Raw genomic sequence first — 144,179 nt, 5'->3', positions numbered from 1 at the left:
GGAGTTGTTTGATCAAGATGATGTATCCCGCAAACTGAGCTTGACACCCACCAAGAAAGGAGTTGAAGATGTAAACAATGGATTAGCAGAAAATCCTAAAATGGTCAAGTTATCAAAGGCTTTACCTCCACAGGTAAAGGAAAAATACATTAGTTTATTATCTTCATTTACTGATGTATTTGCTTGGGACTATTTAGATTTGAAGGCATATGATACGAGTATAATTCAACACATCATCCTGATCAAGCCAATCAAAAGCCTTTCTGACTGAAGCTAAGAAGGATAAGTCCAAAGCTGCTGCCCTTAATAGAGAAGGAAGTGAATCGATTATACAAAGCTGGTATAATCGTTCCCATAAAATTTTTAGATTGGATTTCAAATTTGGTGCCCATGCGCAAGAAAACAGGTGAGATTCGACTATGTATTGATTTCAGAAATCTGAATAATGTATCTTTCAAAGATAATTATCCATTGCCTAAGATGGATCACATACTTTAGCGAGTAGTTGGAGTACCTCACATGTCGCTTCTCGATGGTCATTCCAGTTATAACCAAATTCTGGTCCATGAGGATGATAGAGACAAAACAACATTCACCACTCTATGGGGAACTTTCCATTATGCCAAGATGCCTTTCGGATTGAAGAATGCTAATGCAACCTTTCAGCGGGCTATGGATATCACATCTACAAATGAGAAAGATGTATTTTTATTTGTTTATCTTGATGATTTGATAGTTTTTTCTAATTCAGATGAAGAGTACCTTTATCATTTGAAGATTGTATTTCAGTGGTGTATAAAGTATGGCATATATCTCAATCCAAAGAAAAGCTTATTTTCCATGGATGAAGGCAAGCTTCTTGGTCATATCATATCCAAGGAGGGCATCCACATTGATCCAGCTTGAGTGGAGGCCATTCAGAAAATTGATTTTCCACGAAGTAAAAAGGAGATCCAGTCATTTAATGCTAAGATGAGTTTCTTACGTCGTTTTGTTCCAAATCTTGCAGAACATTTGAGGGAGATCACAAACATGTTAAAGAAAGATAGTGTTGTGAAGTGGACCGAGGAAGCCATCAAGTCTTTCAATTTGGTAAAACTAGCCCTTTCTTCAGCTCCAATTTTGATATGCCCGGATTTTTCCCAAGATTTTATTTTGTTTTCATTTTCTTCGGATCATACATACTATGGCAGTGGTCTTAATGTAGAAAAGAGACCAGCTTGAGAAACCAATTGCTTTTTTCAGCAAAACGATAAGGGATGCAGCTTTAAAGTACAATATTATTGAAAAGCAAGCTCTTACTTTGGTAAAGGCATTGAAATATTTTTGAGTTTATATTTTACATTCTCATATCCTTGCCTATGTTCCTAACGTTGCCATTAAAGATGTCTTAATGCAAACAGATCCAAAAGGGAGACCAGGAAAATGGATCACTACTTTGTTAGAATATGATGTGGAGATCAAACCAACAAAGCTCATCAAAGGACAGGGGCTGGCCAAACTGATGGTGGAATCTAATTTGTATGCCTTGGACATAAATCTCATTGCTACTATGTCCGAAGAAGATGAGGAAAGTTCTCTTGTTCAGGTAGCTGAAATGTTTTTACTTTCTCCTTGGTACTCGGATATTGTTTATGTGCTCCAAAATATTTCACCGCCACTCGGATTGGCTAAGAACAAATGTAGGACACTGAAATTAAAGGCTGCAAAGTTTTGTATAATGAATAATGAACTCTATTGGAAAGATCCCGGTGGTGTCTTGTTGAATTGTTTGGTTGAAGAAGAAGCAAAATAGGTCACGGATAATTTTCACAAAGGAGATTGTGGAGGTCATATATTTTGGAAGACAACAGCCAATAAAATTTTGAGAGCGAGATATTATTGGCCAACTCTCTTTTCTGATGTGTACAAAACTATTACAAGCTGCCACAAATGTTAGATTTTTCAAGGTAAGAGAAAATTACACCCTTTGACACTCAAACCGGTTGAAGTAAGCGCTCCTTTTTAGTAGTGGGGTTTAGATTTTATTCGTGAGATCCATCCTACTTCTTCAACACAACATAAATGGATCCTTAGAGTGATAGACTACTTCACTAAATGGATTGAGGCGATTCCTACTCGGCAAGCCACTGATACGATAATAATTCAGTTTCTTGAGAACAATATTTTGTCACGTTTTGGTTGTCCTAATAAGCTGATTATAGATAATGTAGCAGCTTTTAAATCTAAAAGGATGATTTATTTTTGCAATAAATATCAAATTACCTTGGGACACTCAATTGCATACTATCCATAAGGTAATGGTTCGACGAAATCCTCAAATAAATCTTTATTCAACATCATCAAAAAGCTGCTGGAAACAAACAATAAGAGCTGGTACAAGAAATTGGTAAATGCACTATGGGCGGATAGAGTGAGTCAAAAAAAGTCAATAGGCATGTCCCCTTTTGAGATCGTGTATGGTGTGGACACGGTTTTTCCTATATCTCTCACAGTTAAACTTTTGCATGAAGCTGGTAGTGTGGAAGATCATTTGCAGCGGAGAATCAATCAAATGATCCATTTACAACAAACTAGAGAGGAGTTTTTTTAGAATACCTTCAAGCTACAAGAGAGAACCAAAAAGATATATGATCGAAAGGCAAAGGTGGACAAGTTTCAAATTGAAGACATAGTGTTGAAATGGGATGCTCGAAACGAAGACAAAGGGAAACACGACAAGTTCGAGAACCTATGGAAAGGACCTTTCAGAATTACTACATATCAAGGTCAGAATGATTTCTTGCTAAAAGAAATGGATGGTGAAGATTGTCTTGGTGGGCTGTTCAATGGTCAGCTGCTGAAATGGTACCATATTTGAAATATCTTTTGTTGTCATATGTATCACTGTATATACTGTTTTATTTCCTTCATTGCAAGTGTGTACTGTAATCACTCATTCAGTTTGGGGCCCGAAGTGAAGGCTATAAAACTGAAGGTTTGATTTCAGTTTTGGTTTGGATTGTCTGAGTCAAGTTTATAGTCGATTTCAGTCTTGAAATTGAGTCAGTCTTGAGTCAGATTTTAGTCCTGAAATTGAGTCAAAGTATTGGTTTTGGTTTGTCAAAGTTATTGACTCCATATATTAATGGAAGAAGGCATCATCTACTTTCCAGAGGTTTGTAGTTCTTGGGACCTCGAAGGAGCTACCATCCCCATTGGAGCCAATTTTAGTGTCCGTATCTTCATCCCTCCATCAGTGATCAAATTCTCTTGTTGCATTGCATGTTAGGTGTCTCACTCGATCAGTTGCATTCCATTAGGGTCATGGATCATCTGATGGTAGTGGCATATTATACATTTTCCCTCATGTCCTTTACCTGTTGGCCCATATTCATACATTTAGATCATCTGTAGTCATTTTTTTGTCTTTAAATCTACAAGTCATTTTTAGGGTTTTAGGTCTCATAGGTCTAGGGTTTCATCAATAAGGTCTTCAAAATTCTCAATAATGGTTAGTAGGTGCATGAGGATGTCAAATAAAGTCTCAACAACAATAATTTTCATAATCACATAAAACATAGTTTTTTATGTTTTCATGTACAAATTTGATGTAATTTCATTTTTTCCATATGTAATAACTTCATAGGCAGCCTTGGTCACCTTGCCAAGCCTCTGCAACTCCACCACTTGCAAAGCAAACAAAAAGTCAAAGCATTCAGTCCATCAAAGGCAAAAATAAAGCAAACTGCCCAAAAACGGAGTTTTAAAAACAAGTCAAAAGCAAGCATCAGAAGAATGGGTTTTTGTAAATGAAAAATCAAAACTATATGTATATAAACCATTTTTCATGTTTAAAGAGTTCATTTGTGTCCAAGCGAGAAAGAGTGAGCAATTGAAAAGTCGTGTTGAAGCAAAGGAGGCGAAAATAGCAGCAAGTTTGGCATTATTAAATAATGAATCCATACAGGTGAGGATGGTTTTAGATAGAGGAGGAATGACCTGTTATAAAGTTTTGTGAACCCAACGTTTCGGACTGCCAAGTGAGTCCATCATTATGGGATGTGACAATAGATATTCTTCGACCTTAATGATTTATCCATGAGCTATGTTTAGGGTATATATATAGGTTATTAAGGAATGATGTGAGAAATTAGGTCGGCCATTTTTTATTTGATTTTATATAAAAAGAAAAATTTATATATATCATGTATTATTATTTCTATTAATATTATTAATAATTAATTAATTAATTAATTATTTTTAATTTATTATTTAATGAATTTGTTTATTTATTATTGTGCTTAATTAGCTAATTATTAAGTTAGATAGGTGGATTAATTAATTTATTTAATAAATAGGTTAAAGAGATAAATAGGTTACTTAATTAATTTTATATTTTATAGATTTAATTATTATGTTTACTAATTTATTTATATATAAAATTAATTAATTAATTAATTAATTATTATTATTATTATTTATTTATTTATTTTATTTTACTTTTTAATTTTTAATTTTTAATTTAATTCTATATTTTTAATTAAAAGAGTTGATGAAATACTATATATATTTTTTATTTTATTATTTTGTTTTTTATTATTTATTTATTTATTTAATATGTTTATTGATTTATTAATTTGATTAATTAACTAATTAATTGATGAGATATAAATTAATTACTTAATTTTACTATTTATTGATTTAATTATTATATTTATTACTTTTGTGTAAAACTTATCAATCACTTAACTACTTTATTTGATTTAATTAATAAAAATTAACTTAATTTTAATATTTAATAATATTTATTTATTTTCTTACCAATTAAAGTATTTATATTTGGTTAGCTGGTTTTATTTAATTTATATATTCAATTACTTAATTTCAATAAATAATTAATCTTATAGGATTGGTGAGATATTTTTATAGTATTATCTATAATTCCTATGGTTAATTTTTAATTGTTTAAATTTACAACTATATGTATTTAATTAGTTGTGTTTTAATGTTATCAAGTTATTTCTCACTGGCGCGGCGCACTGGGGTTGGAGCGTGGTGCACTGGGGCTGGAGTGCGGTGCACTCATCCGACGCAGTGCATTGGGTGACAGTCAGTAGTGTAAATTTAGAATGGGCGCGACGCATTGAGAGGGTGCGGCGCACCTCTAAGGTGGCACAACGCATAGGGCTACAAGGCCGATTTCACTCACAACCTCTTCCAAACTTACAAAATTGCTAAATCCTCAATTGTCCAAGTAAGTTAATGCGCCCTCATATCCAATAGATGAATTTATAATGGTGTTTATGGTGATTTAATGGGAAAAAATTGAAACCCTACCTCCTTGTATTATTTGTTGCAAAAACAAATGTATAGGGTAACTTTACACTTTGCATATTTTGTTGCTAAATTCCACTCCTAATCATTCTCATTCCCTCATTCCCTCACTCCCTCACTTCATTTTCTCCCTTCCTTTTCATTCTTATTTACCCACTGCCTATTCCCCATATCCCTAAAACTACTAACCATAAATCCCTAATCCCACTATCCCAAACCCTAGTCAAACATCCCCAAACCCTAATTGTTGTCCCAAAGCCTAAATATTATTCCCTAAACCCTTCTATTCCCAAAAAAACTTGTCAGCAACATTTCCAAACCCCTTATACACACTCCCTCCATAGTCCCTCATATATTCATATCTTTGGCAGCAAAAACCTAAAGACACCCTAAAATCTCTTCATACTCATCTAAGAAAACTAAAAAATTGGCAAACATGGAGTTAGATTCTTCCTATGACAGAAATGAGGAGACAGTCAATGATTCTTCTAGAGAAATGCATGCACCAAGGAGGCCTCACAAGGGTGGAAAACATAATGGGGAGGAGCCTACTTACTTGCCGCGCTGTTGGCCTGTCCTCTTACTGTCACATGCTTTCAACACCAATCTTGTTATCAGTTCTATGAGATGGTGGAGAGAGTCAAGTACCACCATGAGCTGGCCAGATTGTTTGTGCTCCATCTTCATGATGGCTGAGTCACTTTGGCAGGAGTGACATTCACCTTGACACCTAAGACTATTGCTCAAGCAACCATTATTCCAAATGTAGGTGAGCAGTGGAATAAGAGGCAGCTGATAGACAGAGAACATTATGAGCCTTATATCAAGGCTTGTTTTTAGAGACATGTCACTAGAGTTTTCTCATTCAAGTATCTACAGGACACATATGCTCCCTTGATGAAACCCATAATTAGATATCTCAGATGTGAGAGAGTATTTTCTCATCTGTACGCCTATCATATCATATTGTTGATTCACTTTATGAGGGTGAGAAAGATGAACCTCACCTATTTCATTTACTGAAACATTGAGAAGATGACCACCTTAGTGCAAAGGAAGCCTCTTCAGTAGCAGTATAACAACATATCATTTTGCACTAATCAAAATTGTGGTTTTGCATCAGCTTGGTTTACTAAACATCTCATGGGAGGATTTCATTTCACATGAGGTATTCACTAATCCTCAAGTGTCCCCATCAGTTTTTCATGAGGCAGGAGAGCCTTCACATCAGCAGGTGATTCATGAGACACAAACCACTAGTATGCCAGTGTTTGTCACATATCAAAACAACACTAGAAGGTTGTTTGCAGCAGCAAAACAAGTACTATTTCCACCCGGGGTGGAAGGGGTCTCGTTTCCTCCATCAAAAAAGTAGGTACAGGACAAGGGTAATCACATGATGAGGGACCTTCAGGAGGTCATGAGAGAGATTTCATCCTCATTCAGGATGAGGACACTAATTTGGGCTCACAAAGCTCAAGCTCAAAGAGATCATTCGGGAGCAGCAAGATGACATTCAACATTTGTCTCTCAACCTAGAAAGAGCCAAGTGTATCATTAATTATTTGGACCAGAGGAACAAACAACTAGAAGATCAGCAAACCATCATGGAGCTCCAAAACATAAGGGCAAACCGGTAAGCTGCGAAGAGGAGGAAAATCAAATTGAGCAAGAAATTCAAGTTGATTGTGAATCTTGGCTTGAGAGGATAAACTTGCACTTGGAGAGGATGTTGGAGAAGGCCGACAATGAGAAAAACATGTTGAGGAACATGGCATACCACTACTTGTCAAGAAATATGGTGTGCAAAGTAAGAATTAGGAATTTGAAAGCCAAATTGAAGAAAGCCATGAGGAAGAGAAAAGAGAAAAATAGACTCTAGATCTTGGTTGAGGCTTCCTTAGCCCAACATAGCACCTGATGAGGAAAAATCAGCCCAAATTTCAAGAAATTTGGGAAACTTTTTGCAATTTTGAAATTTTTGGCATAAAAAACAGGTTTTTGCCTGATCCACCACGCCACTTGGCGCGTGCTTTTGCTAGAGACCTCCTTTTGAGGAAAACACAACATTTTTGGATTTTTCATGGAAAAATATGAGTTCCCTCACATGGCCAAGAAATTTTGACAGGTTTCGAGCTTCCAAAAAGGTCAAAAACACCTCAAAAATGACCTTTATGCCCCTTTTTGGACACACATGAAGCAGTGTTGGGAGAAATCAATTTTGGAAGGGAAAATGAAGACAAAATTCAGAAATCCCATTTTTTCTGGAAAGTAGATAGGTAGGCCTTTCCAACAAGCCCACTTGGAGAAAATTTGGTGCACGGGAAGACCTCCAAAATTAGCTACAAAAAGGTGCTACGCATAGGGAAATCAGCGTGGCACATAGGGTGAAATTTGCTCATTTTGGCCAAAAAAATCTATTTTTCGCCTAGTTTCTTCATAGTTTGACTTTCCTCTTTCTAATAGTCAAAATCATGATGCAATTTAATGTGAATTGATGGATTTTGATGTAATTATTCTAAATTTTCACTCATAGAGGTAGATTCATCATGAAAAAGTAATTTGCACCTTAATGAATCAGTTTCCTAGGTTTTAGAGGCATGCTATTCCATTGCCTGTTGGAATAATACTGAGAGGGGGGGGGGGGTGAATCAGTATTATCACATTAATAAAACTTTTTCATTTCAATATTTAGATTCATATATGCTACTTCCACAACTTCTTATGATTCAGTTAGTTGATCCTTAATGAGTGCATTAGAACATTATCAACCATATTAATAGTAAACTGGTGCAGTAAAATAGAACAGATCATCACACATAAGTCACACACATGAACACCATGATATAAGGTGGAAACCCAATGTGGGAGAAAACCACCTGCTGCAAGTCTCTATCTTCTTTCAATTAGAAACTCCTTTTACAATGATTTTGTACTGGTGCAGTCCTTTACCAGTACGCAGGCTGCAACCTGCAGAGAGCTACAACTCTCTCTCGTTTTCCAGTCTCTCCTGGAAGGGAGCTACAACCCCCTTACTTCTTTCAAGGACCACTTTTCATAAATTTTCAAACTGGATCCAAGAAGATCAAATGATCATAAAGTATAAATGATTCTTCAGAAATACCCAAACCTCAGATCAATACATGTTTTCTTTATACAGCAGATCACCCACGCGCCAACCCATGCACTAGCTATAAATAAATATCTGATCTGGTCACCTTTTAATCAGAGGTTGTATATGCCTGAATCATACCATAATGCAGAGGTCATACATGTTATAGAGCACCCAGAGGCTAGACACAAGACAAACCCAATATCCGGACCCAGAGACCTTTAGCGAATCAACAGAAGACGCTATATCAGAGTTAAGGAATGACTGCTACTTCCCTGCGGTTGGCTGCTCTCAACTGAACTGCAATACCCCCGAAGCGATGCGGATCTGCCGTCCTGCGCGCATTCTTCTTGAATTCGGTTCAGTAGATTGCTCCTTGACAGATCATAAGAATGCCGATCTATTCTCCCTTAAGATCTTCAATTCATTATCCATCCTTGCCACCGGATCCCCTTTTTCTTTATATAGCCATGCTTTTGATAATAGCATGAATCGAAACCAGAGGATCTGAAACCTGAGGCGCAACAGTTTTGACCAATTCTCTTAAGAGAAGGCTTAAGCGGTAAAACTATGATAGCGGTCCAAAACCACAAAAGGCGGGCTTTTAACTTAATGCATCCAAACTAATAATATATTGGGTCCAATCCTTATTGCTATTGGTGCCTGCCCATCTCATGTCCGATCCGATGGATCGGATGCGACATGCCCCATTAAGCAGCCTTTATTTATATATCGGGTCCGCTCCTCATCGCTAACAATACATGCCCGGCGTCCGATCCGATGGATCGGATGCGATATGCCCCATTAACCAACCTTTATTAATATATCGGGTCCGCTCTCATCGCTAGCAATACATGCCCGACGTCCGATCCGATGGATCGGATGCGATATGCCCCATTATCCAGCTTTTACTAATATATCGAGTCCGCTCCTTTCATTGCTATCGGCGATTTGAAGTGGGAGGCTTATGGGCGAACACCGCAGATGCGATTTAATATGAAATGCTTTTAATTCCTTCATCGGGTCCGACCCCTCTTATCGCAATCGGAGGATTTCACTAAAGTCACATAGCCAGATGCGATATTGTTATGAGCCATGTTTGATGCCACCATCGGGTCCACTCGCAATCGGAGGATTTCACCAAAGTCACATAGCCGGATGCGATATTATTATAAGCCATGTTTGATGCCACCATCGGGTCCGCTCGCAATCGGAGGATTGGGGTGGGTGACCCTTTATGTATTCCGATATACTGCGGACGCGATATTTTTATAAACCATGATTAATGCCTTCATCGGGTCCGCTCCCAATCGGAGGTTTCAACGAAGTCACTTAGCCGGACCCCCGACGCGCATGGATGCGATATTAATATAAACCAAAGTTAATGCCACCATCGGGTCCATTGCGATATGCTTCCGGGTCACACAGCCGAAACACCATTGCGCCGATATGCCGAAATATATAATTGATATGCGATATGCCGAAACTTCGATGCCGCAATTATATTATTCATGTAACCGCCGAAAGGGGATATAATGCATATATATGGGTTTTAAGCACCCAAACACCTCCGATAACATTAGTACATGCGTATATGGCCTTTCTTCTCTAATACATGAGTATATGGCCTTTCTTCTCTCCTCTTGGCTCTTCTTGTCCCCATCATGGTGTATATAAGAGAAATGAACATCTAAGAGAGGGTTGCCATCAAGTTCAACATATGTTCATAGTGCCATAATGCCAACAATCTCCCCCTTTGGACTTGATGGCAACAACACCATTCAAAAAGCACTCTCCCCCTTTGACATCAAGGGCAAAGGGCGGATATCTGCTTCTTCTAACTATTTCTCCCCCTGAGAGCTTGCTCCTCTTGATTTTTCCCCTCTGACTTTAGGACAGAAAGTCGAGCTATTCTGGCTATATATAAAATAGGAACCGCGCTATACTGCCTACATATAACATAATTCAGCATCTTTATTGCCATGGATAGATACAGTTCATTTACCCAACATGTTCCTCCTTCTGTAATACGATAATGCCAACAATGAATTATGCTCCCCCTGAACCTTGTACACATACACCCCATCAGAACCTCACGTACAAGCACCAATCTGAGAATTAACAGCAGGATGATGCGTCGACAACCCCCAGCTTATGCCTGAGGTATTCAAAAGTCTCCTTGGGCAATGGTTTGGTAAATATATCAGCCACTTGTTCCTTAGAAGAAATGTATTCCAACTTGACCTTTTGTTCAAGCACTTGTTCTCTGAGAAAATGATACTTGATCGGTATGTGCTTGGTTTTTGAATGCATGACTGGGTTCTTTGAAATGTTGATTGCACTTGTATTATCACATAAGATGGGGATAGGTGGAGTACAAGTGATTTGGAAATCCTGTAAAGTCTGCATCATCCAAAGAAGTTGGGTGCAACAAGATGCAGCAGCCACATATTCTGCTTCAGCTGTAGATAAAGCAATCGAACTTTGTTTCTTGCTGAACCAAGATACTAATCTGGAACCCATAAAGAAAGCACCACCACTTGTGCTTTTCCTGTCATCCACACTTCCAACCCAATCTGCATCTGTGTAAGCATGAAGTGTGAGATCTGTATCTCTAGGATACCATAAGCCAAATTTTTGAGTTCCTTGAAGATATTTGAAGATTCTCTTTACTGCCTGAAGATGAGTTTCCTTTGGGTTTGCCTGAAATCTTCCAACTATTCCAACTGCATGCATGATGTCTGGTCGGGTACCTGTCAAATAAAGTAGACTTCCAATCATAGATCTGTATGTTGGTTGATGAACTGCAGCCGATTCATCATTTGCACTAAGACTGCATCCTGTAACCATGGGATTACATACTGGTTTTGAATCTTCCATGCCATACTTCTTCAAAATCTGCTTGAGGTACTTGGTTTGAGACAAGAAGATACCGTCTTTATTTTTTTGGATTCGCAATCCAAGAAAGTATGTCAGTTCACCTAGCAGGGACATTTTGAATTCTTTCTGCATTACTGAGGCAAAGTTTTGACTCATAGTTTCTTCCTTGCTGCCAAAAATAATATCATCTACATACACAACAAGTATTAGCAACTTGTCATTTTCAATTTTTATATAAAGATTGCTATCTGCTGATCCTTTTGAAAAACCTTGTTGATGAAGATATTTGTCCAAACGGTAGTACCAAGCCCTTGGAGCTTGTTTAAGACCATAGAGAGCATTTTTCAGTCTACATACAAGGTTTGGATCATTCCCAAGAATGAACCCATCTGGCTGCTCAATGTATACTTCTTCTTCTAAATCTCCATTCAGAAAAGCTGATTTCACATCCATTTGAAATACTTTGAATTTTTAAAAGCTTGAGAGAGCAAGGAACATTCGGATAGCTTCAAGCCTAGCAACAGGAGCAAAATTTTCTTCAAAGTCTATTCCTTCTTGTTGAGCATATCCCTTACAAACCAGTCTTGCCTTGTTTCTAACTACTTCCCCATTTTCACTCAACTTATTTTTGAAGATCCATTTTGTCCCTATGACATTCTTATCTTTTGGTCTAGGAACTAATTCCCAAGTGTTGTTCTTTTCGATCTGCTCAAGTTCTTCATCCATAGCCTTGACCCAACATTCATCTCTGCATGCTTCTTTTACATTTTGTGGCTCAGTGGAGGAGAGAAATGCCAAGTAGCTTGAGGCTTCTGCTATTGTTCTTCTTGTTTGTACACCTGCCTCTTTCTACCCCAAAATCTGAGATTCTGGATGATTCTTTTGAACATGCCTGGATGGAGTCTTTTCTTCTATCCTTATCTGTTCCTCTGGAGCCTCTTGAGGTTCTTCTTCTTCATTATCAGTCTGATTTGAAGGGTAGTCTTCATCTTCTTCGATATTTTCATGATTTACTTGCCTAGGAATGTATCCTTTTTCATCAACCACTACATCAATGCTGTCAACAATTCTTCCAAGTCTTTTATTGTAACACTTATATGCTTTACTATAAGGTGAATAACCAAGGAGAATGCCTTCATCTGCTCTAGGCTCAAGTTTGCCAAGTTGTTCATCAGTATTCATAATATAGCATTTGCTTCCAAAAATTTTAACATGCTTTACTGAAGGAGTCTTACCATATCAGAGCTCATGAGGAGTTTGAGTGTTGTTTACTCAGACATTTGTTTTGTTGAGAATAACAACGGCAGCATATGCAACTTCACCCCAGAAGGTTGTAGGAGTTCCAAATTCATCAAGCATGGCGCAGGCCATTTGTTGGACTGTTCTGTTCATCCTTTCCACCACTCAATTTTGCTGAGGAGTCCTTGCTGTAGAGAATTCCATTTTTATTCCATGCTCTTCACAGAAATCGAAAAATTCATTTGAGGTAAATTCCCCACCTCTGTCAGACCTGAGACACTTAATTTTGTGATCTGATTCATTTTCTACCAAGGCTTTGAAGGATTTGAATTTTTCAAATGCTTCGTCTTTGTGTTTCAGAAGTCCTAACCAAACAAACCTGGAGAAGTCGTCAATGAATAATATAAGGTATTCCTCTCCTCGAGGTGTCCTTGTCCTAAATGGACCACATACATCTGTATGAATAAGTTCGAGAGGTTTGCTAGCTGATCCTTCCTTCTCAGGGAAGTTAGTCCTGGTTTGTTTACCAAACTGACATGATTTGCATATTGTATTATCTGGAAGTTTGATATCTGGAAGATCACGAACTGCCTGATACTTGCATGCTTTCCTTATTTGTGAAAAACTTAGATGCCCCAACCTCCGGTGCCATAACTAGTGCTCATCATCCTTGCTCATATAGCATTGTTGTTGTCCTTCTTCAAATATGTATAGATTGTTTGGAGTTCTTTTGCCTTTGATCACTGTTTCACCTGTATCAAGATCACGAACACGACATCCGTTTGATCTAAATATTACCTTGATTCCTTGATCGCACATCTGACTGACACTTAGAAGATTATGTTTCAATCCATCAACATACAAAACATTTCCTGCTTTGACCTTTTCTTTCAATTGAGCAATACCTTTTCCTTTTATGGCAGTAGGAGTATCATTCCCAAATGAAACTTTCTTTCCTTTTTCTAAAGCAGTGTATGATTCAAGTTTTTCTTTATCACCTGTCATATGCTTCGAACATCCGTTGTCGATGTACCATTGATTGTCCTGTCCTTCTGCATAAAATTCTATCCCACATCTTTTTGGTCAAGGTTCCTTTATTCTCCATGTTCTGGTGCTTGAATATTGTTCCTTTGTTTGCCGAAACCTACTCCTGCATTCAGAGTCTTCATGACCAAAGTTATTACAGATAGAGCATTCAATTTCATTTTCAAGATCCGAGAAGTTGTTATAGGTCCTTTTTGTAATCCCAGTCATACTTCTTTGCTTTTGGGCTTCTCTAGTCATGATTGTTTTGTAGGCAACACATTGAGCTGCTTTGTGACTGAAGTTATGGCAAGAGAAACATTGGCCATTGAAGAAACTTCTGCGATTATCAAATTTACCAGTCATATGATTGTGATTTCTATTTTCATCCATTCTTGAGGTAAATTGAGAGGATCTTGGCTGATTGTAGCTTTTGTTCGTCCTTAAGGTGAATTGTCCCTGATTTGTCTGGTAGTCTTTGTTTATTCTTGATGAAATTTGTCCCTGTTTTACCTGGTGATCTCTGTTTGGCTTTTGCTCATATCTTCTTGCAGCATCGAGATAACTCTTCAAGGTGGATGCTTGAGATGTTTCTCCATTATACCCCAGACCTGTCTTAATTAGAGGAGAGTGTTGTACATTGATGATCTCATCCAGAGTTTCAGATCCTTTAACAAATTTAAGATTGAGAGCCTTTGTTTTCTCAATTTCTTTTCGAAGCCCAACAATTTCACATTCTAAATTTTCAAGAGATTGTTTCTTTTCATCAAGTTGGATTTGCAGAGTCTCAATGATCACATTCTTTTCTTCTAAGCATGTCTTGAGTCTAGACATCTCCTCATAATAGCTATCTATATCTAGAGCATCCATGTAATCATCATCTTCAAAATCCATTAAAATTTTATAGGGATTACCTTGTTCATCTTCATCGCTGTTTGATAGACCATCACTGTCTTCATGGGTGTAATAGCTCTTCTTATTTGCATTCTGTTTCTTGTTCCATCTAACAGATTCCTTTCCCTTGTCAATCTTATCCTTATGAGGACATTTGGCAGCATAGTGACCTACTCTTCCACAAGCAAAACATTTGAAGGGTAACTTACCTCTGAATCTGCCAGTACCTCGTTGAATATTTCTGACAAAATTTGATTCTTCTTCTTCTTCTGACACATGACTTGATTCAAGGTACTCTCCTTTGCCTGAAGCCTTGAAGGCAGCTTCTCTCCTATCTGAAGGACCTCCTTTTCTAATTTCATAAGCGGTTAGAATTCCATGCAGCTGTGACATGGTGAGAGTTCGTAGATTCTCCTTTTCTTCTATGGCGGACACTTTAGATTCAAACTTGGTGGACAAGGATCTTAGAAATTTTTCAACCACAATAGCCTCTTTTATTTCTTCACCCAAGTTTTTCATGCAGTTAAAAATCTCATCTACCCTAAGGAAATAGTTAGCCACACTTTCATCATTATACATTCTGAGATTCTCATACTGAATCCTGAGGGTTTGAAATTTAGCACGCTTTACCTGTTCATCTCCTTCGTAACTCAAGACAATCTTGTCCCATATTTCTTTTGCGGATTTATATTGCATAACCTTTACGAATTCTGATTGAGATAAGCATCCCAACAGAGTATTGACTGCTTTAGCATTTGTTTCATATTTCTTTTTCTCGGCCGGATTTGTAGGAGTAGTTGAAGGAAAAGTGTAGCCTGTCTCTATGATATCCCAAACTTCTGTACCAAGAGATTGAAGATAGGTAGTAACTCTTACCTTCCAATAATTGAAGTTTGTCCCATCAAAAATCGGTGGCCTAATTGATGCTTCCCTCTCGTAGTTACTCATAATGAATGATCTTCCTTCAAGCGATCAAGCTTCTCTGAAGGACCGGCTCTGATACCAATTGTTGGAAATAATACTGAGAGGGGGGGTGAATCAGTATTATCACATTGATAAAAAAATTTCATTTCAATATTCAAATTCATATATGCTACTTCCACAACTTCTTATGATTCAGTTAGTTGATCCTTAATGAGTGCATTAGAACATTATCAACCATATTAACAGTAAACTGGTGCAGTAAAATAGATCAGATCATCACACATAAGTCACACACATGAACACCATGATATAAGGTGGAAACCCAATGTGGGAGAAAACCACCTGCTACAAGTCTCTATCTTCTTTCAATTAGAAACTCCTTTTACAATGATTTTGTATTGGTGCAGTCCTTTACCAGTACACAGGCTGCAACCTGTAGAGAGCTACAACTCTCTCTCGCTTTCCAGTCTCTCCTGGAAGGGAGCTACAACCCCCTTACTTCTTTCAAGGACCACTTTTCATAAAGTTTCAAACTGGATCCAAGAAGATCAAATGATCATAAAGTATAAATGATCTTCAGAAATACCAAAACCTCAGATCAATACATGTTTTATTTATACAGCAGATCACCCACGCGCCAACCCATGCACTAGCTATAAATAAATATCTGATTTGGTCACCTTTTAATCAGAGGTTGTATATGCCTGAATCATACCATAATGTAGAGGTCATACATGTTATAGAGCACCCAGAGGCTAGACACAAGACAAACCCAATATCCAGACCCAAAGACCTTTAGCGAATCAACAGAAGACGCTATATCAGAGTTAAGGAATGACTGCTACTTCCCTGCGGTTGGCTGCTCTCAACTGAACTGCAATACCTCCGAAGTGATGCGGACCTGCCGTCCTGCGCGCATTCTTCTTGAATTCGGTTCAGTAAATTGCTCCTTGACAGATCATAAGAATGCCGATCTATTCTCCCTTAAGATCTTCAATTCATTATGCATCCTTGTGTTGTAGGGAAAAGTATCCGACTCGGATGACCCTAACCCACTCTAAGGGTGATAGTTCCTTAGCAACAACTGTAAAACAAACTACTGAAAATTTACTTCTTTATGAAAGCAAAAGAGGATGGAGAAAGCACTAACCTTTGCCTTGCGCTTAATGTCGAATCCAAACTCTCCTCTTTGGCCGCTTGTTCCTAGCTCTTTGTCCTTCTGCTCGCCCAGCTACAATGAGATCCTGCACAATGACAAAGAAGGAAACTACAAGAGGCATGCAATCATAACTGGTTCATGGATTAGTGTAAACCAAACATGCAATCATCACAATATATAACTGAAACAAGAGCACATAGAAGAACCTCAATAGCTTTTATTAATGAAGAAATAAAGGTTCTGAGAGGATTACAACCATTGCAGGCTCCAACCCAGCAACACCTCCCAGCAGAAAGAATTGCTCTTCTTCACCTCTCTCAAACAATCACCCAATAACTCAAGAATGAAACCAATAGCATATCATTACTTTGCACCAAATTCCAGCCTCCTGAGCTCATAGGAGAGAGCTCAATATATAGATGAATTGAGAAAGGATGAGTCAGCTTGCAACTGATGTGTAGCTGCCTTGTGTCCTCTCTCTCTTCAGTTAATCTTTAGTTGATCTTCAGTTCTTGAGTCCACTTGGTGAACCTTGCTTCCACTTGGAGAAACAAAGCCTCTGACTCATCACAAGGCGAAATACCTGATCCAAGTGTCATTTTTGGAAGATTCCAAAGCAATGACTCACTGTGCCACATGTCCAAACTCGCCCAACGCAGGTGGGCTTTGTTCTGCCTGCTTTGCAACGCAGGTACGCCATGGAGCAGTTGTGTTTCAGCGCAGAAGCCTAGTGGAGCACCTGCTTTGATTTCAGGATTGCTTGTTTTTGAGTGTTTTCAGGTGAAGAACTGATCTGAGAGCTGTTGGTTTGCTGACCTTGTTCCTCTAGGGGTAGGAACATCATGTTTAGGGAACTTTGGATCCCTTGGATTATTGACAATTCATGCTTGTTGCTGTAAGGCACAAAATTGTCTATAACAGATGCCCCCTAAAGTATGAGGTCGTTTATGGGGTGAAATGCTTTATTGAGAGGATCCGAAGTTCATTCAATCTGCTGAGAAGTGTCCTGTAATAAGATACAATACAATACATTATTTTTCATACATTTTTCATGATCTAGCTGAGGCGGGCATTCCCATGCTTAGCTTTATAAATACATTTTGGTACATAGAACAGACGATCGTCTGATGCTAGACTGATAATTCTCTGCCGAATTTATCATCCTTTGAAAAGGATGATCATCTGTTGTAATGATGTACATATCAAATGTCTTTATGTCCTGAATATATATCGCAGCCCGGATGGATGAAACTAGATCCGGGGTCTTCAGTCTCTTCCGATCTTCACTCGATGTAAAAGTCGATCCATGTGAGAATTTCTTGAAGTCGAACATGGAGAGACATCGCTTGATTACCGGTCAATGATGTAAACCGTTAACAAGCGCGAGAGGAATCACCGATAAGGATGATGACCCTCAAGGTACGGTAGTACAATCTACATGGTGGGAATAAAGGACTTGGCGTCGACCACCATGCAAAATCTTCTGGTCGAAGGTCATTGATGTATACCTGTCGCCGGAAGTGAGAAACTTGCCATTGAGGCATGCAAGCTTCAAAGTACTGAGGGGGGTGTTCCTAGATCAACTCCTTGGATAATGAGCTGATGTCGACAAGGAGCGATCCGTCAAAGGAGGGCCTTAATGAATCCCACATCAGTGACACGGAACGGAGCTAGTGATTATGATGAGGTGAAAACAAACTGTGATGTATGATTCAGGGTGGCGGTCATGAAGTGGATGAAGGATAATGTATGGCAGTGGGTGGAACACGGTTGACTCTTTACAGAACCACATCTCTTGAACATATAACGACACTGATGTGATGGATTAGTAGCATTACCCCAATGGTGGATGGTGTGGCGAGGACCATGATTCTGCGACCGGTGAATGAAACAACCCAACCCGATGTGCTACGGAGGACAAAGTGTCATGTTCAAGAGCGACTTGCTACCATTAATGCTGTGAGGTTCTCCCAATTTTTCCCCAGTCATTGCTGACCAGTACCTCTTTATTTTTGTCAAGCTTGAGGAGGATAACATATGCTTGTTCTATAACCTGCCCTTCGGGCGAGCCCATCGCTATGTTTTAACGAGCCTAGCGATAGGGAAACTCGTTCTCGTCTAAAGACAAGTTTGCCGCTATTTAATCATTTTAACGAGTCTAACGACAAAGAAAACTCGGTCCTTTTCATTTTTAGAGAGTCTGAAAAGGCACGAAAAGTTAACTCCAAAATTCCTTCTTCGTCATCTAATCCCTTAAGTCCGAAAAAGTTTAAAACAATACAGAAGGGATGAATTTTCGGTTGCTTTAATGAGCCGAACAAACAAGCGCTCGATCTTTTTGTGCAATAATCCCTCAGGTCCAAAAAGATTAAAATCTAGAGGAGGGATAGCTTTCCGGTCGCTTTAACGAGCTGGAAGGCCAAAACTCGGCAAACTTTTCATATTTTACGAGTCAGTGAAAAGAGCTCAAAGAAGACTCATCTTTTGAGGAACGAGTGATGAACAGGGATAGCAGCAGATTCCAGGTACAGGTTGGAATTCTCTAATCACGGCAGTGTCACAAGGATGGCTAAGTGAAATCACTCTTCGCAGCTGTTCCTCAAAATGGGTAAACAAACATATGGAGGTGAACGATTGGCCAAATGAACAGATGGAGGTGATGGCATATAAACACGACCAAGGGCTTTTAATATGGCTTTCAAAGGTTACATTTCTCGAGGTTGTTTACCGGTTCATTTTTCTGGATGAGCTTGAACTGCTAGGGAAAGATTGCTCACAATTTACGTTTATTTTTTAACGAGCATGAACTTCTGCACAAAAACTGCTCGATGATTGCTTTTATTTTTTAACGAGCATGAACATTGCTAAAACTGCTCGAATCTTGCATGCCCCCAGCATCATAATAACGCATGTCAAAGGAGGGTGCCCCCCAAGCTTCATTGCATTCAACTTGGTGTTTGGAATGAAGGTTTACCTTTGAATTTTGAAAAGGGGATTTGTTTCATTTTTTAATGAGGTTGACATAGTAAAAGAACTATCCTCATGACTCCTTGTTTCATTTTTTAACGAGGTTGACACGGGATAAGAATCGTCCTCGGGGCTTACTGTATTTACAGTATTTCCATTAGGGTGACGATCCATGCTAACAAAATATTTAGGAATCTTCTGAATCCGTTGGATATGGAAGATTTCATATTGTAGGTTTCCACTGTGGCTACTTCCGCCAGATTACTTGCCGGCGGTAGGGCAAAAGTACCCATTAAGGCAGGGTCTTTTAGGAGACCTACTCCGATATTTTGGAGTGATTGATTACTTTCATGGATCATTGTGTTGTTTCCCGTAACTTGAGAACTGTTGGGGAGAAATGTTTGTTGGTCGACGATTGTAGTTTTTCCTTGAAAAGGAAATACAATCCTCCTGAAGTAGGTCGACACAACTGCAGCCATGGCATATATCCAAGGCCTTCCCAGTAGGATGTTGTAATCGAGGTTTCCGTCGATTACTTCCACATCAACTTCTACTGTTTTGCCCCCCAGTTCAACTTGCAAGTTACTTAAAATCCCGTATGGAGTGTATGATCGTCCATCAAATGCTTTTAACGTTGTTGACGATTTCGACAAGGGTGGTGAGCCTAAACTTTTCCAGCAACTCATCGACATAAGACATGTAGATGACCCCTCATCAATAATTGTTCGATGAACAATTTTGTTGAGGGTTTTCACTTTAATAAGGAAAGCTTGTTGAGCTCGTAACTTAGGGTCATATCCTTTATGATCAAAGGCCACAAGATTGGAATCCATTGGGCCAATCCCACCTATAGCTGATAATAAAGCTTGCTCTTGGGAGGTGCAATTTTGTGCTACCTCAAGTGTTGACATAGCGGACGACGATTGGGTCAGGTCCTCTATTATATTATAATCCTGTGTTATTTTTACACGAGGATTAAATGTCGATTTGTGTACTACTCCCTTTGGCGAGTTTATTATTGGCTTAGGAACGATGGGTGGCACAACTTCGTTCAAAGTTGTTGTCGAACTACTAGGTTGTTTATCAGCCTTGTTATTCGACCGCTGTGGATTCCGGTAACCTTTATTCCTTGTCAAAGCATTATTCTGCTGCTTTGAGGTGGACAACATAAGCACTTGGGATCGGGAAGCATTTTGATTGGCAACCAGATTTTGGCTTGGATTAGGGAACGGATCTGTCAATACTGCTGGGTTTTTTGAACTCTTGAAGAGTTTCTTAACTTCAGGTATATGTGGACAATCTTTTGTCCAATGATCCTCATCGCATATATGACACCCTGTCGGGGGTCTCCCTTTCCTTTTCTTTATCTTCTTGCCCCCTGGTTGCTTCAGTTGTTTGCCCTTGTCGGTCGACATGGCATTTACTTCCGAGGCAAGAAGTTCTTCATTTGCATTTTGACTATAAATTTTGCGCTTGCCAATCACGCCATCGCCGGCATGAGAGTCATTGTTTGATTTAGGAGGAGGAGGAATTGAGAATTCTGGTCTAGGGGCGTTAGGTATTTTGTCGTAGAGCGTGCCGGACTGAGTATAGACCAAGTCTAGATACTGTGCACAAGCGATAACTTGCTCCTCTGTTACGACTCCCCCCTTGGCCACATCTTCCGTTATAGCGGGAAGTAATGACTTTATAAACCATTCAGCTAACAGCTGATCGGGAACGTATGTTTTCACCATCCTACGACGACGACGCCACTCATGTATATGATCAGATATATGGGTGGCCGTCGTCTGTTTGAAGTTGGTAAGGAGTTCTGTTCCCGTTTCATACCTTATCGGTAATTGAAAATGGGTTAAAACGGTTGTGGCTAAGGTACTGAAGTTGTCGAACGAAGCTCTAGGCAATTCAATGTACCATTTTGCCGCTGGACCCGTCAACGTCCTCTGAAAGAGGCGAAGTCTTATCGAATCATCATTCAAGGTGTTCGATGAACACCATAGATGGAATGTCATCACATGATTCGACGGGTCTTCACCCGGATTTCCATTAAATTTAGGAATATCTGACGGAAGTTTATGTGGAATCGCTGGCCACCAAGGGGCATAAGCAATTGGATCATTCGTCAGCCGGTTTAGATCTGGTAGTTCTAGAGTTGCTACAAAGGGCAACTGTTGGTTCAGGTTAGGCGAAGCATATCCAGGATAAGATGGTATCGCCTGAGCAATGGGTCTTTGCAGACCAGCATAATGCTGACAACTTTGACAAGGTTGATGGGCATAACCATTATAGTATGGTTGCCCATTACCTACAAAGACTTGTTGCTCAGGTCCTTGATATGATTGCTAGAATGGCGGTTGTTGAGATTGAAGCAGCTCTGGTTGTTGGACCATTTGCTGTTGACCAATACTGGATGATTGACCAGGATGAGGAGTCACAGTACTTGTTTGAGCCTGAGTCGCTCCAGATAAGGAGGCACTACCCTGAGATTGTGATTGAGTCACTGAGCCAAGAGGTTGTTGTATTACAACAGGTAGCGCTTGTACTTGCGACACATTCGCCATAGCAGGTGTGGTGGTAATACTCGACACAGGGTGTACTAGTTGCATTGAAGATACAACTCCTGGTTGTTGGGGCAGTATTGGTACCCAACCGCTCGATGTAATTCCAGTTTGACCTGAATTTTGTTGTAAACTCCCATATGGTTGTTCTCCAGGGGGGAACAATGAAAAGGCATACTGTCCTCCATATGGTGGCAATCCAGTACTTAAAGGGTAGATTGGCCTTTGAAGACACGTTGGATTGATTTGTTGAGTTTCAACATAAGAAATACCAGATGATAATCCGGATGAAGAAATAGGAACTAACCATGTCATCGTCCTTGATGGGACTCCGGCTTGTTGTTGACAATTTGCCGGGACAGATGGTATACTAGCGAACATCGTTGGAGTAGCAGCAGGAGGCTCTGCTGCTGCTGTGTCGGACGACACAGTCCTAGATGTCGACGGTTGTTCAGACATATCTAGCCTATCCAAAAGATTTCTTAGCGATTCTACAGGAACTTCCACTTGTGGTGGACTAACTTCGAAGATCAACGAGGGAAGGGTGATGATTATTCCGCTTAAAATAAATTTTATAACAATGCTTTAGACACAACTTGCTTTTTCAGTTTTAAAGAGTTGAGAAAAAGCTAAAGATGACTCTAGTCTCCTTCGATGTATTAACGAGCCCGAAGTGACAAATGCTCGGTTGGACCTTTTCAGTTATAGAGTTTGAAAAGGGCCAAAAGAAACTGCTCTGGAGATCTAGGCAGAGGGTGTGCCAAACCTTTCGCGAAACCACAGAATACGTTTTACGGTACGGGTGGTCGATCTTCGTGAATGCTGTGTTCACTGCATCGCGATCAGTAGGGCGGCCGACACGGCTTCCTATGGATAAAGGATAATTGCCTATAGGGGTCTCCCAATATATACGCGACGGTACGTGGGAGCACAAGTCCGTATTAGTGCCACCGACTCTCAGGAGGAATCACCCACCTTCGTAGAGATCGACAGTCACTATGTTTAACGACGCCGGAACACGTCTCTACCTAGACCTCTAGATGTTTGCGTTATGTTACAATGTGTTTTTAGGTTCATTCAGTATATTTTAAGTTGATCTTTTTAAAGTTTGCCTTTCAAGGTTCACCACGAGATGTATATGACAAATTCCTAAATGCAGCCTAAGATGAGAAGCTAGCTTTTTCAAATCTTTTTGACTGATGAAAATCTTAACTACTGAGGGAGAAGAAAGGCAAATTCTTTTCACACAGTTCATATAGCACAAACTAATGCACTTTCTCCTAAATCATCATGCAAACTTTTTCAAATGCAAAATGCACAATGCATGTATTTTCTTTTCCTTTTCTTAATGTGGATGGATTACAAAAATAAAGTGGTTATATAACTTTGATTTCGATTTAGAGCGAAAACAAACAAGTTGTCCAACAATCAAAAGACACCTTAAGATTCACTTGCTTAATCACTGGAAATACATGAAATCAAACCATACTAACGAAAGTAAAATGACTAACCAGCTATGGACAACAAACAAGCTAACTCTTTAGACCAGCAAAATGCCTAACACAGGTTCAGATCTAAGAGGCCAAAAGCATGACTAGTTTACTTTTCGTTATGGGAAATTGTAAATGAGTAAGAAATACAAAGAACAAGTACAATTTCGTTATATAACAGAGGTAGAATGAAGGCAAGTAATATTGGTTTCAAAACAGGCACAAGACTGACACCTAGCAGCAAAACTAAGTGAAAACAGGCAAGAGAAAGGAGGAAACCCCAAATGCACTAGGCAAATTTGGGCCAACGCAGGCTCTGCACAGCCAAACTGGCTCTCAGCGCAGGTAGCCCCTTCGGGACCTGCGTTTCAAAGCAGGTAGCCTGTGTACTACCTGCTTTGGAAAACGAGAATTGCGTTTTCACAGTCTCCGGGTCATAATTTTCTCAAAAATGCACGGTTTTTGCTCAAATCAGAGACATTCAGTCAAGCACACTCAAAGGGATGATCAAGAAGGTGCAAAGCTATCACTAAGAGCTTACAAGGATCTTTGTAGATCAGCACTTCAAATCATGAACTTGCTCAGAAATGAGCCAGAGTAGCTGCCCTCTACTTCGCTTTTGATATAGTCAAAAGCTTTTCGATTTGGTACTCTTTGGTTCAGGAAATGAATAACAAAGATACTACAAACACAATCAAATGGATACGGTCCCCAGCGGAGTCGCCAGTTTGTTGTAGGGAAAAGTATCTGACTCGGATGACCCTAACCCACTCTAAGGGTGACAGTTCCTTAGCAACAACTGTAAAACAAACTACTGAAAATTTACTTCTTTATGAAAGCAAAAGAGGATGGAGAAAGCACTAACCGTTGCCTTGCGCTTAATGTCGAATCCAAACTCTCCTCTTTGGCCACTTGTTCCTAGCTCTTTGTCCTTTTGCTCGCCCAGCTACAATGAGATCCTGCACAATGACAAAGAAGGAAACTACAAGAGGCATGCAATCATAACTGGTTCATGGATTAGTGTAAACCAAACATGCAATCATCACAATATATAACTGAAACAAGAGCACATAGAAGAACCTCAATAGCTTTTATTAATGAAGAAATAAAGGTTCTGAGAGGATTACAACCATTGCAGGCTCCAACCCAGCAACACCTCCCAGCAGAAAGAATTGCTCTTCTTCACCTCTCTCAAACAATCACCCAATAACTCAAGAATGAAACCAATAGCATATCATTACTTTGCACCAAATTCCAGCCTCCTGAGCTCATAGGAGAGAGCTCAATATATAGATGAATTGAGAAAGGATGAGTCAGCTTGCAACTAATGTGTAGCTGCCTTGTGTCCTCTCTCTCTTCAGTTAATCTTTAGTTGATCTTCAGTTCTTGAGTCCACTTGGTGAACCTTGCTTCCACTTGGAGAAACAAAGCCTCTGACTCATCACAAGGCGAAATACCTGATCCAAGTGTCATTTTTGGAAGATTCCAAAGCAATGACTCACTGTGCCACATGTCCAAACTCGCCCAACGCAGGTGGGCTTTGTTCTGCCTGCTTTGCAACGCAGGTACACCATGGAGCAGTTGTGTTTCAGCGCAGAAGCCTAGTGGAGCACCTGCTTTGATTTTAGGATTGCTTGTTTTTGAGTGTTTTCAGGTGGAGAACTGATCTAAGAGCTGTTGGTTTGCTGACCTTGTTCCTCTAGGGGTAGGAACATCATGTTTAGGGAACTTTGGATCCCTTGGATTATTAACAATTCATGCTTGTTGCTGTAAGGCACAAAATTGTCTATAACACCTTGCCACCGGATCCCCTTATTCTTTATATAGCCATGCTTTTGATAATACCATGAATCGAAACCAGAGGATCCGAAACCTGAGGCGTAACTATTTTGACCAATTCTCTTAAGAGAAGGCTTAAGCCGGAAAACTATGATAGCGGTCCAAAACCACAAAAGGTGGGCTTTTAACTTAATGCATCCAAAATAATAATATATTGGGTCCAATCCTTATTGCTATCAGCGCTTGCCCATCTCATGTCTGATCTGATGGATCAGATGCGACATGCCCCATTAACCAACCTTTATTTATATATCAGGTCCGCTCCTCATCGCTAACAATACATGCCCGGCGTACGATCCGATGGATTGGATGCGATATGGCCCATTAACTAGCCTTTATTAATATATCGGGTCCGCTCTCATCGCTAACAATACATGCCCGACGTCCGATCCGATGGATCGGATGCGATATGCCCCATTAACCAGCCTTTATTAATATATCGGGTCCGCTCCTTTCATCGCTATCGGCGATTTGAAGTGGGAGGCTTATGGGCGAACACCGCGGATGCGATTTAATATGAAATGCTTTTAATTCCTTCATCGGGTCTGACCCCTCTTATCGCAATCAGAGGATTTCACCAAAGTCACATAGCCGGATGCGATATTGTTATGAGCCATGTTTGATGCCACCATCGGGTCCGCTCGCAATCGGAGGATTTCACCAAAGTCACATAGCCGGATGCGATATTATTATAAGCCATGTTTGATGCCACCATCGGGTCTGCTCGCAATCGGAGGATTGGGGTGGGTGACCCTTTATGTATTCCGATATACTGCGGACGCGATATTTTTATAAACCATGATTAATGCCTTCTTCGGGTCCATTGCGATATGCTTCCGGGTCACACAGCCGAAACACCATTGCGCCGATATGCCGAAGCATATATATATATATATATATATATATATATATATATATATATATATATATATATATATATATATATATATATATATATATATATATATATATATATATATATATATATATACGATATGCGATATGCCGAAACTTCGATGCCACAATTATATTATTCATGTAACCGCCGAAAGGGGATATAATGCATATATATGGGTTTTACGCACCCAACCAACTCCCGATAATATAAATGCATGCATGTATGGGTTTTAGTAAGCCCGATAGCTCCCGATAGTGATAATGAATACATATATGGGTTTTAAGCACCCAAACACCTCCGATAACATTAATACATGCAATATGACCTTTCTTCTCTAATACATGAGTATATGGCCTTTCTTCTCTCCTCTTGGCTCTTCTTGTCCCCATAATGGTGTATATAAGAGAAATGACCGTCTAAGAGAGGGTTGCCATCAAGTTCAACATATGTTCATAGTGCCATAATGCCAACACTGCCTACTTTTCAGTTCTTAGTTCAGATCTTGTTGAAACAGTTCCAAAACTCATGAACTCGACCCCTAAAGCCTAGCATGAGTGGTTTGATGCCTATATCTATTAGTTTTTCAGTCATTGAGAAAGGTTGGACTCTTGTGAATGCTTTGAGCGTTATTGTACATTCATTTTCAGCAGTTTGGCAAAGGAATTGACCAGGGTTTGCAACACTTTATGGGATTCTTGTGGCATCTTGATTTGTATTGTGTTTCCTTCTATAATTACAAGTTTTACATGTGATATATGTATGCCATCATCTCTCTTTGCTTCATCTTAACTAAATCAAACAAGGATAAAGGTAGAATCCATTGAAATTGCAGTGCTCTCCCTAGGGTTTGTTTAGTTATTTATGTTTTTGGTTGTTTGAAGAGGATCCCTGAGACCCTCATGCCCTCTCCAACTCCTCACCAGTCTTAAATCTCTCCATATTAGTCAATTTGAAGTACTAAACCATTTTCCTACCTTGCCCCATAGAGTTCTCTGCAAGACTGTGTCCATTCCCCAGACCCAAATCTACCTTTCACATTTGAGCCAACAAACCCATCTTAAATTCAATCAAACACCTCTGTACACATACCTAGCCTAAAATTAGTCATTAAATCAGTCATATCGAGCTTTATTGGCCATCTTTTCCTGAGATTGACAATGAGAGATCGCTCTCCCGACCTGGTAGGGATAGCTACCAGGTTAAGCATGGTTTGATGTTACCCCAGATCCTGCCTTTCTCAGCCTGAGGTAGATTTAGGCCATAATAGGATCATAATCGACTAACATCTGGGCATGTGGTGGGCTACTTGAATGGCCAGCCCCTGGTGAGTTATGGAACATCTCACACACAGCCAGGGAATGTTGGTACAATTTTCTAGATCAATGGACCATCAAGTGTATGATTCTCGATTGTGCAATAACGAGCTAAAGTCAATAACGTGAGAAACAATCAAGTTAAAGGGAAATGATGATTCCATTTGCTTGATCTAAGGTACAAAACAAGGATGAATCCTGGAGCAAAGGTACATCACCCTCTAGAGCACTCCATTGGAATAGATGTGCTAATGTCAATAGAAGAGGGTCTGCTCAAGTTGAGGAAATGAGGATTCCTCAACAGAGGCATGAGGATCATATTTATGCTATTGATAGAGACTGACACTAGGGATGATTATGGAGGAATAAGGATATTGGTGGACTTATGACTTCCCTTGTTAGAGAATAATATGAAAGGTTGACCTAGAAGTGAGTAATATGATTCCAGAGGGGATGGTCAATAACTCAGATGGAGGCTTTTCAAGGATAGATCATAATAGTTGGAGGATAAAGGTGAGAAAAATGGGATGACTATGATGCATAGTGTAATAATATACTATAATACGACTCAATGGGACCCTGTGAAAAAATCCATGGATTTTGGGATGACTCATCTGTGATGCTCCGAACAACAATGACTCTATGATGCTTCGACATGGGGAAGGCCCAAAGGGGACCATAAAAATATGAGTAAATAATTTTTACTCATGATAAAAATAAAGTCATAAGTTGACAAGTGCACAGAGAAAGTGGTTCTAGAGTATAGGTGACTCATATGAAGAGATTCAATTTTAATAGGTGGCACAATGAGACCTCATAGAAAAAATGGCTTTCCAGCAAAGTTTCAAATTACTAAAAATGAAGAGAGTCCCATTATTGAGCTCAATGAGATCTTTCCAACATTATTGATGATTCATCAAACCAGGCTACATTTTTCTTGTAATGGCCAAAATAAAAAATAGGGTTTTCCTATAAAAGGTATTCTTTCCCCCAATTCCAATTCATTTGCACATTGAGGTATTGGAGAATTTGGAGAGGAGGAGGAGGCCCTAAATCTTGGCAAGATCATAGTGAACAAACCGAACGTTAGATTTCAAATTTGCATCTTTTAGGTAGGTGGGTTTACTTGTAAAAAATGGAATTAATGCTTCATGGAAATATGGTTCCTGATGCATAATTAAGGAAATAGAGGAATACATGAATGAACTACTAGGGATGGTCTAGGATCATCCCCACCCACCAAGTCAAACATGGGGACCGAGTGGTAAGTGTGGAATCACATAAAATATAATATTTCAATGTATTATATGAATCATATATGATATGTGATGTTTATATTACTCAATGAAGATACCTATAGGATAAACTGTCCAAGGAATGAAAGGATATTTTACCACACCTAGATCATTGGGGTCTAGGTCGAGATTAATTTAATTAAGTGAGAGGGTGGGGAAGGGAAATAATGCCCCAAAGCATGAGATATTCCCCCCCAAAAAATGTGATGAAGGGGAATGATTAGGTATGAAAAGGTGGTAATGATGCCCATAGCTAGATAAGTTTATGGAACGCCATTAAGTTCCAAGTGCTTGAATAAGGGATTCGAGCATTTAACCATACTGGCATGAGATCCTCCAGAGGATGATGAGTAGATGTAGGGGCATAGGTACCCCATATTTTTGGATGTATGGATGTAGCATGCTATGGACATGCCAGATGTATTTAGAATAATGGATTCCAAACACTTATTATGGATTTTTTGATACATAATATTATTATGTATGGTTTTATGATATTGTCACCATTTGTTGTTATGGTTGTCTTCTTATGGGAAGAATGTACGGATGTAGTTGGAGAAATGAAATGGTGGATTTCCAATATCACTTGGTACTGCATATATGAGTCAAATGGACTACATTTTTTGGTTCACATACATGGTTTCACCATACAAGAATGGCTTTAAATATAATAAATTGATGCTCACCTAGATGATGAAGTAGATCGTTCGAGTAGAGCACTAGGATTCTACATCGAGCTCAAAATCCTTCATCAATTTACGACGAGGCTAGGTGCACACTTTTTCTAATAACATTTAGATATGTTTGTATGCTACAAGTGTGAGAATTGGGTTGAGATCTATCTATATATCCACTAGCCATATTCGTTTTGTTGTCTAGTAATCCTTTCGGACAGAGGATTATGAAGCAATAGCTCCTTGCCTAATTAATTGCAACAAAATTGGTGCTTTAATTGAGAGAATTCTTGTTCTTTTCTGCTTTTCCTTGTTGTTTTTATGATTTCTCTCCTATTCTAATTTTTTGATCTTCTTTGAATGTTTTTGTCTCTTTGCAGTGGTTTTCAAGGCTTAATTTCCCGAATATTATATATTTTTCTCTGTTTGAGTATGGGCTTTTTGGAATTTTTAGGTTTTTTTCCTAGTCACTGGCACAACACTGCATCAGAGTGGTTATAGATTTCTGGTCATTGGCTCGCCTTTACATCCGAGTGACTGGCCTTCTAGATCTGGAAATTTGAGTTTGACCCTCTGGAAGTTTTTTCTCAGTTGTGGATATGAGCTAGCCTTCTATTTTCTTACTAGTTCTATTTATTGGTGTCTCATTTCATTGTCATGGATTTTCTTTTATTGAGACAATTTTTTGGCTTGTTTTGAGCATTTATTCCTTGATTTTTTTGGATGACTAGAGATCAATTAGATCTATGGTTTCTTATTGTTGATCAGCTACAATTTATGTCTGATTTGATCCATCTTTGATTAGTTTATCTAGGGTCTTCCATCATTATTATGTTTCAAGGTGTTCTTGAATATTGTTCGGGTGATTTTGATTGAGGCTTGGATTTTGCCTCTAGATCTCATTTTCAGATCTGTATGGCTTTGTTTAGAGACTATTTAGACCCTTTTCATATTTTACTTTCATATTTTTTTGGCCCTTACATGATTTTGTCACTTTCTTTCGAGTGATATCTTTCTTCTCTTGTTTGTTTTTGTTACAATTGGCGGTGTTGTGATTGGTTGTGAAGTTTTCATCTATAAAATTTCATGTCATCTAGAAAAGTCAATTACTTTTTATCACTCTCATCTGATCTTGTTTAGTCCTTCTTTCCTCAAGGGTTTGGATTTGACCTTTGTAGAACATTGGCCTTTGTTGAGCCATTATGATACAACCCTAGCTTGTTGGCATTGCCTTCCTTCTTCACTTTTGGCTTTATTTTTTATTGCTCTAGTGTGTTTTGTTCTTTGGATTTGTTTTCCCAGTTTTGACGCTTTTGAAGTTCTTCACATTCTAGATTGGGGACTTTTCTTTGGCCTCTTTTTAGTTGCCTTATCTTTTTGGTTTGATTCTTGGGTTAACATATTTATAGATTTGGGTCTTTGCATTTAATAATCTAATGAGAGGTGCATCATTGTGGGCATTGGTGTGTTGTAAAAAAACTCTTACCCTCCTATAGTTAGCATTCATCGAAGTGAAAATGGAATTTTTCATATAGTTGCATCAAGGTGAATAACAAGAGTCATTCACACCATATAAATTTCATGCCATTTCATAACTGCGTAAACAAAAACCATTTAAAATTAACACGATAATAAAAGTAACTAGACTCATCTTTTTCTTTTATGGTAGTACACAAATACTAGCTTGGGCTAGGGACTTAGATATAGGCATGTGAGTTAACCACTCTAAGACTGCAAAACAAACTTAGCAACTTGCAGTAGGGAGATAAATCCACTTGCAGTAGTTCCTTCTAGGAAAACTTTCTAATAAGAGGGTTAAGAAAGAGGTCACACTTGGGCTAAGAGAGGTGACATGAATCATTTCACTTAGTTTTGGGTGGTGAGATATAAGAAAATTTTCATGCATACAAATGGTGTTATTATTGTTTTGTTGTAGCACTTTGGGGACCCATTGGGAGGCAACTCTCAAGGGTGTTAAAGTTTTAGCTCTCTGGGCTAAGTGTCCTACCCTTGTGTGTGGATTTGTCCTATGATTGTCCCCCCAGGATGTGTTATTGTTAGTGGTGACCATAATGGCCTATATTTTAGGGCTCATACATAGGTGAAGGGTCGGGGTCGTCTTCTATGTGCCTGGGATAGATATTAGTAATACTCTCTCAGTCCTCTTGGAGGGTTCCCCATGGAAAATAAGGGAACTTACACCGAGTTTGCAACTAAAAGGTTAGGAAGCAGGTCGCTAGTATAACTGTCCCACTGTGAGCTTCTATGTATTTGTTTTGCTTGTTTGACTACCTCTTAGGATGTTTCTCGTGTGTGTTGCTTGGTACAAGTCAGTGTTTTTTTCCTTAGGGTGTTTTCACTAAAATAATTGTTTTAATATATATTTTCTCACCTTGGATGAATTTATTCACCATCAATCACATTGTCTCCATGACTTGCCTCCTGAACAAGGTGGACTTGTCACTCCTACACAAAGAGTTCCTTTCAATGCTTAAGACTTAGATCAAAACATGGTTTTGGATTTTATACCTAATCCTTCTAGTAGTGACTTGATTTCTATCAAAACTTTGGTAGAAAATTTTGTTTCTCCTGCCAATCCACCCTTGACCAATCCACTAGGAACTGAGTTTTTGCAGGTGAATCCTGACAGTTCCTCACTTGCTTATACCTTTTTACCATTGTTAGTTATCTGTCCTATGGTGGAGTCCTAGACATATTTACTCCCTGCATTGGCAGTGTCACTTGTCATGTCATCATTTCCACCTCTTAGTGGGGCGATAACTACTCCTCTGTCTACACCTATCACATATTCTTGCGGAATCCCACCAGCTTCCTTTATAGATCCTACAAATTTCTTGAACGTTTCCATGCCTACTTTATCTTCTATGTTGGCCATGGTTATTCCTCCTAGTAAACCTATAGGATCAAGAGTATTTTCACCAAGGTTTTCTCAACTAATGATTCTTGTTCCTCAGGCAGATGTAGTTAATTCTCAAAATGTGTGGGGGGGATCATTAGTTGTTCCTAGTAAACCCGGGGGAAAAAATCTTCTAGCATGTCATAAGTATAGTATAGTTTTATGTTTGGAGGGACACCACCTACCAATACATTTCCAGTAGGGGCTAGTTTACCTAGAGGTAACCCTATTACTAGTGTCGTCACCCATACAAGTTATTATCCTTATGTCGGTCCTATTGCATAGGCTAGTTTGGATTATACTCCTATCTACAACCCTGTGAAGATGCATGCTCTTGGGGGTCCTTTGCACATTGGGGGCACGTACCTTGGGGGGGAATCCTTTCACTAGTCATTCTGGCCCACAACATTCATATGCCAAGGTGAACCCATACCTTCACCAACAATCCATGAATCATAATCCCTATATGGGGACCACAAGGTTGGTCAAACACTTCTCCTACCTATGATCTATTTAGCCAACTTCATAATCCATTTTTTTCTTATCTCGATCTACTAGATTTGGCTAGACTTATGAACCCATAAGACATGATCCCTAGTGGCTGACTATGCTCGCAAAGTTTCCTTTTGATATTCCCAAATTTGATGGAAATCCTGGAGAGAATATGTCCACTCATATCACTACATATCATTTGTGGTGTTCGTCGAACTCTCTCATGGATGAGTCGATTAAGATTCACTTGTTCCAACGTACATTAATCGGGGATGCCGCAAAATGGTACATTGAATTGGATACAACATCCTACATTGACTTTTCTTCTTTAGCTCAGACATTCTTGACACACTTCCAGCTTCCCATAAGGTATGATATCGATTTTGACCTCTTGTCAAACTTAAAACAAGATGATGCCACATTGATCTATGAACATATCCACAAGTGGCATTGTCACAAGAGGTTAGTTAGGACAAATCTTAATGACAATATTTTACAAAAATGGTTCATTCAATCACTAAGACCTTAAATTACCAAGGAGGTGTCTATGTTCTGAGCCGTTATTGAGGAGCAAGCTATTCTAGCTCCCAAACAACTCGACATGATTTATTCACAGTTAATAATTTTATATGAATTTATTCCTAATTCTCCTAGGCCCTCCATTGACCCACCAAAACATGTTCCGTGCCCACACACTGATGGTGTGGTTGGGTCTATTTCCGATTCTATGAGCCAACTCACTTCCCAGTTTAAGCACTTGATCATTACATGTCAATCCCTAACAAGTGTGTCTAGATCTACTAAAGCACCCTCTTCTAAGAAGTCCATTGATGTTCTGACGGTGAAGTCCACAACACCTAAGACCAACCAACAACCTAGTGGTAAAAATAATAACAACAAGAATTAAAAAAAGGAGTAAAACTGCTCAGGAATCTCAACTAGATGCCTAGAATTAGGTAGGGGCACTAGTGAGCATCATTGAAAGATTAAATTCCCTTGCAAATTTGTCAAGGTGAACATCTTACTCATGAATTCCTTTGAATAGATGAAGTTCATAGGCTCCTTGCACCACCACAATCTCCCAAATAGCCTATTATTTTAACTCATCTATTTCCTACACAACCGCATAAACAAATGGTTTCGTAGCCTCCTCCACCTCTGAAAGGGGTCAATGAGGGGTCGTTTTCCTATCCTAACAACATTTCATCCATATCTATGTGTATAGAAGACATGAATGTTACCATGCAAGCTAATTCCTATGATGTTCGTAAGTCGAGTACTTATCCTAAGGACTCACCCGATCCACCTCCTTCCACTAGACCTATCATGTTAGATAAGCCTTTGGAACCCATCTATCGCCCCCATAAGGGTGTCATTCATAAGGAAACACAAAATACCTCTACGCGGGCCACTCAACATTACAATATTGTTGAAGATCTTGCCCATGCTCCTTGTGTCATGTTTTCCCTGGAGATTTTTCATAGTTTTCATCAGCAACACAAAGCCATGTTGTCTATGATTTGTGGGGTAGATCCATCTAACTCAAGAATCATTGTGTTTAATGATGATAAGGATTTTCCTTGAATTTCCCACCAAATTTATTTTTAGATTATCGTGTGTGTCTTCCATAGGAATATTCATCACACTTTGGTTGATAAAATCTATTCCACTTGTGTCATGTCAGCATCATGCTGGAAGTCTCTTAGCTCTCCAGTGCTCGCTATGCCCAACACTACTCTCCAAGCCTTTGATGGACAAAAATTTGTACGTATAGGGGTTCTTCCCAAGTTCACCATCAAGTTAAGGGGAAAGACTATTTATGTCGATGTTGAAGTCATTGGTGCTCCTTTGGATTATAATTGGCTCCTTGGTTGTAGCTAGTTCTATGCCATGACCATGGTTATCTCATATATGTTCCATGTCCTTTTCTTTCCTCATGAAGGAAATATTGTTACCATTGATCAACTTTACTATTGTGTGTCATTGACCCAACATTCCACTATGGGGAATTCAGTCCCACTTGCCAAAAATCATCTTGGTCAGTATGATAGTGTTGGTATAGGATTGTTTAAAATCTCATCTCTTATTGGGATATTTCCTCAATTACCACCGCTCGAAATTCCTTAATCTTCTTCTAAAGTTCCTATGCATATTATCTCTTCCAACACCTGTGGACCCCATAGACCTCTTGATCGTTAGGTGGTGTAACCAATTATTATGGAAGTTGATCAAGTTAGTGAACACCCTCCGCAACTTTTTGTGGAATAGATTGCCTCTTTGGTAGTCTCGTCAGTACATATTGACGCAGGTCAAAAACTCTATCCCAATATGGAAAATGACTAGGTTCCTTTACCCACATGGGTCATCACTCTGCATGTTCCACATGACTCACTTGATGACAAACTTCCCTGAATAGTCAACTTGGAGATCATAGATCTTCCTATTGATAATATTAGGGAGGTTACGCCTCTTTAGACCTCTAATCTCCTCAATTCTGAACAAGTAGAGATTGGCAGCATAAATCTTGAATTGACCGAAGGGGAATTTCTTTGACCCTCCTTAGAAGTGCCATCCTTGGACCAAGTCAAGTCTTGGAACCCTACTATCGAAATTTGTAATGAATTTTCCACCTTATTACCACCTATTAATGAAAATCTTGGACCCCCTTTATGTATTGATCATCCCTTATGCCCTCAGGTTAACTTTGAGAGCACAACTATGTTAGAATGTCCCTGACATGGTCAACCTTTTCATATTGGGTAGTTTGAATTCCTTTGGCATGGCCCCACATTGGTGAGCCATATGGTTCCCTTACCCTCCATGAGTTCACATATAGAAACCCTTAGTCCGTGCCCAACTGTGGGCACACTTTGACGTGATCTATTAGACTCTATTGTTCTTGTACATATTGTACATAGAGTGTGATGCTCTATCTCTTTTTGGTTTGGTGTGTGATATAATTATTTTTCATGCCTTATTTATTCCAAAAGTCCATTTTTTTTTTTTTATAAAACTCAAGAAAACAAAAAAATATATGGTCTTGTATTTACCTCATCCATTTTTATTTCTTTCATTATGCGATTTAACCTTCTAGTATTTCTATCTAGTTTTATAGGACAATGCAACATTTTTATTGCGACATCCATGGGCTTGAGGTACGATTCCTGTCTTGGAATATAGTGGTAGGCCATCTTTTCTATCTCCATTGCAATTTGATTGTAAGTGCCATATTTATGCCTTAAGTCTGATGCCACCAAGTTACAACTTTAAACACTTTCCTTCATGCATGTCGTCACTTGGCAGTAGAGCTTACCTACTTATGGATACCTTAGTGATCACCCCTTTTCTATCTTGGTGTCCATGAAGTTATTTTATCCTCTTTTCAGAATCCCTCCGTCTAACCTGCCATGACCTAGAATTTGAGCCTCATGTCCTCTTCTTTATCATATTTCTAGCCATACCCCAAGAGGATTCCACCACTTTCTCCCTTGTGATTTCCACCTTTTATCATCCTACTTTTTTATGATGAACCTTGCTTTCCTCATTATATCATCATCATATGCTTGGTCTACCACTCACTTTCACTTCGTGTTTCACCCTTTCTTGGAGGAACCGATGCAATGAGTGGTCCTATTAGCCAACCTGTTTTCCTTATTATGTCATGAGTAGTTCCATAATTATCAGAACTAGTTGTTATAACCTATACCACTCTTTCCTCTAAGAGGAGATTCCTTTAATATCTCTTCAAACTACTTAATTTGGATTTTTCTCCTCACTCCTGCTTTGACCTCTCAGCTTTGTCATAATGTATTTTGGCCATCAACTTATCTTCTGACCTCATACATTAGGAGGAATCTTTTATCAGCCCATTTTTTCCCCTAAATTTAGTGCCTCTGATACATTATGTTGATTGACCTTTTACTTAGGCCTCAAACATTATTTTTCCAGTCATGACACGCAGTCACATGGATGCTGACCCTGTGAGAGAAACTATACCCTTTTAGTCACTCGGTGGACCACCTTATGGGAGTGACTGTAGTATTTTCCCTTCTATTTTGTGCCTATGACTGGGGACTCCTATAGTTTCATGGTTCTTAGGAGTTCAGTTCGACTCATCACTTATTCAAATTGGACATGGTTTATCATGAAGAATTTTCCATGACTTCTTGTAATCCTGAACATCCACATTCATCCTCTTAGGAGCTCTCTTCATCCTATTTATACTTGACCACTTGAGAGGGTAATGCTTGCCACAGAGAGCTAGAGTCTTCATTGTAATGAATTTATGCTTCAGATTTAGATTCTTACTGAGAGAGACAAATCTTATGAGGGTTATGTTGCTAGAGTCCATATTTTTCCTATTGTAGTGGGGAGACCCTGTCGATTTTTTGAGAGTATACCTAAGGGAAGGTATACTTGTACTGTTTTTTTGGATTAAAAGATATTCACATTCCTTCTCTGTATCTACATGTTTTCAGAAATATGTCTTATTATTTCTATGATGTTTTGAGCTATTGATCTTCTGAGGAAGATTGCTTGTCATCTTTTCATGTTTTTGATTTTGTCCAGGTATTGAGATCAAGTGTGGACGAAGTAGATCGTTTGAATGGAGTGATGGGATTCTACATCAAGCTCAAAACCCTTCATTGATCTATGAGGAGGTGAGGTGCACACTTTTTATCATAACATCTAGATTTTTTTTTATGCCGCATGTGTGAGAATTGGGTTCAGACCTATCTATCTATCCCCTAGCCATATTCCTTTTATTGTCTAGTAATCCCTTCGAATAAAGGACTGCAGAGAAATATCTCCTTGCATAATTAATTACAACACTCATCTTGGCGAAATCACTAGAGTCCATTCTCAAATTTAATATAGTCACAGTGGCTACGTGATGGGATGTAACAGGAGAATGGAAAGATTTTCAGAATTATGCACTCAAGCAGAGTGAATATGAGAGTGAGTCTTTCTGAAGAACCACAAACATTGAGTGGAATAATACCACCTGTAGAATTGAATTCAAATGCACATCCTCAACATTAAATCAGTTGTCGTGACTGAGAACATAAGCTACAATAACATAAAAAAGCCTTAGTATTTTGGGTTAATACTTTGCATTAATTGTAATGCAATTATGATTGGATCCCATTCAAAGTGATTAATGCAATAACCATGGTCTTGCAATCTGATGGAACAAAAACATGGGAAGCCATGAAAAAATACACTTCCATGCATTTTGCTGCAGAGACAACATCGATCATAGTGCAGGAGATGAACAAAATAGTGGAAGAAGTTATGCAAAGTGGGGAATACAGATTTGTTGAGCGAGAAAGAGTGCAAAGTTCTGGGTGTGTGACTGAGCTAAGTGTCACTGAGTGAAGGTGTATCACAGGGTTGAGACCTTAGCTAGATAAGCAATAGAGAGCAAAGTTTGAAGGAGAACTAGGGAGATGAAGGAAGGGAACTGAGACTAGAGTAGACTAGATTTTTCTTTTTACATATATGCATTCACCTCTATTTTCAGTTTGAAAATTATATGAAAATTAGAACAGTGGCTAGAGTAGGTAGTGGCTTTCATTTTGAAAATAAGGTTGCCTCTTGTGAGTGGGTTCGCACAAAAAAAAATGGTGTAATTAAGTAGGTGCTTAATTTACATCATAGCAACAAACATATTGGTTGTTTTTTCCCTTTGGGTTTCCACGTAAAAATACATATATCAAAATGTGTATGTTTCTCATGTGATGGGTTGTATGTGCATGTGAATGCCTTATCTTGTTCTTAATTTGTATTTTGTATGAAATATATCACAAGTAACTGACCATAGTGAAAAGAATCAAATATTTATACTTAAAATTTTAAAAAACCCCTAAATTACTAATTCACCCCTCTCTGTAATTCCTTATTCTAAAAATTGGTATCATAGCAAGGTTCCTTTAGGAACAATCTAAACACTAGAAGGTAGATCCATAAGAAATTATGTCTAGGCAAGAGAGTCAAGATGCTTACTAAAGAAATATACCAATCTTTGATGGGACAAACTATGTGTTTTGGAAAGTTAGGGTGTAAGCTTATCTTATGTCCCTATGAGTAGATGTTTGGAGCTCTATACTAGTAGATTACGATGTCCTTAATGTCCCTCCCACTGATGCAGATGGTAAAAAATTGTATGGAAATTGTGTAATCCATGAATTCCATTCTCTTTGGCCTTAGTTAATCCAAAATCTTAAAGATTATGCACTGTAAGTCTTCCAAGGAAGTGTGGGTGAAGCTCAAACAGAGTCATGAAGGAGATGATAAAGTCAAGTAGGATAAAATTCAAACCTTCAAAATGAGGTTTGAAAGCTTCAAAACATGTGAAGAAGAAATCATAGCAGAATACTTCCTCAAAGTTGATGAAGTAACCAATATGATTAGAGGACTTGGTGAAGAAGTCAAGGAAGATATGATTATTCAAAAGGTATTAACATATCTACCCATGATATTTAATACCATAGTCTCTACCATTAAAGAAATGGTTTATTTAAATCATTTCAAGATGGATCAGTTGTTTGGTACTCTCATAGGCTAGAGATGAGAGTAGGAACAGAGATGTTTGGACCCAAGGAGGTAGCGCTCAAAGTGTCCAAGAAGGCCAAGGAGCACAAAGATCATCAAGATTTCTCCATCTATGAATCTTATCAGGAGTTGGCTCAATTTTCCAAGAAACTAAAGCATGGCTAAAGAAAATATAAAGGGAATTTTCTCTTTAAATGCTTTGACTATGGAAGAGTTGGACATTTTTCGTCCAAGTGCCCTTATAAAGAAAGTACATAAAAGGAAGATGATCAAAAATTTAGAAACAAATCTCCAAAAAATAAAAAGAAAATGTTCTATAAGAAAAAGGGGCTCTACTCCAAAGAGGATAGCTCGACACCAAAGTTAGAAAATGAAAAATATTTAGAGGATGATTAAAATAATTATTTACTCATGGCATTTGGAGTATACTCCAAGAAGCAAAATATGATTTTCTTTGAAGAGGAAGAAGAAGAAGTAGGAGTAGTGTATAGTGAAGGGGAACTCATTAGTGCTCTTGATGAGTTAAAAAAGGCTAGGAGACAAAACATACAACTAAAATAATAGTTGCAGCATGATGAAGAGGTATGTACAACTTAGACAATGAGGATTTTGTTCATCAAAATAAAAACTTGAAGAAGCCATTAAAATAAAATATAGTTTAGCCCTTCTACTAGAAGGAAAAAAATGAAAATGTTAGAAACTAGAAGAAGAGAAAAATCATTTGAAACATAATTTTTTCAAGTTAAATAAGGAAACGATCTAAAAAACATGCAAAGATTATTTTTTTTCCTTGAAAGTCAGATTAGAAGAAGGTAATAAAAGGAAGTTATTCATGATTTTATCCATGAATGGGAAGAGAACTGTCAGAGTCTCAAGGTAGATGCCGTTTCTTTGAGAACATATCTTGAAAAAGTGAATACCAAGAAAGGTATAAATGAAATAAAAAGGAACAAGAAAGCTAGATCAGATTCTAAAAAATAAAAGGTCTTCAAGAAAAAAGAAAATCCTGGAATATTCTAGACCAAATGAGTCTTCTATGGGAAAGAATAACTTCAAGTCCACGGGATTTAAGGAACCTTGAATCTATGGAGAGATCTACAAAGAAAGAATCAATGAAGACAACAAGGTAGAAAGCCATAGAGGAGCCCATCACTAGAATAATAACCCCATCCACCCCAAGGATCCACACCAATGGAGAATGAATCATTCAGCTAGACAATAGAGGTACATTCATTCACAAACTCAAGAAACTTCCAACTTCTGGTAACCTCATTTATTTAATGGTCATTTTTATAAATGTCACATCTTTGGAGATAATATTCTTGATTGTAGAGGGATCAAAATTGAAAGAGATGAAAATTCCAGATACAATAAGTATCAAAATTTTAGAACTCAAAAGTCTCCTCTTAGAGATTGAAATGTGTTCTCTACCATAATGAGTGATGTTGAATGTTTCAATGTAATAATTTTGGGCATAAGGCAAGTGAGTGTAGAAGTAGGTTTGAGTATCCATCTAAGTCCCAAAACACTTCACAGCCAGCTTTTCAAAAATATAAAGAGAATTGGAAATGAAAATATAGAAAGACCATGGAATGTGGACATGCTCAAGTGAACATATGGTATGTGAATAATGGTTGTTCTAAGCATATGTCTGGGGATAAGAGAAAGTTTATGTTGCTAAAAGAAAAGGACACAGGGAAAAATGTCACTTTCAGCAACAATGTCCCAATAATAATTAAGGGTAAGGGCATAGTCAGTCTTGATGAAACACTAAATCCAAAAAATTTGTTATATGTAGAAGTTCCCAAGCACAAATTTCTTAGTTTAAGCCATATGTGTGATAATGGCTATAATGTGACCTTTTGATCGAAGGACTATGAGACTCAAAATGAAGAAAATGGAAAATTGGTGGGAAAAAACAATGAGAACTCACAATAATGTATGTGTTTGATTACTCCATAGTAATATGATATTTGAGTAAGACAAATGAAGACCGATTATGGCACAAGAGACTTGGCCATATGAATTTTGACAGCTTGATAACAGTTAGCAAGTTGGGAGTTGTGAGAGGATTCCCAAGATTGTCAAATCCTGATAGTTCAATCTACAAGTCATGTTAATTTGGTAAGCAAACTAAGACTCATTTTAAGACAAAAGGGTTATCTTCGTCTAGACCACTAAAGCTAATTCACATAGATATCTGCGACCCAAGTAGAGAAAAAATCAAAAGAGGAGAAATGTATTTTATGTTTCTTATTGATGATTTTATGAGAGCCACTTAGATCGTGTTCTTAAAAGAAAAAATAGAAGCTTTTGAAGATCTTAAAATTTTTAAAGCTCGAGTAGAAAATGAGAAAGATCTAGAGATAAAATGCTTAAGGAAACAAAGAGGGGGAGAATACACTTCAAGAAGAGTTTGAATAATTTTTTGAAGATAATTGATCCGAATTTAAACATGAACGCAAAAAATTATAGAGATAACCATAAATATAGAGATGCAGTGGAAATAATACTTCATTTTATTACTTTAAAATACTGAAATATGCCTACAAATAGAAATGGAAATAAACCAGCTGGGGCAATGGTAGCTTATCTCTGATAATAGATGTAATGGCTACATGCCTCTGAACTATGTTACAATGAGGCTCAAAGACCTATTTATTGTTGAGAAATAATGGAAAATCCTAAAAATCCAAAAACCTAACCCTAGAAGATGAAACACCGAACTGTGGGCCCTATTTGGGTAAATTGGTACATCAACTTCCCAGGGTCTTATCTTTGGCATACGATCTCCGTTTGACATGCACAATATCTTGTTAGAAAGACCTATCCAAGAAATACAACTTTGGGAAGAGAAAAATTGGTCTATGGTCCCATGTTTCTCCCAATTTTCCCAATAAAATGTCGTTTAGGGCCTCAAAATGGCTCCGGAAGTTCAGGACCTGAAAAGCTGCTAAAAATAGTAAACTATGCTACAATTAAGGAAACTGAAAAGCTAAAAGAAACAATGGTGGGGGTCAAAGTGGAATTTGTGGGTGGCCACCAATATCCACTTGGATCAAGCATAAGAAGGAAGTATTCAGTGGCTAGAACTCCACAACAAAATGGAGTAGTTGAGAGAAATAACAAAATAATCTAGGAGATGGTTAGAGCCATGATAGATGAAGTAGATGTACCTCACGTCTTCTAGGAAGAAGTGACACAAGAAATAGTGTATCTATAAAATATAAAACAAATCATGCCTAATTTTGATAAAACTCCCTATGAGTTGTGAAGGGAATACCTGCACTAGTTAAACAATATAAGGTGTTTGGGAGAAAATACTTTATCAAAAGGAATGATAAAAATCCTGGAAAGTTTGATTCACATGCTGATGAGGGTATATTACTCAAGTACTATGCTTGAAATAAAGGATACAAGTGTTACAACAAAAGGACAAAGAGGGTTGATGATTCCGTTGATGTAGTAGTAGATTAAACATCTTCAAAACCTAAGTTCTCTAAAGGAAACATGAACTCAGATGGAGAAGAGACTTTATCCATCAAGCATTCAACTCATGATGAAACAGAGTCAGATAATGAAGACATATAAATGGGCACAACTCCAAGGTAGAAAGCACCTTCTAGTTATGTACAAAAAGAACACCCCTAGAGTCAAATGCTTGGAGATCAAAGATTTGGTTTTTAGAACTGTGGGAAATTTGTTGGAAGTTCAAGTTGTGAAAATGTTCTCTATTATCTCAAGTTGAGCCTAAAAATCTCTATCAAGAATGTGAGGACAAGTTCTCGGTGAGAGCTATGAATGAAAACTTAACCAAATTGAAAATAATGACACTTGGGAGCTTGTTCCAAGACCCGAAGAGAAAAAAGTCATAGGTACAAAATGGATCTTCAAAAATAAGCTAAATGAGCAGGGTCAAGTAATTAGGAACAAGGCTCGATTGGTCTGCAAAGGGTATGCCTAGATAGAAGGGATATATTTTGAGGAAACCTTTGCACCAATATCTAGACTGGAAGCTATCATAATGTTTCTTGCTTTTTCTACTCAGAAAAACATCAAGGTATATCAGATGGATGTGAAGTCGGCATTTCTTGATGGAGATTTGGAAGAAGAGGTTTATATTGACCGGTCACAAGGATTCACACTCACATAAAATGATGGGTTTGTATGCAAACTGAAAAAGGACTTATATGGACTCAAATAGGCCCCCAGAGCCTGGTATGCAAGACTGGATCGATACTTTCAACAACAAGGCTTTAAGAAACAAACTGTATATGTCAATATGTATATAAAATATGAATATGATCATCTATTAATTGTAGTAGTGTATGTGGATGACATAATATTTTGCAGCGACCTAGAACGATTGGAACATTAATTCAAAAACTATATGCAGAAAAAGTTCAAGATTTCCATGATAAGAGAATTGTCCTTCTTAGGAATGCAAATTTCTTAATAAAAAATGCGGTATTTATCACCCAATGTAAATACCTACATGAAACTCTGAAGAATTTTGGGATGGAAGATTGCAAGCCAGTTATCACACCCATGGTTATAGGCTGCGAATTGTGAAAATAAGATGAGACACCATTGGTAAATCAGATAGGCTATAGATCAGTGATAGTAATCTTGGTGTATCTCACATCTTCGAAACCAGACATCATGGAAGGAGTGGGTCTTCTGGCCAAATTTCAATCCTTCCCTCATGAAAGTCATTTCATCATTGTCAAAGGGATTTTCAAATATCTTCAAGGGACAGTAGATTATGGACTGTGGTGCTAATTTTTCCTATTTTACCCACCTTTTTATCCCTTTCTTACACTCATTTCATGCCCTTGTTGGTTGATTTGCATTCTAAACAATGAAGGTACACCTATTGTCATGTCTTTGTGAATTTTTAATCATTGAAGCATAGTCATATGACATTATTGCCTAAAGTGACTTGCTAACTTAATTTTTCATACAAATTTGGAGGAATGATGATTAAAGACACAATTCATCATATGATGATTATTGAGTTGGAATAACTATCTTTGGATATCAACTTCAAGCGGTGAATCAAACTCTTGGCCAGCACAAGTGCTATCTTTGAATTATGTTGTATCTCAATAAGCCATCATGTATTTGCAGGCAGACAACTACCATAATCTTAGGCATTGTTAGTTGATTTATGAAATGTATAGGTATTGGTTATATGTATTGGTCTCGATCTTGCCACATCCCTGATTAGGGAGTTGGGCCCACTCTCTTGACCAGGTGTTGATGGATTAGATGCATGTGTGTGTAGGTTCATTTTATGCTATGTTATCTCTTGTTGCGTAATTATTTCAGTGTGTTGTTTTGAGTCTTAACTTGTTTTTACTCTTAATTGATGTTATAGTTATAAATTTTTGTTACACATTGTTATGTTATGATTTAATGTTCAATGTTGGGTAGGGAACTTGTGGCCTGCATATACCTTGCATGGTAGGCTTGAAATAACCAGCCAAGCCCAAAGTTGACAATTATTATGGAATTGGATGAATTATATGATTCATATATGAACACCAACATAGGACCATTCTCTCATCCTAGGGAGGGAAGTTTTTAACCCTGCTCCAGGTCTTGATCACTAGAGTTTTTTCTCCTTTCGTAATAACCATTCTCTCAACCTGAGAAGGGAAGTTCTTTTTACCCTGTTTTGGGTCCTGAGCATAGAATTTTGTGGTTTGTTTTCTTTCATTCTTTTCCTTTCTTTTTGGGGTCCACTCTCTCATCCTAGGGAGGGATATTTTCACCTTGTTCTAGGTCCTGATCTTTCAATTTATTTTAATGGTTCCATTTTATTTTATGATTTCATAAACAAATTTACAAACAAAAGGGGCAGAGGAAGACCCCCAAAAAGAGGAAGGAAAGATCTAGGCAAAAAAACCTATATCCAAGAAATCATTTCAAGAGCTAAATCAGGAGCATAATCACGAGCTATTTTTAGGGTGATATCTCATACGAGATCTAGAGGGCAATGAGTTTCAAAACCAGAACCTCCCCCAATAATAAAAGCACAATTCAGGGAAGAAGTAGTAGTAAGTAGAGGATCAGAAGAACTTAACACTGTGAGTTTAGAAGAAAAATAAGACTTCGGGGAATTCACTACAACATTTGATCAAGGGAGTGTTGTTAAACATAATCAACCACACATTATAGAACAACCAGAACCTATTGAGATTCTAGGTAAATATTGGAAGATATTCATGAATCCTACAACTTCTTCGATTGTGTTTTGAATTGGTGATATCAGAGGATATGCACCTATGAAGCCTATTCCTATGATAGAATTACCTAAATTTCATGGTATTTCTTCTAAATATACAAAGACCTTCCTGTTTGAATTCGAAAATGTCTATCGAGGGTATGACTATATTTCTGATGCACAAAAATTGAAGATATTCCCTACCACTTTGACGGGAACAACTTTAATATGGTTCATGAGTTTAGGAGAGAAATATATTACTCCTTGGGATGATATGAAAACAATTTTCCTCGAAAAGTATCAATATTACTGCAAATCTTAAGATGTTAAGGAAGAAATTTTTAAGATTATGCAGAAAGAGGATGAGAACACGGAGGACTTTGTGGAACGTTTTCAATACAGTTTGTAGAGATCAAACCATAGTGATCTAGATAAGGACATCTCAAGAATATTTTTTTGCGAGCACTAAGGGAGGAATATTTAGAAATTTTTAACACAGTAGGAAAGGGATACATATCAAAGGAATATTTTGACACCATATGTGAATTGTGCACTAAATGTTCACATGGAGATATGAGGCAGAGGTAGGCAATCCGAACACTCAAGACATCTAGCAGTGGAGTTACGAAGTAGAAATTGAAAATATGTTGGACAACTTAAGGACTGATATCTTGATCACACTATCCTCACAACTGGATGTTTTACAGGTGAAACATAAGCAAATGGAAGCACAGAAGGCCATGTCTATTTTTTGGCCTGAGTGCTAAAAGAAGCACCTGCTAAAAGAATGTCCACTAAATACTGTTGAGACTTGTGTAATATGTGAATAGAGCCATTCCACTAACACTTTTTCATCTCTTCTTGGGATGAAGGTGGTTTTTTATGGAGCAAATGAAGAAGTTGATCAGTTTTACTTCATGGGATCAAGGAAACCATGGCAACCACAAAAACAAAATATGAATCAAGGTATGCCTCAAGACCCTTCTAAATATTTTAATAATTTGAATTTTGGGCCTCATTCTATACCTTTTTCACCTTCATGGTCATATTCCTGTCAATATCCAATGCCCTGGAAACCATGGTTCCCTCATTCTGGTCCAACTCCTTCATGGTCCTAGAATTGGCATCGACCTCTTCCTCCTCCAGGACAATTCTCCCAGCCTATGCCACAATAGTAGTTACAACTACCTTCTAATGCCTCCATTAGTAATCCTCCTCTTTGCCCAAAAATATTTGTTCAATCCAACATAAAACCAAAAATTAGCGGGGCTCAACAGGTTGAGACACTTAACCTTCTTACATATAATATTTCCACTGCAGAGTGTAACGAATTAAATCTTTAGTCTAGTTGGGTGGTAAATACCGAGACTTCACCAATAATTGTTGAACATAATGATGATGAAGTCTCAGAACCAAAACCTATGAATTTTGTTGAAGTAACCAGGGGTGAGTCAACACAAATTCATATCGAACAACAACCCCCTTCTCAAACAATTATTACTAGAGGATGTTAAACTGGTCCACCTTATCCTGAAAGTCTATCCTTGAGAAAATAGAGTCCTCATCCTGAATTTGACTTTTTAGGGGAATTGAAAAACTTATTTTTCAAAATCCCCTTACTTCAGGCTATCAAGGATGTACCTATTTATGCCAAAAAAAATTAAAGAATACTTCTCTAAGAAACCTGCAAGAAAACCAAAGGATCCACTCACTATTCATGTTATGGGAAAATTATCAGATATAATGTTGAAGTCTATGCCTGTTAAGTACGGAGATCCATGGAACTTAATTCTTACATTACATATTAATGGGGTTGATATCCCAAATGTGCTAGTAGACTTGGGGGAAGAAATTAATGTTATAACTTCTGCAACTATGATTACCTTGGGTTTGCGAAACCTTAAACCAACTCCCACCATCCTAGAATTGGCATATCGGTCTAATATAAGACCAGTAGGGAGGTTGGAAGATATAACCATTTCAATAGACTCATGGCAAAACCATGTTCATAATTTAGTGTTACATACCCAATCCCCAACCGGTGGGCATTCTTTGATTTTAGGAAGACCTTGGATTGCGACCGCGGACACTTACATTGGGTATCAACTGGGAAACATGGTAATATCCATTGGGGAAGTTACACAGATTATCATTCTTTATCCCCCTACAAAACTGAGTTCATCAGATAAACAATGATTTACATTAACATAAAAACCTCTACTTGTGAAAGGGCTCAAACTTGAAAACGAAGAAATTAGACCAATTATCACTATTGGTGAAGCCCTCTGTTTTAAGGATGAAACGAAAGATGATGCCATTAGTGATTTTATCAGCAGTCCTAATTTTGTTTCTGATTCAACCTAATAGCTATTAGAATCTGTTATGATTTGCAATGTTTTGGAAGCTATTGAACCAGAGATTGAAGCTGAAATCGTTCCTATAATTGTGCCATGTAACAATACTCCTATAGAAATTGAACTAGGGAAGACATTGAACATTAATCCTGACATTTTACCTTCCCAGACTAAACGGTTACTAAAAGTACTTCGGAAATAGAAAGAAGCCTTTTCTTTGGAATATACAGACATGAAAGGTGTCCCTACTAATTTATGCACTCATCACATATGCATTAAAGAAGAATTTTGACATGTTAGGTAACCAAAGAGAAGGATGAATCCTGCTTTAAAGAACATTGTCAAAGACAAATTACAAAAACTATTGGTTGGACGTGGGATTTATTTACCCAATCTCAGATAGTCAATGGGTATCCCCACTACTCATTATTCTAAAAAATAATTTCAAGTGGTGGATTTGTGTTGATTACTTGGAATTAAATAAAGCAACTCAGAAGGATCATTTTCCCTTACCTCTTATTGACCAGGTCCTTGATACATTAGTTGGAAAGAAGTTCTTCTCCTTTCTGGATTGATTTTGTGGGTACAACTAGATCCAAATAGCCCCTGAGGATCAAGATAAAACTACCTTTACATGCCCCTGCGAAACCTTTGCATACCGAGTCCTTCCATTTGGTCTCTGTAATGTGCCTTCTACCTTCCAACGGGAAATATTGGGGATTTTTTCTTATCTAGTCAATGATAGTGTTGAAATCTATAGGAATGACTTCACCCCATATGGAGATTCCTTTGAAGAAGATCTAGAAAACTTAGAGAAAGTCCTTAAAATATGTAAGAAAACACATTTTTCTCTTAGTACAATAAAATTCCATATGATGATGAAGGAAGGAATAATGTTAGAACATAAGTTGCAGGAATTCGGGTTGATCCTACTAAGGAAGAGGTAATATTAAATTTTCATGCACCTAAGACACCAACACGTGTACATAGTTTCATTAGTTATGTTGGATATTATAGACATTTTATAGAAAAAAAATCTAAGATAACATTCCCACTTTTTCAATTTTTACCTAAGGATGCAGAATTTGTATGGACAGATGAATGTGAAACAGCCTTTGTGAAAATCGAAGAACTAGTTTGAAAATCTCCAATATTACGAAGTCCTGACTGGAAGCTCTTGTTTCATATCTCTACAGATGCTTCTCACTCATGTTGGCTTGAGGGGTCCTGACCCATGGTCAGATTTAACTATGCCAACCAACAAAACCCTAAATTTCTAACCCCTTCAGCAACGAGCTGTGTAGTGCAAGCTACAATCTCATCTGAGGTAGTATTGGGGGATGTGAAAACCAAGATTCTGCATCTAGAGGTCTATGTGATGGTTTTTTTTAATTCTATGGCTCTATCTCGATCTTCGCGAACCCTAACCCTTAAAGTGCAAAAGTAATAGTAACTTACAGAAATAAAATCTAAGCCTTCGCAGAACACTTTAAACATACATAATAACAAGTAACCATGTAGATCTACCACTTTTGCACATCAATTAAGCATTTCTTCAAATAAATCCAGAAAATAGAGCAAATGCATATAAATTGCACAAGTAAATGTAAAGGCACAGATACACAATTATTTCTCCAAAATAGTTTTTATTAGATATAATCCTTCTATTACAAACTCTTCTTCCCTATGCACATAATTGCAGGAGCCCATGTACTCAGCTTGCAGACTTACCAAGGTCTCTGTGCACACATCTATAGGAGCCTTACCCTTTGCCTAAGTATTGTGTTGGATTGATAGGGCCTGACCTAGGTTCAACATTAGTTTTTCCAACCAACAAAAGCCTAACTATTGGCCCTTTCGGCAACAACCCACGTAACGCAGGATGCAGTCTCACCCGAAGTAGTATTGGGGGATGACGGAACCAGGTTTCTACATCCAAAGGTCAAAGTGATAGGTTCTTGTGGTTCCCAAGGCTTATTTCTATCTTTGCAAACCCTAATCCTTATGAAATAGATAATTACAGTAAATTCTATTAAATAGTATCTATATCTTCGTGAAGGCATTTAATCATTCATAACATGCATAAATAGTATTATTACTTTTGTGCACCATATAAGCATTAATTCATATAAAATTCAACCCAGAGCAAAAATACAAAAACTTGCAGAAGTAAGAAATAATACAAAGATAGATAGGAAATGTCTCAAAATTGTCTTTATTAGGTATAATCATTCAAGTACATATTCCCTTTCCTTGCACACTTAGCTATAGTGGCCCATGCACTCGACTTGTAGACTTACCAAGGTCTCCATGCACTCAAATACAAGAGCTTTCCCCTTCACCTAAGTACAAGAAACAAACCTTTCTTGCCTTAGCTTACTTGCCCGTACAAAGATATATCTCCAATGAGTTATCTCTTAGACTCACTGTGAATCTTCTATTTATAGTTTTTCGTTTACAATACCATGGTCTGCAGACCATGGGTGGATCTCAAAACCTTCCTATCACCTACCCACCTAAGGGAATAAATCTCCTTTGACTTTGAGTAGTTTCACTCTCCACTTCCACATTTCATGGAAAATTTACATCTTTACAAAATGAAATTATAAAATTGATCAAAATTTACCCTAGGGACCCCTTCTCAATAGGCCCCCAACAAAATTTGGTGACTCATCCTCAAGTCACTTAGCTGGCACTACAATCTTGTCCTGGAGTTTGTGGAATGCTATCTTCAGAACCTACAAATTAGTTGTTCCCTGCATAGCTCCCTGTTGTACTTCCTCGACAAGATTCTTTGTACTAGGGCCATCCAAGGCGACGTCCATTGTCCTTTGTGTATGTTGGATGCCCTTTAACTTATTATGTACTAACAGAGTGAGCTGGTTGGCTTCCTCCATCCAACGCTATGTTTTGGGCCTCAAGATGGCCTCTTTCTGGCATAGCTCTTCAATTTCTGTCTATAGCTTCTTGCCTTCCTAGAAGCACACGAACCTCTAGACTAGCACCAAAGCACTCACAGTTGGCCTTATTTAATCAAATTGTTGCTACTTCTCCCAAATGTCAGTGCCAATCTTCTACAGAGTGGGATCGTCCTGCAGAGATGTTTAGAGCTCCTTGGCCTTCTCAAATAAGTCTGTGGAGTCGTTGACTATTGCTTCCAATGTGGCCATACCTTCCTTGATCACTGCTCCACACTCTTCCCAAACTCCTAGCGGAGTTGTCAGCTGCAACTTTAACTACAACTCTGAAATTTGCAGTTGGATTTCAAATTGGACTCGACCGATTTCATCCATTGATTCCTTGACTGTCGCATCCAACTTCTATATCTTCTTTGTTGATTCTCCTTCTGTGGAAATATTGTGTTCATGTAGTGAACTACAAGCATGTGTAATTGTTGCTCCAACTGTTGGCTGCGCGTAGAAAGTTCCTCCTTTTCCTTCAATGCTTGTGCCTTTTTTGCAAAGATTTGTTGGTTGTTGGTTTTGAATTCAATGATCACCAGTAGTGTGCACTACTCCCTAAGCCACAATTCATCAGAGACACCTTGGTGAAATTTGTGTAGGGCCTAGAGAGGGAGTGCCATGAGATTGACACCCAGATCCTTGATCTGTGACAGTTAGGTTTTTTCTTCCTCTGATTACATGCATTAGGCCTCGTCTGGCAATTGAATGACTATCATATCTAGATTCTGGTCTCTATCTACCATGGTTTAACTCACTTGCTATAGGTTCACCTGAATCCCGCTCGCTTGGCCACCACTCACTTGCAGTCGCCCGGTTTGGATCTACATGTTGCATAGATCCTTCTAAACATTTCCCAGTGCCTACTGGTATTTCTTCTCAAAATTCATCCATAATTATGTTGTCATGTCATGAACCTTATCTTCAATCTCGTCTAAGGCCCCCTCAGTGAGGATGAGCGGATCCACCTGGGAGAATCTAGTGGACTTCTACTTCTTCCTTGGTCCAAAAGTTGTCTTCTTTGGCCGCTTTTGACTACAAAGGGGGTGCCTTGCTCCATGCCCATGCCTCCTTCAACATCGGACTCCTCCTAGTCCTCTGTGTGATGAGAAGTAGACTTGTTGGTTTATATGGGCCTAACCCAGGTTCGGAAGAATTATTTAGCCAATAAAATCCCGCAACTACCAGCCCTTTCAGCAATAGCCCACGGAGCGTAGACTGAGGTCTCACCCGAGGTAGCAGGGGAGGGTGTTGGAACTAGGTTTCCACACCCTTGGGATGTCTAGATGTGGTTTGGAGGTTTCGCGTGCCGTTTTGCAGCCTCGTGATGTTATGCCTCCGCATAGATCTGGACCTGGGCTACTTCTTATTATTAATCACTTAATGATGTATTATAAACTAGATCTACTTAGAAGGGTCTTTAAGCAAACATGTATTAGAGATAACCAGTTCGTGCACTTAGAATAGACACAGATTCACATATATTTGTAACATAAGCATATGTGCATAGATCAAATAGTTATATAAAATAGCCAAATCCACGATAATTCAGATTTAACCCAGAAATTTAGAAGCAACTTATCTTTATTCAATTTCTTCACCAATACATCCATATTTACCTTGCGCACTTAGCTGCAGGGGTCTGCACACACAACTATGGACTCTTCCAGGCCTCTGCGCATACAGTTGTAGAGCCTCTATTCACTACCCAATCCCTTGACTCAGACTTATAGATGCTTTCAGACTTTCTTTCTCACAAACCCATTACATTTCATATCCATGATCATACCAAAAACTAGCTACCCCTAACCATAGAACCTCGCTCTATTTATACCTTTCCATGGTATGTGAACCATGGGCGGGCCGACTCAATTTACATTTCTTTACATTATTTCTGGGAAGACTACCCTTTGACTCAACTTATTACAAATCGTGCTCTACGCATCCCGCAGAGTCTTTACCCTATCTTTACCCAAAATTTCGGGCTTTGTGCTCCATGACCGTTATGCGGGGCTTCTGCTACTCAAAAAGACTCTCAACCTCTACTATTCTTTCCTTAGGCACCTACTCTTTGTCAGTAGCTGCCTTAGTAGCAGCTTCCTTGGCAGCAACTTCCTTCTACTATGAAACTTTCTCTCAAGCTGCAACTTGCTCTGCCTCCTTCCGTTTTTGTGCTGCAGTGGTCTGTGCGGAGGCACTCTCCCTGGCCTTGTTCCTGCACCTAGATCTGATGGAACTAGCCAGTCCCCTAGCCATTTACCAATGATCTCATATACATCTGCCTCACTCATAACGTAGGGCAGCTTATACCATGCTTTCTTTGGATCCCTTCATGTATAGATAGAAACATTATGAAAATTAGCCTTGAATTCTTCATAAGGCTCCAATTGTTCATATAGAGTAGGTGACAACCTAGGCCTCTGGTTGATCACCGTATTGAGATCCACCTTTATAAGAACCCAAAACATCTTAGTCATCTTTGGTCACCTAGAGCGAAGCGAACTTCATTGCCTCCAGAAGGTCTGAGTCTTGCGGAGGAAGCTAGCTGTCATCTAGCATCCTCCACGCCACCAGTACTATCAACAACAATAACCAAGCATAATGGAATCCCTTACCATCATCTTGGGATTCGAAATAGTTTGCCAAAAAATATTTATAGAGGTATTGAACCCAGTTGTACTGGACTCCTTTAGTACATTGTGCAGCTAATGAAATCACCAACACTGGAACCTCATCCACGTGACACTTCCGCATAATCTTGTAAGCCAATATATGTGCGGAAAACTACACCACTTTGTCAGTAATGGAGCATATGGAATATCCATGTGACTTCTTCACCAATCCAAACACACGCTTAATATTGTCCGCAAGTTTCTTTTATTTTGATTTTCCTTTAGATTCCTCTACTGTATATGTTGGGTAGCGGAGGTCACGCATAACAGTTTTGGGACAGAAAGCCTAGAAATTAGGATTAAACTATTGTAAAAACTATGAAGTATGTGGAGCGTGATGTGTAATAAGTCAAAGTCAGAAGGGTAGTCCGCCCAAAAATAATGTAAAGTAATGTAAGTTGAGTCAGCTCGCCTATGGATCGCGGTCCATGGAAAGGTATAAATAGAGTGAGGCTCTATGGGTAGAGAAGCTAAGTTTTTGGTATGATTTTGATGTAATGGGCGTCTGAGAAGAACAGTTTGAAAGAATCTATAAGTTTGAGTTGGGGGTTTGGGTAGAGGATAGAGGCTCTACAGCTATGTGCACAGAGGCCTGGAAGAGTCCGCAGCTGTGTGCGTGGACCCCTGCAGCTGAGTGCGCAGGGTAGATCTGGATGTAAGGGTGTTAAGTGGAAATAAATATAAGTTTCTTTTGAATTTTGTGTTAATTTTGAACTCTCGCAACTCTGTTCTTTTATGGTTAATCAAACTGTGTTGATCTGCATGCATATGCTTATTGAGTACTTTTGAATCGGGTTTAATCTTAGTATGCGAACTAAATGAAAGTAATAAATGTTTTCTTAAAGACCTCTCAAAGTAGATCTGGGTTATAATACTTAATCGAATAAATTAGATCTGTAATCAGAATGGTAAGAGAAAGCTAAGATTATTGGGATCTGTGCGGATCTAGCGCAGCAAGAGGCTGTAGGACAGCGCGCGAACCTCTCAGACCACATCTAGACATCCCAAGGGCATGGAAACCTAGTTCCAGCACCCTCCCCTGCTACCTCAGGTGAGACCTTAGTCTGGGCTTCGTAGGCTATTGCCAAAAGGGCCAGTAGCTGTGGGATTTGCTTGGCTAAATAATTCTTCTAAACCTGGGTCAAGCCCATATAAGCCAACAAATGTTTCCGTTGCCGGGACAGAGATCTACCTAAGGGGTATCTAGTGTGGAACACGAAAGGATCGAAGGGATCAAGGATGGTAATAGATCAATGGTAACTATGGCAAGTGCGATTTAGTTTCCAATATTTAAGGGAGTAGGAGGCGAAGACCCGGAGAAATTCTAGTTTGTGTTGACATCAGTATGGAATGCGCAGCAAATCGCAGATGATAATATCAGGAAAGCTACCTTAGTTAGTGCACTACAGGACCAAGCAATGACATGGTACATGAAGTATTCAAGTGGTAACCCAATAACAGGGGTAGGGGAAATCCAGACCGAATTAAAAAGGGAATTTAGTTGGCCGAAGTCAGGAAAATAGTCAATCGTAGGATTCAAAGAGATTGTAATGATGCCAGGTGAAACTTTGTGGGATTTGGATCAGAGGTTGAAAAGCACTATCTGCGAGGCCAATATGACACTGAAAGATGAGCAACACTGCGCTTGGTTCATCGCATCATTAATACCATATCTGAAATCGACTCTGTTACAACAAAAGATCTCAACCCAAGCTGAAGTGCTGGAGGTAGCAATGCAGTTGCACGAAACCCTGATACCAGACCCAAGGTTGGGAGTGTAGAAAATTCAAGTGTAGTTCCAAAATTTATGCTTGGAAATGTAGAAGTTAAAACAAGAATAGACACCATGCTCAAAAACCCAGGAGGAAGTATGGTGTGTAAAGTGTAAGAGCCAGGGACACAATAAATATCACTGTCTAGTCTCAGTGAATTTCGTGGTAATAGGGGGACTAACACCATTGCGACCAGAGGCACAGACAGGGCCGAGCACAACCACCCTGCTCTGATGCACAATATGTCAGGTGGGAGGAAAGCACAACGCTGATAACTATCATCTATTACCAAAATACAACCAGACTCCCCAGTAGCTCTTTTGCAACTTTTGTAGATCAGTGGGCCACAAAGAAAGGGATTGTCGTAGCTACCAAATGATGATGGATCAGTCATCTGCCTATAGAATGCAGACGAAGGCATGAAGTCAGGATCCAACCGCGGTGACTACGTGTGGTGGGTTCTAAGGGCACAGTCGAGGATAGGGCAGAATGGGACCAGGAAGGGGTCGCCGGCAGCTAATCTGTTACAACTGTGGAGGACCAAGACACTACGCATGATATTGTACCAACCCAACTAGAATTTCATGCAGTTATTGTGAGCAATTTTCTCATGAGCCACTAGAATGTCCTTTGTTGATAGTGCAGATTCAGGAAAAGAGGGCAGCACAACCAACAACAACCCAAAATGTGCAGATGATGAGGTCGGAACCCCGCGAGGAAGATCCCAAGGTAAACATGGTGCTAAGGAATGGCACGGCCACAAGAGCGGATGGACAAAATTCAAGTGGCGATAAGGGGACATATCGGGAAGATCAGGGGAGCATCGCGGAGGTCTCTACCCCAGGTAGTAGGGATTAGCTTGAGATAGACAAGGATCCATCGATGATAACTACCCTTTTAGGGATATGTATAAAATTGCTTCATGACAACAGGGCAGTTAAAGGCTTACAGGATTTGATAAATAGATGTGCAGGGTGGAGTGAGCCTCACGTCATTTGAAATTTGGGAAGATATGCATCACGGACTGGAAGGGAAATGCGGTTAACAACGCAGATCGACGATTGTGAGATGGAGTAGGTCATTTTGGATCTGGGCTCAGGTGCCAACGTATTGCCAAAACAGACATGGGAATGCATGGGTAAGCCTACACTACAATGGTCCCCTATCCAATTACAGATGGAAAATCAACAGAAGCTGCTACCCATGGGAAGGATACAAGGGGTTGCAGTAGACCTTGACGGCACAAGTACCCACATGGATTTTGAAGTTATTGAGCTCATGGATGAAATTACACCCTATCCTACATTGTTAGGAATAGATTGGGCCACCGAAATGAATGAAGTTATTAATCTAAAGAAGAGGACAATGATATTTGAAACAAAGGCACTCTACGTCGTCATTCCACTAGATCTGGCTAAAGGACCGCACTACATTGAACCAGTGCACAACGATGATGACAGAATGACTACCTAGGAGCAAGGATGGATCAAGATATTAGAGGATAGAAGAATATCACAAGGGGATGGAGAATCCTACATTGGTGATCCAGATGAGAAATACGAGTGGCAGCGCAACTGGTTGAGCGGAGTAACCACACTACACTACAACATGGTGATGAAATCGCTGTATTGCGTAAAGGCCTAAGATCGCGAATTGCCAAAATATGATGGGCTAACGATGATAGATGAATTTCTAACCAAATTTGAAATCGTGGTACCTGAGCACCAATGGTTTGATGCGATGAAATGGGCACTGCGGGCGATGCTTGTGTGTTGGTGGGGCACACATGAAGAAACGTTCGATGATTGGCGCACTTGTAGGTGTATGATGAAGATCAGATTTGGGAAGCTGGAACTACGCATAGCAGAGAAGTACAATGAACGGGATGATCCGTGCATGCACCTAACTAGGTGGATCAAAGCATACAGAGAGGAACCACAGCCAGAGTGGGTGCACTTATTCTATCACAGCCTGGACGTCATTCCCAGAAACTGGTACATGGAAGCGGAGCTCCGACATGAAACAGGCGAATGGGATATCTTGCACACAGGGTTTTTGTCGACATTTTTGTTTGAATACCAATGGATGGACCTTGTGGATGAAACGTTACAGCTGGTAAAGGCCGCCATATTCAAGACACTGTTAGAGCCAGAGGAAACCAGGCATCTTGACTGGTCATGGCAGCTGAGTTAGGCCTGTTGGCCGCTCTAATTGTTTTCACAATTCGAGCTCCACATAAATTGTCAACCCGAGAAGGTCTTTTTATTCCAAAGGTAATAGCGCACTGGATATGCTCAATTTCAAAAGCAGTTCAATGTTGTAGTAAAAGAAAGTCACACACAATTGTTAAATTCAGCAATCTATCAATTCACAGTCTACTTAATTAAAGCTGAAGTCAATTAACTTATAGCAGACACGATTTCTCTGTTACAGCAAAAGGGAAATAAATGTATAAGAAAAGAAATCATTCAACTATAACAGGAACAGGACCCTATTCCTTGGTGGGAACTTCAGCACCTGCTGCCTGGCACTAATCACACTGCAAAAGAAGTAACCTTAAGAGGTCAAGACCCTATTCCCAGGAACAGGAATCTTCAGCACTTGGCCTCTCTGTTCTAATCACACTGCAAGTAAAAGAAAGCAATCAATGGAGCAAGACCCTATCCCTCTGTACAGGGATCTTCAGCACATGCTCTCATCATCCACTCATGCAATCAATACATGTAGCGCTAAGAAACAGAGTATCACAAACCATGTAACTAGTGTTTCAGCAACAGAACTAAATACAATGCAAATACATAGGAAATAAACAACTACAGGAATAAAGGGGTGGATCTTGTGAGGAAGGCGGGCCCTTTCCTTCTCACAACATTCCCCAAGAGAAAGAATTAAACTAGAATGCTCAAAACAGGTCTTTATTCATCTGTCAAGAAACTGGTACATACAAAAAGGAGACTAGCTCCTGTCTCACACAATGCTGTTCTCAAAATTACAGTTCGATCCCCTCTAATGATGATGTCTCCTCTTTTTAAAGAGGAGACATCATTTACAATTTTACACAAGAGCGGATATCTCGATTCTGTTCAAAACAAGACTATTCTGTTCTTCTTTAAAAAGAGATACTGTTACAACCGAGACAACAGTCATGCTATCTTTACAATAATTCAGGTAACCGTATCTTCGGCCTGCTGCTATTATCCACAAAAAGTTCTTCAGAATCGCAAATTACGCATAACGGAATTTGCGTGCTTTGTCGGCTGTTTCAGCAGCTGAGTTAACTGTTTCAGCATCGGGACCAGCTGTTTCAGCAACGTAGTCGGCTGTTCCCGCAACTCAGTCAGCTGTTTCAGCTACAGCCGCTCGTTCTCATCAAGGCATATAACTTTATCTGCGATCTTCAACTTATGTTAGCAACAATGCACTTCAATAATTGATAAAATATAAGAGTATTATGGAATTAAATGTAAGACAGATTAACCATATAATAAAGAGAAGGTTTCCATATACCTTAGGATATAGTGAATGAAAAAGACATTGGAGCTTATGGTTTTGAGAGTAAAATGATATCAAAATATATAACAAAATGGTACATATTGGAGTCCTAACATCCCCCCCAGCTAAAAATGTTGCATGTCCTCAGGCAACCCCTTCGTCTGAATCAGAGTCTGAGTACTGGGACTGGCAATGCAAATTACTCAGGCAGTAGCTAGAGAAAGTGGCGTCTGTAGGAGCTCGGAATCCGCTGTTGGTCTGCAACTGTTGCCATGCCGAGGCTTCCTCTTCGTCAGTCAACAGGTAATGATTTTGATATTTTTCTGAAGGTAGCCATAAGATTGGAAAACGGAAATGATACCCAATCCAGTTGACTCCACAATGCTGAATGCAATCAATATACTTAGGGACTCTATACAATGCAGCGTGAAAATTGAGAGGGTTAAAAGGATGATAATCTTGCCTTTCCTTATCTGATTGCTGCCAAAAGAGATCATTGGCCTTCAGTGCAGCAGGACCCTTCATTCGAATATGCTCTTTGACAATTAAAAAGGATTGAAGCCTGTAATTGCTCTATGTGCTCGCTCATACCTGGCTTCTGCAAGAATTCATAGTACTGTGCTATAAACATGGCTGGGCTTACCGGCTCTGGCCTAATCCACAGGAGTTTATTCTCCTCATTATGACTGCTTGTATTGAACGCAGTCTGCCAAGTGAGCTGATTAGACAAAAATGAAGCAAATGCCCTAATTTGTATATCACCTGCAATTGGAATAAGATTAATTCTTCTTTCTTCAGGCATGGCTTCATTATGAAGGTAGAGTTCGCACAGCAGATGCTGGTCGCTTTCAGGGGCCTCCTTGAAGGTCTCAACAAATTTTTCTGAAGTCAGTACTTCATGTGGTCTACCATGTGCTATTGATTTAATTTGAAAGTAAGCTAGTCGTTCAGCAAGAAAAAGAGCGTAGTTTACAGAAGGTTTCCGTGTAACCATCAACTTTCGCACCAATGAAAACATCAGGGCTATCCGTTCCTTAGACTGTCTGGCTTCCTTCTTATATTCCCTGTGCTCTTGCAGTAATTGCTCCAAGTTCTCCCAGTTAGTGTATACAAAGTTTTGCCATTGCAACTTATGCTGTTGTAATACTATATCCTGTTTCTCAGCATGTTCCTTCTTCCATCTGTTGAATTGTTCCAATGGGTCCCATGGCCGAGTCTGTGTCTTTTTAACAGAAGTAGTAGGTTTGGGCACTATTCCCTCTGTCTGTATGGCTGCCTCAGAGGAAATGCATTGGGGCATTATTTCTTCTGTCGGGATACTTGCACCAGTAGTGTGCTGAGGCAGTGTCTCTTCTGCCGAAACAGCTGTATCAATAGTAGTATGCTCTGGCGATGTTTCCTCAGCTGGAATATCTGAATCAATAATCATGTGCTCTGGCAATGTTTCTTCTGCTGGAATATCTGAATCAATAGTGGTGTGCTCTGGAAGTGTTTCTTCTGCCGAGATAGCTGCATCAGTCCCCAAAGGATGAGATATCTCTTGTTTGATTTCTTCTTCTTCTTCTTGCATCATAGGAGGTCCTACTGGTTCTTGTGGAGCAGTGGGGCATTCCTCTTGTGTTCCCTCTGTCATAATTGTCTCAGGGAGTGAAATTTCAACTACTTTATAGCCTGCATTCTGATAAATGATGCCACACTCTTTGCACATATATTCTATGCATGTCTCCCTGTTTTGCATTGAGGCTACTTGTGCTAATGTATGGAGATTGAGTTCTTTTTCAAAAGCCTCTCGAGCCATGGCTAACTCAGCTTTGTAAGCTTCTATTTCAGACTTCAGGAACTCATTTTCCTGCAGTAGAGATGCCATCGTATGTGGGCCTTGTATGCTAGTTGTTTCTGCTGGAATATTTTGCTGATGCACAGTGGTAGCTGGTTGTTGCACCACAATGGGTGCCTCTTGTGTTTCATCCATCGTGCCAGGAATGGATTCTTGTTCACCAGTAACTAGTTCTGATACCACAGTAAATAGTCCTCGTGCTCTATCAGGAATAAATCCTTGTTCCTCAGCAACTAGTTCTGAAACCACGGTGAGTGGTGCTTGTATTTCCTCTATCGGACCAGTCATGAATTCTTGCTTCTCAGTGACTAATGCTGGTACCACAGTGGGTGGTTCTTGTGTTTCATCCACCGGGTTAGGGATGGATTCCTGTGTTTCGGTCTCCAGTTCTGGTACCACAGTGGGTGGTTCTTGTGTTTCATCCACCGGGTTAGGAATGGATTCCTGTGTTTCAATCTCCAATTCTGGTATTTCAATCTCGAGTTCTGGTATTTCCATCTCCAGTTCTGGTATTTCAGTCTCTAGTTCTGGCATTTCAGTTTCTGGGCATTTCCCACTATCATCTTGCTTGTTGTGTTCCTGTGCCTCAGTGACTGGTTCTTGTGGGACAGTCACTGGGCATTCTTCAGTATTGATCTGCTCTGTAAATTCTTCTGCCTCAGTGACTGGTTCTTGTGGAACAGTCACTGGGCATTCTTCACTAACAACCTGCTCTGTAAATTCTTCTGCCTCAGTGACTGGTTCTTGTGGAACAGTCACTGGGCATTTCCCATTATCGACCTGCTTGGTGTATTCTTCTTCCTCAGTGACTGGTTCTTGTGTTACAGTCACTGGGCGAGTGACTGGTTCTTGTGGAGCAGTCACTCCTTGATCCATAACCAATGTCGTATTATCCCGAGGCACTGATTTTTGTGTGACAGTGTCTTCGGACGAGGCCGGCTGGGGAGTTCGGGATGGGGATAAGGGTTTCAATGCAATAGTGGCAGGGTTAGGGAAAATGGAGGTAGATTCTGCCTCAACAGTCTTTGTCCTTTTTCTTTTTGGTAGGAAGGCAGCAAAATCGCTGCCTTTCCTTTTTCTTGAACGGGAGTGCTTTTTCTTCAGGACAGGGTTTTGCGGAGAGGTAGGAATTTTGGATGTGGACCTTGTCCGTGGTCTAGAACTTGTGACTGCTGGGGTTTTCCTTTTTTTCTTAATGGGTGAAGAAGGGGGTGTTGGAGAATCGTCACTAGGGACAGGAATAGTAGAGGGTGTTAGCTCTGCTAACTGAGGCGAGCTCGGGGTTGGGTTGACGGGAGAATTCAGGGTTTCCTCCTGTTGTTCTTTATGAGGATTTTCAGACAATTGGGACGTTTTCTCTTGCTGAGGAGTTTCGGGTGGGGTTTGCAAAGGGACTTCAGGTGGTTGGGGAATTTCTGGTGGGGCTTGCAGAGGGACTTCAGGTGGGGCCTGCAAAGGAATTTCAGGTAGGGCCTGCAGAGGGGGATTTTGCTGAGCAAAACCCCTTTGTATTAGCAGCTGGCATAAGCGGTGATGGGTAAGGGATGTCATTGGAGATTTGGCTTGCTTACAATAATACGACATGTTTTTAATACAACCAAGCAGATAATAAGGGATATTAACCAATCTTCCATTCCTCAAATGATTCAGCAGAACAAAGTCATGGTTGTACACTACCTGATAACGCCCTTCGCATGTGAGGTAGTGTTTGACGAATTCTGCCACTGATGGCCATGGTTGAGGAAGTGAATGCAGACTGACCCCGCAGCCTCTAGGTTCCACTTGCTCGTCCGGGCGCAAAAAGTCTTGCTGCGCGTTAAGAACGACCGTCTTCCTGCTAAACCAGTGAATGCCCTCAGCTGGCAACCCTGATACCTGAACTATGTCATCCTCTGTCACTGAAATGCGAACCCCTCGGACCACTGAGAAATTGCCTTCAAAGTTCTGTGCGAATTCTAATACTTCTTCTACGTTAAAATCTCCCAACCTTTCAAAATATGCTGTCCACCCTGCTTGTTGGAAGATCTGATATGCTTCAGGAAAGAGCTGTAGAAGACTTATGGAGCCGGGCTCATTTCTAATGGCCGCCTTTCCCATGGCTAAAGCTCTGAGTTTTTCCGCAGAGGCACAATTCAGTATTCTCAGACCCTGATCAGACTTAGTTGTTGCAACAATGGCTGCGTAGTCTAAATGACGGCAAAAATGGATATGATAACAGGCGGCAGGTTGGTGCATGCGAAATAATCATTCCATTTTTGGAATTCCCCCCCCCCCTACGTATGGTATAATAATGATTGGACGTGGGGAGATATGCAATCATTATGAAATGAAATCCTCTCTTTTAATATGATTTAACCGAATTACATTAAAACCATATACCTTATACTTTACCTTTAATTAATAATTCGAAGTGTCGGTTGCAATAGCCTTGAATGATCATAGAAGGGTCTGTGTAATTGATTCTGGTATATTGCAAATAATTTTCACCAAAAGGATCTGAAGTATGATCGTGAAGGACCAGAAAGCTTATATGTTGTCAAAGAGAGATGCTGCTTTGATAATAACAAGTTGCTGAGACTGATGTGTGAGCAATTGACAAATGAACGATACATTGCTGAAGCAGGTGTTTCATCAATCGGAGGAAATTGATAATGTATTGCTGAAACAGGTGTTTCAGCAATGGGTAGAATCAATGATATGTTGCTGAAACAGGTATTTCAGCAACGGAAAAAGTTGGTGTTACGTTGCTGAAACAGGTGTTTCAGCAACGGGAAAAATTGGTGTTACGTTGCTGAAATGGGTGTTTCAGCAACGGGAAAAATCAGAAAATTGTGATAACTGACTTAGGTCTGTGAATGATAAGGGTTTATTTCAGTAGTAAGGGATGGGTAACACAGACTGAAGGAAGATATTTCGGGAGTGGTGGGAATGATAGAAGTAATGGAGGGATATTACTTTAGGGAAGAGGATAAAATGATGGGTGGAAGCTTCTTGATTTAAAGCTTCAGATCTTCTCATGATGAATCTGTCCTCCTTATTGCCTTTCCAGAATCTGCAAAATTCAATTGTAACATGCCAATCCTTGACAGGGATTATTAGTGCTAAATCTAATCTACTACTAAAAATATAGTGCAGAAAATTAAGTGCTGTGAGGAGCAGAAGACTCCCCTGGAAAAAGATAATGAATATCAGTCATGCAAGCAGTCTTGAAATCTTCTTTAGAAACAGGGCGCTCGTATAAACGGAGCCTATGGCCATTGACTAGTAGAGGTGTTTTAGCATCATCAATTGTTACAAGTCTTACCGTTCCGTTTGGAAAGACATCTTCTACTTCATACGGTCCAAGCCAACGTGTACGTAGCTTTCCCTGAAAATTTTCAAACCGAGAATCATACAGCAAGGCCCAATTACCTTTTTGGAACTGCTTGTGTTTGATAATTTTGTCATGCCATTTCATCCTTTGTTGCTGAATCATGTTTGTTTGGTGAATGGCATCCAATCTCTTTTCATCCAACTCCAAAAGTTGCTGCAATCTAGCTGTCTGCACATCATTCAAATCAAGATTAACAGCTAAGGCAGTCTTTAAAGTTTTAATTTCAAATTCCACAGGAAAAATAGCATTTTTACCATAAACCAATTCATAGGGAGAAAAACCGGTAGTGTTTCTCCAAGTAGTCCTGTAAGCCCATAATGCCTCAGGGAGCCTTTGGGACCAATCCTTTCGGTTGTCCTTCACTGTTTTAGTTAGAATGGCTTCTAAAACTTTGTTTGTGCTTTCCACCTGCCCATTGGCCTGGGGGTGGTATGGTGTGGTCATTCTATGTTGAATATGATATTTGTGAAGAGTAGATTTAAAACCATGAGAATTGAATGGAGGTCCTCCATCAGTAACTAGCTCTCTGGGGATTCCAAATCTAGTGAAAATATCTTCAAACAAGAAGGACAAAACAACCTCTTCATTGGCTCTAATAAGTGCTTTGGCTTCCACCCACTTAGTCATATAGTCTGTGCAGACTAATATATAGGTTCTTTGATTGGATGGAGGGTTAATGGGTCCTATGAAGTCCAAGGCCCATCTTTCAAATGGTTCAGAAACTACCTGGGGGTTTAGTGGCATTTGGTCTCTATGATTGGGTTGACCCATTCTCTGGCAGCTATCACAAGCCCTTACATACTTCTTTGCATCCTTGAATAGTGAGGGCCAATAGTAACCCATCCTCAGAATTTTATGCGCTGTTCTTTTATCAGCAAAATGGCCTCCACAAGGGCCATCATGACAAGCTTTCAGTATGTCATACACTTCATCTTCTCTAATGCATCTTCGAATCTCCTGATCAAGCCCAGTATAGAAGAGACATCCGCTGATCCAGCTATACCTGGCACTTTGTTGAACAATTCTTCTCTTTTCCCTATATGACAGGTGTGCTGGTAGTTTTCCTGCAACCAAGTAGTTAGCAATATCTGCATACCATGGAGAATGAGCAGAAACTGCAAACAAATATTCGTCAGGAAAACTATCATCCACTGGAATATCATTATCAGTTTTTAACCGTGAAAGAAAATCAGCCACCACATTTTCTTTACCAGGCCGATCTATAATTGTAATATCAAATTCCTGCAATAATAATAGCCATCTGGTAACTCTAGCATTTGTAACAGATTTGTTCATTAAGTATTTAATAGCTGAATGATCAGTGTGCACAAACGTAGGATAACCAGTAATATAGTGTCTGAATTTATTAATGGCATAGATTACTGCAAGGAACTCTTTCTTGGTAACTGTATAGTTAAGCTCAGCAGAGGTCATGTTCTTACTGATAAAGTATATAGCATAAGGAAGATGATTTTCCTCTTGTCCCAGGACTGCTCCAATAGCACTGTCTGAAGCATCAGAGGATATGTGAAATGGAAGATTCCAGTCAGGCCCCCTCAAAATAGGAGCAGTAGACAGTTGATGCTTCAATTCTTCAAAAGCTTTTTGACAAGAAATAGTCCACTTGAATTCAGCATTTTTCATAAGCAATACAAACAATGGAGAAGCTATTTTAGAGAAATCTTTAATAAATCTCCTATAATAACCAGCATGTCCTAAAAAACTTCTCACATCAGTTTGAGTTTTAGGAACAGAAAGATTCTGAATGACTAATATTTTAGATGGATCTACCTGAATACCTAGAGATGAAATAAAATGTCCAAGCACTATTCCCTCACTCATCATCATGTGACATTTTTCGGTACTTAAGGAAAGGTGGGCTTGAATACATCTTTTTAGTACTTTCTCAAGGTTTTGTAATCCCTCTTCAAAAGACACACCATAGGGGGTAAAATCATCCATAAATATTTCCATACAGTCATTCAGCATATCTGAGAAAATTCCTATAACAGCTCTTTGAAAGGTTGCTGGTGCATTGCATAATCCAAATGGGAGAACTCTATAGGCGAAAGTTCCCCAAGGACTGGTGAAAGTGGTCTTGTCTTGATCCTGGGGTGCAATTTTTATCTGATTATAACCACTGAATCCATCTAGAAAAGAGAAGAATTTCTTCCCTGCAAGACTGTCCAACACCTGATCAATGAAAGGCAAGGGAAAGTGATCCTTTTGGGTAGCTTTGTTTAAAGCTCTATAGTCAACACATACCCTCCATTTCCCGTTTTTCTTAGGAACAATTACTAACGGGGAAACCCATTCACTGTCAGATATGGGGTATATAAACCCTGCATTAAGCAATTTTTGAAGTTCTTCTTTAACAATTTCTCGTAAATTAGGATTCATCCGTCTTTGGGGTTGACAAACAGGTCGGCATCCTTCTTTAATGTAAATTCTATGAGTACATAATTCAGAAGAAATACCTTTCATGTCCGTGTAATCCCAGGCAAATGCCTCCTTATATTTGTGTAATAACTTCATTAGCTGCTCTGTTTCAGTGTCTGTTAAATCAGGATTTATGTTTAATGTCTTACCGGGTTCAATTTCAACTGTTATGCTCTTAGATGGGATCGTGTTTAAAGTTTGAGATGAATCTTCAGGTTCAATCTTTTCTTGTATATCAGTTTCAAAAATTGCAGTCAATTGATTGTGTGTTTCAGCAATAACAGAAGAAGGTTCACAAATAAAATTATTGATTATTTCATCTTCTGTATTGTCTTTAAGAGTTAAAGCTTGTCCTATAGTTAGAATCGGCTGAACAGCATTATCATCATAATCCATCCATATAGAATCTTCATTATTAGCTACTGGCGTAGCGTGAGGATAAAGAGTTAACTGTTTTGTTTCATAACCATTAGAAATTGTCATTGAACCAGATCTGCAACTTATAAATGCATCAGCTGTGGCCAACCATGGCCTTCCTAGAATTAAGGGATGTCCCCCCAGCTTTGTTTTAGTTTGCAATACAACAAAATCAGCTGGATATTTCCAGGATTCAACTGAAATGAGCAGGTCTTCAACAACCCCTTCTGGCTTAATTGTGGAACGGTCCGCTAACTCTAAAATGGTGGGTGTATCTCTGATTGTGTTATTCAGCTGTAACAATTGTGAAGTTTCCAGAGTCATTATATTGATTGCTGCACCTAAATCTACCAAAACCCGGGGGATTACTGCTTTACCAATCTGAACTGTAACAGTAGGATGGCCAGGATCACCATATTTTACAGGAGGGGTTTTTCCGGACATTAATGCAGACAAGTCTCCCATCACATGTACTGTAAGGGGATCCTTGGTTTTCCTACCAGGTTTCTTCACACAAATATCCCTTAATGTTTTGGCATAAATTGGTACATCTTTTAATGCTTGTAAAAGTGGAATCTTAATATACAAATTTTGCAATTCCCCCATAAAATTAAAAGCAGGTGTTTCAGTTGTTTTGGTTAAAACCAAACGCTCGGGGAATGGAGGTTCTGTTGATTCAGCATTTTTGTTAGAAGGTGGTTGAGCTTCTTTTTGCTTTTCGGTTTCATTTTTATCTGAATCAGTTATATCATCAATAATAGGCTCTACTACTCTTCCAGATCTCAAATGAATATCATTACATTGCATAGTAGGGGATATAGACTGATTCTGAATTTCAATAACTTGCACAGCTTTATTGTTGGGGTTAGGATTTGGTTGCGCGGGTAGTTGGGGTCTCATTTGGTTGTTTGGTGGGGCATTTGATGGCAGAGAGAGTGATTGTTGGAATTGAGGCATCTGATTTGGGTATGGAAGTGATTGATTATTCCAACTTGGGTTCCAAGGATTGAAAGGAGGTGGTTGCTGTGGAGGCCAAGGAGTCCACATTGAAGGATCAACAAAGGGAGGGTTTTGCATTTGCATGGGTGGGAAACTCATTTGATTGAAAAGTGGATATTGCATTTGGTTGAAGGGGGGGTAGCCTGTTTGGCCAAAAGCAGAATAATTGTTCCAACGATTAAATGGCATACCAGAATTCGTACCTTGCCCTTTAGGTTGCCACTGTCTTCTTTGAGTTAGCAGGTAGACTGCTTCAGCTTCTTCCTCTGTTGGCTGCATCGCTGCTTTTATCCCCGGTAGAGATGGACATTGTTCTGTCTCATGATCTTTCTCACAAAGGGTGCAAACTGGTACTTTATCTCTTGGGCACTCCCTTAGTGGATGTTTATCTCTACATTTCGGGCAGTAGACAGCCAGAGTTTCTTCTGCCTCAGCCTGCTTCTTCTTAACCTGCAAAGTGTCAATCTGCGAAGCAAAAGAACTTAGCATTTCGGTTTTAAATTCTTCAAGCAAATTACCTATCTCTGCTCTTGTTGCTCCTCCATTGGCTGATTTCTGTACCCTTGAATAGGTGGAATCTCTTATTCTGTTTCTTGCAGCTCCCCTAGAACATCTTTTAGCAAGTTCACAAATCTCATCATATGATTCTTTAGATATATCTCCCTTAGCAAGCATATTTAACATATTTAAACAATCATCCCTTAACCCTCTAAGTAATATTGTTTTACGAATTTCCTTACTTATATCTGGATGATCGGATCTCTGTATGTTGTATTGCAATCTTTCGATGTAGTCCTCCAAGCTTTCATCCGATTTTTGTGCCATATTGAATAATTCATCCTTCTTCTCTCTTGTCCGGCAGTAGTCCTGATATTTAAGCAGAAATTTTTGTTTCATTTGCTCCCATGTTGTGATTACCTGGCTCCCAAGGCTCATGAACCATCTCAAGGCATTCCCTTTTAAGGTGGCTGGAAACAGTTTCAACTTTTGAGCATTAGTAACATAATCATAGCTTCTGCATAAAATATCAAATTCAAAAAGAAACTCGTCAGGATCCTCAGTAGATAAACCATGAAAGTTAGGTAGGGCAGACAATGGGATATTTTTCATTGTTCCTGCAGGAAGATCACTGATGGGAAATCCCAAGGTAGAAAGAGAATTTTCATCCCTTCTTTCTTCTTCAGGACCTGTACGTCCTCCTCCAAAGAGGAAATTATCATTGTTGTCTTCCATTGTTGGTCCTCCTACTGCACTTTCTCGATCGTCAGAATCCTCTATTGGTTCTTCAATATTTCCTACCGGTCGTCCAGCGCTTTCTACTATCTCCTCGATATGTTCTTCTATTCTGCTACTTTCCTCTGACTCTTCAGCGCTGACTGCTGGTTCTTCTGTATTTTCAGGACCCACAACTTCTTCTGTATGTTCAGGACCCACAACTTCTTCTGTTCTGTAATCTGACTGAGGGGAACGCTGAAATTTTGACTTTCGAGAACTCAGTCTTTGTGATGATTCAGCCTTTGATACGATTTCGTCAATAAACGTTTTTCGTCCTCCCCAGCCCTTGCCACCTGCGCGGTTATTTTTCTTCTGGTTTCCTCGTCCTCTCATACAATCTGCACATTAGAAAAAATAAATAAATGCTTTTTGAAATCTATAATTACCTTCCCCGGCAACAGCGCCAAAATGTTGGCCGCTCTAATTGTTTTCACAATTCGAGCTCCACATAAATTGTCAACCCGAGAAGGTCTTTTTATTCCAAAGGTAATAGCGCACTGGATATGCTCAATTTCAAAAGCAGTTCAATGTTGTAGTAAAAGAAAGTCACACACAATTGTTAAATTCAGCAATCTATCAATTCACAGTCTATTTAATTAAAGCTGAAGTCAATTAACTTATAGCAGACACGATTTCTCTGTTACAGCAAAAGGGAAATAAATGTATAAGAAAAGAAATCATTCAACTATAACAGGAACAGGACCCTATTCCTTGGTGGGAACTTCAGCACCTGCTGCCTGGCACTAATCACACTGCAAAAGAAGTAACCTTAAGAGGTCAAGACCCTATTCCCAGGAACAGGAATCTTCAGCACTTGGCCTCTCTGTTCTAATCACACTGCAAGTAAAAGAAAGCAATCAATGGAGCAAGACCCTATCCCTCTGTACAGGGATCTTCAGCACATGCTCTCATCATCCACTCGTGCAATCAATACATGTAGCGCTAAGAAACAGAGTATCACAAACCATGTAACTAGTGTTTCAGCAACAGAACTAAATACAATGCAAATACATAGGAAATAAACAACTACAGGAATAAAGGGGTGGATCTTGTGAGGAAGGCGGGCCCTTTCCTTCTCACAAGATTCCCCAAGAGAAAGAATTAAACTAGAATGCTCAAAACAGGTCTTTATTCATCTGTCAAGAAACTGGTACATACAAAAAGGAGACTAGCTCCTGTCTCACACAATGCTGTTCTCAAAATTACAGTTCGATCCCCTCTAATGATGATGTCTCCTCTTTTTAAAGAGGAGACATCATTTACAATTTTACACAAGAGCGGATATCTCGATTCTGTTCAAAACAAGACTATTCTGTTCTTCTTTAAAAAGAGATACTGTTACAACCGAGACAACAGTCATGCTATCTTTACAATAATTCAGGTAACTGTATCTTCGGCCTGCTGCTATTATCCACAAAAAGTTCTTCAGAATCGCAAATTACGCATAACGGAATTTGCGTGCTTTGTCGGCTGTTTCAGCAGCTGAGTTAACTGTTTCAGCATCGGGACCAGTTGTTTCAGCAACGGGACCAGCTGTTTCAGCAACGGGACCAGCTGTTTCAGCAACAGGACCAGCTGTTTCAGCAACGTAGTCGGCTGTTCCCGCAACTCAGTCAGCTGTTTCAGCTACAGCCGCTCGTTCTCATCAAGGCATATAACTTTATCTGCGATCTTCAACTTATGTTAGCAACAATGCACTTCAATAATTGATAAAATATAAGAGTATTATGGAATTAAATGTAAGACAGATTAACCATATAATAAAGAGAAGGTTTCCATATACCTTAGGATATAGTGAATGAAAAAGACATTGGAGCTTATGGTTTTGAGAGTAAAATGATATCAAAATATATAACAAAATGGTACATATTGGAGTCCTAACAAGGCCCTTGAATGTTATAATGTCCAGGTAGAAGATGACGAGAATGATCCTCGAAACGTCAATATTCCGGAATCAGAGGGGAGTGGGGAGGTGCACAGACCTGAAATTGAAGATCCAAATATCACGACACCATTGAAAACGAAAAAAGTTAACATTGGAACCGAAGAAGAGCAGAAGTATGCAATGCTTGGGGACTACTAGGATGACGCCACAGTAGAGAAGGTGATAGAGTTGCTTCGGGAATACCGAGACTTGTTCCCAACAAAGATCATGGAGCTAAAAGGAATCTAAGGATAACTAGGAGTGATGTAGATCACATTGAAGCCAGATGAAAAACTAGTGAAGTAGCGACTCTACTGATTGAATCCAAAATATAAAGCAAAGGTCCGTGAAGAGTTGGACAAAATGCTGGCAGCAGGAATCATTGAACTAGTCGAGGATTCTGACTGGGTAAGTCCAATGGTTGTGCAAGAGAAGAAACAGAAGGGCGAGATTCAAATCTACGTCAATCTCAGAAAGCTCAATGATGCTTGCACCAATGAACCATTTCCAACACTGTTTATAGATGAGGTACTAGAAATCATAGGGGGGTAGGAAGCCTAGTCTTTCACGGATGGGTTCTCAGGATACCACCAGATCAAGATTACACCAGAGGATAGGAGCAAGACAAAGTTTGCTACTGAATAGGGTTGTTTTTAGTACACAGTGATGCCTTTGGGACTGAAGAACGCGCTGGCCATTTTTTCACTAATAGTAGTTTCAACATTCAAAGAATTTATTCTAAAGTTCTTGGAAGTCTACCTAGATGATTGGACCATGTTTGGACTGGTTAAGAAGCATGTAGCGAGCTTACGGTTGATGCTGGATACTTGTTGTCATCATCAGATTGTGCTCAACTTGAAGAAGTGTACTTTCCTGGTTCCATTTAGGAACATACTGGGTCACGTGGTCTGTAAGCAAGGCCTAATGGTGGATCTGGTGAAGATCGCCATCATACTCAATCTGCAAGCACCGTGTAGTGTCAAGCAATTACACGCCACACTAGGGCACACGGGCTACTATCAAAAGTTCATCAAAATCTATGCTCAGATCATGGTTTTGATCAAATAGTTGCTGAAGAAGGATGCTACTTATTGCTGGAACAAGGAATGTAACAAAAGTTTGGAGACGCTTAAGGAAAAGATGACAACGACCCCTATATTGGTCTTTCCAAAATGGGACATCAAATTTCATGTGCATGTTGATGTGTCATGTATCACCTTAGGGGTAGTACTTACACAACCAGGAGCGGAGGGAATTGATCACTCAATTGCGTTCACAAGTTGCCGGTTGTCAAAAGCTGAGAAGAACTATTCCAATACTGAGCACGAGGGATTAGCGATGGTATACGTGCTTAAAAAATTCTACCATTATCTACTGGGACATCACTTTAAGATGTATACTAATCACTTGGCATTAAAATACCTCATGACTAAGCCTGTGTTGGGGGGGCGTATCTGTCAATGGTTGTTGTTATTCCAGGAGTATGACTTTGAGGTCGTCGTCAAGTCGGGACGTCTAAATGCAGGCCCAGATCACCTATCTCGAATTGAGACCAGCGAAGAACCCAAAAATATAGAAGATAGACTTCTGGATGCTCAGTTATATGTGGTGCACATAGCAGATGGTCATTTTGAAGATATCATCCATTTCTTAACTACAGGAACCGCACCGCAGGGATACTCCATTCAGCAGAAGAAGGAATTGGTGATACGCGCAACAGACTTCATCGTGATTGCAGAACACCTCTACAAAATGGGCAATGATGAGATTCTGCATTGGTATGTCCCAGAGTTCGAGCGAGGATAGATCCTAACCAAAGCCCATGAGGGGTTTGCTGGCAGAAACTATGCAGGTCACACCATAGCCTAGAAGATACTTCGTGCAGGATTATGGTGGCCCACTCTGCATCAGGATTCGAAAGCTCACTGTTGAGCCTGCGACGCCTGTCAATGGACAGGGAAACTGTTGCGGAGAGATGAAATGCCACTCCTGCCACAGATGATGCTATAGCTCTTAAGAAATGGGCAATCGACTTCGTAGGACCTATTGAGGTGTGAGGAAAAATGGGCGTGTTCTATATCATCACTGCAACAGATTATTTAACCCGATGGACCGAGGGACAACCAGTTAAGGATTGCATGGCTACAACAACGGCAAAGTTTTTGTTCGAGAATGTATTGACAAGGTTTGACTGTCCCAAAATTCTCATGAGAGATCGGGGAATGCATTTTCTGAATGAAACCATCAGCACACTCACTGAGGAATTCCAAATATATCATCAACAGAGTATGCCATACCACCCGCAAGCAAATGGGACCGTGGAGGCATTCAAAAAAATCTTGGAGACTGCATTGACTAAGGTCTGTAATGCGCGGTGAAATGATTGGGACTTGCACATCCCTACTATGCTATGGGCATATCAAACCATGTGCAAGAAATTGACGAGTTAGAAACCTTTTCAGTTAGTCTATGGCAAGGAGGCCGTCATGCCTATGGAATATATTGTGCCTAGTCTGTGGATCATGGCAATCACATGTATGGAAGACCACGGTGCTTTGGAGGAAAGGCTTGCGTAGCTTGAAGAAATGGAGGAGGAACGATTTTTTGCTGGATTCCATTAGCAAGTGCAGAAACATTGGGAAAAAGCGTGGCATGATCACCATATCAAGGTGCGCACCTTCAAGGAGAATGATCTAGTATTGCTATACGATAGTAAATTCGAGAAGTTCCCTGGCAAAATCTGAATGCATTGGTTGGGACCTTACATTGTCAGAAAATTTACTGATGGGGACACAGTTCAGCTTGCCAAACTCAATGGGGACCCCTTTCTAGGCCAAGTAAATGGCAGTCGCCTGAAGCTCTATATGGGCAGGCCAGTTGCCTGACTAACCATTAAAGGGACATTCTCACTGCTCTAGCTAGTTGAAAGAGAGAGCGGGATGATAAAGAAGTCTGGGAGAAAGAGGCGCGAGTGCCAAGATACGCGTCGATCAGGCCCATCATCAGGATCGCAACCGCAGGGTCAGAAGTACGTTGTTGCATTGCTCCAAGCAAAGGTGAACATTCAGGTCATTATTCATGACACGATGTCTGCATTATGGAAAAAGGGAGTGGGCAACGGGAAATTAAGGGAAGACGTACGAGCTAGATATGGCATGAGCTGCTGCAGCATTTACACGAGGACACTGGAATAGGCAGCAATCTAGGAATTTGAAAGTCGACTTGCTTATAAAACACTAAGGAATAGCTACCAGGAGACTTACACTTCCGCAAAGCATATGCTGAGTCTTGACATGGCGCTGTTTATTATCTCTGCACAAGGAGTAAGCCTGTAGGAGGTAATATGGCCAAAAGGGCAACCGGACTATCTCAAGAGCATGGTGTTGACAGCCGCGGGCGTCCCACAAACTGCTGATTCAACAGTAGGGGATGTACCAGAAAAGAGAAGACACGAAGTAGAAGTGGTTCGGATGCCGTCACTCCGTCCATGGGTAGGTCAACAAATTACAATAATTCAGTGAAGAGATGGGAAAATGGAGACCACAGGTCAAAACGAAGTTACTAAGCCATCTCTGAAAAACTATGAGCAATGGGATCTCATGGACAACAACAACGGTCTTGCAAAATTGCAACACAAGTTGCAGCTAACAGTGCGACGAGAAGATATGAAGGTTGGAAGTGGCTGTGGAGGTACAAGGAGGTCTCGTTTGAGGCTTCCCCACTCCAGCTAAAATTTTATCAAGGGGTGTTCTGTGTTAACCAAGAAGAGCAGAATGAGCATCATCTGTTGGAAGAAATAGTACAAACACTGAAGCAGGAGCCGGACGAAGTGTTGTAGGAGACAGCGAAGAAGTAGTAAGACGATGAGTGTCACTTAGAGGGAGGTGAACTGCGAAGCCACATAAGCGTGTTGCGTCGCACCAACGAGTGACTCAGGACGAGTCATGATAATTGTGTTGGGGGACTGTTGGGGAGCAGAGGTCTCGCGTAATGGTTTTGGGATATAAATCCTAGAAATTAGGATCAAACTATTGTAAAAACTCCGAAGTATGTGGAGCGTGATGTGTAATAAGTCAAAGTGAAAAGGGTAGTCCACCCAAAAATAATGTAAAGAAATGTAAGTTGAGTTAGCCCACCTATGGATCACGGTCCATGGACAGGTATAAATAGAGCGAGGCTCTATGGGTAGAGAAGCTAAGTTTTTGGTATGATTTTGATGTAATGGGTGTCTGAGAAGAGCAGTCTGAAAGCATCTGTAAGTCCGAGTCGGGGGTTTGGGTAGAGGATAGAGGCTCTGCAGCTATGTGCGTAGAGGCCCAGAAGAGTTCGTAGCTATATGCGTGAACCCCTGCAGCTGAGTGCACAGGGAAAATATGGATGTAAGGGTGTTAAGTGGAAATAACGATAAGTTTCTTCTGAATTCTGTGTTAGTTCTGAACTCTCACAACTCTGTTCTTTTATGGTTAGTGAAACTTTGTTGATCTGCGTGCATATGCTTATTGAGTACTTTTGAATTAGGTTTACTCTTAATATGCGAACTAAATGAAAGTAATAAATGTTTTCTTAAAGACCTCTTGAAGTATATCTGGGTTATAATACTTAATCGAATAAATTAGATCTGTAATCAGCACGGTAAGAGAAAGTTAATATTACCGAGATCTATGTGGATCTAGTGCAGTGCTAGGCTATAGGACGGCATGCAAACCTCTCAGACCACATCTAGACATCCCAAGGGTGCGGAAATCTAGTTCCAACACCCTCCCCTACTACCTCGGGTGAGACCTCAGTTTGCTCTTCACGGGCTGTTGTTGAAAGTGCCAGTTGCTGCGGGATTTGCTTGGCTAAATAATTCTTTCAAACCTAGGTCAGGCCCATATAAGCCAACAGTATACACACCTTGATAGGGCAACATGGTAATCTAGTGGATCAACATGTCAACAATAGGGATGGGTTCTCCCAGCTAGAGACAACCATTGTGTACTAAGGTGAGAAACTTCCTAACACATAGTGTTAATGATCGTTTAGCTGAAATGCGGCACACTATGCATGTTCAACAGGCCTACTTTCTCAACTCCCGCAACCCACTTCATTGGATCTAGTCGTGTTACTCAGGTTTCCCCATAGTAAATTTTTACCAAATATTTATTTGACACAAGCTCCAGGAACTTCTCATGGTCTGCTAAGTCCCAATCCTCCACCTTGAGCGATGGAATGCACCCTAATAATGTGCCCTCAAACACCACCTTCTCTGGGAGCAGAGGTGTAGAAACCATGAATTTGGAGGTATCTAGGTCTTTAGGCATGTTAGCTTGTCCTATTCACAGTGGGATATACTTTTGGAGCCAAGTCATAGGATCACCCTCTTCGACATCCATATCCTTGATGCCTCCACGAAGCTCTTCTTCATCGAGATCAAGGGGCTCATGTGAATGCTATGACTTGTCCATTTTCCCCTTTTCGCAAACCTCTGTAGGTTTTTTCCATTGTGACTGCATCACCAGAACTTGATGTGGCTTCTTCAGTTTCTTATTAGTGGCAAAAGGCTTAGGTCTAGGAGACATAGGCACCAAAACTCTCGTAGGCACATGGGGCAGTACTTCAACAGTGGGTGTAGCTTTAGATGGTGCGACTACTGTTTCGGGGGGAGTGGAAGTCAATTTTGCTAGAAAATCCTTACAGAAATCATCAGGGATGTTAGCAAATATTGGTCTTGAGAAGATCTCGTCCCAATCCGGGTCGGACATACGGTTCATCCCTCGGTGCAACATGAGGAAAAAAAACATAAACTCAACTCTCAAGATGAAAATTGTTCTAATGCTAGCAAGTATACTAGATCTATAGGTGAATTAAAATTCAAATCCAACCGTTCCCTCCAATTTTATATCACAAATGCATCTTTGGCAGAAGATTTCCAAATATTTTCCCCATAAATGCACCCCCCTGCTGCTCCTAACGAAATTTTTTCCATCCAGTTAGCTACAGTCTACCCAATGACTACTTTTTGACCTAGCTTCGTGACACAAACCAACATGGTGCAACCATCTTGGCACATCTCCCATCGTTGCCCTACTTTCTTCCATCGTGCAGCCCACTTACTTTGTCTTTCCAATTTTTAGGTAGTGTAGTTCATAGTTCTGTACTTCGTTGAAGTTAGCTGGAGAACTAAGACTATCCCACCATCAGATAGTCATTGCACGAGGGTGGGATCCCCCTTATACAACTTCGATCGACTATCATTGACTCTTCCTAGAAACAATTCTCCATTCAGCTTCGCGAGCTAAACTGCATCACCATCTGTAATTTCCTTGACCACATATGGTCCTAGCCAATGCATTTGAAACTTTCCAGGGAATTTCGTAAACTTGATGCCTTATAATAAAACCAAATCATTAACATGGAAGGTGCACTGCTTTATATGTTGAGCATGCCATGCCTTCTCGTGCTCCTTTTGTACCTGTTGGTGAAATCCTGCTAAGAACGATCCTCCTCCAATTCCATCAGCTGCATGAGGTGCTTCTCCATAGTCTCACGATTAGCCATATCAATCAGTGTCGTAATGCGTAGACTTGACACAATATATTCCATGGGCATCACAAACTCCTGCCCATAAACCAATTTGAAAAGGGTTTGGCCTGTCAGCTTTTTACAAGTAGTTCTATATTCCCACAAAACTGTTGGTATGCGTACATCCCTGTCATTTCTCTTCACGTTGCAACCTTCATTAGAGCACTCTCCAAAATTTTGTTGAAGTCTTCAACTGTACCATTAACTTGAGGATGATAGGGCGTACTTTTTTGATGATACACCTAGAAATATTCAGGCATCGCGTCAATCATTTCATTTAAGAAATGCGTACCCCTATTACTCATTAATATCTTAGGACAACCAAATCAGGATAGGATATACTCAAATATAAACTTTGTAGTAGTTGTTGTGGTACAATCCTTTACTGGTTGCACTTCCGCCCATAGCGTCAAGTATTCAGTTGTTGTAATAATATATCGTGCTCCAGTCTTCTTCCCTGGCATCTGAATCGGACCCACAAAATCAATCGCCCACTTATCAAACACCTCCAAAGTGATTTGTCAATTCAAAGGAAATTTTTCCTTCCGCCATGGTCTCCCCATCCTTTGGCAACCATCACATGCCCTATAGTACGCTTTTGCATCCTTATGTACCGTTGTCCACCAAATTCCTGTGCACAGGATCTTCTGCATGGTCACTCTTCCTGCACAATGGCCTCCTGCCACTCCACCATGTGCCTCTGCAAGGATTCTTGTCCTTTCAAACTCCATGAAATATCAACGCAATATCTCATCGCAACCTATTTTATATAGGTGTCTATCGATCACAGAAAAATCAGTCGGCGCAAACCACCAATTCCTTCTTTTGCTGTGTAGAATATTGTTCTAGGGGTGTGTCAGTTATTAAAAATGGGATTATGTCAGCAAAGTGATCATCTGCGACAAGAATAACATATATTTACGCATCAGGCAACCCTTCTTCCACACTAGTAGGCTCTTCTCCAGACTCAATCTGGGAGAGGAGATCAGGACCCGCATTGAATCATCTAGGCTTCACAATTACCTCAAAGTCATATTTCTGAAAGAGTAACATCCATCTATAAATCTTCCCTCAGCACAAGCTTATTGACTAGGTATTTTAGTGCAGAATGGTCTGTATACATCTTGAAGTGTGTGCCTAATAGATAGTGTCAATATTTCATAGCACGTACACCATAGCCAGTCCTTCATGTTCTGTAGTTGAGTAGTTATTCTCCACTTTAGAAAACTTCCTACTCGCGAACGCTATAGGATGATCAATATCACCGTTTCCTGGTTGGGTTAGTACCACACCTAGTGTAATACAAGAAGCATCCACCTGCACATGAAACTCCTTTTTCCAATTGGGGGATACCAGAATGGGCACGGTGACCATTTTGTTCTTCAAAATTTCTAAATTTTTCTAACACTCTTCATCCCAGCAGAATGTCCCATATTTCTTCAATAGTTTCTCCATTGGCACAATGATTTTTGCATATGTCTTAATAAACTTTCTATAATACCCCATATGGCCCAGTGTCATGCACATCTATTTTACATTCTTCGAGACCTCCAAATTGACAATAATTGCAATCTTTTCAAGGTCTACCATCAATCCCTACTTGCAAACCACATGGCCAAGCAATATTCCGTAAGGGACACAGAAAATGCATTGCTTCAAATTTAGGGTTATCATATGTTTGTGATAGGTATATAACATAAGGCACAGGCTTCCAACATGGTGCTTTAATAACCCAAATATAGTCCAATCATCAAAGTATACTTCAAGGAATTTCTGGATGAATTCCTTAAAAGCTACAATTACTACCCATGAGAAGATCACAGGTGCATTCTTAAATCCAAAAGGCATTAATGTATATTGAAAATGTCCCCAATCTCTTTTGAAGGTGGTATTGCTATGATCCTCCAATGCGATCTTAATATGATGGTGCCCAAAGAACCCATCAGTGAATTAATAAGATTCTTGTCCCCCAACATTCTCCAGGACTTCATTTGTAAATGGCATTGGAAATGGGCCATGAACACATGCATCATTGATCTTCCTCAGATATACGCATATCTAGATTTAATCTTGTTACTTTTTCTCCTGAACTACCATAGGAATTATCTAGTCTCATTCCTCCACTGGCTCAATGATCCCCGCTTTGATCACCTTGTCCAAATCTTTTGTGTACATTTTCCTTATATTTGGGATTAAAATGGTAGGGTCATTGTTTTATGGGCTTCACATCTAGCTTCAAAGTAATCTTCATCACACTGAGATCCCTGACTATCCCCTTTACACCTGAGAACTTGGTGGGAAACAAGTCCTGGTATTTGCACAACAATTCTGCGACCTTATCAACTGTATCCTCATCTGAGTAGTCGCCTATATTCACAAGCTTCAATTTCATATCTGATCCAATTTCTACCTGTCTAGTCTTTAGAGGCTCTGCTATGTCATGGATTTCTGCTTTGGGTCCTTCAACTTCACACACTCTCTTATAATCTAGGATGCTGATATTTCTAAGATCATCTTCTTCTTCTTTTGTGGTCACGTTATAACATTCCAACAGATGGTGCAGCTATGTAGTCCAGTTTGGTTGAACCCATTCTACCAGATCTGTAGGAATTCTAAGGATTGCAGCTTTAATTTCTTGGAGCACTTCATCAATACATTCAAAGGCATCCTCAAAGCTTAAGGTTAACAAGAAACTCTCCCTGAGGGAATCACACTTAGTTGTTCCATGGCATAGCTCTGTTTCTAGGTACCAATTCATCGTAATGGTATCTAAGTTGTGACAAAAGTTGTGCACCCATTTAGGTTGAGGCTCGTCTCCCAAAACTTTTGTCCACCACACCAGTTGTTCGCATGGATCATATTTTCTAACGTATTTATTTGTCATACAGTTATTAACATACCTGAACCTCAACTTCATCATTCTCCTGTATTCTTTCCAATCAGTGAATATTCCCTTATGTGTACCCCACCAAAGGGTAGGCGTGTCATGTAGCGCCAGATCTAATGCCTGGAACCGATGCTCTTCTTGCACCTCCCTTTTAAACTCATCCAAAAAAAATTAACATCATCTAGACCATCATAATGAGGAATATTTCTTACCTCCGTGGAGACGCATCAAAGCGATTTTGTCAACGTATTGCAGCATAGCAAAGAGACTTCATGTAATTTTTTCTGCCAATGTTCAAGCTCTTCGTCGGAGTCTGAGGTGCAAGAACTATCTCTATCCCATGTGATTTGTCCATCTGCTGTAGGATTGATCCAGTCCTCATCTCATGCAGGGATCTTATATATTTGATCCAGATCATCCTCTTCTTCATAATCATGATCTGGTTCTGTGTATCGTGCACCTTCAGATGGATCTAAGGGAACAATTACTTGGATCTCTTTTCTTTCACATATCATTCTTCATTTATTAAGATTAAAGATCACATCCATGTCAAAGGCCTAATCAATGCCTAATAGTGTAGGGTAAGGAATACTATCATCCATTACCTCGATCACTCCAAAATTGACCATAGCACTTTCTCCTTCAATATCAACCGTTACCCCATATAGGCACCCCATAGGAATGATTTTCTGATGATTGGCCATGTGAAGTTGAATAGGAGACCACTATAGCATAGGCCTCCCCATTCTTTCCCAAGTGTGTTTTGGTAACACACTTGCATCCAATCCTAGATCAATTATTACCTTCTCCATTTCATACTCTCTTATCTTTGATGTTAGCCTCATTTCTTGACTGGATCATTTCTTGATTTTGCCCACTTTTCATACAGTGTGTTGCTCTCGAGGAGGCTTGACCTTCCCTATACAGTTATCAATCAACTCTTGAAGCCCTTCTACCACCTTTCTATCCTGTAATAGCTTCATACATGTCTTGAGGAAGGTATTTAATAGTGAAGGATCTACATTATGTGCTTCATTGGTTCTACCATACTTCTCCTAACTTCCTAAGGTAGAGGCCTTAACGAAGCTCTTTTTGGCTTCCATAAAGGTTTCCTTAGCTCGGTTTAGGTTGAATCAAACTTCCTTCTTGACAACCTTTTGTACCCATCCGTATTGTTGTAGTGTTTTATTCTCAATGGTGTACGAAAAGAACCCACTTAATATTGTGGATAACAAACAATATCAACAATAGAAATGACTACTAAACATTGTAGATTTGTAGCTATTGATAGAAACAAAACCTACGAAAATTATGATCTATGCTACGATCATAGTTAAACAGTGAAAGAAAGAGTAACAACCCCAAACATCCAATGGAAACCAGATATGTAAAGAATAATTTTATAATAACACCCTGAAGAGAACAGATAAATGTTACCAGTCCCCCTCTATGGGATGAGTTCTTGGCTATTCTCAAATGTCTTTAGCTTTTGTAGAGTCTCTCTCCTCTATAATGCATAAACACAATAAAAATATGATGTGCGACAATGAAAATAATTAGAGTTATAATAGTGAGTGAAACAAAGAAAATAACCAGAGTTACAACAATGAGCGCAACAATGAAAATAATCAGAGTTACAATAGCGAGTGCAACAATGAAAATAATCAAAAATGAATAATGAATGGAAAACCATCCTATTTATAACAAATATTGAGTTATCCTCGAATAATGAGAAATAATAAAATATTATTGATCCCATTCTTAGAATTACCACTTGGAATGTTTTATTATATTTGTTTAGGAGGGAAAAAGTATTTAAACTTTTATTTAGAGATAATAAATAAATAAATGATTTATTTATCATCTCAATGAATTAGTTAAGGAATAATAAACAAATAAGGATTTATTTAATTATTCCTAAGAGATTTAGTCAAATTTAACAAAGAATAATAATTAATTAGTGATTAATTAATTATTCTTAGAGAAAAATAAGAAAATAATGATTTATCTGTTTATCTTTCATGATTGGGTCAAATTTGAAAAGGAATAATAATAAAACAATTGTTTAATTATTTATTCCTAGAAGAAAATAAAATAAATAGTGATTTATTTAATTATTCTTCATGGGTTTAACTATAAATTACTTAATAAAGGTGGTTTATTATGTAATTTCTCACAGTGAAAGCAATTTTACTATGGTAAAATTGGCTTTACATGGTATACTTCGATCCATATAATAAATTAGGCTAGATGATCAATTTTTTGGTGATAATAGATTGACCCCCAACGTATGAGTGTTTGGAGAAAAACATATGACCGAAGTACGTTATAAAGACACAATCACTTAGACAACACAGGGGAGTCAAGGAGAGAGAGAGAGAGAGAGAGAGAGAGAGAGAGAGAGAGAGAGAGAGACTAATGAAGCTGAATCTAAGAGAGGATAGTGATAGAGGGGGCGAGGCTAATGCAAGTTTCCTTTTATGTTGTGGTACTAGACCTCAATGAGGTGGGGGAGGCATACCCATACTCGCTGGGATAAATTAGTACAACTGAACAATAAAGTACATGTTGAATGGTACATGACATGCTGGCATAACAAAGCCAGAAAATAATACAATGTGTTCCATATACATAATGCACCTAGAAAAAACATGATCCAAGACTAAATACAATAATATCTTAGTACATGAGATACAAAGACCCTTCCCTCAAAAAATTGGTGGGAGGGAGGGTAGAAGAACTAGAGAAACCCTGCTGAAGCAAGGACGGGCTCTGAAAAACTGAATGGATCATCTGGAGAAGACGTGCATGGACACTACGATTGGTAGGAATCGAACCCATCAACTCTGTGGAATTGCATCTAAATTTGTAGCATAGTAGGTATGCATCCGGGCATGTGGGGGGATACCTGAAGGGCACCCCCTCATGAGGTCTAAAACATCTCACACATGCCTGGGAATCACCAGTATAGTTTTTTGCATAACTGGACCATCAAGTGTATGGATCACGAACATGAAACGATCAAGTCAAAAGGAAATGATGGGACCTTGTGCTCGATCCAAGGTTCTGAACAAGAATGGAAGATAGAACCGAGATACACTGCCCTCTAGGCCGTTCCTCTAGAATGAATGAGTTGATGTTGATAGAATAGGGCCCATGATAGATGAGGCAATGAGTATCCTCAACTAAAGCATGAGGAAAAGTAGTAATGTGATTGATGGATTGACACCAGGGATAATGGGGAAATGGGACTAAGGAAGAAACAGACAACTACCCTTTTCAGGGCATAAAGTTCATGGTTGACCTAGTAGTAACTGACTCAACTCTGGAGGGGATTGGGACAGTATGACTAGAGGCAGAAATGGGAAACATAGGGTGAATGGTATGCAAATATGATGGGACATGAAATAGACTCCAAGAATGCAAGGGTGACTCTTCGCGAATGCTTTGAACAAGGGTGACTCGATGACGCTGCCACACAGACTAGGCCTTATGGGGACCATGAAAACATGAGTAAATAATGGTTACTCATGAAGCGAATCGACATATTAAATGACAAGTACTAAGAGGAGGTGGGCCTCAAATTACAAGTGTTGCTTTATCGCAAAATTCAATTTTGAGAGACGATAAAGTGACCTTATTGGAAAAATTGTTTCGTGGTGAAGTGTCAAATCATCAAAAATTGAGGAAGATCCATTTTAGAGCTCGATGAGAGCTTTCCAACGGTACTAACGGTTTTTCAAACTGAGCTACGGTCTAGTCGCAATGGGCAATAGAAAAATTAGGGATTTTTCTATGAAAGGACGTTTTCCCTCCAATTTGGATTCATTTTCTAAGTGAGTTGTGGTGAATTTAGGGAGGAGGAAAAGGCCCTAAATCTTGTGGAGATCTTTGCAGACAAATTGACTGTTGGAATCAGGATATGCAACTTTCAGGTAGGTGGCCTTACTCATATCTTCAATTTCAGTGGTTTATTTCCTTATTTTTGGCACCTATCAGCTCCTTGAGAGACCCTTGCTCTTGCTCATAGTCACATCACACTTTTTGGGCCCATAAGTGCAATATGGATTGTAGGAAATAGTTGGAAACCTTCGAGCTTGCAATTTCTAGGCTGAAAACTAGGATTTGTGGTTGGAGAGAGAGTTGGTTTGCTGGCCTGGTGAGGGCTGCAGGTTGATCAGTTTAGCTGGTTGTTTTCTTTTCTAAACTAACAATACATGTGGTGTTTTGCAGATATGGTAGAGATGAAAATCAACTGGGATGAACGAGACTTGGATACTCTTTGATCCAAGATCTACGGGGATCAGGCAGTTCGAGGGGCATTGGCTCATTATGTAGTTCTCAAGTTGGTAGAGAATCCATTGATAAGGGCAGGTGAGCCCTTGCTATCGAGAATTGTGAGCTATTGGGATCCAAACAAGGAGGTTTTTGTCATGCAGGGGCATAAGATCAAGCTCACATTATAGGATATTTACTTCTTGACTGGACTGCCTCCCCTCAAAGTGGTGGGGGTATTCATCTGATATTACCTCATGGCAGGTACATTACTCAGTTCGTGGAGCACCATTGTCGATGGGGTGTTTGTCTCAAGGGAAAGACTATCTTGCTTGTTGATCTAGAGAGGCTAGAGACACATGCTATTTATGTAGCTGTGCTATGGGCCTTGGGCAGTCAGGTGTTCCACTACATAAATGATCAGCAGATGATGTTAGTTGAGAGTGTTTTGGTTGGGACCTACTATGGGTGAGCCCAGATGATGCTTTTGTCAGTGAAATGATAGTTGGGTCTTTGTAAGGGGTAGGTGAATTGTGAATGCACTTTTGGTACAATACTATGTGAATTCTTCTTTGATAAGATACCCACTATCCTTCCTTATATACAGATCCGAGATGGTGGCCTAGAGGAGCCCAGGATGCACCGCTAGGGGTAGCTACAGCAAAGAGGAGGAGGAGGGGGATTCATACAGGTGTTACGACTTGAGTTTTTCACACACTAGGAGCAGATGCCCCTTTACATTGATGACTACCCTTATAGTGGGATGAACTATCAGGAGGATCTTGACTTTCCAATTTCGCCTAGGTGAGCATGGGGACCAGATGGTAAGTGTTAAGTTGCTATGTTTTATGGTGAATTTTATATTTTTGTCACATGTATATGGTATTGAGTGTGAAATATGTTGTATGCAGACATAGCACTAATGAAGCCAACAAGATATGCAGGTCGAGCTGCAGTGCCTAAGGGTGTAGATTGGGGGACATCATCATCACAACAGTGTCCAGAGGATATTACGTTGCTTGCTAATTTGCATCGTAGGTTTGATGTACTCTTGACCGGGGTTTCAGAGCATGGATGGCATGACTTAGAGGACTGATACATAGATGACTGCACTGGTCTTCATTAAGAGTGGCGAGGTATTGTATGGCATGTGGTGATGGCAGGTCATGTAGTACGTGAACTATGTGCAGGTGGAGTAGAGCCTTTGGCGTGAGATCCACCGAACAGTGACTAGATGTAGGGACATGTGGGTCCCCTTGATTGTGATTTCTGTAACATTTTATGTGCATGTCGAATGTATTTAGAGCTATGGCTCCAAAAAAGTTTATGATACATAATATGATTATGTAATATGATGATGATGGTTCACCATTTGTTTTATTTATGGTTGTCTTCTATGGTATACATGTGATAAATTCCAATATAGAATGTTGTTTGAAATGGCATCTACATAGTGATTTTTGGCTCTAGGCACATGACTAAAAGTAATGGTTTCAAATTCATGTACCAAAAGATTCACTCATAGATGTTTTCTAAATAGGACTTGGTTATGCATACGATACACAACATTCAATTGCATGACAAATAGCAAGGAATATAAATGAACATGAAGATGAAGGATGCGATGAGCGAGGGCATCAACTAACAAACCTATCATTGCATCATATTCAACCTGATTATTTGTGGCAGATCCAATGCGCACACAATTTAACATGACTAACGTATGCAAGGGGGTAAAAATGGCCGAGGCTATCGAGGCTAGATTCTGAGACAAGTAACTCGCACCATCAGCATGGCTGATATATGGTGTGGATGATGGATCCATCTGAAAGGTGAAAAATACTATGGATGAGATGATGCAATCTTCCTAACATTATGGCAGAAATAAAGACATGCAAATCAAAGGAATGTGTTTTGAGCAACATTTATCAAGGTAGAGCATATTAGGAGAATTAGAAAGGAGATGGCCTTTGAAATCCTTGTGAAGGAATGCCCCCATACTCAAGTGTAGGGGTAATCAGGGGTAGAAATAGCTTCCATGGTGTCCTAATCAAGCTAGGAGATGGGTGGATGGGAGGAAGACTATCTACATAATGCATCGACATTACTTGGTGCATCAACCTGAGGAATAAGGTTCAAATACACATCGTCTTGAATAGTAGAAAACAGACTGGTAGACTGAGGGTTTACTGATGTTGAGACCTTGAATTCTGTCGAAAAAGGTTTGAGAGAAATGTGTGCATCAACTTCAGGAAAGTTTTCTGGCGAGGAACTTAAGGATGATGACACGTAAATAATGGGGCCTATGGTGTTTTTCATCTCAACATCGGGGGGAGGGATCACAATAGAAGGGCCAGAGTTTCCCTATTTTGGTTGACTAGTGGTAGTAGAATCCACATGTAGAGGATCATAGGTTCCACTACAAGTGGCTTCATAGTCATGAATCACCCCAAGGAAATCATGAAACTCATCGAGACGAGGGAAACAATGGGAATAGTGACCATGAAGATCACAAAGGGCACAAAGGTGATTTATATGAAGCATTTTGAGTTTCTTAGGTGGGACCAGTATGTTAACATGGAATTCCAGAATATTTGACTCAGGGAACGCTTCATGAACCAATGTTTTAGGTTGAGGAAGCTCAGGACAATTATTGGTGGTCTGCCCAACGACTTCACACAAAGCACATGGGGGTGTTGGATTTGGGGCCTTAGGGGCTAGAGGAGATTAGGGAGCCTTGTCCTTCAAATATTCCCTTTTGACTTTGTCCCCCTGGACAGATGCTTTCACAATAGGATTTGGTTCCTGTTGAGGTTGTGATGGAATTGAAGCAGCAACAGGGGTCATGGGGTCTGGTTGAACCGAGGTCAAAGCGTGATACAGTCTTCGTTGACTAGGTAAAGTTTTTTTAGGGGATATATGTACCATACGGTGATCCCAAGAGTCATGTTAGTAAGGACCAACGAAGCTATGACAAGTTTAGAAAAAATTCCTGGAGGGGGGAATAATAAAGGTATCTGGCTGATAGGATAATGTCCTGATGGAATAAATCTTAGATGGTTAAGACCTAGAGGGAACATAGGTGTTATCGGGAAAACTAGTGTCTGTACAGAGCTGCTAGTCCCACTAAGGCTGGTAGCTACCTTAGAAACAAACACACTAAAAACTACTTTCGTTTTCCTTTATGAGCAAAAGATAAGAGAAGAATAAGGAGACCAACCTCTGTCTTGCACTTGGTTCCTTGCTTGATTCCTCTCTCTTCTGCTAGGTCTTTGCCACTCGCTTCCTTGTCTACCCAGCTTCAAGGAGTACATGTAGAGTCAAAGCAGCATAACACTATCCAAGAACATAGATCTATTCTCATAAACAATATAGGATCAGATGTACATTGACCACACAAATGCATAAATCATCAATCATACAAGAATGTGGAGGAAAACTTGAATAGCTTTAATGATAATCAAGAAAGAGCAAAGAGGATTACAACCAATTGTTCTGACCCAACATCATCCTCTCAGCAGAAAGCCCTTCTTCACCTCATGAAAAGCTTAGATCACCTAACACTATGATATTGCACCAAGAAACCAACAGCACTTCCTTACAAGATACAAAATTCCAGCCTCTGGATTTCTGGGATGAGGGATCCATATATAGATGTCTGCAAGGGATGTGAGTCAGCTTTTGAGATTTGATTAGTGTCTTCTCTCTGATAGTTCTTGATCCCACTTGGAGATTGATTATCTCTTGCTCATCCCTGGTCGAATTCAGAGAGGAAAGTGTCACAGGAGATGTTTCTGGAAGATTCCATGCTCCTCCACCTTGCGTATTGACCCTACCATTTGTCCCTTCTCGCCCATCACACCCCATAGAAGGGTTTTTTGACATGCATAGCACCTACTATGTTTATTCGGGTGGGATGCAACACACTTTGCCTATGGAGCAGGTGAAATGGTCCAGTTTTGACCAGTTATGAGTAGTTTTTCATCGAGAACTTCTGGGAGATGCTGTAATCAGTTGACCTTGTTCTTTTAGGGGTTGGAACAACACCTTTAGGGACTTAGGAGCCCTTGGTTTATGTACATTTATTCTTGGGGTTGCAGTGCCCAAAAATGTCTATAACAGTTGCCTCCTAAAGCATGAGGTCGTTAATCTTTTGATGTCGGGTGAAATGCTTTATCATGAGGATCCGAAGTTTTTTCGAGCTGGAAGGCGACCTGTAATAAGATACAATACAATACATTATCTTCATATTATTTTCATGATCTAGCTGAGGTGGGCATTCCCATGCTCAGCTTTATAAATTCATTTTCATGTACATAGGACAGACAATCGTCTGAGTGTAGACTGATGATTCTGGTAGAGCCATCATCCCTTAGATTGGATGATTATCTGTGCAAAAATGATGTACATTTGATGTATTTATTTCCTGAATGTATATCGCAGCTCGGATGGATGAAACTAGATCCGAGGTCTTCAATCTCGTTCGATCTTCACTCAAAGTACAATTCAATCCATGTGAGAGATGTTCTGGAGTCGAACATGGAAAGACATCACCTGATTACCAGCCAATGATGTAAGTTGTTAACGGGCACGAGAGGAATCACCGATAATGATAATGACCCTAAAGGTACTGCAGTACAATTCACGTGGTGTGAATAAGGGACTTGGCATTGAACACCACGCAAAATCTTTTGGTCGAAGGCCATTGATGTAAACCTGTCGCCGGAAGTGAGAAACTTGCCATTGAGGCATGCAAGCTTCAAAGTACTGAAAGGGTTGTTCCTAGATCGACTTCTTGGATAATGAGCTGATGTCGACAAGAAGTGATCTGTCATAGGAGGGCCTTAGTGAATCCCACATCAATGACATGGAACAGAGCAAATGATTCTAATGGAGGTGAAAGCGATATGGCGATATACGGTTCAGGGTGGCGGTCATGAAAGAATGGAGCAAAAATGTATTATAGTGGGTGAGACACAGGTGAATTCTCTGAGCGACTTCTCTTGAACATATCGACGACACTAACATGATGGATTGGTAGCATTAACCCCAAATGTGGATGGTGTGATGGAACCATGGTGATGTGACCAGTGAATGGAATAACCCAACCCGACTCTGATGCGGAGTGAAAGTGTCATGTTCAAGAGCGACTCGCTACCAACAAATTTTCTTCAAGTTTTCTTCCCAATTTTTCCCCAGTCATTGCTGACCAGTACCTCTTTATTTTTTTCAATCTTGAGGAGGATAACATATGCTTGTTCTATAATTTTCCCTTCGGGAAAACCCATCGCTATGCTTTAACGAGCCTAGCAATAGTGAAACTCGTTCTTGTCTGTTATGGACAAGTTTGTCGCTATTAAGTTTTAACGAGTTTAACGACAAAGATAACTCGGTCCTTTTCAATTTTAGAGAGTCTGAAATGGGACGTAAAGGAAACTCCAAAAATCCTTTTTCGTCATCTAATCCCTTAAGTCCAAAAGAGTATAAAATAATACAAAAGGGATGAATTTTCGGTAATTTTAACGAGCCGAACAAAATAAGAACTCAATCTTTTTGTGTAATAATCCCTTAGGTCCAAAAAGATTAAAATCTAAAGGAGGCATAGCACTTCCGGTCACTTTAACGAGCTGGAGAGGCCAATGGCTCAGCAATCTTTTCATATTTTACGAGTTAGTTGAAAAGAGCTGTAAAGGAGACTTGTTTTTTGAGGAACGAGTGATAGATTCGGGTAGCAGATGATTCCAGGTAAGGTTTGGAATTTTCCAATCATGGTAGTGTCACAAGGATGGCTAACAAGATCACTCTTCGTAGCTGTTCCTCAAAAGGGGTAAACAATCAAGTGGAGGTGAATGATCGGCCAATACAGAGTGGAGGTGATGATGAGAACACGACCAAGGCTTCAAAGGCTGAAGTAATACATTCACGATGGTTATTTACCGGAAATTGGTTCAATTTTTGATGAGCTTAAACGCTGGGGGAAACACTTGCTCATTGCTTATGTTTATTTTTTAACGAGCTTGAATTCCGCGTTAAAACTGCTTGATTAATCCAGTTGCATAATAAGGATGTCTCATATATAAAAACAACATTATTTCAAAGCTTTGCCTCACATCCTTCCTTTACGCAAGTTAGGAAACCACCAATCCTACGAGTTTAAAGGGTTAGAAGACCTATAAATTTAAAAAAATAAATGGTCGCTCTTTGCTTGCACGCCAAAAGGTTTGCATGCCCCCAGGTATAGTGAAGTAGAGTTTCTAGGTTACCCCTCAATTTGTAGACAAAACATTTTTTTTATCAGGAAAGGCCTACCTCAACAGAGGTATCTTATTCTGGTCTAATCCCATTTTCCAAAATGGACGGGTGTGTCAAGCCAGTCTTATACTCTCCGTGGGAACCCACCCTATACCCAAGGTTTTCCTGTCGAAAAGGCCAAGGTGCATGCCCCCTAGGTTTCAGTCATGCCCTCCGAATCACTCGCGCTCATCAAGAGGACGGATTGGGGATTATGAGACATTCCTTGCATGAAAAAACCATTCAGGGTTGGTATATGACTATTTGCTATGTGTGAACCGGGGAATGAAAGCTGGTCTACGAGCTTAACCACTCTTCCTTCGTGCGGAAAACACATTAATCTAAAGAGTGAGGAGACAATGGATCCCATGCAATAAATATAGTCGCGTCCAAGGAGTAGATTATAATCCAGGGGTCCTTGGACTACCATTACGTTCATGTGAATAGTTTTCCTTCTCAATGTTATCGGCACATCGGGAAGTATCCCTAATGGTCGACTGGTTCCTTTGTCAAACCCTGTTAGATTTCTCATCTCAGGCAAAAGCGATGGTGAACCAAGCACTTTCCAAGCAGTTGAGGAAAGGATACTCACAGAAGCCCCTTCATCTATGATGGTACCAACCATGACTATTCTATATATTTGAGAAATGATTCGGAACAGTACACTAGCCGGTAAATGGGGTCTGCCTAGTAGATTCCAGTCAAAGGAAACAACCAGGTTGCTTGGAGGTGGGACCGAATAGACGACTGGATACGACTCTGACGAACTTCCTTCCTGCGGTAAAGGAACGAGTAGACTGCCCCCATGTTCATCAGAGTCTGTGCTTATGAAGAGAATTTGAATGGTGTCGTTCTTGTTCTCTTCGGTGACTGTATCATCTAAAGATGGACCATCTGAAGGAAAGACCGGGTCAACTGCCACCTCGACCTTTTGACTTTCGTCTGGTATGGATTCAAATGGTTTATCTTTAATGATAGACGCTTCAGCCAACCACAAGGGCGTGTCAGCCAGATTTTCAACTAGTGACGGACTCGGCAAGAGTTTCTTGTATCCAGGAGGAAGGCGTAACGGTGAAACTAGACGGTCATCCAAATCTCTTTTAGCTTTGCCTAAGAAGGGACAACGGTGGACGGTGTGATCGCCTTCACACAATTTACAAGGAAATTTATATTTTCCTTTTTGTCTAGGGGCTTCACTTTCACTAGTTGATGGTGTATGCTTCACATGATTGTCAGAGGTTGATGACACTGGATTGTGCAAACGAGGAGACCAGTCCCTTAAGATCCAAGGGATGCAAGGACAATCTCGATGATAGTGGTCTCCTTTGCAAATGACACATGGCAATTTAGGCCTGTTCGGTGTAGTGTATGGATTTTTTCTAGATGACGCTTGGTTACCCCTTTTCGCCTTTAGCTCCTTCTTCTTCTTCTCTTTCTTATTCTTCTCCTTCTTCTTCTCAGTTACTTGATTTTGGGCTTTACTAGCTTCATCAAGCAAAGAGGAAGGAGAAGAGGAATAATTGGACGGAGTAGAGGGTTGGGGGGTAACTCTAATATCGTTTAGTTACTGACTTGATTGTTCAGGAATTACGATGTTCTGAATGGTAGAATTTGAGAAGAGCCATACGGGCAAGCCGATTGTCAATCCTGGAAGAGACAATGTGGCCATATGGGGTGCATCAACATCTCCCCAAGAGGAGAAGGGACTAGGATTTCCTCCAAGGGGAACTCCTTGGTTGGTGGACTCCATTTTTCTCAACTTAAGATCAACGTAGGAAAGGTGATGATTATTCCATTTAAAATAAATTTTAGATGCTTTGACACAACTTGTTTTTTTAATTTTTAAGAGTTGAGAAAAAACAAAAGATGACTCTAGTTGCCTTCAATTTTTAATGAGCCTGAAGTGACAAGTGCTCAGATGGACCTTTTCCATTAAGGAGTCTGAAAAGGAACGAAAGGGACTGCTCTGGAAATCTAGACAGAGGGATTACCAAACCAATCGCAAAACTGCAGAATAATTTTTACGGTACGGCAGTCAATCTTCCCGAATGCTGTGTTCAGTGCATTGCGATCGATAGGGCGACAGACACAGCTTCCTATGGATAAAGGATGAAGCCTATTGTGGTCTCCCAAAATATACTCGACGGTACATGGGAGCACAAGTCCGTACTGGCAGTTATCGTCTCAAAGTGGAGGAATCACCCAACCAACAGTGAAAACAACAGTTACCAGGCTTTACGACGCCGGAATACGTCTCTAGCCTAGACTTCTAGATGTTGTGCGTTAGGTTCCAAAGCATTTTTAGATTCATTAAATTTATTTTATGGTTGATCTTGCTTAAGAAATTTTCCTTTTAGGTTCACCGCGTGATGTAGATGTACAATTCCTAAAATGCAATCTAAGATGATAAACAGTTGTTTAATCTTCTTTCTGCAATGAAAATCCTAGCTACTAAGGAAAGAGAGATGGCATTCTTTCAACAAAGAGCACAGAGCACACACTATATGCATTGTCCTAAATCAAGCCAACAAACAGTCTAAATGAAAATGCACATGCATGTATTTGTTTTCAGCCTTCTTAATGTGTGAATGATAAAAATAAAGCTAAGCGCAAATCTGAATTATTTTCTAAAGTGACAATTACTAACAAGTTTATTTTCAAAACAAAATTAGGACAATGACAACACTTTGTTATTTGGAATTGAAAACTTGCTTTTGACACTTGAAAAACTACTAACTCAAATCAAATACAAGAGTAACAGTGTAATCGAATATCAAGAACAATCGGATTCTCTTCTATGACTAAAAACGACACTTGTGACACTTTCAAATCAAGAAACGACAGTACAATTACGCTACTTCTTGGTAAAGGAGAACTGAAAATGACTCAAAAATACATAAAAATATTTACAGCTCTTTGCACAATGGAGGTGGAATAACAACAAGGAAAGGGGTTTCAAACAGAGGTGTACTGACTACAGGCAGCAAAACTCCTGAATAGAGCTCAAAAGAGTGAACACAGAAACCAAAATTTAGGAACAAGGCCTTGTCTGATCAACACACTTGTAACACAGTGAAACTGAAATGCAACGCACCTACTACACCCGGGAAGTGCGATGCATTTGAAATTCACAGAACAGACAGTGCGCTGGACCAGGGACGAGACTTTGATTGGATTCTGGGTCACAGTTTGCAGTTCAGTTCAGGGATTTAGGCCGAGCAAGTGGTAATCAGTAAATAAATCATAGGGGTAGATCTAAGGAGGTTACTAGAGCCACCACGAGGACAATTAGAGATCTTGTAAATCAATCGTTTAATTCATAAACAAAACCTGGAGATAGACTGAAGTAGCGTTGATCTACTTTGCACTTGCATAGCAAATGCAGTTCGAAGGCTAGCTGGCTTGACTTCAGGCTCCATCTGTAACTTTATAAAGTAAACAAATGTAGATGAACAAATAATCTACTCGGTCCCTAGCGGAGTCGCCATTTTGTTATCAGGAAAACTAGTGTCTATACAGAGCTGCTAGTCCCAATAAGGCTAGTAGCTACCTTAGAAACAAACACACTAAAAACTACTTTCGTTTTCCTTTATGAACAAAAGATAAGAGAAGAATAAGGATACCAACCTCTGTCTTGCGCTTGGTTCCTTGCTTGATTCCTATCTCTTCTGGTAGGTCTTTGCCACTCGCTTCCTTTTCTACCAAGCTTCAAGGAGTAGCTGTAGAGTCAAAGCAGCATAACACTATCCAAGAACATAGATCTATCATCATAAACAATATAGGATCAGATGTACATTGACCACACAAATGCATAAATCATCAATCATACAAGAATGTGGAGGAAAACTTGAATAGCTTTATTGATAATCAAGAAAGAGCAAAGAGGATTACAACCAATTATTCTGACCCAACATCATCCTCTCAGCAAGAAATCCCTTCTTCACCTCATGAAAATATTAGATCAACCAACACTATGATATTGCACCAAGAAACCAACATCACTTCCTTAAAAGATACAAAATTCCAGCCTCTGGATCTCTGGGATGAGGGATCCATATATAGATGTCTGCAAGGGAGGTGAGTCAGCTTTTGGGATTTGATTAGTGTCTTCTCTCTAATAGTTCTTGATTCCACTTGGAGATTGATGATCTCTTACTCATCCCTGGTCGAATTCAAAGAGGCAAGTGTCACAGGAGAGGTTTCTAGAAGATTCCATGCTCCTCCACCTTGTGGATTGACCCTGCCATTTGTCCCTTCTCGCCCATCGCACCCCGTAGAAGGGTTTTTTGACATGCATCGCACCTACTGTGTGTATTCAGGTGGGATGCAATGCACTTTGCCTATGTAGCAGGTGAAATGGTCTAGTTTTGACCAGTTCTGAGTAGTTTTTCATGGAGAACTTCTGGGAGATGTTGTAATCAGTTGACCTTGTTCTTTTAGGGGTTGGAACAACACCTTTAGGGACTTAGGAGCCCTTGGTTTATGGACATTTATGATTGGGGTTGCAGTGCCCAAAAATGTCTATAACAATAGGAGAGGCACCCACGAACAGAGGGGGTCCTAGAAAAGTGGGTCTAGAGGGTTGAGCTGGGAGAGGAACAATCGGATACTAAGGAGGTGGTTGTTGATCAGGTGTACCAAACTGCTTAAGGGCAGCCCATGAAGCTTGTAACATGCAAACACTCATGGAAGTAGGTTCATAAATGGTAGGCAGAGGGCCAGGGAAGGAACCCAACAATGAGGAATCCTTATAGACTCTTAGTGAAACACTAGCACAAGGAGTTGAAGACTGGTTGTCAGACATCAACGAGATAATGGAATTAGGGGAGGTCATGGATGCTAGCTTGTAGTAAGTTAACTAATCAATGGTAACAATCTTCCCTTCATGGGGGAAGAACACATTATAGAACACCGCAGATGCATCAGCTGACATGGCATATGTGTAACTAGGACGTAAGAGCATGTTGTAATCCAAAGGGGCATCAATGACTTCTATATCGACATGGAAAATCTTACCCATAAGAGTCACTAGAAAGTTGTGGTACATGCCGAGGGGCTAGGAGGAGTGTCCATCCCACGCATGTAAAGTGATGATGGAGGGGGACAACTTAGGTGTCTTGAGTTGTTTCCAAACAGCAGTGGATATCACACATGTGGATGCACATTCATCAATAATTCATCTGGAGATGATGGCATTACATACTCTAACTGGTATCAAGAAAGCAACAAATGAAGGTAATGGTGAGTGCTCTGATGTATCAACAAGGAAGAAAATCAAACGACCATTGGAAGTATTGTAGCTTATATTGTCTTTAAGCTTATTATTCATTTTTATCATAGTGTGTGGTCTAAAAATCATTGCAGGGGTTCATCCTTAATGAGGCTCTCTTATTCACAAAATCTAAAATAAATGAAGCATTTTATTTATTATATATTAGGGTCACAAAGGAAACAATTGTTAAAGAATCGGCCCCTGTGATCAAGTCAAATCACAATATAAATAGTTATATGGAGTGGGTCCCGTTATATATATATTTGCATATTGAAACAAGAAAGAAACAAAGAAATATATCAAATTCGTAAAGGGAAAAATGTTAAAGTTAAAGGGCCAGACCCGAAAGGTATATACATCATGGTTTAAAGTCTCGTCGGGTCCACCGCACCGCAGAGCTATGGATGTTGGGTTCCGCTAATTGTGACTTTACATATACATACATATATATATATATATATATATATATATGTAAAGTCCCGTCGGGTCTACGATCATCGCATAACACTTTATATATGTGAATATGGCTATGACGATTGCGATTTGCAATTGGGTTTTTAGACCCAATAGTTTACATGTTATGTTTTATAATTACGACGTGTCTATCATATCGCAAAATGTTAAGGGTTGGGTCAATATAACAATGAAAGCACCGATTGTGATTGTGATAAAGGTATTCCTCGATAGTTGTGTAGAGCCCGGGTTAAAAGTGGAAAAGGCATGTTTATGGTGTATTTCTATTATAAAAAAGATATAATAGAAATAGTGCAAATATTAAGGATTTATGCATAAGTCCAACATTACGTTGGAAAGCACCGATTGCAATATGCGATGGGATTCCAGATCTGATGGAGTTATTAAATTGGATCAATTCTTTTTCAGTTCCACTTTTGTGTGCTTTGCATTATTTTTGTTGTGTAAAAGGAAAAATCAGCGTTAAAGCTGAATCTTAAGAGGAAGGTAGTTGGGCATGTTTTCTTTGTATTTTGGCCAATCAAAATGCCAGATACATGCGTAAGTCTAGATTTATGCACAAGTCAAAGTCAAACATTGTTTATTATGATTAAAGTAGTTTAATTATTATTAAGGCATATACAGAGGAACTCGGTAGTAGATCAATAGAGCCGAAAGGCCAGCAGTCATTGTCATGTTTAGTTATTTCTCATTATTTGATGTTCTTGGAGGTGTCTTTTACCCTCTGTAAAATATTTTGTAATAATTCTTACTTCAGATAGTTAGAGAAACAATTTTAGTAGTTTGATAGTTTCAGAGATCAGCAACTGTTTCACAATGTATAAGAAGAGGAAAATTTACAGAGAAAGGGTTGGTTGTTTGAATTTTGGAGAACCTGGACACTAGGCCATTGTATTCCTGATATCATCGTTGATTAATGAAAGAATCAAAAGTTTCCATGAGTTGTTGGGTATAATTTTGTAACCTTCTTTGTCATGTGTCATGTTATGTTTTCTTCTTTTAAGTATAGTAATGAAGTTGTAGGTCTTTATTTGCTTATGTAGATAAAGTTAAAACTCATTAAAGAGCACTCCTATACTTGAAGTTTCCACCTTCCTTTCTAAGTTATAGATAACAATTTCTGTGAAAGATCAACATATTATCTTTAACTTCTCCAAGAGTCACAGATAGTAGTTTCTGTGTTAAGCAACATATTATCTATGATTCAATTCTCATTTTCATAATTCTTCTAAGTTGCAGATAGTAGTTTTTGTGAAAAACCAACATATTATCTTTAACTTCTCCTTCAAGCTTTCTTCACTGGTCATTTATATCTAGCCACAAATGGCGTTCTGAAATGTTCCAGTCATACATGTTTTAAGGGTTAAAGACCAAGTTTTCTAGTTCCTTCATTTGAGAACACAACAAACAATAAGTGACAGTAAACAATATTTATTAATGTCTTAAGCACAATTTCTCTACAGCCAAGAAATTGGTTTCTTAAGGTACAACATTAATTGGCGCCGCTGCTAGGGAGAGAAGACAAGAACACTTTTCCCTGGGTTTTCAATATTTTCCTCTGGTTGTTTAGTGAGGAGGAAATATTCGGCTGTTTTGAATCAAAGAAATAACTCTGGATTCAAGAAGACCCCATACAATATCAGACACTTCACAATAGAAGGTTCAAGCTCTTTCAGATCTTGAAAGGCTGGCTTCTAGGAGGGTTAGGAAGTATAAGATCCCAATTACACCAATTCCTACATTGTCTACATTAGGCAGCAACTTATCCGAGCATTCATCTGATAAAGAGTCATCTTTTTCATCATCTTGATTTTAGGAACCTAGCTGTCAAGAACAATCTTTTGAGTCTGTTACTTTTCATTTACCCAGTATAATCATTCAACCTCAACTAATATCCATATTACCAACTCTGCATATTCCATTTACATCTCAGTCAGGTTCCACATCTCTTGGTAATCAAAGTTCAAGAAACATGGTAGTACATGCATTCTTGATGAATAGGTATGCACCTCTTCAATTGCCACAACCATTAAATCAAATGCCACAGGATTACCTCAAACTTCTCCCTCATTTTATAGGGGAAGATGAACAAACTGCATAGAATCATGTGTCAGTATTTTGCAATTTTGCAGCAAAGAAAGATGTTGAACATGTAGATGTTGCTCTAAGACTTTTTGTTCAGTCCTTAGATGGAGAAGCAAGAAAATGGTTTAAAGGACTTCCCAATAATTCTATTCCTTCTTGGGAAGAGATGGAATGTGTGTTTATTCAGAGATGGGGAGAGAAAAGAGACCATGAGTATTCATTAACAGAGTTTATTGCCATAAAGAAGAAGTATGATGAAACTGTGGCCGAATTTATCAGAAGATTTTAAAAAAATTACAATATTCTCCCAACAGAGATTAAGCCTCCTCCTGCTGGTGAAAAAATAAGTTTTGCAGGGGCTTTTGAATCAAATTTTGGATTCACATTAAGGGAAAGAAGAGCTCCAACCCTTGATCAGATCCAAACAGATGCATTGGAGATAGAAGCAAATCTGGTGGCTGTAGGAAAAACACCAGAAACACAGCCTATCCAAGACAAGGGAAAGGCAAATATGGAATCCTATCAAAGTCAAGAATTAGAGGATATGTGTGATGTAACTAAAATTTTGTCAGATAAAGTAAATAAATTAGAGTTAGAAAATAAGAATTCTCAGAGGCAAACACACTATAATGAGAACTTTAATCCCCAATATAGAAGACAACCTTTGCAAATATTGCAAAAGGAAAGAAAAGATCAAATTCAAATTATATGCAGTGGATGAAGATGAACTTAGTATCAAAGAAGAAGAGTATGAATATGATAAAACATATGCCATTCATGATAAAATTCATGAATATTGGAAGCAATTCTCCGATTTTATGCAGGTTGAACTATAGAAGAAATATGACTTGAGATCGAGGAAGAGGTCAAGAAATCAAGAAAATGAAAATGTGCAGCAAGTTTCAACTTCATCACCAAAGGCGACTCCACAAGAATCTTAGTCTGCAAAACAAGTGAATAAAAGAAAATACCAACAGAATGCAAATGGAAATACAAAGATACTTCAAGGTGATTCTTCTCAAGATCAAACTGGAAAAATTCGTTTGGAGAGACTTGTTTCAATTCCTCAAGTAATCTCAGTCATGAGAAAAGGTGAGGAGGAGAATGAAAGGACTGTTGAACAGGGCCACCTTTTTAGTCTTACTAAGGAGTTGGAAAAGGTAAGAATACAAGCCCCCCTTATAGAATTGGCAAAAACACCTACTTATCAAAAGGAGATTTTTGAGTTTATTAATTTAAAAGAAAATGAGAATATAAAGGACACTGTGAATCTGCAGGAAGATAAACCAGTAGTGGTTTTTCGTCCACATGTAGAGGAAGTAGATTCTTCAATACCTCCTTTTTATATTTCCCTATTGGTTCATGATTTCCTCCTACATAATTATATGTTTGATTCGGGTTATTAAGGATCTGACAGTGTCACTAGCCCAAATTCCAGCTAGAAGCTTGGTCATGGATGTTGTAGTACCAGATATCCCTACTAGATTTGGAATGCTTCTATCTAGGTCCCGGGGGACTAAATTAAGAGGTGTTTTGAAGCTAGATTTTACATATGTTGTTATATTTATAAAGGATCTATAAAGGATGATTTGGTGTCGTAAGAGGTTCAGTGAACACTTTGGTTTTGGACTTGGTAGCTGACAAAGTGGACGGCTTGTCATATTGATGCGACCAAGTTTGTAGGTTGATATAGGAAGGGTTCACCTCATTAGAGTTCATCATCAGGATTTGGTAGTCACTGAGACCAAAATGTTGGGGAAGGTGGGCTGCCTTACCTGGCTAGGGTTGAGTAGCGATAATTCCTTACTCTGGGAAAGGATTTGTGAGCACAGCTGGTTGAGGTGGCATAGGATTCTGAGGTGATTGATGAGCTCACGAAGCTGCTTGAGATTCCCACATTTGGCACATCTGGGGTAAAAGATGACACTCATGTGTATAGTGGCCATGTACACCACAACATCCACAAGGTTTTTTAATACGAATACCCTTGTTCTTCTTGGTTTGGAATCCCTGTTGCTAGTTGTTGGTGTTAGGTTGGTTCCCATGGAGTTCACTAGGTTGGTTACCTTGGTTAACCTAGTTACCCTTGTTACCCTTCCCCTTATTCTTTTTCATCGAATTTTGGGGATTTGTATCACTCTACTGTGCAAACACTTGGCTCTGAGGGGGAAATAGCTACTGGGGCTAAGGATGCATGGGATTTTGTGATGCTAATGCTTGAGGGGCTGGAGCGCCAGGCTGTGCATAAGAAGGAGCAACAATTTGTTAGATGGGTTGGGGCCCTGGAAACATGTTGCTAGCAAGAGGGGCATAAATGTTGGAGGAACTAGTGCCCCCCCTACGGATAGTGATAGCACTACTAAGGATATGGCAAAGAGTGTGAAATGGATCCAATGATACCGTCGGAGGTGTGAGATGCCCTCGGTTCATTGGCACTTCCAGGATGAGGCACGTCTAGAATGACGGTATAGACATAACCAAATTGTGAATAGATTAGATCATATCTCAAAGCAGTCTGGATATCTTCTTCCTCTGTCTAAGGAAAATGCGATGTGACATCTTTCCAATCGGGGATAAAAGGCTCTTAAGAAACCAATCTAGATAGACATGGTGTTATGAAACCAGCTCAAGAAAAGATAGAAAAGATAGATCAACGCCTTAGAATTCAGCCTCTTCGAGGGGGAAACCTCCTTTACATTACATAAATGAACAATTCTTGGATGATACAAATGACAAAACCTCCTTTCTATATATAGGAGTCTAAGGAGTCACAATATAATCCAGCCGACCTAACAATAATAATATAAAGCCACAAAAATAATAATAGAGGGATTCTATGGGGCATAGAAATAACAATATGGGGGTAATAGGGGCACAACAATATAAATAAGGGGTATAACTACAATAGTAATGGGGTAATCACTAGTATTATAGGGACCCAACATGCCCCTATCCTTCAAAAAAGTGTTGTCCTCAATGCTTAAGTAGTTCTGGATACTTCTGCATAAAATTCTCATCCTCCCATGTGGAATCTTCAGCAGATAAGTTCTTCCACTTGATAAGATACTCTGAAATTGATCGATTTCGTAGCTGTCGAGTTCTTGTTTCTGTGACTGCTTCCGGTTCCAATATAATTTTTCCTTCCTCGTCAAGTTCTGGCAATATTGTTTGAATTGGGAGCTTGTCACCTATAACCTTCTTTAAGCATGAAACATGGAAAACTAGGCGCAATCGAGAAGCTGCAGGAAGCTCCAATTTGTATGCCATAGTACCAATCTTTTGCAACACCTTGTATGGACCATAATACTTTGGTGATAATTTATTATCCTTCTTAGCTTGCTTTAGGGACATTTGCTTATATGGTTGTAGCCGTAGGAATACCCAATCACCTACATCAAAACTTCTTTCACTGCGATGTTGATCTGCCTGTTGTTTCATTCTATTTTGTGCCAACACGAGGTTATCCTTTAAGAGTTGGAGGACTTGTTTTTGATGTTCGATGTGATGTTCCACTGCTTGAACCTTAGAATTTTTTCTTAAATATGATGTGATGGATGGTGGTTGATACCCATAAAGTGCCATAAATGGGGTCATTTTTGTTGTTGTATGGAAGGAAGTGTTATACCACCATTCAGCCAGAGGTAACCATTCGACCCATTGTGTCTGTTTATCAGATACAAAGCAACGAAGATATCCTTCCAAACATTTGTTTACTATCTCAGTTTTCCCATCAGATTGAGGATGATAAGATGAGCTATGAGCTAACTGAGTACCAAGACAAGAAAATAATTCTGTCCAAAAATTTCCAGTGAAAATGGGATCTCTGTCACTTACAATAATCTTTGGGTTTCCATGTAGCTTTTGAATTGTTTCCATAAATGCAGTAGAAACTGTACTGGCTTTACATGGATGTGATAATGCACAAAAGTGTGCATACTTGGTAAGTCTGTCAACTACCACCATGATGACACTCTTTCCCTCAGACTTGGGTAAACCTGTGATAAAATCCATTGAAACCTCCTCCCAACGTTGGCTTGGAATGGATAAAGGTTGTAATAGACCCGGTGTCTTAATTGTTTCAACTTTATTTTGCTGGCAAACCAAACATTCTGCCACAAAATTTTGAATATCTGATTTAAGGCCATCCCAAAAAAATTCCTTCTTAACCCTGTGGTAAGTTTTTAAAAATCCTGAGTGCCCTCCTAAGGGAGAAGTGTGCAATTCCATAAGAATCTTTTGTTTTAGCTAGGAATTCTTACAGAGGTATAAGTGATCTTTGTACCATAACGAATCATTTTTCCAGCTAAATGTATCAGAAGTATTGGAATCTTGTTGTAGCTTTTGAATAAGTGCCCACACTTCTTCGTCATTCTTCCATTCCTCCCTTGCTTCGTTTATCCAATCTGGTTGGATAATAGAAATGGCACACAACAATGCTTCCACATCCTCATCCTTTCTTGAGAGTGCATCTGCCACCACATTTTGCTTCCCTTTTTTGTAGATGATTTCAAAGTCATAACCCAACATCTTTGTGACCCACTTTTGTTGCTCTTCAGAGGATAATCTTTGTTCTAAAAAGTATTTAAGGCTATCATGATCCGTTTTTACCTTGAAGTGTCTTCCCATTAGGTAGGGTCGCCATTTCTTAAGTGCATGGAGTATTGCCAACATTTCCTTCTCATAAATAGCTTTGCTTAGAAACTTTCCCTTGATTGGACGACTTTCAGAAGCAATGGGTCTTTCATCTTGCATTAGAACAGCACCAATTCCATTTCCTGAAGCATCACATTCCATAATAAAGGTTTTTGTGAAGTCCGGTGTAGCTAAGACTGGTGCTTGGCACATTGCCTCTTTAAGATGTTCAAATGCCTTTGTTGCTTCCGGAGTCCATGAAAATGAATCTTTCTTCAATAATGTTGTTATAGGTCCTGCTATTCTCCCATAATTCTTAACAAACTTGCGATAATACCTTGTCAACCCAAGAAATACTCGCAGATGCTTTATGGATGTGGGGATTTTCCATTCCTTAATGGCTTTAATTTTGCTAGGGTCTACCTTAACTCCTTCATGAGATACAATATGACCCAAATATTCCACCTCCTGGACTCCAAAGAAACATTTGGATCTTTTTGCATATAATTGTTTCTCCTCTAATAGTTGTAGCACCCTATCAACATGTTCAACATGATCCTTCCAAGACTTGCTGTAGATTAGTACCTTAACTCCTTCATGAGATACAATATGACCCAAATATTCCACCTCCTGGACTCCAAAGAAACATTTGGATCTTTTTGCATATAATTGTTTCTCCTCCAATAGTTGTAGCACCCTATCAACATGTTCAACATGATCCTTCCAAGACTTGCTGTAGATTAGTATATCATCAAAAAATACTAACACAAATTTTCTAAGGAATGGTTTGAAAATTGAATTCATCAAACCTTGAAATGTTGAAGGTGCATTAGTAAGGCCAAAAGGCATGACCAAAAATTCATAATGACCCTCATGAGTTCTAAATGCCATTTTCAGAATGTCTTCAATCTTCATTCTGATTTGATGATATCTCGAACGAAGGTCCAACTTGGTGAAGTAAATTGATCCATGCAATTCATCCAGTAATTCATCAATAACAGGAATGGGGAACTTATCTTTAATAGTGAGCTTGTTGAGCTCCCTATAATCCAGACACATGCGCCATGATCCATCCTTCTTGTGCACCAATACTACTGGAGTTGAGAAAGAACTTTGACTCGGTTGAATTATACCAGCCTCTAGCATTTCTGCAACCATACGTTCAATTTCACTTTTTTGGACATAGGGATATCTGTACGGCCTGATGTTTGGAGGAACACTTCCTGGAATCAGATGAATAGCATGATCATGATCACGCATAGGTGGGAGACCCTTGGGAGTCTCAAATACCTTGGAATGATTGTCCAGGACTTTTTGGAGCTCTGGATAAATAGATGATTCCAATGTGGAAACATCTAGCGAGCATAATTGTGCAATTACACCTCTTTGCTCCTTTTTTAGAAGATTTGTCATACCATGAGAGCTGATTATCTTTCCTGGTTTCCCACAATACCCCTTAATTCAACTTCCTTTCCTTCCGTAGAAAATTTGATGAAAAGTTCTTGAAAATTAAAAGCTATTGTACCTAAGGATTGTAGCCATTGGACTCCTAGTACAACATCCACACCTCCCATTGGAATGGAAAGCATTGGGCTAGTCAATACATATTCTCCCATGGATAGCTTGATATTATGGCACTTTCCAGAGCAATTTATTTTTCCTCCATTTGCAATCATCACTTGACACTCTGGTGATGGATATAAGAAGCAATTCAATTCTTTTGCTACCCTACAATGAATAGAATTGTGGGTGCTTCCTGAATCAATCAACACTATTACCTTTTTCTTCTTGATTTGTCCTTCTATCTTGATGGTTTGAGGAGTGGTAATTCCTGCCAATGCATTACAAGATATGGTCGGATTTATTTGTTCTTCATCTAGGCTTTGTTCCTGGAGTATATCTTCTTCTTTTGACCTTTCTTGCTCCTTTTCTTCTTCCTCTTCACAATCTATGTAAAATAATTTCTTCTCAGCACACTTATGACCTTTAGTGTATTTGCTATCACAACTGTAACAAAGCCCTTTTGCTCTTTTTTCTTCCAATTGTTGTGATGTCAACCTTATAGGTTGTGGAAGACTAGGGGCAGCAACACTTCCGTCTTTATAGTTGTGAGTGGTATGCTTCCTGGTTTCCATAATTTTTCTTTCCATTTTTCTTGCTAACCTGAATGCCTTCTCTAATGAATCAGGTTCCCAAAGGCGAACATCATGTTGGATATTATCCTTTAAAGACCCTATGAACACATTAATCCTATGCTCCTCTGGAATATCTTTTACCCTTATGTTCAATTTTTGGAACTCCTCAATGTGCTCCATTATTGAACCCTTTTGTTTGAGACTTATCAATTGGCTAAAAAAAGTGTTGCTTTTTGTATCTTCATAATGTGCTATCAATTCTTCCGTAAAAATTGCCCAAGTAATAAATTGTTTACGAGAACAAAGCCATTGATACCATACAAACTGATTTGGTTCCAAATATATAGTTTCCATACGTAACTTTTGTGCGTTTTGCACATTATTGAGATCGAAGAATTGCTCCATTTGTAATATCCATGTGGCGGGATCCTTGCCATCAAACTTCCTCATATCGATTTTTGGAATATGGTGATTCTTCGATCCAACATTCGCGTCTATGGAATCATGATTAACATTTCTTTTGTTCTCATCATGAGTTTCCTTTACTACCTTGTCACCATTAGTGACCCTTTCTTGTAGCAACTTCTTCAATTCTTCCATGTCTGTCTTCAAATCTATCTTCAAATCTGCCATGTCTCTCTTCAAATCTGTCTTCGACTCATCCATCTTAGCTTCCATGCCCTTTATCTTAGATTCCATGCCATTTACCTTAGATTCCACGCCACTTATCTTAGCTTCCATGCCATTTATCTTAGCATCTGTTAACTTTCGTGAGCGTGACATTTGTTGCACTTGTTCTTGTAATTTTGATATATCATGTAGCATTTCTTCCTCTTCTTCATGAGTCATGCTAGAGATTTCAGGTTCCTTACTAGGTGTTTTCATTTTCTTTCCTCGGGGCATCAGTTACCGATAATAATGCTTTACTATGCCCTTTGAATTCCGTTAAACCAAGCTTACACAAAAATTTAAAAAAAAACTACACACCTTTTTTCACTTTATAGAAGCCTCATATTGAATCTGATGTATCTCTATAATTTCGGATCATCTAGTTCTGAAGTTGCTACTTGTAGTAGCCTTCTGCGTCCTCTTTCCAATGCCACAAGTCTGAGCCAAATTGGATTCACCAAGGAAGAGTTATGTGAAATCTCCCACAGTGACTTGCTTTTAGACTGGTTCAGTAGAGCGAACTTGTACGACGTGCCACGAGTCATTGTTTCAACCTTTGAATCTGAAACACACACACAAGAAACTAAATTCCGTCCTCTTTCTATACCCTCTTACGAAATTTCAATCCGATCCCCAGAGAGAAAGTTATGACGATTTTCCCCAGGTCACCTGTTTTGAATGTAATTCAGGAGTCTACAAAAAGACCAACTTCCTCAGATCATATCTCCGGAAATATCGCGCAAAAAGCTCTGAAATTCGGACCCAAGGTTCAGCGCGATTTCTTCTCAAATGGGTTTTTTTGCAACTTCTGAAACATCACAGAAAAAAGTTATAGCGAAAATGCCACGATGACCTGTTTGGAGCAGCGAAACCCTAGAATCCAAAGCTTTGATACCAAATGTTATGAAACCAGCTCAAGAAAAGATAGAAAAGATAGATCAACGCCTTAGAATTCAGCCTCTTCAAGGGGGAAACCTCCTTTATATTACATAAATGAACAATTCTTGGATGATACAAATGACAAAACCTCCTTTCTATATATAGGAGTCTAAAGAGTCACAATATAATCCAGTCGACCTAAAAATAATAATATAAAGCCACAAAAATAATAATAGAGGGATTCTATGGGGCACAGAAATAACAATATGGGGGTAATAAGGGCACAACAATATAAATAAGGGGTATAACTACAATAGTAATGGGGTAATCACTAGTATTATAGGGACCCAACACACAGTCTTCGAAAGGCAGGGAAAAACATGTGCTCCTCCTTCGATGCCACTCTTGAACATGGTCAGAAAGGTGAGTGGCAGAGGACTAAAGGAATGTGGTCAATAGCTCCGTACCAGTGTCATACCAAAGAGATAAGTGGAAATATGATAAGAATGCTTTAGCAAGCATCGAGAAAATAGAATGAGTGGTGAAGGACTGGTCTACATACCATTTTGCAGTGTCTCCAGTGAGCGTGCATTAGAAGAGATGAAGACAAATGGAGTCAACAATTATGGAGTTGGATTAACACCACATGTGGAAGGATTAAACATGGTTGGTAGGAGCCTCTCCAGCAATACCCTCAAACTTTGGGATGTCTAAGGGAAGCTTAGTCAGCATAGAGGGCCAACCGACATCATGGTGTATGGGTTTGTTTATCAACTAGTTAAGATCTGGTAGACTTAACCCATCCATAAAGGGGAGCATGGGGGTTACCAGAATGGTTCCTGAGATTGTTCCGCCTAATGTGACCACCGCTATAGCATTGGAGCCACCACCAGTTTGGGTTCCTGCACCAGTTTTGGTTCTAGACATGGTGACGATATGCGGTGAAGGAGGCTTAGAATCATATGAGGAATCAAAAGGACCAGGAGAACAGTCGGTATGGGGACTCAGAGGGACTATGAACTAGAACCCAATGGGGAGGGTTAATATGCCCAAGTGGAAACTAGGGTGAAGGCCTAATAGTCTCAGTGACACACACCTTGGTGGCACAATGATGGAAGGACACACAAAACATAGAAATGGTGAAGGGAGCTCAAAAATATATCTTCTATCTTTGATGCGGTGAGATAAATTTATTATTTTAAGTATTGGCATGGTGGTGTAAGTCAAGCACCCTTCACTTAAGGTGTGCTTGTGTGTGCTTTTGGTATAGTACTGTGTGCATTCTGCTTTGAGAAGATACCCACTATGTTATATAGAAAAATGATCTCCTCATTAGCTCAGAGGAGAAAGACATGATGGCTAAGGCAATAGCCAAAATCACAGGCCTTGTTTGCACACTAATGTTGTCTATACACTAACAACATGCCTTATAAAGCTTCTTTGTAAACCTAAGAGAGCGTTAGTGACTCTACTAACTCTACTTGTTAATTCGGCATTAGTGGATCCTAATGAGAATCTAGAGGTCAAAGGAGTGAATTGACTCATAAATATCTCTAATTACCTCCTATATCTACTTAGAAAAGCAAGGAAACATCTAAATTTTGACCTATTTGTGGTATTTCTAATGCTAATGAAGGAGGCAAATGGGAAAGAGCTCAAAAGGATGGCAACATCATTTCTTTTACCTAAAGAAACTTATGGAGGAACTTGGCAACCCTAACTTGAATGATACATAAGTAGAGCTAGGGCTATCATGATAGGGGTCAAATCATTTGGAAGGATAGCTTACTTGATTGTTGAGCATACTCTCAAATCTAAGCATGGGAAGTTGGTAAGAAGGAAGAGAAAGAGAGGAGCTAGAGGGGTAAGGGAAGGCTGATGAAATAGATGGTTTTAATCACTCTTATGACATTAATATAGAACTGCAGTTGTACTATCTACTCCGTGGTTTTAGTACTATCATTCATTTAGTTGTTTGTCCAATACCTTTTAGCATGAGTAGCTTAGTTATGTGTAACTAGATGTCTTTTATATATTCACGTATTAGTTATCAAGGTTTTATGTTGTGATTATGCTTGTCTCTTCTATGTGTAGGACTTGATCTAGAGCTGACTTAGGGGACTTCCACCTAGCTGCATTGTGCTCTCCAGCAAATCTACATAGAGGCTTGAGGTAATGAATTTGTCTTGGTTTTATAGTTAGTTATTGTTTATGGACATGCATGTAACTTTGTAACAGCTGCAGATGATCTTACAGTCTACCAAGTTTCCTAGGAAGACCCTTGAGGGCATCTCCATTCTCCATACACTGTGCATTTTATCCTATAGTAGAATTGGTGATTCCACTGGGGAGTATACATTAGTTCCCGGTTCACCTAGACAATTCCTAGTTTCCTCCTCCTTCTGAGAACTCCCTATACTTATGCATTCCTTTTATGGCCCATCAAGACCTTGCTGCATTCTTCCCTCATATGTTCATCCCTAGATCTAATCCCCAAAGCCCTATTTTGAACTCTTTTCCCACACTAATGTAGGTTAACAAAGCAAACAGAGCTTTATAAAGCTCTGTGTCTGCAAAAACAATGCGTTAGTAGACTAGTAACTCTTTGTGGCCTCTACTACAAAGTGTTAGTCACCCAAATTTTGACATGCAGCCGTGTCTGTAAACTCAAAGGGATGGGAAACCTTCTCATGGATTGAAAAAGGATCTGCAACTTTACTTTGTTAGCAAGATCTGTGTCTTAAAATAATTTTTTTTAGGAAATATTTTTTTTTCTTAAAAAGTTTTTATAAAAGAAAAATCAACATTTTTTATTCATTCTTCTGCTTAGTTGGTTAAAATTTAATTTATTTTGGTTTCAAATAGTTGTTATAAAGCATTGGAAAGATTTACGTTGGTTATCCATGTGTTATAATGACTAGGATGCATGGAACAAATATGAATAGCTTATTTCATCAAATTCAATATTTTCAAGCATTTTCTTTTGCATGATTTTGAGTCAAAGTCCCACCAAATATCATACGTCAACACCCCTACTGAAGACACTAAAAATGTACACATAAAATCTACCTAAAATAAATCAATAACTCTTTATAGAGCAAACAAACATTAGCTCAGACTAGGATCTTGGGATAGGCAGTGTGAGTAAACTTCCCAAGATCAGAAACTGAAACTAGTGTCATTAAAAGAGAGAAAATTCTTTCTGCACTCATACTACTGGGACCACTCCAGTCAAAGCGGAGCTCAATACGAGACAACATCGGACTGTAAGTGAAGGTATCCTGCCTTCTCTTACAATTCCTTTGGGTATTCTATGTATTAGGGATCCCTTCAGGGATTTTGGAGCTGAGTCGGGGACTCAAGTATCCTACCCACACAGTGTACTGTCTGCGACTATGTCCCCCCCCAATAGTGTCTGTGATCTGAGGTATCCTTAGTGGCCATACTTTTAGGGACTTACACAAGGTGACTAGGGAAGGCTACCCTGGTACCTAACACATATGGACCTACTCCGTCTTTAGTTTTTGGGAGGGTGCTCGTATTCACGAGAGTACTTGGCCCCTCAATCTAAGGTTCGGGCGAAGCTTTAGAGTAACTGTAATTGTACATTGGCCATCCCTCTCTGTTATTCATTGTGATACTAGGTTTCATCTCCAGTGATCGGTGCTTATCAGACAAGGTCATTTCCCACTGTTTGCTGATTGTTTCACTTAGTGTATTTTTTATTTTTATTTTTTATTTTTAAGGCACCCGAGTGTTACCATTGAGACTTTAACAAATATCACAATAAAATTTATTGATAAAAATTAACGGTCACTGTTGCTACATATGGCCCTCATCGTCAATCTAGATGATTGTTAGGACTTCCTCCACTCATTATGGAAGATCCACCGAGCTCCAGTGAACCAGATTTCCCATCTTCTGGAAATCAGTCTTGAAGATCTCACACAGAATCTGTTTGGACAACCAACGATTGAAGCTTACTGAAGGATTTCTTCGCTGTAGGATTTCTTCCTCCCTATAACCCTCCGATCATGAATCTGTTGGACTCACTCTAGGTTCACGTGGAAGTTGTACCCCATGTGTCTTCAATTGGCACATTCCCATCCATCCCGTCGATGACTAATGGGTCGTGGAACTTTTTGGACACTTTTGATCCCTCACCACTTCCCCAGTCGACAGTCACTACCACACCTTTGATGGCGAACCCTGCTATCCCATTTTTTCCCAAGTACAAACCCTCACATGACACCCTCCATGAGTGGAACCCAGCCTATTCCAGGTTCCACCCCCCTTAGTGTTAAACTCTATACCTTCGACAAGTTCTACATACAATGCTCCTTATAATAATATGGCTGGCATCCATTGTATAGTTCTAACCCCTGGATTCAAGTATCTGGGGACACTTGCAATATGCATACGCTGGTTGGGAACGTAACAGTTCCCCCTCCATTTTCAGGCATGCATGGTCAGTCACTGATTGACATGAGCATTCCCTATGCCAGTCAAGGACATATGGTTAGTTCTGTGGCGAGCGGGAATCCTTAAGGAGGTCCCAACCAATCCGTGGGGGCACCCTACTCACAACCTCAAATGAGTCAAGGGGGAACTACTTATCGTGGGGGAAATGCTATACCCCAATATCACAATCCCCATGGAAATCCACATTACAATGCCATACCCCAAGGAAAGTACTATACCACGCAACCTATGTATAATATTGGGACTCAAAATATGGGAGGATCGCAAGGATCCTCAAGTCATATGTCATCACCTTATTCTGAGTCGGGGGGCATAAAACACTCTGCCTTTCTTGGAAATGTTAGATATCCCTGACTTGTACAAACTTACAAATGAATCCATCTATCATAACTTACTCTGGTTGCGAATCCCGCATAAAATACCGACAGACATACCCAAGTTTGAAGGGAAACAAGGTGAGGATCCAGGTACCCATATCACCACCTATCATATTTGGTGTGTTTCTAACTCCATGGTGGATGATGGTATCCAGTTACGTATTTTTCCCTGCACCCTTACTCGCAACGTAGCCAAGTGGTACATCGAGTTAGCACGCGCGTCGGTAAATACCTTTAATGCTCTGGCGATGGAATTCTTAAAGCACTTCTAGCTACCCATTCACTATGAGATTGGGATGGAACTCCTCACTTCATTATGTCAGGATACCTCCACCCACATCTCTTATCATATACATGAATGGAGACATAGGCGGAAGTTAGTCAAAGCTCCCCTCCCAGACTATCTCTTAGCGCACTGGTTTTGCAAGTCCTTACTCCCCCAAATCGCTAAGGATGTCGCCTTAGGTGGTGGAGTCACAAAAGACCAATCCATACATCATGCCCAACATGTAGATCTGATATATTCATAGTCTAGCACTCTTTACGACATAATCCCCAATGCCCCTCACAACTCCAATGCTTCCACTACTCAGAACCCTAGAGTGTGCGCCGATAGGATTATTGGCACAACCTTCAGGGTTGCTATAAAACAACTTAGTGGTCACATTGCCCAGATGTCAATGGACCCCTCTGCCAAATTGACTGCTCTTCCTACCACTGTGATAAAGTCTGCGTAGTCTATGCAAAAACCTAGTGGTAAGAACAAGAAGCATAAGAAAAAGACCGCTCCTTCTGAGGAGCAGTCAACAAAGCAGCAAAAATAAAATAAGAAGGTTGTTGCACCTCTTGACAATGGAAAGGATAAACCCATGAGATTCCTTTGCAAAATCTATGCTGAAGACCACATGACCTATCACTGCACGGGTCTTCAAGAATGCACATATTTCATTACTAAAAGGGATATTGGTAGGACCCCCGCTATCATTAATAATCCTTTCCCCACTCAGCAGCAGCAACACCTCATTGCAAACCAATTCCAACCCCCACAACTGGGCAATGGTTGTTCATAACATCCTTCAGCTGGTGAAGGACCCTATACTATTTACACCTTTGAAATGGTAGATCTACAAACAAGAGCCAAATTAGATGGAGCTCCTGTCGCTCATGCAAACGAACCTTCCTCAAGTCAAAACCCACTACTTCCCAATGATTTACATATAGAAAGGCCAATTTCTAACCTTGTGATTCACCCCCTAAAGGGGCACTTCAATGCACAATGCACAATACATCTGCACATGCCGCCCAAAACTACAGCATTGTAGAAGACTTGGCGCAAGCTCCGTCGGCTATGTCGGCACTTGAAGTATTATAAACATGTCCGACACAAAGGAAATATTTGCTTTCGGTTGATGGTGGTATCAACCCACGGGATTCCATGATTGCAATTTTCAACATGGAAAGGTGTAAACCTCCCCTTTCCCACCAGCTTGCATTTAAGGTGCAAATTTTTTCGAAAGGTAAAGGTATACGTAGAACTGTCAGTGATGAAGGTGCTTTTACCTGCATCATGTCAGCTTCATGTTGGCTCACTTTGGGTTCTCCAACCCTATCCCCACCTTCGAATTCTCTTAAAGCTTTTGACGACCACAATTTCATCCCAAAAGGTTACCTTGCCGACTACCCCATCACTTTGAGTGGGAAAACAATAATGGTGGATATCGAAGTCATGGATCATAAACTCGACTATAATCTACTTTTGGGCCACACTTGGACTTACACCATGAATGCCATTGTCTCTTCAGTCTTCCATATCATCTTATTTCCCTTATATGGAAAGATAGTCATGGTGGACCAGCTATCCTTTTGCACCCCAGATTGCTCCCTGTTACCTAGCAGCTCTGTACCCTTAGTGGTTGGTGTCCTTGATTCTTATGTCAGTATCGGTACCAGTCTACAGAAGGATTTTTCCCTGATGGGTTGCTTCCCTCTTCAGTCATTAAAGGTTCCACAGACAGTCAATATGATTTCATCCATTCCTCATGAACCGAACGATCCATGGATCCTATCGTCTCCTTCAGACATTAACACTTACGAAGAACAAATGTCACTGTCACCAACTGAATTGGCCTACGAAGCCATTCAATCTGCATCCAAGTCTCTGGTCACTTTGGTCATGGCCAATAGTACCTTTGCCCCTCCCACAACTACTCCTTTCGATCCCCTCAATCAAGTCCTACCTTTAGATGAATCTATTAGAGAGATCATGAGTTTAGAAGAGCGACCTTGGGAGAACTCACACCATCGTGTTTTGATATCTGATTCGGACATGATGCCTCTTCAAATCCTATTATTTGACACACATGAAATCATTTCCTCACTATATACGACTATCCAACCTTTGGAATCAGAGGGAAACATGGGAAATATTTCAAAGACATTCCTCATCGATATTTTAGTCAAGACAAGCATCGTGGAAAACATACAAATTGGAGCCAATTGCAATCATAAGGAAATTACGAGCTTCACCTATCCTTTTAAGGACTTCTACAATGTTTTCCCTTGGTCTTATGAGGAAATTCATGGCATAGACCCTACTTTTTCAAGCATAAGATCATGAAGTATCGAGCATTCTCTTTATGGTATTTTTCTTGCTCCTTAATCCAAAAAATCCTTAAGTCTCCTTCTTCGAGCTCGTTAAACTACCACGAAGAAGAGCGAGAATTCTTTTTATGGTATTTTTATTGCTCATTAATCTGAAAAAACCTCGAGTCTCCTTCTTCAGGCTCGTTAAATTACCATGAAGAAGGTCGAGCGTTCTTTTTATGGTATTTTTCTTGCTCGTTAATCCAAAAAACCTCGAGTCTTCTTCTTTGGGCTCGTTAAACTACTGTAAAGAAGATATGAGAATGTTCTTTTTTGGGACTTTTTCTTGCTCTTGAACTAAAAAATTCCCGAGTTTGTCACTTTTGGACCCATTAAACACATATGACGATGGTCTGAGCAAATCGTTTTCACTCTTTTTCTAGCTCATTAAACTGAAAAAGATCATTAGAGCATTCTTTTTAGGCGCTCTTTCCTTGCTCATAAAACTGAAAAAAAATCTCGAGTTTTTTCTTTAGGCTCATTAAACATTTATAAATATGACCTGAGCATTATTTTAGGTACTTTTCTCACTTGTTAAACTTAAAAATCCCGATTTTTTGTCACCGAGCTCGTTAAAAATCTACGACAACAATAAGAGCACTTGCGATTTTGAGCATTTCTTGCTCTTAAATCGAAAAATCCCCGAGTTTTTCCCATTCTTCTATCTCATTAGATCTATGAAGATGGAATGTGTTATCACTTAGAACTGAAAATTGATACATGTAATTTTCTATCCTAGCCCGATGACAAAGGTCTGTGCTAGTTTAATTTCAAATTTTCATTTTTAATTTTCTTCCCGTAGGATTTGGAGTTTTTAAAAGAGTTTTTAACTCAAGTTGTTCTCAACTCCCATTGGTTCCCCTCTACCCATCATTGTTCTATAGCCACCTCTTGTCTTATGTGAGTCATCGTGCCTTTTCGTGATTTCGTAGCGCTATTCCAATTCGCCAATTTCGTAGCGCAATCATAACTAGGCAGTTTCGCAGCGCTTCATGATTAGGCAGTTTCGCAGCGCATCATTAAAATTCAAAACTAACAGTGCTGCGAAATCATGGATTCGTACATTCCGCAACGAATCTTTCCCGAAATGTCAAGTCCGTTAGGTGAGTCATCAGCCATGTCTTCTCATGTCAGCTCATATACCTCATATACCTTTCTTATCACATTTTAACGCTCATTGCCACTATCACCACCACTAGATCTGTTGATATGCACAAGTTATTATTCCCAAGAAATTTTACCGTGCATAAACCATAATGATGGCCGTAAGTCCTGCATGAATGACAAATCTGCAAGATTGTATCTTGAAAGGTTTTAAACGGAAGATTTTAAAATTCAAGCGAGGCTGAAAATTCAAGCGAGGTTGAAAATTCAAGCGAGGCTGAATCACAATTCCAACCGGAGCTGGTAGTCTTTGTGTGCGAAGATTTGAAAGAATCAATGGAGAAAAAAGAGCACAGATCCGGTAAACCTCTAAGGACTGAACCTGAAGGCCTGGATATAACGCTGAGAAATGAAGAGGTGAAGAAAGCATTTAAAAAGGCCGGGTGCTGGAACTTTTGCAAAAAGTTACAAGGAGGACATGCACAGGGAACTAAGGAATTTGCACTTAACTTCACTGGTTTGAATTCAAAGGTAGCCATGTTAGAAGTGCAGGTTTCTCCAGAAGTGATATCTGCTGTGACAGAGATCCCAAGAGGACAAGAGGAATGGTTCAAAAATTTCAAATTTGACATGAATCCTTGCAAGGAGTTTTTGAAGGATGATTATGTAAATGAAGATTTAAGTAAGGTAGTGCCCAGGAATTATGTCAAAGAACATTATGCTCTCTTACTCACCTGCATACAGAAATATTTGACTTGTGAAGGAAGGTATAACAAGGTTTATTCTTACCATTTCAAACTACTTTTGCATTTCACCGGGAAAGTCTCCATAGACTTACCTTTTTATCTGTTCCGTAGTTTGAGTAAGATGTGTGATAAGGTACAGCTGAGGAAAGAGGACTGTGAAACCTCTTTGTTTCATCATGGTTTGATTAAACTACTGGTTTTAGATGGGCTCCAAAAGATAGACAGGGATTGGAATTCATTCATTTTTATGGCTGGCTTCAAAAGCCAGACTGGCCTCACTCCCCAACCTGCCAGGGATTTTACAATAGCTGAGCTCCAAACAGAAGCAAGAGCTAAAAGAGTTCCAAAGTCACAAGTAAGAAAACAGGTGAAGCCCCTTATCATCCAAGATCAACCTCAGCAATCAACTAAGGAAAAGGCTCATGGTAAAAAGACTGTACCTGAGACAAGCACATCTGAAGCAGTTTTAAGGGTAAGAACAAGAAGTCAGATAAATAAGGAAAAAGGTAAAGCTATAGCAGCTGAAGAAAGTCCAATGTCCAAGGCAAGTTTAAATGATTTATTGCAGGCTATTGATTTTGAGCAGTCTCTACCAGTTCAAATCGAATTGATGCAATCAGAACAGGAAAGCACCAATAAATCCAAGGCTTCAAAAAGGCTTAGATTTGATGTGCTAGCTGAAGAGTTCGTTTTCAAACCTAGAAGACCTATGACAAGGAGATTCCAGCAAGTACAGGAGGCACTGCCAAGAACAGAGGAAATAGGGGAAGAGACACAAAAAGACACGGGCAAAACAGTCATTGCGTCTCAAGAAGATAATATAGCAGCCATACAGAGACAATTGGAATCAGCTAAATATGAAATTGCCAAATTAAAGAAAGCCGCTAGAAAACATGCAGCTATCCATGCAAAGTATTATAAAACTTTATGGGAAGGAAATGCTGCTGTAGAAGCTCAGCTGAATTCAGTGGTTGATGGCCATTCACAATTTCACACATGGACAGTACCAGCAATCAAAGAAGCCAAATACATAAGAAGGATCAATATGCAATTGAGAGCTGGGAATAAGGCTATGAGGAAACAAATTGAAGATCTGAAGGCACAGTTAAATCAGCTATCTGCTAAATAAGTTTTCATTTCAAGTAAGATTTTGTTTTAACGTTTTGACAAATTTGCTTGATTTTATCTTTCTGAGGAAATATAAATTCTTATTCAACATGTGGAAAGTATAAAGGAGTTTTTGGCAATCAAATACTCGGCTAATAAAGTTCTCGAGTTAAAAGCAAGCTGTTTTGAATAATTCAGCAGTTTCGTAGCGCGCTACGAAACTGCTGTAGGTGATGATTTTAACGCAAATCAAGCAGTTTTGAATTATAAGCGGGAATTTTGAAAGGCATACAAGGCATCATCTGAAGCTATCCAACAGTCAATTAGGTCAAGACAGGTGGACGCTTAAAAAGGTTTAATCTTCAAATCCAATTTTTGTCGTAAAGTGAACACCTTTACCACAGTTCAGGATATATCAAACGGTTTGCCTGCATGAAACTTTTGCTTGCACACATGTTCATGGGAAAAGCTTACAACGCATCAAGGACGTGGCAGTCTTCTACATTTTGGGTAATTAAAGGCTAAAGGTCATGCTTCTGTGCATTCGAATATTTCGGGGAAAACTGAAGCCGAGAAGCAAGGGTAATCTCCTAATATTTCTGAGCAGTTAAAAAGATTCAGCATCCAAGGTCAACATAGAGCATTAAACACCCATCTCAGCTAAACTAAAAGAGGGCCAGATGTCAAAGAACGAGGAGAAGCCATCACGCATGTAATATGGAGTTAGAGTCATAGTTGATTTAGATCTCTAAAAAAACTCCAGTCAGCACTTTGTTGTATTTATTAGTTAGTTAAATGGTTGATAGGTGTCATTAGAAGTAGTTTTCGAATTCCCCTCATGCTGGAGGATGAATCTCGATCAGTTAGAATAAAAAATCTATATATAGCTGAAACAACAATGTAAAGAGGGTTGGAAAACTTTATAACAGAGCATAGTATTTGGCTTATGTAAAGACTCACTTTCAGTAATATAATTCTGATTTTACTTCTCAGGATTCATGAAGGATTTCTTATATTCAGAATGTGTGATGTTGTCCTTTTCTTAGTTTTGTTTACAGTGGTATGGATGTATAATCACTCAGAATTCACTGAATGTGCTCTGATTTCCTGTATGCATCTATAAACTGTGTGGTTCCATATGAGTGTATTTTCTGAATATTCAAATGCTGAATGCCCTGACTTCTATGTAAGGTCAAGATCTTTGTTATATTGAAGTGTTGTTGACTCCATAGGCCCAATGGATACTTGTTTAATGTATTTCCAGCATTCATCTTTGTCACAGTTGTTCTACAAGAGTTAGCCATCTTATTTTTAATCAAAATCATTATTACACCCAGAGAGAGCCCTCTCAGGTTTAGGAGGCTAAGCCTCAGCCTAAAGTAGGTTTGAAATAGTTACTTAGAATCAACCTGACCAGCAGCCTATCAGGGTCTGATTTTGAGATAACAGAATGAGCAGTTCTTTTACCTCTTTTTCCTCACTCAATAAACTGAAAAAGAGACCTTGAGTTTTCTTCATTTGACTCGTTAAAATTTGATGAAGGTATTGAGTTTGTTGTCGCGTGACTCATTAAAAATTCACAACAAAAAACGAGTTTAGTCCATCTCCTCGTACTCATAACAAAATGATGTCAACATCTATTGAACATAGGTTTCCGTTTATCTAGATTCAATATATTAACTCACAAAAAAGTAACTAATCTGGGTATACTATTAAACTTGTGTCGCACCTGGTTAAAAACTATGACAAAGGGACCACCTTGGAGTCGATCTTTACAATCTTTTCAAACTCTCTAAATATGAAAATACCACTGAGTTATCTCATCTGGACTCATTAAATTACATAGATGAATGATAGGGTCGCTCTTTTTATGATCCTTTTCAAACTCTTAAAAAATGAAAAGATTGACGAGTTTACTTGTTTGGATGCATTAAACTAATCAGATAGGGCATAGGGTCACTCTTTTTGTGGTCCTTTTCAAACTCTTAAAATATGAAAAGATTGATGAGTTTACATGTCTAGACTCACTAAACTAATTAGACGGGGAAAGTAGACAATACAACTATATTCAATATTAGAAAGCGGGGTTTGGCAGCAGTCATTCCCTTGAACATCGCACTCCCTCAGATAAACCTTCCTTGTGATGGCCTCTCAATATGAATCCTTCCATCCTTTGAGTTTAGCCTAAATACCTCGATGTACTTACATCTCTGTATCCTAACACTCTTTGGTGTTCATGAGTCTAGTGATGCATGGTTAAAACCGTTGTCGTACCTTCTACTATTCAAGGGTTAACCTTTTGTTTTCTCCATCAACCCATCAAGCATATCCTTTCATCATGCACTCTACCATTTAGACCCAATGCTCAAAGATTCCTCAAAAAACAAATCATTCTTGTCCTGTTTCATGTCGATTGATGTAGGACACATTATTGCCTACCTTTCGACAGGTATCTTCCGATTGACTTCAGCACTCTATCTAGGAAGACAACCCAGAAACACATTCAGTGCCTTGTTACTTGCAGACATTAGTGGTAGGTCACCTTGTGTTTGATCAGGGGTTCTCATTATTTTCTCTTGGTTAAGTGATTCTACGAGTGTTCGATGACAAAAACATATTTCACACTTGCTAGATTGTACTGTGCATCTTAGAGACCATCAGCATTATTGGTGGCATTCCTCGTTTCTATTAATGGTCTCCATTATTAAATGGTAATCAGACGATTTCATGCATGTTCGTGATCCGGATTTAAACAGGAATGCAATAAAATACAAAGATAACCATAAAGACAGATATGCAGTGGAAATAATACCTTAATTCATTACTGTAAAATACTGAAATATGCTTACAAACAGAAATGGAAATAAACCAGCTAGGGCGATGGTAGCTTATCTCTGAGAAGAGATGTGGTGGCTACATGCCTCTGAACTATCTTACTGTTATCTCTCAAAATTCTGTTTCCAAAAATTTCTCAGATTAGCTTAAAGACAAAGTGTTTTCGCAGCGCATGAATCCTTTAGCAGTTTCGCAGCGCAACCTGTTTTAGTGATTTCGTAGCGTGCTACGAAATTGGGGATTTGTTCGAATCCATAGTAGCTGTCATGCAAAATAATTCTGGGGTGGATGCAGTTTACAAGTGGCATGTTCTCAAGCTCCTGCGTGTATGCTTGTCATCAGTTCTGAATCTGAAGGGAAAAGCCTGAAGTGTTGCAGTTGCAAATCAACCTAATCCCCAAAGGTGCAGATATAACCAGATACAGGGACTACTTTAAGGATCTTGGTAAGGATGAAAGGGTTGAAGTGTTTGCACTGCCGAGTTCCTTAGTGCAGCGTTCTGTTTTTCAATGCAAAGTGATGTACCTTGAACAGGTACTTGAACTTCTTAAAAATAATCCTGAATGTCTATCAGATTTGGAATCATCTAAAGAAGGCCGTGATGAAGCTGATATAAATGATGAAGTGCACTACCTGATTCGAGATCTGGTGATGCATATGCATGAACAGGAGCAAGACCTAAAGAATAGCAGTTTGGTTTTCCTACCAACATATCGGTCCCTAGAGCAGCAGTGGCTACTTTCAAGACATTCTAGGATGTGTTTCAAGGTCCACGTTCTTCACAGTAGCATTGATATTGAACAAGTAACAAGAGCTATGCAAATTTTCCATTCTTATAGAAAGGTAATACTTGCAACAAATATTGCAGAATCTTCTGTGACCATACCTGGGCTATCTTACGTTATTGATTCATGCCGCTCATTAGACATATTTTGGAATGACGACAACAAAAGACATGTGCCACATCTGGTTTGGGTGTCAAAATCTCAGGCAGATCAACGCAAAGGAAGGACAGGTCGTATATGTGATGGTCAGGTTTTCCGATTGGTTTCACAACATTTGTTTGATAGTTTGATAAATATGAAAAAGCCAGCGATGCAAAAGCTGTCATTGAGAAGGCAGGTTCTAACGACTAGCTGTGCTGCATCAAAAGCCATGAATGACCCCAAAGTTCTATTTCAGAGGGCCCTTGACTTACCGAATTTGAAAACTATTCAAGATGCACTAGATTTGTTGGTTTCTTTAGATGCTCTGAAGGCACCATCTCATCATAGGGGAAAGTATGAACCAACATTATATGGAAAATTTTTGTGCAATTCTGTTTTGGCAACGGATTTAGAAGGACAAGCATCGATTGCAATGACTCATTCAAGTGGCTGGCAATGAGATCTTCACAACTCAGACACATGATTTTGCTTCAATTGCTCCTAGGCTTGGGCAGGAGTGGTCTTCTTTTCACCATTTGGTGCACACATGCTTTCTCTCTCCAGGACAGCTTGAAGCAAACTTGAGTTTTGCCGTTGGCACTGAACTAGCAGATGATATTGTTACAGATGTTTGTATTCAGGCTTCATATGTTGACTCAGGGTCCTTGAATACTTCAAGTATAGGAAATGAGCTTACAGGAATTATCAAAGAGATAAGAACCACCGTCAAAGAAATCTTGTCAATCAGATCGAAGGAGTTCCATGAATCTGCTGATGCATGGAAAGATGTGAAACAGAAAGGTGTTATGGTCGTAGTTGTATCTGCTGATGATGTGGCACAAGGGCTGGAGTTATATTGACTGATGTCGTTAAAGATGAGTTTGCAAAGTTGAATATATTTTTGGTAACTGAATTTTTATTCAGGGTGTACCTGCACACACATCAGAATCTCCGAGATGATTTGCCTCATTGAAAGGTGTTTTCCACTCTACTTGTACAGGCTTTCCAGTATGTTGTGAAATTTTGCCATCATCCGTCCTCTTCAGATTCTAGTGCCTCTACAATGGATGATTTCTGTGTAGACGATCTGATCGGTGTTTTTCTGGCACTTCTAAAAATGGAACAACACCAAAATATTATCTTCATAAGTATTTCAAGGTTATTTTGGAATATGCTCGATTTGGGCCAGAGCAGCGTGAACATTTGTTGCAAAGAAAAAATTGAAGATAACGTGGAACCAGATGTTACGGTACTTTCTCTGGGAATCATGTCTAAAGGCCGTCCAGAAATAACTTTACTGTTGCCTCTTTAAAAAAATTTCAAATAATGCATGCCTTACTCTGAAGGAAGGTTCCAGCTACTGTCTGAAGATTACATTTGTTGTTCGGCACAATATAGTTTCTGGTTTAGCCTATGCAAATACGGTTTGGAAAGGTAGAATTCAAGTTGATCATACACAAGTTATGTTGGGAACTTTTAGCCCACGACGGGAGTCTTATATACATATCATGGAGGAAGAAACTGCTCCAACTGGAGTTCTTGCTCGTGGGATATACACAGCAGAAAACCAAGTTTACAGATGATGATGGGAGATGCCACCTTGAAGTGCATTACCCATTTGAGATCCAGAAAGACTGGAGAAGCCGAAGCGTTCATACTTTGGACAAGGCTATAGATTTTGAAAACATTAAGGTCCAAGACAATATTCACATGATGGCTACAACCTTGAACACTAGTGCAACTAAGACAGTAGATAAAAAGAAATGGTGGGCTAGAAAAGTACGAAGTCAATTTCTCGGCAACACGGGTCTAAGAAAAAGGGTGATAAATCATCATTTAGAGATGAAACACCATAATTTTAGAGATGGAACACCATAGCACCATAATCTGCTAGTGGCGCTGGTGTTGTGAAGCTGGTTGCCCGATCCCCAGACACTTGTTTGCTACTTCTACGGAAGCAGGTTGAATGGTAAATAGTTGTTGATTGGCTCCAAGATCAGCTGGATACAGATATATCTTCTGTCATTTTACAGGGTTCTAATATGAAATCCCCGCGCATATGGTTGGTATTCTGTTTTACAATATGTGTGCAGATGTGCTTGGCATCATATCAGTTCAGAGTTTGGGGTACCCTAGGGGCTGGATTGTGCCTACTGGAAATGAAACCGAAACCTATAATCAGTGGGCTCAACGCAACAGGTTTCATGTTGATGATGATCTCTATTTCAAGTACCAGAAGTAGGAGGACTCAGCGCTTCTTGTGGCACAGGCAGCTTATGAAACCTGCAATACTTTGAATCCTATAGCATATTATGATGATGGAAATACAGTCATCAAACTTCGCCATTCTGGTCTCTTTACTTTATTAGCGGTATTCCAGAGAACTGCAATAAGGGGCATAAACTTATTGTTGTTGTCATGGCATCTTCTGGCCATAGTGGCCCTGTTTTTGTTGGAGATTGCTGCCACTTTGTCGATTGAGAACGTGGATATTGATGAGATACTTGAAAGAGCTGAAAAGATGAGTCAAAGGAAACCAAAAGCATAAAAACAGGGGCAGTTTCCTGTTTCTCAGCAGAGGTAAAGAGATACGACATTGAAGAGCAACATGGAGCCTTGAACATCCACCACAACCACCGCCAGAAGGAAAGCAGATGTCAAAGAACGAAGTTCATTGTAATTAAAGCCATCAAAGCTACAGCTATAGTAATCCACTTGGCAGAGAATGAATCTTGATTGTAATAAATACTATGTCCAGCATGATGTAGGATTAGAATTCTAGTTGTTTTAGGTTTCGAGAGCTGTCAGTTAGTAGTAAGTGACTTTTATTAGTTAGTTTAAAGATGAATAGGTGTCATTGAAAAAAAGGACTTCGAGTTCCCATCAGATGAAGGGGGAGTCAGGTAGAAGAACTTTATAAATAGCTGAAACAGAGATAGAGAAGGGGTTGGATGTTTTTGAAGAAACAGAGTTTATATTGGCTTATGTAAAGACTTGTTACAGTGATATAAAAGACTACTTTTTCTTCTTAGGATTCATACTTTGTTCAGATGCTCTAGATGTATGTGGCTTTGTTTTATCCTTTATGTTTTACGGCTTTATAGATACACAATCACTCTGAATTCACCTAGCTGCTCAGATTTCCTGTGTGTATTTATGAGTTGAGGTTCATTTGAGAAATGTTTTGAGTGTTTAAACATTACATGCCCTGACTTCCATGAATGAGTAGTTTTATGGTTTACTGAAATGGTGTTTGACTCCATGAGCCCAATGGAAGAAATATTATGTTGTCTGTCCAACCAACATGTTTATTAAGTCTTCATTTCAAGAGTTAGCCCTCTTAGTGTTAATCATAATCAATAGTTTGTTTTGAGAGAGCCCTCTCAGACTAGGGAGGCTAATCCTTAGTCAAGAGTCTGGTCTGAAATAGTTACATAGAGTCTAACTGATAGCAGCCATCAGTACATGATTTGGTGATAACATTTTGGTGCGTCTACCGGGAGCCTGAAGATTATTCTTTCCCGAAATTATGAAGCTGAACTTCTAAAGGTAGCAGGAGCTCAGAAGGTTTTTGAGGTTGCAAAACTACCTTGGCGACTCCATTGTTGAATAATTCAAAATTCATACATTCATGGTGATTCCACTGGAGTTATGAAAGACCAAGAAGCTACCATTCTTATTTCAAGGTATGCATGCATAGATTTTTCAAGAATTCATGGTTTCCCAAATCATTTTCCCAAGGATGCATATTTCCTAAGGAATGGTCCCAAATTCAATGGAGAAGATTTGAGTTTAACTCTGAAGCATATCACAGATTTTTGTCATTTTACTGAGCTTCTTAGAGTTAAACATGAGGATGTTTGCATTATGTTGTTCTATGATTCACTTCAAGGGAAATGCAAACAATGGATTGAAAGTTTTCCTATCAAATCCATTAAGTCATTTCAGGACTTATGGCTTATGTTTTTGGAGGAATGGATAGATAGGTCAGAGGTGGTGGCAGACTCTCCCTCAGTGGAAGGTTTTAAACAATGGAATAATGATCATAGTAAAGAAGAAACAAATGAATCTTTCTCTTTGTCCTTGTCCTCATATCTAAGATCCTTTGACTGCAAGGCAGAGGATAGGATGAGATTTTTGGATGAATTTGCTGAGGACCTTGAAAAAGAAATTGAAGGTTTAGAAGGACAAATTCAGGCATATAGTTTTCATTATCATGATCATTATTTTCAGAGGTTTTCTATGGCAGAACGCAAGGAGAGAATGCTGGTTCCTTTCTCTTTCACGATTGAGGAACTGAACACTGCTGTTGAAGATCAGTTTGCACAGCTGGAAAGTTACAAGGAAAAACAAGCTGATCATGTATTCTGGGATCCTATAGCTGATTACATGGAAGAGTTTTACTCTCCAGTGTTTCAGTTTTCCTCTAGAGATCAGAGACAATTTCAGTGGCAGCGGTCATCACAAGATCATATTGGCTTTGAACTCCGATGCAGTCAAAGAAATCAAATATCAGATAAAACAGAGGATTGGCTACATTGGAAATTTCATATTGATTGAGCAGAAGGAAGTTTGAATTGTTAGGGTAGGTAGGTAGGAAAATGCAAATAAGCTCAAGGTTGACTGAGCATTTATTTTTCAGTAGATGTAGATTTCTTTCTCCTACAGTGATCATCAAGTTTAAGCCCGAGGTGAAGGCCCAAGGAGCTGGAAAGGGATGCTTGTCAAGCAAATTTCTGTTTGTCATAAATGGATAAGGCACTAGAACTGCAGGTTCTTAGTGCGCCACAAGGGCACACTATCCCAAGTGGAGCCACTGTTATCTCTCAAAATTCTGTTTCCAAAAATTGCTCAGATTAGCTTAAAGACAAAGTGTTTTCGCAGCGCATGAATCCTTTAGCAGTTTCGCAGCGCAACCTGTTTTAGTGATTTCGTAGCGTGCTACGAAATTGGGGATTTGTTCGAATCCATAGTGGCTGTCATGCAAAATAGTTCTGGGGTAGATGCAGTTTACAGGTGGCATGTTCTCAAGCTCCTGCGTGTATGCTTGTCATCAGTTCTGAATCTGAAGGGAAAAGCCTGAAGTGTTGCAGTTGCAAATCAACCTAATCCCCAAAGGTGCAGATATAACCAGATACAGGGACTACTTTAAGGATCTTGGTAAGGATGAAAGGGTTGAAGTGTTTGCACTGCCGAGTTCCTTAGTGCAGCGTTCTGTTTTTCAATGCAAAGTGATGTACCTTGAACAGGTACTTGAACTTCTTAAAAATAATCCTGAATGTCTATCAGATTTGGAATCATCTAAAGAAGGTCGTGATGAAGCTGATATAAATGATGAAGTGCACTACTTGATTCGAGATCTGGTGATGCATATGCATGAACAGGAGCAAGACCTAAAGAATATCAGTTTGTTTTTCCTACCAACATATCGGTCCCTGGAGCAGCAGTGGCTGCTTTCAAGACATTCTAGGATGTGTTTCAAGGTCCACGTTCTTCACAGTAGCATTGATATTGAACAAGTAACAAGAGCTATGCAAATTTGCCATTCTTATAGAAAGGTAATACTTGCAACAAATATTGCAGAATCTTCTGTGACAATACCTGGGCTATCTTACGTTATTGATTCATGCCGCTCATTAGACATATTTTGGAATGACGACAACAAAAGACATGTGCCACATCTGGTTTGGGTGTCAAAATCTCAGGCAGATCAACGCAAAGGAAGGACAGGTCGTATATGTGATGGTCAGGTTTTCCGATTGGTTTCACGACATTTGTTTGATAGTTTGATAAATATGAAAAAGCCAGCGATGCAAAAGCTGTCATTGAGAAGGCAGGTTCTCACGACTAGCTGTGCTGCATCAAAAGCCATGAATGACCCCAAAGTTCTATTTCAGAGGGCCCTTGACTTACCGAATTTGAAAACTATTCAAGATGCACTAGATTTGTTGGTTTCTTTAGATGCTCTGAAGGCACCATCTCATCATAGGGGAAAGTATGAACCAACATTATATGGCAAATTTTTGTGCAATTCTGTTTTGGCAACGGATTTAGAAGGACAAGCATCGATTGCAACGACTCATTCAAGTGGCTGGCAATGAGATCTTCACAACTCAGACACATGATTTTGCTTCAATTTCTCCTAGGCTTGGGCAGGAGTGGTCTTCTTTTCACCATTTGGTCCACACATGCTTTCTCTCTCCAGGACAGCTTGAAGCAAACTTGAGTTTTGCCGTTGGCACTAAACTAGCAGATGATATTGTTACAGATGTTTGTATTCAGGCTTCATATGTTGACTCAGGGTCCTTGAATACTTCAAGTATAGGAAATGAGCTTACAGGAATTATCAAAGAGATAAGAACCACCGTCAAAGAAATCTTGTCAATCAGATCGAAGGAGTTCCATGAATCTGCTGATGCATGGAAAGCTGTGAAACAGAAAGGTGTTATGGTCGTAGTTGTATCTGTTGATGATGTGGCACAAGGGCTGGAGTTATATTGACTGATGTCATTAAAGATGAGTTTGCAAAGTTGAATATATTTTGGTAACTGAATTTTTATTCAGGATGTACCTGCATACACATCAGAATCTCCGAGATGATTTGCCTCATTGAAAGGTGTTTTCCACTCTACTTGTACAGGCTTTCCAGTATGTTGTGAAATTTTGCCATCATCCGTCCTCTTCAGATTCTAGTGCCCCTACAATGGATGATTTCTGTGTAGACGATCTGATCGGTGTTTTTCTTGCACTTCTAAAAATGGAACAACACCGAAATATTATCTTCATAAGTATTTCAAGGTTATTTTGGAATATGCTCGATTTGGGCCAGAGCAGCATGAACATTTGTTGCAAAGAAAAAATTGAAGATAACGTGGAACCAGATGTTACGGTACTTTCTCTGGGAATCATGTCTAAAGGCCGTCCAGAAATAACTTTACTGTTGCCTCTTTAAAAAAAATTCAAATAATGCATGCTTTACTCTGAAGGAAGGTTCCAGCTACTGTCTGAAGATTACATTTGTTGTTCGGCACAATATAGTTTCTGGTTTAGCCTATGCAAATACGGTTTGGAAAGGTAGAATTCAAGTTGATCATACACAAGTTATGTTGGGAACTTTTAGCCCACGACGGGAGTCTTATATACATATCATGGAGGAAGAAACTGCTCCAACTGGAGTTCTTGCTCGTGGGATATACACAGCAAAAAACCAAGTTTACAGATGATGATGGGAGATGCCACCTTGAAGTGCATTACCCATTTGAGATCCAGAAAGACTGGAGAAGCCGAAGCGTTCATACTTTGGACAAGGCTATAGATTTTGAAAACATTAAGGTCCAAGACAATCTTCACATGACGGCTACAACCTTGAACACTAGCGCAACTAAGACAGTAGATAAAAAGAAATGGTGGGCTAGAAAAGTACGAAGTCAATTTCTCGGAAAAACGGGTCTAAGAAAAAGGGTGATAAATCATCATTTAGAGATGAAACACCATAATTTTAGAGATGGAACACCATAGCACCATAATCTGCTAGTGGCGCTGGTGTTGTGAAGCTGGTTGCCCGATCCCCCGACACTTGTTTGCTACTTCTACGGAAGCAGGTTGAATGGTAAATAGTTGTTGATTGGCTCCAAGATCAGCTGGATACAGATATATCTTCTGTCATTTTATAGGGTTCTAATATGAAATCCCCGGGCATATGGTTGGTATTCTGTTTTACAATATGTGTGCAGATGTGCTTAGCATCATATCAGTTCAGAGTTTGGGGCACCCTAGGGGCTGGATTGTGCCTACTGGAAATGAAACCGAAACCTATAATCAGTGGGCTCAACGCAACAAGTTTCATGTTGATGATGATCTCTATTTCAAGTAACAGAAGTAGGAGGACTCAACACTTCTTGTGGCACATGCAGCTTATGAAACCTGCAATACTTTGAATCCTATAGCATATTATGATGATGGCAATACAGTCATCAAGCTTCGCCATTCTGGTCTCTTTACTTTATTAGCGGTATTCCAGAGAACTGCAATAAGGGGCATAAACTTATTGTTGTTGTCATGGCATCTTCTGGCCATAGTGGCCCTGTTTTTGTTGGAGATTGCTGCCACTTTGTCGATTGAGAACGTGGATATTGATGAGATACTTGAAAGAGCTGAAAAGATGAGTCAAAGGAAACCAAAAGCATAAAAACAGGGGCAGTTTCCTGTTTCTCAGCAGAGGTAAAGAGATACGACATTGAAGAGCAACATGGAGCCTTGAACATCCACCACAACCACCGCCAGAAGGAAAGCAGATGTCAAAGAACGAAGTTCATTGTAATTAAAGCCATCAAAGCTACAACTATAGTAATCCACTTGGCAGAGAATGAATCTTGATTGTAATAAATACTATGTCCAGCATGATGTAGGATTAGAATCCTAGTTGTTTTAGGTTTCGAGAGCTGTCAGTTAGTAGTAAGTGACTTTTATTAGTTAGTTTAAAGATGAATAGGTGTCATTAAAAAAAAGGACTTCGAGTTCCCATCAGATGAAGGGGGAGTCAGGTAGAAGAACTTTATAAATAGCTGAAACAGAGATAGAGAAGGGGTTGGATGTTTTTGAAGAAACAAAGTTTATATTGGCTTATGTAAAGACTTGTTACAGTGATATAAAAGACTACTTTTTCTTCTTAGGATTCATACTTTGTTCAGATGCTCAAGATGTATGTGGCTTTGTTTTATCCTCTATGTTTTACAGCTTTATAGATACACAATCACTCTGAATTCACCTAGCTGCTCAGATTTCCTGTGTGTATTTATGAGTTGAGGTTCATTTGAGAAATGTTTTGAGTGTTTAAACATTACATGCCCTGACTTCCATGAATGAGTAGTTTTATGGTTTACTGAAATGGTGTTTGACTCCATGAGCCCAATGGAAGAAATCTTATGTTGTCTGTCCAACCAGCATGTTTATTAAGTCTTCATTTCAAGAGTTAGCCCTCTTAGTGTTAATCATAATCAATAGTTTGTTTTGAGAGAGCCCTCTCAGACTAGGGAGGCTAATCCTTAGTCAAGAGTCTGGTCTGAAATAGTTACATAGAGTCTAACTGATAGCAGCCATCAGTACATGATTTTGTGATAACACTTACAATGAGGCTCGAAGGCCTATTTATTGTTGAGAAACAATGGAAAACCCTTCACATTCCAAAACCTAACCCTAGAAGATGAAACGCCAAATTGTGGGCCCCATTTTTGGGTAAGTGTGTACATCAACTTCCCGGGGTTGCGAATTGGTCGTACTATCTCCGTTTGACATGCATGATAGCCCGTTGGAAAGATCTCTCCGAGGACTACGACGAAAAAGACGATTTTTATCAAAAAAATCGCTGGCAGTAGATTTCCCAAAAAACATCGTTTAGGGCCTCAAAACGGCTCCGGGAGTTTAGGACCCGAAAAACTGCTAAAAATAGTAAATTGTGCTATAATTAAGGAAACTGAAAAAAACTGTAAGAAGCACTAGAGGGGATCCAAGTGGAATTAGCGGGTGGCCACCAATATCCACCTGGATCATTCCTCCCCCCTTAGGAAGCAATGGTCCCCATTGCGTTGAGTTCCTCCATGAGATGAGGGAACTTCTGCTGCACTTGGTCCCTGGTGAGCCACTTGCCCTGGTGAAGGAGTTGTCCTGCTTTGACAACTCGATACAGTTGGATATTCTGCTGGCGAGTGTGCTTGATCTGTGTGTCCATGATCCGATCAGTTGCAACTTGTTCCATGCAAGTTGGATTTAACTCTGTGGGTGTGAGTTGTTCTGCAATGTCGGATGTGTCTAGTAATGGTGGAAAGTATGGCCGAAGGCGGTCGACATTGAACACCGGGTGCAGGCCAAGGAATGGGGGAATGCTGAGCTCAAATGCATTGTCTCCCACAGCCTTGGTAATGGTGTAAGGGCCATATCGGAGTGGTCTGAGTTTCCGATAGGCTTCGGTAAGGCGTTCCTTTTGCAAATGCAACCAGACTTTGTCGCCCACTTGAAACTTGTGTGGCATATGATGTTGATCATGTCGCTGCTTGTACTTGGCATTTGATTTCTCCAGAATGTCATGGACCTTCTGGCGAATATGTTGGATGTGCTCAATGAAGCTGTTTGCCTTATCTGTTTCGGACTAGACATGAGCAGAATCTGCGTGAGTAGCTGCAAATGGCATGGCCACATCGATGGGACATAGTGGCTGGAATCCCAATCCCACCTGGAAAGGGCTGTGGCCAGTCGAGCTGTGGAGAGCCTGGTTGTAGCTGTGCTGAACATAGGGGAGGCTCTCGTCCCATGTGCGTGGATGATTTGAGTTGTACATGCGCAGAATGTGTATGATCATCCTGTTGAAGACCTCAGTCTGGCCATCAGTTTGAGGATGGAAGGCTGTGGACTTAGTGAGTTTGGTATCCAACATCGACCAGTGGCTAGACCAAAATGTACTGAGGAACCTGCTGTCCCAATCTGAAATGATAGACTGTGGGATCCCAAAGTGTACCCATACTCATTCAAAGAAGAGTTTAGCAGTGGTTTCTGCTGTGATATTCTTCTTGCAGGCTGCCATAATGGCCATCTTCGAGAACCTGTCGACAACCACAAAAACACATTCATTTCCATGCCTAGTGGAAGGGAGGCCTGACATGTAATCCATGGATATGGATTCCCAAGGTCGACTAGGGGTAGGTAGCGGGGTATAGAGGCCTTGCTTCTTGATGGTCGGTTTGGCAATGGCGAAAGCAGTGCATGATCTGATGTACTTCCTGACATCCTGTCGAAGATTCGGCTAATAGAAATATTTCTGCAGTACTGCCACGGTCTTTTCGACCCCAAAATTCCCAACAGCCTGACTGTAGTGTGCTTCCCAGATCATCTTGGCACGCTCGCTTGAAGGAACACAAAGGTGACCTAGGTGGCATAACAGGTCGTCCTGGAGGTGAAAATCTGGAACATGCTGACCCTCCAAGAGTGTCTGGTATGTGTGGCCAAATTCCGGGTTGCTTTTGTAGAGCAATGGCCAATCAGAAGTCTCGTGCCCATAAGAGTTGAGCACGGTGGTTAACGCCATGATCGGTGGTTGACTGAGGCAATCTGCAACATTATTGGTGCTGCCCTTCTTATACTTGATATTCAAATGGAACTGTTGCATGTATGTGGACCACTTCTGATGGCGATCAATCTGCAATTTCCCTTGGGTCTGTATGAACTGCAGGGGTCGGTGGTCCGTGTGGATGACCGTTTCCTTCCCCAAAATGTAATGCTTCCATTGTCGGCAGGCCTGCACAATGGAATACATCTCTTTGTCATAAGTGGGATACTTCCGGACTGTGTCTGAAAGTGTCTCACTGTGATATGCCACTGGATGCCCGTGTTGAGTAAGGACTGCCCCAATAGCATAGTCAGAGGCATCTGTCTCGACCTCAAATGGTTGTTGCAAGTCTGGTAATGTAAGAACTGGTGCTGTGCAGAGTCGATCTTTCAACTCTGTGAATGCCTTCCGTTGAGATTCAGACCAAAAAAATTTTGCTTTCGCTCCTCCCTTGGTGACCTGACTCAAGGGCCAAGTGATATGAGAAAATCCCAACACGAACCTGCGGTAGAAGTTGGTAAGGCCTAGAAAGCTGCGAAGCTCTGTCAGAGTGGTTGGATATGGCCAATCTCGAATGACTTGGATCTTGGCTGGATCCACATGCACCCCCCGTTCATCAATAATGTATCCCAGATACTGAACCTGGGTCATGCCAAAAGTGCATTTCTCCAAATTGGCACATAACTTGTGTTGTCGCAGTGTTTGGAGAACTTGTCGGATGTGGTGGAGGTGCTCTTCCCAAGTCTTGCTAAAGATCAAGATGTCATCCAAGTATACCACTACAAATGAGTTGGTGAATGGCCGCAAGATGTCGTCCATTAGCCTCATGAAGGTTGCAGGAGCATTCGTCAATCCGAAAGGCATAACCAACCATTCGAAAAGGCCCTCCTTGGCTTTGAAGGCAGTCTTCCATACATCGGAGGGTTTGATTGGTACCTGGTGATATCCTGACTTCAAATCGATCTTGCTGAAATATTTTGCCCCCTTTAGTTGGTCCAGGAGGTCATCAATCCGTGGGATTGGGTACCTATTATGGACAGTGATCTTGTTCAGCGCCCGATAGTCAATACAGAGTCTCCAAGTCCCATCCTTCTTTTGTACCAGCACGATCGGGCTCCCACAGGGTGATGAACTCAGACGGATGTGACCTTTTTGCAGCAGCTCCTGAATCTGCCTGTTGATTTCATCATTCTCCAGAACAGAGCGCCGATAGATTGGTCCATTGGGCAGCGATGAACCTGGGGTCAGATCAATGGAGTGCTTGACCTGACAGTGCAGAGGAACCCCTGCGGGGGAGGTGAAGATGTCCTCATACTCCTCCATGACCTTGTCCATCTGTAGTTGTCGTGCGGAGGGGCCCTGTCTGGAGGTCGTGGCCACCATCTTCTTCTTTTCTTGAGGGCGTATCATCAGGAAAACAAACTTCCCGGTTTTGGAAATGAGCTTACTGCATTGTTTTGTAGTAACCAAAGAGATGGCGGTAGGCGGTGCTACCTCTGGTATCCTATACAACTTATTTCCCAAAGTAACAATAACAACACGGGGCCTTGACTCATACACAGTATGTCGCTTCCATAAGTATGGTTGTCCTAATAACACATCACAAACTTCAAGGGGAGCAATGTCACACAATACCTCATCCGTGAAGGGTTTGATGTTATATGGAAGGTGACACTGTTGGCTCACGCGAAGATCCCGTCCTTGGAGCAGCCACCCAATGGTGTATGGTTGTGGATGTGCTGTGGTCGGTAAGCCCAGCCGTTTCACGACCTATGCTGAAAGGAGGTTCTTTTGGCTCCCGCTGTCGACAATGAACTGTATCGGGGAGCCCTTTACCGACATCTGGGAGTGGAAGAGACGCTCCTCCTCCTCTGGATCTTCAGGTTCCTCCTTCTGGATCTTCGTGGTGGCAACGCTGGCGTTGGGCTCCACATCGATAATCTGCTTCCCTTGTTCATTCCCCTTATCGGGTTTTGACTCAGAGTCATAACATGCATCTGATTCTGAAACCTTTAACTCGGCCACCAGTGACTGCTTGACCCGACACTCACTTGTGTTGTGAGTGGAGCTCTTATGGAACTCACACCACTTTCCGGTGTCCTTTTTCGGCTTCGCAGCGCTGTTCTTTGCTTGCAGCTTTGGCGGGTTGTCTTGGGCCACCCCACCTTGGCTTTGTCCTTTGTTCTGCGGTTTGGGGGCACCTTTCCCTTGTTTTGGATTCGTAGACCCAAAGTCTTGCTTCTTCTGTTTAAACTTTTGCTTGACCTTGACGGCATATCGGTATGCCGTGCCGAGCGAGGAGATGTTCAGGAATTCTATTTCTTCTTGGATGTACTTGTGCAGGCAGCCACGATATTTGAGTACCAAATGCTGCTCTGTATCCTTGATACCCAACTTTATGCGAAGGGTATGGAAAATATTTGTAAACTCTGGTACGTCTTGGTCCCTTCCCTGCCGTAGCATGGTCCACTTTATGTATTGATCCTCATAGCTTCCGACAAGGTAGTACTGCTCCTTGATGGCATCTCGGAATGAATCCCAATTCGGTGCGACTGAAAATAGTGAGCTCGTACTTTCATCCTTCTGCTCGTAGTAGGTTTCCCACAAATCCTTGACGTGGGGGGCTGCTTTGAGAAGAGCGAAAATAATCTTTTCCCGACTGGAAAAATCATGAACAGAAAAATAACCCTCTAGCACATTTAACCATTTATCGACGGCATCTACGTCTATCTGACCCTTGAATATGGGGATTTCAAAATTAACTTGTACCTTAAATGGCGTGGCATTTCCAGAGTTGCTGTTGGAAGCCGATGCGTCGCCCCTGGGTAGCCGTTGAAGGATTTGGGCAAAGTTGTCCATCATCGCGTTCCTTTGTCGCTCGAGGGCTTCTTCGAGCAAGATTTTGACAGGATCTCCTGCCCCCTCGTCTTTCTTTTCATCCGCCATGGGAGGCTGTCAGGATTTGCGAGGCTGGTCTTGCAAAAGTTCTACCAGTTCAAGCCCTAACTCTTTATATCCCGACCTCGTTGGGGACATGCAAAGAAAAACAGAGAAGAAAAGAAGACCGCTCTGATACCACTGATCCGGATTTAAACAGGAACGCAATAAAATACAGAGATAACCATAAAGACAGATATGCAGCGGAAATAATACCTTAATTCATTACTGTAAAATACTGAAATATGCTTACAAACAGAAATGGAAATAAACCAGCTAGGGCGATGGTAGCTTATCTCTGAGAAGAGATGTGGTGGCTACATGCCTCTGAATTGTCTTACAATGAGGCTCGAAGGCCTATTTATTGTTGAGAAACAATGGAAAACCCTTCACATTCCAAAACCTAACCCTAGAAGATGAAACGCCAAATTGTGGGCCCCGTTTTTGGGTAATTGTGTACATCAACTTCCCGGGGTCGCGAATTGGTCGTACTATCTCCGTTTGACGTGCATGATAGCCCGTTGGAAAGATCTCTCTGAGGACTACGACGGAAAAGACGATTTTTATCAGAAAAATTGCTAGCAGTAGATTTCCCAAAAAAACATCGTTTAGGGCCTCAAAACGGCTCCGGGAGTTTAGGACCCGAAAAACTGCTAAAAATAGTAAATTGTGCTATAATTAAGGAAACTGAAAAAACTGTAAGAAGCACTAGAGGGGATCTAAGTGGAATTAGCGGGTGGCCACCAATATCCACCTGGATCATTCCTCCCCCCTTAGGAAGCAATGGTCCCTATTGCGTTGAGTTCCTCCATGAGATGAGGGAACTTCTGCAGCACTTGGTCCCTGGTGAGCCACTTGCCCTGGTGAAGGAATTGTCCTACTTTGACAACTCGATACAGTTGGATATTCTGCTAGCGAGTGTGCTTGATCTGTGTGTCCATGATCCGATCAGTTGCAACTTGTTCCATGCAAGCTGGATTTAACTCTGTGGGTGTGAGTTGTTCTGCAATGTCGGACGTGTCTAGTAATGGTGGAAAGTATGGTCGAAGGCGGTCGACATTGAACACCGGGTGCAGGCCAAGGAATGGGGGAATGCTGAGCTCAAATGCATTGTCTCCCACAGCCTTGGTAATGGTGTAAGGGCCATATCGGAGTGGTCTGAGTTTCCGATAGGCTCCGGTAAGGCGTTCCTTTTGCAAATGCAACCAGACTTTGTCGCCCACTTGAAACTTGTGTGGCATACGATGTTGATCATGTCGCTGCTTGTACTTGGCATTTGATTTCTCCAGAATGTCATGGACCTGCTGGCGAATATGTTGGATGTGCTCAATGAAGCTGTTTGCCTTATCTGTTTCGGACTGGACATGAGCAGAATCTGCGTGAGTAGCTACAAATGGCATGGCCACATCGATGGGACATAGTGGCTGGAATCCCAATCCCACCTGGAAAGGGATGTGGCCAGTCGAGCTGTGGAGAGCCTGGTTGTAGCTGTGCTGAACATAGGGGAGGCTCTCATCCCATGTGCGTGGATGCTTTGAGTTGTACATGCGCAGAATGTGTACGATCATCCTGTTGACGACCTCAGTCTGGCCATCAGTTTGAGGATGAAAGGCTGTGGACTTAGTGAGTTTGGTGTCCAGCATCGACCAAAGGCTAGACCAAAATGTACTGAGGAACCTGCTGTCCCAATATGAAATGATAGACTGTGGGATCCCAAAGTGTACCCACACTCATTCAAAGAAGAGTTTAGCAGTGGTTTTTGCTGTGATATTCTTCTTGCAGGCTGCCATAATGGCCATCTTCAAGAACCTGTCGACAACCACAAAAACACAGTCATTTCCATGCCTAGTGGAAGGGAGGCCTGACATGTAATCCATGGAGATGGATTCCCAAGGTCGACTAGGAGTAGGCAGCGGGGTATAGAGGCCTTGCTTCTTGATGGTCGGTTTGGCAATGGCGCAAGCAGTGCATGATCTGATGTACTTCTCGACATCCTGTCAAAGATTCGGCCAATAGAAATATTTCTGCAGTACTGCCACGGTCTTTTCGACCCCAAAATGCCCAACGGCCCGACTGTAGTGTGCTTCCCGGATCATCTTGGCACGCTCGCTTGAAGGAACACAAAGGTGACCTAGGTGGCATAACAGGTCATCCTGGAGGTGAAAATCTGGAACATGCTGACCCTCCAAGAGTGTCTGGTATGTGTGGCCGAATTCCGAGTCGCTTTTGTAGAGCAATGGCCAATCAGAAGTCTCGTGCCCACAAGAGTTGAGCACGGTGGTTAACGCCATGATCGGTGGTCGACTGAGGCAATCTGCAACATTATTGGTGCTGCCCTTCTTATACTTGATATTCAAATGGAACTGTTGCAGGTATGCGGACCACTTCTGATGGCGATCACTCTGCAATTTCCTTTGGGTCTGTATGAACTGTAGGGGTTGGTGGTCCGTGTGGATGACCGTTTCCTTCCCCAAAATGTAATGCTTCCATTGTCGGCAGGCCTGCACAATGGAATACATCTCTTTGTCATAAGTGGGATACTTCCGGACTGTGTCTGAAAGTGTCTCACTGTGATATGCCAATGGATGCCCGTGTTGAGTAAGGACTGCCCCAATAGCATAGTCAGAGGCATCTGTCTCGACCTCAAATAGTTGTTGCAAGTCTGGTAATGCAAGAACTGGTGCTGTACAGAGTCGATATTTCAACTCTGTGAATGCCTTCCGTTGAGATTCAGACCAAAAAAAAATTTCTTTCGCTCCTCCCTTGGTGAACTGACTCAAGGGCCAAGTGATATGAGAAAATCCCAACACGAACCTGCGGTAGAAGTTGGCAAGGCCTAGAAAGCTGCGAAGCTCTGTCAGAGTGGTTGGATATGGCCAATCCCGAATGACTTGGATCTTGGCTGGATCCACATGCACCCCCCGTTCATCAATAATGTATCCCAGATACTGAACCTGGGTCATGCCAAAAGTGCATTTCTCCAAATTGGCACATAACTTGTGTTGTCGCAGTGTTTGGAGAACTTGTCGGATGTGGTGGAGGTGCTCTTCCCAAGTCTTGCTAAAGATCAAGATGTCATCCAAGTATACCACTACAAATGAGTTGGTGAATGGCCGCAAGATGTCGTCCATTAGCCTCATGAAGGTTGCAGGAGCATTCGTCAATCCGAAAGGCATAACCAACCATTCGAAAAGGCCCTCCTTGGCTTTGAAGGTAGTCTTCCATACATCGGAGGGTTTGATTGGTACCTGGTGATATCCTGACTTCAAATCGATCTTGCTGAAATATTTTGCCAACTTTAGTTGGTCCAGGAGGTCATCAATCCGTGGGATTGGGTACCTATTACAGACAGTGATCTTGTTCAGCGCCCGATAGTCAATACAGAGTCTCCAAGTCCCATCCTTCTTTTGTACCAGCACGATCGGGCTCCCACAGGGTGATGAACTCGGACGGATGTGACCTTTTTGCAGCAGCTCCTGAATCTGCCTCTTGATTTCATCGTTCTCCAGAATAGAGCGCCAATAGATTGGTCCATTGGGCAGTGATGAACCTGGGGTCAGATCAATGGAGTGCTTCACCTGACAGTGCAGAGGAACCCCTGCGGTGGAGGTGAAGATGTCCTCATACTCCTCCATGACCTTGTCCATCTGTAGTTGTCGTGCGGAGGGGCCCTGTCTGGAGGTCGTGGCCACCGTCTTCTTCTTTTGTTGAGGGCGTATCATCAGGAAAACAAACTCCCCGGTTTTGGAAATGAGCTTACTGCATTGTTTTGAAGTAACCAAAGAGATGGCGGTAGGCAGTGCTACCTCTGGTATCCTGTACAACTTATTTCCCAAAGTAACAATAACAGCACGGGGCCTTGACTCATACACAGTATGTCACTTCCACAAGTATGGTTGTCCTAATAACACATCACAAACTTCAAGGGGAGCAATGTCACACAATACCTCATCCGTGAAGGGTTTGATGTTATATGGAAGGTGACACTGTTGGCTCACGCGAAGATCCCGTCCTTGGTGCAGCCACCCAATGGTGTATGGTTGTGGATGTGCTGTGGTCGGTAAGCCCAGCCGTTTCACGACCTATGCCGAAATGAGGTTCTTTTGGCTCCCGCTGTCGACAATGAACTGTATCGGGGAGCCCTTTACCCACATCTAGGAGTGGAAGAGACGCTCCTCCTCCTCTGGATTTTCAGGTTCCTCCTTCTGGATCTTCTTGGTGGCAATGGTGGCATTGGGCTCCGCATCGATAATCTGCTTCCCTTGGTCATTCCCCTTATCGGGTTCTGACTCAGAGTCATAACATGCATCTGATTCTGAAACCTTTAGCTCGGCCACCAGTGACTGCTTGGCTCGACACTCACTTGTGTTGTGAGTGGAGCGCTTATGGAACTCACACCACTTTCCGGTGTCCTTTTTCGGCTTCGCGGCGCTGTTCTTTGCTTGCAGCTTTGGCGGGTTGTCTTGGGCCGCCCCACCTTGGCTTTGTCCTTTGTTCTGCGGTTTGGGGGCACCTTTCCCTTGTTTCGGATTCGCAGACCCAAAGTCTCGCTTCTTCTGTTTAAATTTTTGCTTGACCTTGACGGCATATCGGTATGCCGTGCCGAGCGAGGAGATGTTCAGGAATTCTATTTCTTCTTGGATGTACTTGTGCAGGCAACCATGGTATTTGAGTACCAAATGCTGCTCTGTATCCTTGATACCCAACTTTATGCGAAGGGTATGGAAAATATTTGTAAACTCTGGTACGTCTTGGTCCCTTCCCTGCCGTAGCGTGGTCCACTTTATGTATTGATCCTCATAGCTTCCGACAGGGTAGTACTGCTCCTTGATGGCATCTCGGAATGAATCCCAATTCGGTGTGACTAAAAATAGTGAGCCTGTACTTTCATCCTTCTGCTCGCAGTAGGTTTCCCACAAATCCTTGACGTGGGGGGCTGCTTTGAGAAGAGCGAAAATAATCTTTTCCCGACTGGAAAAATCATGAACAGAAAAATAACCCTCTAGCACATTTAACCATTTATCGACAGCATCTGCGTCTATCTAACCCTTGGATATGGGGATTTCAAAATTAACTTGTACCTTAAATGGTGTGGCGTTTCCAGAGTTGCTGTTCAAAGCTGATGCGTCGCCCCTGGGTAGTCGCTGAAGGATTTGGGCAAAGTTGTCCATCATCGCATTCCTTTGTCGCTCGAGGGCTTCTTCGAGCAAGATTTTGACAGGATCTCCTGCCCCCTCGTCTTTCTTTTCATCCACCATGGGAGGCCGTCAGGATTTGCGAGGCTGGTCTTGCAAAGGTTCTACAAGTTCAAGCCCTAACTCCTTATATCCCGACCTCGTTGGGGACATGCAAAGAAAAACAGAGAAGAAAAGCAGACCGCTTTGATACCACTGATCCGGATTTAAACAGGAACGCAATAAAATACAAAGATAACCATAAAGACAGATATGCAGCGGAAATAATACCTCAATTCATTACTGTAAAATACTGAAATATGCTTACAAATAGAAATGGAAATAAACCAGCTAGGGCGATGGTAGCTTATCTCTGAGAAGAGATGTGGTGGCTACATGCCTCTGAATTGTCTTACAATGAGGCTCGAAGGCCTATTTATTGTTGAGAAACAATGGAAAACCCTTCACATTCCAAAACCTAACCCTAGAAGATGAAACGCCAAATTGTGGGCCCCGTTTTTGGGTAAGTGTGTACATCAACTTCCCGAGGTCGCGAATTGGTCGTACTATCTCCGTTTGACGTGCATGATAGCCCGTTGGACAGATCTCTCTGAGGACTACGACGGAAAAGACGATTTTTATCAGAAAAATCGCTGGCGGTAGATTTCCCAAAAAAACATCGTTTAGGGCCTCAAAACGGCTCTGGGAGTTTAGGACCCGAAAAACTGCTAAAAATAGTAAATTGTGCTATAATTAAGGAAACTGAAAAAAACTGTAAGAAGCACTAGAGGGGATCCAAGTGGAATTAGCGGGTGGCCACCAATATCCACCTGGATCATTCCTCCCCCCTTAGGAAGCAATGGTCCCCATTGCGTTGAGTTCCTCCATGAGATGAGGGAACTTTTGCTGCACTTGGTCCCTGGTGAGCCACTTGCCCTGGTGAAGGAGTTGTCCTGCTTTGACAACTCGATACAGTTGGATATTCTGTTGGCGAGTGTGCTTGATCTGTGTGTCCATGATCCGATCAGTTGCAACTTGTTCCATGCAAGCTGGATTTAGCTCTGTGGGTGTGAGTTGTTCTGCAATGTCGGACGTGTCTAGTAATGGTGGAAAGTATGGCCGAAGGCGGTCGACATTGAACACCGGGTGCAGGCCAAGGAATGGGAGAATGCTGAGCTCAAATGCATTGTCTCCCACAGTCTTGGTAATGGTGTAAGGGCCATATCGGAGTAATCTGAGTTTCCGATAGGCTCCGGTAAGGCGTTCCTTTTGCAAATGAAACCAGACTTTGTCGCCCACTTGAAACTTGTGTGGCATACGATGTTGATCATGTCGCTGCTTGTACCTGGCATTTGATTTCTCCAGAATGTCATGGACCTGCTGGCGAATATGTTGGATGTGCTCAATGAAGCTATTTGCCTTATCTGTTTCGGACTGGACATGAGCAGAATCTGCGTGAGTAGCTGCAAATGGCATGGCCACATCGATGGGGCATAGTGGCTGGAATCCCAATCCCACCTGGAAAGGGCTGTGGCCAGTCGAGCTGTGGAGAGCCTGGTTGTAGCTGTGCTGAACATAGGGGAGGCTCTCGTCCCATGTGCATGGATGCTTTGAGTTGTACATGCGCAGAATGTGTACGATCATCCTGTTGATGACCTCGGTCTGGCCATCAGTTTGAGGATGGAAGGTTGTGGACTTAGTGAGTTTGGTGTCCAGCATCGACCAGAGGCTAGACCAAAATGTACTGAGGAACCTGCTGTCCCAATCTGAAATGATAGACTGTGGGATCCCAAAGTGTACCCATACTCATTCAAAGAAGAGTTTAGCAGTGGTTTCTGCTGTGATATTCTTCTTGCAGGCTGCCATAATGGCCATCTTCGAGAACCTGTCGACAACCACAAAAACACAGTCATTTCCATGCCTAGTGGAAGGGAGGCCTGACATGTAATCCATGGAGATGGATTCCCAAGGTCGACTAGGGTTAGGGAGCGGGGTATAGAGGCCTTGCTTCTTGATGGTCGGTTTGGCAATGGCGCAAGCAGTGCATGATCTGATGTACTTCCCGACATCCTCTCGAAGATTCGGCCAATAGAAATATTTCTGCAGTACTGCCACGGTCTTTTCGACCCCAAAATGCCCAACGGCCCGACTGTAGTGTGCTTCCTGGATCATCTTGGCACGCTCGCTTGAAGGAATACAAAGGTGACCCAGGTGGCATAACAGGTCATCCTGGAGGTGAAAATCTGGAACATGCTGATCCTCCAAGAGTGTCTGGTATGTGTGGCCGAATTCCGAGTCGCTTTTGTAGAGCAATGGCCAATCAGAAGTCTCGTGCCCACAAGAGTTGAGCACGGTGGTTAACGCCATGATCGGTGGTCGACTAAGGCAATCTGCAACATTATTGGTGCTGCCCTTCTTATACTTGATATACAAATGGAACTATTGCAGGTATGTGGACCACTTCTGATGGCGATCATTCTGCAATTTCCCTTGGGTCTGTATGAACTGCAGGGGTCGGTGGTCCGTGTGGATGACCGTTTCCTTCCCCAAAATGTAATGCTTCCATTGTCAGCAGGCCTGCACAATGGAATACATCTCTTTGTCATAAGTGGGATACTTCCGGACTGTGTCTGAAAGTGTCTCACTATGATATGCCACTGGATGCCCGTGTTGAGTAAGGACTGCCCCAATAGCATAGTCAGAGGCATCTGTCTCGACCTCAAATGGTTGTTGCAAGTCTGGTAATGCAAGAACTGGTGCTGTGCATAGTCGATCTTTCAACTCTGTGAATGCCTTCCGTTGAGATTCAGACCAAATTTTTTTTGCTTTCGCTACTCCCTTGGTGACCTGACTCAAGGGCCAAGTGATATGAGAAAATCCCAACACGAACCTGCGGTAGAAGTTGGCAAGGCCTAGAAAGCTGCGAAGCTCTGTCAGAGTGGTTGGAGATGGCCAATCCCGAATGACTTGGATCTTGGCTGGATGCACATGCACCCCCCGTTCATCAATAATGTATCCCAGATACTGAACCTGGGTCATGCCAAAAGTGCATTTCTCCAAATTGGCACATAACTTGTGTTGTCGCAGTGTTTGGAGAACTTGTCGGATGTGGTGGAGGTGCTCTTCCCAAGTCTTGCTAAAGATCAAGATGTCATCCAAGTATACCACTACAAATGAGTTGGTGAATGGCCGCAAGATGTCGTCCATTAGCCTCATGAAGGTTGCAGGAGCATTCGTCAATCCGAAAGGCATAACCAACCATTCGAAAAGGCCCTCCTTGGCTTTGAAGGCAGTCTTCC

The 144,179-nt window shown here is 40.2% G+C and overlaps 2 protein-coding genes across 2 annotated transcripts; both read left to right on the top strand.

Annotated features, from left to right (window-relative positions):
* The first annotated feature begins 71,651 nt into the window (after positions 1-71,651).
* Positions 71,652-122,531, top strand: LOC149139785 (uncharacterized). Its single transcript, XM_089450820.1, has 7 exons — positions 71,652-71,816; positions 72,768-73,066; positions 108,024-108,117; positions 108,263-108,445; positions 116,715-116,834; positions 121,124-122,117; positions 122,236-122,531. Exons 1-7 carry the CDS (start codon positions 71,652-71,654, stop codon positions 122,529-122,531), a joined length of 2,151 nt encoding a protein of 716 aa, XP_089306946.1.
* A 203-nt stretch (positions 122,532-122,734) lies between these two features.
* Positions 122,735-128,172, top strand: LOC149139784 (zinc finger CCCH domain-containing protein 4-like). The gene is made up of 4 exons (XM_089450819.1): positions 122,735-122,920; positions 123,106-123,450; positions 126,765-127,758; positions 127,877-128,172. The coding sequence occupies exons 1-4, from the start codon at positions 122,735-122,737 to the stop codon at positions 128,170-128,172; spliced, it is 1,821 nt and encodes a 606-aa protein (XP_089306945.1).
* Positions 128,173-144,179: the final 16,007 nt, after the last annotated feature.

Source organism: Pinus tabuliformis, chromosome X, assembly GCF_031772625.1.
Source record: "Pinus tabuliformis cultivar Carrire ecotype Pingquan chromosome X, CPIR1, whole genome shotgun sequence".
NCBI lineage: Eukaryota > Viridiplantae > Streptophyta > Pinopsida > Pinales > Pinaceae > Pinus > Pinus tabuliformis.
This window is presented reverse-complemented; position numbering and strand designations above follow the sequence as displayed.

Bases quoted from the DNA above. Each gene is read 5' to 3' on its own strand.
- LOC149139785 (XM_089450820.1), top strand. From the start codon at position 71,652: ATGCTGGCAGCAGGAATCATTGAACTAGTCGAGGATTCTGACTGGGTA. The intron at 73,067-108,023 runs GTATGTCCCAGA...ACCATTTTGCAG, and splicing joins AATGATGAGATTCTGCATTG to TGTCTCCAGTGAGCGTGCAT. The intron at 108,446-116,714 runs GTATGGGGACTC...GAGTTTTTGAAG, and splicing joins AAGGACCAGGAGAACAGTCG to GATGATTATGTAAATGAAGA.
- LOC149139784 (XM_089450819.1), top strand. From the start codon at position 122,735: ATGGATGATTTCTGTGTAGACGATCTGATCGGTGTTTTTCTGGCACTT. The intron at 122,921-123,105 runs GTACTTTCTCTG...CGGTTTGGAAAG, and splicing joins ACGTGGAACCAGATGTTACG to GTAGAATTCAAGTTGATCAT. The intron at 127,759-127,876 runs GTGGCTGGCAAT...TTCTCTCTCCAG, and splicing joins GATTGCAACGACTCATTCAA to GACAGCTTGAAGCAAACTTG.